The sequence below is a fragment of the Balaenoptera ricei genome, chromosome 9, assembly GCF_028023285.1.
Source record: "Balaenoptera ricei isolate mBalRic1 chromosome 9, mBalRic1.hap2, whole genome shotgun sequence".
In the NCBI taxonomy this organism is placed as follows: Eukaryota; Metazoa; Chordata; class Mammalia; order Artiodactyla; family Balaenopteridae; genus Balaenoptera; species Balaenoptera ricei.
Genome location: NC_082647.1, coordinates 99870585 through 99980439, shown reverse-complemented (window position 1 = coordinate 99980439; position 109855 = coordinate 99870585). Strand labels below are relative to the sequence as shown.

General features: G+C 39.1%; 1 protein-coding gene, 1 long non-coding RNA gene and 1 gene segment (V, D, J or C); 2 read left to right on the top strand and 1 right to left on the bottom strand.

Annotated features, from left to right (window-relative positions):
• The first annotated feature begins 10642 nt into the window (after nucleotides 1-10642).
• LOC132371597 (T cell receptor gamma constant 2-like) lies at nucleotides 10643-30825 on the top strand. The segment is given in 8 exon segments: nucleotides 10643-10727; nucleotides 10850-11164; nucleotides 16714-16764; nucleotides 22716-23045; nucleotides 27247-27306; nucleotides 27564-27611; nucleotides 27886-27933; nucleotides 30271-30825. Coding segments are annotated over 8 exon segments (1038 nt in total).
• Nucleotides 30826-40062: 9237 nt separating this feature from the next.
• STARD3NL (STARD3 N-terminal like) lies at nucleotides 40063-89684 on the bottom strand. 2 transcript variants are annotated; one of them, XM_059934198.1, is made up of 9 exons: nucleotides 89595-89684; nucleotides 63716-63998; nucleotides 56390-56467; nucleotides 53664-53741; nucleotides 51682-51735; nucleotides 51450-51567; nucleotides 48329-48424; nucleotides 41788-41863; nucleotides 40063-40556 (listed from the first exon to the last, which is right to left on the bottom strand). In XM_059934198.1, exons 2-8 carry the CDS (start codon nucleotides 63938-63940, stop codon nucleotides 41805-41807), a joined length of 708 nt encoding a protein of 235 aa, XP_059790181.1. In that variant the 5' UTR covers nucleotides 63941-63998; nucleotides 89595-89684; the 3' UTR covers nucleotides 40063-40556; nucleotides 41788-41804. The 2 variants fall into 2 exon arrangements, with proteins under 2 accessions (XP_059790181.1, XP_059790182.1); XM_059934199.1 differs by having other exon boundaries at nucleotides 63716-63983; nucleotides 89595-89675.
• Nucleotides 89685-92938: 3254 nt separating this feature from the next.
• LOC132372114 (uncharacterized) overlaps nucleotides 92939-109855 on the top strand; it is an 81182-nt gene continuing 64265 nt past the window's right edge. The window contains exon 1 of the long non-coding RNA XR_009505102.1: nucleotides 92939-93016. This is a non-coding gene — a long non-coding RNA (uncharacterized LOC132372114). The remainder of the gene's footprint in view (nucleotides 93017-109855) is intronic.

Here is a 109855-nt window from a genome sequence, read left to right as displayed (position 1 = left end):
TCTCAGTGCCATCGTCTGTGTAATGAAGTTACAGCACCCTGTCTCCTGGAGCATAAGGATTAGATGAGTTAATGATGCTTGGTCCATGCGAGGCCTCAGCAACATTAGCATCTACTGTTGGTAGCTCTGCTGTAAAAATAGTAGATTCCACACATACACCGAACCACCAAGAGTCATCTCTAATCTCATTCCCTGCAGATGGGTTAGATGTGGATGAAACAGGGACTCAGTTTCTACTGTTCACCAGGTAAACCCATTAATCCTCTAAGAGCCCTTGGAGGAAGGAACAGTTGTAGCCCACAGTTTACAGATAGAAGAGATGAAGTTATCTGCCCATCACCACTATTTTGTAAGTAAGAGTCATTTAGAACCAGGTCTCTCTGATCTCAGAGCCTGTATTTTGTTACCTCGTATCTTTTAGCTTTCCCAACACACTTTCAACTGGGAAAACAAAACAAAACAAATGAAAAGAAAACAAAACATGCACTGCTTCTTTACTAGAGACATCCTTCAAGGCATCAGTGAGAATTTTCTAAAGGACTTGTGGGTGCACCTGTCTTCTCCTCATGTACATACTCTGGAATCACCATAGCTGCTCCCTTCGTTGTCAACACCATGGAAATCCTGCCTTACTCTGTGAGTGTGTCTAGATTTGTAACTGCCCTTTTGGGGGGTGTAATGAATTGGACTGAGATTCTCAGGCAGAGCAGGACACTGGATGGTGTTCTGAGCATCCTGACACCACAGCTCCTCCCCTAGACTCAAGAGGCCCTTAGGTCCTCAGAATCTCCCTGTGGAAGCCTCTTATGTGTCCAGGTGCATTTCTGAGGCGGGAGGAAGACATACATCCTTTTGGTCCAGTCCTTTTCCACTACAGCGCGGCTGCCATGTGGTGTTGGGGGAGGAACCCTGGACCAGAGGTTCCACATCACACCCCTCTTGTTAGAGCCTCGGCTACTTGGTTTGTTTTAACCAGCTGTGTCATTTCTTCTTGACCACGTCATGTTGCCTAGTTTATCCATCTTTATAAGAAAGTGTTCAAGTTAAATACTTTCAGATTTCCAGAGCAATTTACAAATTTAATGACTAACATCCTAATGAAGCAATAATAGCAAATGCTGGAATATTGCTTTCTGGTACTGGTCTAGGTACCTATTAACTTATTTAATTCTCACAAGAAGCCTATAAGACATGTGCAATTCAATCTTTTCTATAGGTGGGGAAACTGAGGCAGAGAGGTCTAAGGAGGGTCCCCAGAGTAAAACAGCTAATAAGAAACAGAGCTGGGATTTGAACATCAGCAGTCTGGATACTGGAGCTCTGCTCTTAACTTCTATGTTAGTTGCTGCTAGAATAGAAACAGGTTACTTTTACTTTCAATTAAAACAGGAAATTTTCCTTCTCAGGCTAGGAAGTGGTAAAGCCAACTGCCTCTTTCCCTGTCCACATTTCCTTTCATTGTTCCTAGGCTGGGAAGAGGTTAATGCCAACTTCCCACCTACTAACAGGATTTCTGTGGCTAAAGTCCAGGAGACTTTGCTGGATGAAATAAATATCAGAGCAAAAGGATGCATCCACAGGTGTGCAATGCAAATTTAGGTGAAGATTTGTATAGTTCCACATTAAAACACTCAAGGCTCAATAGACTTTATAGAACTAGAGTACTCCATACACTTCTCAACTATAAAAAAGGGAAAAGTCAGACAATTCTCAAAGTTTTCCCCATTATGAATTCTCACTGTTTTGGAATTCTTTCTCTCTTCAACTTCACTCTTCGAATGAAATTCTGTCAATCAAGCAGCCTACGGTTAAGTAATACTTGATTTCCCCTTTTTTAAAAAAATCAAAGTCCTATATAACTGTCAATTAGCAATTCTGAGTAATAAGAGACAACCGGAGGGACTATACCAAGATGACCTAATTCAGCCAAAAGGCTAGAAACTCCACATTTTCGTTAGCCATGAAAACTTGTCTGGGTAAGTGCATGATCTTTGTCATGCTCTGTTAGGCTAATTTTCTGTTTGCTTTCTTACTTTTGTTTGTCGGTTTGAATAACAGCATGTGCCGACCACTTAGTAAGCATCAGGAATTCTGTAGGCAGTTTTCTTGTTTCAAGTATGATGTTCATTTCACTAATGGAAAGACTAGGTCCCAGAGAGACTGGGAAAAATGCCCAAGGTTAAAAAAGGAGTAGTGCCAGAATCCACATGGGCCGGGTCTGCAATTGTACCACAATGTAGGTGAATCCCAGGAGAGTGCTGTCAAAGGTCAGGATTTTGCTGATCCGACAGTTGAAAGATAGTATCTCATCGTGGTTTTAATTTGCTTTTCTCTGACTAGTGAGGATAAACAACTCTTCAAATAGGCAAAGTCTATTTATATTTCTTTTTCTGTGCAATATTTGTTCATGTCCTTTGATCATTTTTTCTATTGAGTAATAATACTAACAAGTAAGATGCTCATTTATATGTGTGTCTGTGTATTTCTCTAGGCACAGGCATAAAACAAAATGTTTGATGCATGATAGGTGGGTGAAAAAAAACTTGTATATTTTTCTATTTTCTCTAATGACTCCTTTTATATTTTTATTTTTTAAAATAAATGTATTTATTTATTTGTTTATTTATTTTTGGCTGCATTGGGTCATCGTTGCTGTGCGTGGGCTTTTTCTAGTTGCCACGAACAGGGGCTACTCTTCATTGCCGTGCGTGGGCTTCTCATTGCGGTGGCTTCTCTTGTTGAGGAGCACAAGCTCTAGGTGCGCGGGCTTCAGTAGTTGTGGCATGCGGGCTCAGTAGCTGTGGTACACGGGCTTAGTTGCTCCATGGCATGTGGGATCTTCCCGGACCAGGGCTCGAATGTGTCCCCTGCGCTGGCAGGTGGATTCTTAACCACTGCGCCACCAGGGAAGTTCCTCTAATGATTCTTTTTAAAGTAAAACCTTTTATGTATCAGAAATAAACCAATGTATCATTTAAAATTGGAAAGCTCTTTTTTGTTTGTTTGTTTGTTAATCATCAATTTTTAGTATCTGCTAAACAGGTTCTTTGAGAAAGGAAGTAGAAATTCCCTTTTGGAAAGAAAATAAGAGCAACCAGATACCAGAAAGGTGAAATCTAATTTAGATCAACTCCCTGTTTCTCCTGAAATTGATCAAACCTCTTTAGCCCAGATACATGGCCCTCCTCCTACAGATTTGGAACTATTTCTGCATTGGGAAAGCATAGAAGCCAAGAGGGGAAACCTGCAAATCTCTGAAAGTTTTGTGCAGCTGACTTCACCGCCAGGGCCCTGCTGGGCAGTGCCTCCTGTGGTTTCCAACTTCTCAGCAACTTCCTTTCCCAACTAGCCCTGGGCTGCCCTGGCCTGAGAGGTGCGGAGACGGGAGGACGGTGGTGGTGAGGGTGACAGCGTGAGTGGCAGGAGGGCGCTGGTATGGCTGGTGGTGTTTCATTTTCTCAGGCTTCTTTTGTTTGTGTGCTCTGTCGAATGTGGTTGATTCGTGGAAAATGCTCAAAGTCAAACCGGCCCCTGCTGGTTGGGACTGTGCAAGGGGTAGATGGGGTGTCACAAGGAAATAAGAACAGTTAAACCACAACCAACTTTGCTCACTTTCAAAGGGCAACAGCCAATGGAAGAAAATATCCTTCTACACACGCATGTGATTGTTATCAAACATACTCCTAGGCTGTGGGTCTGGGTTCCCCATTATTTCTGTATGCAGTTCCTCCAATTAGCTCCTATGTGAGTTGGGAAACTTACGCCCAGAGTATTCAGATGCTGCTCCTCCGTCCACGCTCAGGACCCTGTTCTGGAGGACAGAGCAGACAGGACTCCTTGCAGCACTAAGATAATTCCTGACATTCCACCAACCACCCATGCTCTTCCATGATCTGTGATTTACTGAGGCTGGTACTTTTTGGTTTCATTTTCTCAGTATAGATGGGTGACACAAGATCCGATCCCCTAAACCCAGTGACATGGACAGAGTGCAGATGTGGGTGACAGAGAACAGAGTCATGGAGGCCCTGGGTTCACCTGTGCAATTGAATGTCACGTAAGTCCCCCTAAAGGGACAAGATGACTTCAGAGTCATCCTGAGCAAGGCTTACTAGAGGCACTAACATCAGATGACAGTGTGACAGGTAAATGAGCAGAGGACCGCTCAGCAATGTCAGCACGAAGAGCAGGTGTCCCCCGCCCACCCCACCCAGCAGGGACCAGAGAGGGGGTCCAGACCCTGGACTCCATCCATACAGTCCCAGAGGGAAGCGTGGCTCTATTGCTGAGACCAAGGTTTTTGCTCTCACATTCTGACCTCACGGCACATTCAAGTCACACACTGACCAGCTGGGACTTGTTCTCGTGACAACAGTGGGCATCCAAGAAAGCCAGCAAAAGTGCAGTAGGCCTCTTGTAGTTGTCAACTGGAAAAAAATGCACAAGATAAGTTGAGTTTATTCAGTGTCTTACTGAGGACCATAGCCTGGGAGGCTGACTCTCAGTAGCTCTGAGAAACTGTTCTGCAGAGGAGGGGAGGGAGGTCAGTATATCTGTGACTTTGCTGAAGGGGTGCATACAATCAAACACACATCAGGGTAGAAGGTTGCCGCTGGTCACGAGAATCAGCTCTTAGTTATTGGCTTTAGTGCTTTACTAAGTATGTAACAATGTAAAAAATTCAAAATTTTTTCAAAATTTTGGGTTCAAAATTTTTTTTCCTGAAAATATTTAACTATCTAAAGGTCTGTTCTGCTAGCTTTCCCAGTGCATAGAGTACCTCATTCCTGATCTCTACCCTGGACTCTTTTCAGGGTGTGTTAAAAGTCTGGGACTGCAGTTGCTAATGACTCAATCCTAGTAGAGCCAGAAGGTGAATGGCATTCTTGAGTTGGCAGTGCCCCCTCATGGTCATAAATTGCACCAAGGTTTGGGATGCAGGCATTTCGTGATCATTTTGTCCAATGGTGCTAGGAATGCTCATTCCTAGGTCAAGCCAGGATTTCATTGATAGGCCAATCAAAGTGCTATTACTGCAATAGACCCTATTAATGGTAGCCAAAAGTCTCTAGATCACCTGTCTTACTAGTCTGTTATGGTCCAGGGAATGATTCCCTCTTGTGACTTCTTCCCATACCTAGAGTTACACTATCACAATCATTGATCTCATAAAAAACTATATATTTGTTCAATCCTTTAGTCTCCCGGTCACCGTTAGTTTTATCGGCGGCTCAGTCACACATCTGGTAATGCAACAATCTTGTAAAAAAGGCAGAATGAAGTGATATAGCTGGTAGCATTAATAGGGTTAACCAAATATTCAAGCCAAGAGCTTCTAACACCAAACCAGTTTTTTAAGGGGTCATCAAGCCTGGGGAGTGGATCACTTAAGGAAGAAATCTGATTTTTTATGTGGGCTCTTCAATGTGTTATCTTAGAGGATTCATCTGGTGTGAAAAAGCAGCATTCAGTTTGAATTATGGCATTGGTGCCTCCCGAGATGCTGTAAGGGTATTGAAAACCATTCGATTTTGTAATACCACTTTTCTCATCATAGAGAAAGAGTTCAGTAGGTTAATAGCCTGATTGCTGTCATTTATGGCCTGTTGAGTGAATTTTGTTAACGCTTCGATATGGCCAGTTACCAACTCTGATCCTCCTGCAGGTGCAAAGATGGCTGCTAAGAGGTCACATCACCGAATTACAGATCACTTGAGCCATACAGATCACTTGGCTTATACCAATGGTAAATTTTCTGGGGCCATATCTAAATTGGCCTCCAAGTGACCTTGAGTCCACAGGAGTCCCAGGGTACATCTTCCTATGCATCCTGGAAGAAGCCAAGGCCATTAATTGGTTCCTCAAATCCATTGCGTTCTCTTAGGGGCAACCCAGTATATCTCCAGTCCTCTGAGCCAGTCTGTCGTACATTGCTATCTCTAAGGGTAATGATATATTGACATTGTTCATAAGGCACCCAGCCCAATTACCTAGTGTTCTTAGGCTGATTATCCTTAGTATGGTTTAATTGTTCCCAACATAAGGGAACTTTTCAACTTAAATGACCATAGCTTGGTGTTAACCATATAAATCCATCCCATAATTGTGGGAGGTTTCCTCCTAATAAAATGGGAAGGTTACGTTTTTTTTTTTTTCCCCCTGCATCATGCAGTATATGGGATCTTAGTTCCCCAACCAGGGATGGAACCCATGCCCCCTGCAGTGGAAGCACAGAGTCTTAACCACTGGGCCACCAGGGAAGTCCCAAGTTTTTGATTGAGAGTCAGATCTTTGTTCTGGTTGAGCTTGAGTAGCCTTTCAAGAATATTCATATTTATGGTCAGTGTCAAAGCAGATATTATTGATCAGCCAAGTGAGGGCATCCCATCTCGTAATATCAATAGTGCCCTGAACAGAGCTATAACTTCTTTCTTTTAAAATAAATTTTCCGAGGGCCATCCAATCAAAGCCTTGGAGAGGAGAAATCCACCAAGGTTAACGTAAGTACTGCAGGTGGGTAATCAACCACAAGCCCAAGAGTTGGATTGATTTCTAAAATCTCATAGCTCGCTCTCATGATAGAAGAACATTTGATTCTATGCAAAACTCCAATAAATTAAGAAAACACGGGTCAGGTTTGGCATTTGGAACAACTGTCTAGTTCTGATGTCTTCTTCTCATCCTGGTTCAGGTGTACTCTCTCCTCCATTTGAGCATCATTTTAAGGTGATTTTGAGTTAAGCAGTCCTCTCTATAAACTAGTCTGGTGCAGGGGGCATTTGCAAGTGGAAAATATGAATCCAAGAGTCAATTCCCTTTAGTTTTGCTACACATGAGCTAACATATCCATGTTAGGGGCCTTTCCATCTAGGCTGGAGTGAGTCTTTCAATGTGCTCTCCTTGCACGCAGGTCACTGCAAGAGAACTAAGCGCAGAAACAAACTCTTATATTTATGGTCAACTGTTGTTTACAAACGTGCTAAGTCAATTCATTGGGGAAAATGTGGCCTTTTCAACAAATGTTTCTGTGACAACTGTGGATAGTCAAATCAAAATTTATTTCCTTACCTCCAAACACAAAAATTAATTCTAAATGGCCAAGAGAGGGTGCTAGAAGTTAGTGAAAGTAACTTAATGGAATCAAAATAATGTACTTTTTAAGCAGGAAGCACAAAACTGAACACAAGTAGGAAGTATAACAATATCACATTATATATCAAATGCAACATCCCAAAGAGGACAGAAATTAATTGCTGAATCACAAACAGCCCAGCGGGTTACTTAGGGCACACGCTCTGGAGACTGGCTAACTTGGTTCAAATTCTTGCCGTGTCTTTATTCCCTAGGCAAGCTTAAGTAAGTTACTTAACCTCCTTACGCCTCTGTTTCATCTGTAAAATGGTCACAAAACTATAGACAGAGACAGACACCCATTTAGAGGTCATGAGAAAATTCTAATATTTCATGATAAACTGTTTCCCATATTGCTGCCAAGCAACTCCGGTAGCTGAAATTGAAATGTAAACATAGCCTGGATGCTGTAACCTTCTCCCCAAGGCAGCAACGTTTTGACAAGTCTCCTAACATGACCATAATAATTCTGATCTCTTCATATGTGACAGGTACAATTGTCAGGAGAAGCCAAAGAAGTGAATTTATATTTGTGAGCTTGGACTCATTCTTCTATTGTAGCCAGCAGACCAGAAGCCCAGGCTTACATCCCACAGGCCTGTGGAGCCCAGCAAAGATGATGAGATAGAAAGGGAGAGATGGAGGAGAGAGGTTAAGTGGAAAAGGGAGAGGAAGCTATTTCGAGACACTGATAGCAATAGAAATTAGCGTTAGGAAGTTAGGGAAAGAGGGATGAAGGGCAGAGTGGGAATGAGAGGAAAAGAGAGAATGACTGAGACAGTGGCATAGAGAGATAAGAAGAGTTGGTGAGGAGAGAAATATACACAGAGAAGTATAGATCTCTGTAATGAGCAGGAGAGAGAGATAATAAAAGAGAGATAAATAAAAAGACATAAAGAGAAACAGAGGGATAAGGCGATGGAAATGGAGAGAGAAGAAGGAAGATTAATATCGAGAAAAAAAGAGTAGAGAGAGATTTTCATATAAATATAGTGAGATGGAGAAAGAGAGAGGGGTAGACACCAGAGACAGAGATGGAGAGACAGAGAAATATACAGTAAGAGAGAAGTGGAGATAAAGGGAGAGAAAGAATGACAGAGCTCTAGAGACAGAGGAATATATGTGGCCACATAGAGTGTGATATACACATAGATATAGATATACAGAAATAGAGGTAATATTGTGTGTGTGTGTGTGAGAGAGAGAGAGGAGAGGGAGAAAGAAAATTAGAGATATGCATATTTATATACATATTGTTGCAAACTGTATATTTATATATTGTTACATGTTTATTTAGTATATGAATATATTTTATATAATAAATGAATAATATGTATTTCTTTTCTCCTTATATGTTGATATATTATCTTTCTACCTATCTATATCCATCTATCTATCTATCTTTCTATTGCATAATAAAGCTGTATAACAAACATCCCAAATGCATAGTGGCTTAAAACAATAATCAAGAATTCTCACAAGCCCATGGGTCAGCTAAGCTGTTCTGCTGATCTGGGCCAGATTTAGCTGTTGACCAGCCAGGCCCCAGCCAACCCATCAGCTGACCAATATGTGACCTTATCATGGTGGTCTGGGCTGGGATGAATCAGCTCTGTTCCAGGTGGGACTTCATCCTGCAGCTGACTAGCTGGGACTTGTTCTCATGACAGTGATGGGGACCCAAGAGAGCCACCAGTAGCGCATGAGTCCTCTTGGGGTTGTCAACTGGAAAACCAACAAACAAACAAACAAAGAAACAAAGTAATAGCTGGGGGTTGAGTTCATTCCCTGTCTTACTGAGGACTATAAACCAGGAGACAGACTCTCAGATAGTTCTGAGAAACTGTTCCAAAGTTAAGGAGGAACACTCCTACACTGTTGGTGGGAATGTAAATTGGTACAGCCACCATGGAGAACAGTACGGAGGTTCGTCAAAAAGTTAAAAATGGAAGTACCACATGATGCAGCAATTCCACTTCTGAGTGTTTATCCAAAGAAAATGAAAACACTAATTCAAAAAGATATCTGCACCCCTATGTTCATTGTTTATAATAGCCAAGACATAGAAACAACCTAAGTGCCCATCAACAGATGAATAGATAAAGTAGCTGTGGTATATATATACATATATAATTATTATTATGTGGCCCCTAATTATGTAATGGATTAAGACAATTCTCCTGACTGCTTTACATCTCTGTTTCTTGACTGGCTGTCTATCTCCCTCTCCCATTCTGTATCTCTACTTTCCCACTGCACCAGTCTTTATATCCTTCTGTCTCTCCATCTCTTCGTCCACAGATCTTCTCCCTTTCCTATTGCTACCCACCCACCCCCTCTCTCTTTCTTTCCAGCAATGACTCCTTCCCTTTCTCTAGTTCTCTTTATCTCTCCTCTGTTTTACTAGTTCTTTCCTCATCTCTATTTCTGACTGTTTCTATCTCTCTACTTGCCTGTCTCTACCACCTGTCTTTCCTTGTCTATTTCTCTATATCCCTCTTACCTATTTTACTTTCTATGTCTATCTCTACTTCTCTCCATTTCCTCCCATGGTCATCATAACTACTTTAAATTCTCTGTTATTCCAACAACTGTGATATTGTTGTTATTGTGATATTGTGTTATTCCAACAACTGTGATATTGTTGTTATTGTGATATCACAATATTGTGATATTGTTGAATTGTTGTTATTCCAACAACTCCCTTTTCTCCACACCCTCACCAACATTTGTTGTTTGTGTTCTTTTAGATGGTAGCCATTCTGACAGGTGTGAGATGATATCTCATTGTTGTTTTGATCTGCATTTCCTGAATTTCAGATAAACAAAAAAATTTTTTTTTTTTTTAGTTTATGGACTTTCCAAATATTGCAAGGCTCCTTGCATTTTTTTTTTTTTTGGTGACATCTGGAAAGCCTATATGAGGCAGATTTTTACTTGAGGATGAAGATAAATCCTCTATCAAATTGATTTATAACGCAGGCACACACACAAACACACATCCGTTTACTTTTAAGGAGAGTCAAATGTAGACCCACATAACTGATCTTAATTTCTTATAATAAAGTAGGTTCACTTCTTATTGGATTTGCTGGTTGTTGTCTTCAAAGTTTGCTTACAGGTATAAAAGGAAAGGTAGTTTAGGGAAAGAATATAAAGAAGTTTCATCACCGGACAGGACCATAGCAGCAGCATTAACATGGAAACTGTGAACTGCAGGGAACTTAGCCCAATTCAGGACGGCTCACTCTACTAGGTAACAGACAAGCTTTATCCGAGTTTCTCCTCCCTCTCCCCCATCTGATCCATTTGCTTGCATTTCTGAGCTCTCAGCGCTCAGGCTTCTTTTCTCCTGGGGGTGGAGACTGCTCCCAGCCTGCCAGAGCGGGGCCCTTGAGAAAAGGGTTGGTGCAGAGAGGCAGGGCTCCTCCCCAGGGTTCCACCAGCACCCCCCCCCCCCAGGATCAGCGTGGTGGTCTTTAAGAGAGAACCTCACTGACTTCCCTGCCTGTCACATCTGCTCGGAACCCCAGTCTAGCTCACTGCCCCAGGCATGCTGCGTGTCCCAGGGCTACTTCTTGTTTTCCTGGCTCCTGGTAAGTATGGTGTCTGGTTGCTCGTGGGATTTTTCTGTATTTTTTGGCCATGGCAGGGTGAGGGGGGGGAGGAATTACTATTTCCTCTTCCTCATTATGTTTTGTTGCTTTTCCCATTGCAGTCACTCAGGTATCTTCCAACTTGAAAAGCGACAAGCTATCAGTCACTAGTAAGAGAGGGGAGACTGCTTCGCTCACTTGTGAGCTTACACAAGATGCCAGCTATATCCACTGGTACAAACACCAGAAGGGGACTGCCCCCCGACGTCTTCTCTACTACGACGTCTACTACTCAAAGACTAAGTTCGATTCAGGAATCAATGAAGCAAAATACCGTGTTTATAAAGTCACAGGGAGGAGCTATACATTTGCAATCCTAAATCTGGAAGACAGTGATTCCGGGATGTACTACTGCGCTGTCTGGGAGAAGCACGTTGGTTCAGACTTCCTGTGCACTGCACTGGAAATTTGGCTTGTGGGTGCCAAGAGCAGCCCTGGTACCAACCCCTGCTTCACTTCCTGCCCCCAATTCTCTTTACTCTGAGCAAAGAGAAATCCTAGGCTTAATGCCCATTCCCCAACCTTTATATCCCACTGCCACCTCCTCCTTCCCCCCAAACAGCCACAGTTTTTCCTAAAAACAGGCCTCCACCTCCAGGCCATAGGCAAGCAGTCTGGCAGGCAGCTCTCCTAGGAGCTGGTGGAGTCCGTATAATTTTCTCTTTAGGACAGACAGGCCACCTAGGATTGATTTGTTAGGGGAAACATTTAGGAGAACAAACTGGAGAGGCTAGGTAATACTGAATCATTTATCCGATCATCATCCAGAGAAAATGGCTGGGAATGGAGCGTCTTCATTATTCAGGAATATGAAGAATGAGAAATGATGGAATGAAAACTTGGACTTCCTGAACCTCAAGCTGGTATCCAATTTCTCTTTAGGACAAACTGATATTTTTCTCACATAACCAACAAGGGCATGGTTGATGGAGTGAAAGTGTAGGCAAAAAGTGACTGTTTTAGGTAAGTCAACCATTGTATTCTACTTACACCTTTTTTTGAAGTTCAGCCCACAGCCAGAACTGTTCTGTCTTAAACAAGTAAGTAAAGCCAGAGCATCTTTCCACCTCCTTCTTTGACATGGCCAAGTGCCAAACTGGAATGAGACTTATCAGATTATCATTTGCTCAATAATTAAAATTAAAGAACACTTCAGGTGAACAATCAGACAATGAAAAGTATATATTTCAATTGAAAAGTCCTATAGGAAAGGGTTGTGGCTTTCTTAGTGGGCTAGGTTTAAGGATGTAAAATTCAAACTGAAATACAGAAATGCCAGATTCATATATATATGTATGGTCTCTTGTATATTGGATTCTCCAAATTTCTACCAGAGTCTGAGCTTTTGGAACAGTATCTCTCAGACTGTGGTCCATGAACCACCTGCATCAGAAACACCTGGACCGGAATAAAAGTGCATGTTCTGTGTGGCACTCAACACAGTGAATCTTGGAATGAATCCTGAAAATGTGCGTTTTTTGATAAACTCCACTGTTGATTCTTCTTCAAATTGATTTATAAGAACTGCTGCCCTAGCAGTAACGGATAAAGTGACATGCCTCCCTCTGAAACGGGCCAGTTCCCAGCCTGACGCAGGAAGGCAGTCTAGAACGGTGCTCATGGGCTTGCTCCCAACCCAGAAGCCCCTCCTGTCTTATTGTACCCTGGGTGCTGCCACTCTCCCAGGTCATCACATGTCTCCATGAGAACCCCAAAACACAAGTCAAAGCTTCAGGTCCTTCTCACTTCTGTGACTGCGGGGAGGAAGGAATTAGATGGTAAAAGAACCCACTTTAACTTGCCATGCTGTATCAGCAACCACAGGTTTTAACTATTTGCAGCTTTAAGAAAGCCTGAAGCATCAATATATTTTCATTTATACTTTTCCAATGGTGCTAAAACTTTGTTCTGCCCATTTGTTTCTTTGGTCCGATTTGATTTGAATTTTTGTGTATGGGCATATGGTAGCAATCTTAACGTGGAGACCCAATTTCTCCCCCAATTACCGACTAATGCATCACTGTTTTTCATTGCCACTTTGTGATAACTACCTTTCCATATGCTCACAGAGCCCTTGATGTTCTCACCCTTCTTTTCCACTCTCTGTGTCTGCTTATACAGGCCAGTTTCTCTCAGGGCCAGCTAGAGGTGGAGTCACTGTACATGACAAGAAACACAAACACATATAGGATAAACAGTATGCTACTAGACAACCCGTGCATGACTGAAAAAATCAGAGGAAATCAAAAATACTTGAAGACAATGAAAATGGGAAATCACCATAAAAAATCTGTGGTATACAGCCAAAGCAGTTCTAAGAGGGCAGTTTATAGTGATACAAGCCTATGTCAGGAGACAAGAAAAACCTCAGATAAACAGCCTAAACTTTCACCTAAAAGAACTGGAAAAAAGAACAAACAAACTCAAAGGTAAGTAGAAGGAAAGAAATAATAAAAATCAGAGCAGATATAAATAAAATAGAGACTAAAAACACAATAGAAAAGATCAATGACACTAAGAGCTGGTTATCTGAAAAAACAAACAAATTGGAAAACGTTTAGCCAAACTCATCAAGAAAAAAAGAGAGAGAACTCGAAGATATAAAATTAGACATGAAATAGAAGTTACAACTGACACCACAAAAATACAAATGGTAATTAGACATTACTACAAATAATTATATGCCAAGAAAATAGACAACTTGGAGAAATGGATAAATTCCTAGAAATGTAAAATCTCTCAACTGAATCAGAAGGAAATAGCAAATATGAATAGACTATCAGAAATGAAACTGTATCAGTAAGGAAAAACCTCCCCCAAAACAAAAGTCTAGGGCCAGACAGCTTCTCAGATGAATTCAACTTAATATTTTTAAGTTAACATCCATCCGTCTCAAAATGTTCCAAAAAACCAAAGAGGAAGGAACACTTCCCACCACATCATCAAAAAGGCTACAAACAATAAATGCTGGAGAGGATGTGGAGAAAAGGGAACCCTCTGACACTGTTGGTGGGAATGTATATTGGTGCAGCCACTATGGAGAACAGTATGGAGGTTCCTTAAAAAACTAAAACTAGAGCTACTATATGATCCATCAATTCCGCTTCTGAGTGTTTATCAGAAGAAAATGAAAACACTAAGTCGATAAAGTATCTGCACCCCATGTTCATTGTATCATTATTTACAACAGTCAAGATGTAGAAACAACCTAAGTGTCCATCAACAGATGAATAGATCAAGTATCTGTGGTATACATATACAACGGAATATTACTCAACCATAAAAATGAATGAAATATTGCCATTTGCCGAACATGGATGGCCCTAGAGATTATCATACTGAGTGAAGTAAGTCAGACAGAGAAAGACAACCATTATATGATGTCACTTACATGTGGAATCTAAAAAATAATACAAAGGAATTTATTTACAAAAGAGAAACATCCTCACAGACCTAGAAAACAAACTTATGGTTACCGAAGAGGAAAGTAGGGGGAGGGATAAATTGGGAGTATAGGATTAACAGATACACACCACTAAATATAAAATAAACAACAGGGATTTCTGTACGGCACAGGGAACTATACTCAATATCTATAATGGAAAAGAATCTGAATATAGTTATATATAAATATAGTTATATATATATATAGTTTTATATATATATATAACTGAGCCACTTTGCTGTACACCTGAAACTAATACAATATTTTAAATCAACTATACTTCAATTTTTAAAAAGTCTTTTTCCTCATTTTAAACCTCCTTAATGGTAATTTGATTTATCGCATGTGAATTCCTTAGAAGCTCTGTTAATATTTATTCACCAGCCCTTCCGTCCATCCCCACTGTCACTACCATAACCTGGGTCCTCAGATGCCTCTCGGTGGCTCATGGGGATTGTCTCTGAAACATGTCTGCTTCACTGGGACTGGCCCTCTGACCAACCCACCTTTCTGCTCTTTATCTTCCTAAAGCACAGATCTGATCATGTCACTTTTCTCCCTAAAACCTTCAGTAAGTTCTCATCATTTAATTTTTTAAAAACTATTTATTGGAAAATGTTGTAAAAAGTGAAAGGTCTCCAAATTTCTCCTTCTTAAAAATTATTAAGTAAAGATGTCTCCTACCCTCTTCCCGTTCCAAGTTTCTCTACCCAAGGACCCAGTTAGTCTCCTACTTGTTCTTTCTAGCTCACATCTCTAGATGTCTTTTTAATATAAATCTAATTTATGTGGTATTTGATAAAGAGCTATTTTCGTTCTCCCAACAGATATAATCAATAGTTCAAAGCTAGTTTTAAAATAATCTATCATTTCCCTACAATTTAACATGCTTTATCCTATTTTTACATTAACATATGCTTGGAGCATTTTCTGGAGGATTTGTGTTTCATTTATGTTTCAATATTCTTACTACATAACTAGCTCAGCCCCAATCCTTACAACATACAACAACAAAAATGTTATCTTAACTCTGATTGAAATTACAGTCAATTTATATACATGATTTTAGGAAGGATTAGCACATTTATGATACTAAGTTTTTCTTTCATGAATATGATATGTCCCTCCACTTATGCAGGTTTTTTTAAGCCAGCTGGTAAAATCCTATACTGTTTTCTTTATACAGTCTTGTATTATCTTGTAAATTTAATCAAAGATTTTATAACTCTTTACTTACTCTCTTACATTTTACTACTTAAATCCTTCACGGATCTTGAAATACAGACAACTCCTAAAGCTTCTGACAATTCTGCTCATGGTCTTGGAATAAGGAAAAACAGAGGACAAGATATCAGAAAGGAGCTGAGTAGGTATCATTCATGTCTACAATAGGTGCAAATGGTATATGACAGCCCCAAGTACTGATAACTTAGAATTCTCAATTTTTAAAAAACCCCTTTCTAAATAGGATTTTCATCCACCTCTTGTCTTCCCCCATTGTGTTGGGGTTTCTGAGCTGCTGTGAATGAACAGTTGCCCACCGTGGCCTCCTCTTACTTTCGTTCTCAGGACAGAGGCAATGATTGCTCACGGGACTTAGGCCAGGACCAGGTGGATCTGGAGTGGACATGGGGATACTCAGGGCCTGTCCTGTCTGGGTCCTGGCAGATGGGCAGCTCATCTGTATTCAGAGGAGCACTCAGCTGCTTCTGGCAATTTCTTTTTCCCCTGATCTAAGATGAGTGGTTTAAGATTACAGAAAAGCCTCCAAGAGACTTCTTTCAAAGTATCAGAGAAATGGATATTGTTTTCAAGTTTTAGTTTAAATAAGGAATCTATTATTTCAAAGGAGATAGAATTCTACACATTTCTTCCTTTTTCCTAGAAAAAATAATGTAATCCAAGGACTTATTTTCTCATCTTGCATTGCCATGGTAAAAAATCCTGCTGCCCAATGAATGGAGAACTTTTTTCGCATTTCTCAAGTACACTTGGGACGGCGTATTTGTATTTTCAGTTACTGAAGAGTTTCCTCCTTTCAGAAGTACATTCTTAAATCGCTAAAGGAGCAGCCCTGGTGTTTGTGAGAACAGACGGGCCTTTCCTTCCATGCAAACTCTGAGCAGTTTCAACAGAGCTGAACACCTGGAAATAAAAAAAGTCTTGATTCTTTGAATACTCTTCCTGGAAATTTAGAAAAGCAGGTGGTTAACTAGTTGGTGCCAATGATGTGTTCTTTTCCTGCTTTTATACTTTCATCTTTCATCAGTGTTTTCAATGATTACTCCTCCTTGGAAAGCAGATCTTTGGATCCATTTACCTGAGGAAAACTTATAAAACATCAGATGCCATGGAACCTATATTCAAGGACTTCCAAAAGAACTCAGAAGATCAAATTGCCAGTACAAAATTTTTAAACTGCTAGTCACTTCATGAAGGCAGGAGAAGGCTGAGACTATTGTAGGAGGTTTAACCACTCAGGCTGGAAGAAGGTATTTGGAGAAGGAACGAAGCTCATGGTAGCTCCCCGTGGTAAGTAATTTTCTTCTATTTTTACCTGAGTCATGAAAGACTGACAGATGCTTTTTATTTTTTATTTTACTTTATTTTTTGACCACACCTTGGGGCATGTGGGACCTTAGTTCCCCAACCAGGGATCGAACCCAGGCCCCTGGCAGTGAAAGCGCTGAGTCTTAATTGCTGGACCGTCAGGGAATTCCCTACAGATGCTTTTTAGAAAACACAATTTAGGATCCCCCTTATCTGACTGCCACATTCTTGGCCTCAGCATATGAACAGCAATTTTGCAGCTACTGGTCACTGTATATGGAAACTAAACTTCTTTGTAAATGGTGTATTCTCTTCCCTGCTTGTAAGCAGTTGAAATTTGTCTTCTAGAAAATACACACACACACACACACCAAAATAGACTCAGGCTACATATTAAAATATTCTGAGGACCCTGTCTGTTTTATTGTTTCATTTATGTTTCAATATTCTTACACCATTTTCCTGTTCTTTATTACATTAGTATAAGTTATCGGTTCAAGTTCCTTTTTTTTTGTAGACGGCATATTACCTGAGAAACACGTTTCTTAATTATCTCTTCTGTAGAGTTTGAGATAAAACACAGTGTTCCTTTCTCTCAATAGCCTGCAAAACCAATATTATTGCTTTTCATCTCATCCCTAACAGCAGTGCAAAAAAATTTTTATAGTAAATGACTATAGAACATTGATAAATCTCACTTCTTATTACTCTAGCTTCTTAGAGGTAGGCTGAGATCATCTGAAACTTAAGCTATCCCATCTCTTGTGAAATTGCCTGGATATGGACCAGTTTGTGAGCTCAATGAGCCATTTCAGCTCCAAAGTCCATGAAAAGTGTCTACATCCTCATTTGCTCTTTCATTCTCTCAGCAAATATTTATTGAATTCAGTTTCTGTGCTGGATGCTGGAGATAAAAGTGTGAACAAGACACAGACAGAACAAGTCTCAACACTCAAACAGCTTCTATTCTAGTGGGAAAGCCTTCTAGATTCTGGCTTGATTGGGCCCCGTGTTCTATGGCCCGTGGCTGCAGAGATGCAGGACGTCTTGCACTGACGAGCTTGTTTCCTTTCTTAATTGATGTAATAGTTATTACTTATAAAACCCATACCTTTTGTTTGGTGGAGGAATTTGATGAAATGGCCCCAAATCATCCCATTAAAGAGAATTTGAATATTAGTTAACATCAGCTGATATTTACTGAGGGCCAGGCACCATGATAAGTAGTTTCAGTGCCTTATCTTTTCCTCAAAGGAATCCTTTTATTCCCATTTCATAGATAAGGAAACTGAGGTTTACAGAAGTTCAGTTACTTGCCTAAAGTCACATGACTAGTTACTGTGGCAAAGTTTGGGATCCCATAGAGACTTGCCTATTCCAGAAGTACATGGTCTGGACCATTATGTGATATTAGAAACATAAAGTCATGTTTTTATATCCTGAATATTTACTCTTCTGTAGCCTGACCTGGATTCTTTAATTAATTACTTTATTGGTAATAGCTCATACTTTGTATTGCTACTCATACGTGAAAGCAATGCTTTTGCTTTGAATCATGGCACTGAAATGACCTCTCTTTTCCCCCAAAAGATCATGTAAGTCATATTGAATATGCATTTATTAAATATTCAGAATATGTGTCAGTTCTATCTCAAAACAAAAGAACTGAATAAAAAAAGAAATAAGAAAGCAGGAAAAAAATGTAGTGGAATACATAGTTTTTATTAACTGATAAAATAGCACACCAAATTTTCAAATATGATATGTTTTTCCAACCATAAAATTATAAAAGAACTTCAATGCAGGAGTCTTTAGGAGGAAAGTGAGGTAAAAAGGGACATTACCTTCAACATTCATTTTATAAAATGGAAGAAATGGTCTTTAAACAAATTCATCTATACTCCCAGTGCATCAATGCTATGGGCACCAACATTTAATGTCATTCACAGATGGCGACCCTCAGCACATAAGGTCAGGCAGGCAATGTTTTAGTGATTCAATGTGACAATAGGAGGATTTGAGGACCAGGCATCCTCATTTGGACCAGGCCATTTCTCTAATCATTCTGTCTTAAGGCCCACTGCCCAGAGTTGCAAGCTGAACTTTGGACATAAGCTGGATAGAAGTCAGTTTGAGGCTGAAATTTCTGGTAAAATCTTGGGATGCCAATAGATTGTGCTTTTGATTGGGAAAAAAGCCATTTGTTTTGGACAACCCAAGTGAAGAAGTTCTGTATACTGACTACATCCATTAGGCTTTAGCCAACGTTCCCTTTGATTTTCTTAACCCTGGAAATGAAGCAAATAAGATGAAACAAATGACTGCCTATTATCTGGGTGTATGAAAATCTGTGATGACAGCTTTGAGAATTCCAGACATATCAGAGCACAGAGGAATGCAAACAAGTCATCAGTTGCCACAGATCTAACTGTAAACCTCAAATGGTGAATTCCTATCATGGTAGGCCAGGTTTGGTCCCATGATATTAAAATGTCATGTTGGACCACATGATTATCACAAATAAAAATGCTAATAATAATGCTAATGATAATATAGTAATATTCGTAATCTCTTATCTCCATATAATTTTTATTCAAATCACTTTTCAGATCTTGTTTCATTTTGGTCTCACCGCAGCACTGATAAGGATCTTCAATTGACTTAACACTAACATCATTGTTTTCAAATAAATAAAGCACCTAAGGCTTTAGTTTACTTGATTTGCTCAACTACAGAACTTGTTAGGAGCAAAATGAACCGGGACCAGAAACCTGGTCTCTTGAATTTCAAGTCATCATAGTTCTACTAGAATTTGAAGAAATCAGAGAAGCTAAATTAGTCTAAGGTTTTTGATACTGGTTGAATCACTGTGGAATAATTATATAAAAATCTTCAATGTTGGAACAAAACTTGTTGTCACAGGTAGGTACCAGAGAATGCAATTTTTTTCAAGGTAATAGAGGGAAGGCAAGAAACAATTAAATGGGAATGATAGTTACAAAAAATGAGAATGGGGATGGGGATTAGATGTAGAAATTTAGGAGAGATTTTAAAACAAATCCATATAGTAACAGACAGCATAGACAACATTGTGCAAATATTGTAATAGGATTTGTCTTGTGTACATGTGGACTTCTATAAAGGGCTCGTGTATAATGTGCATAGTCATGATGACTGTGTTTGGCCCAAGGCTGAAGTCTGTTATTCCAGGTAAGTTTTGTGAATTGACAGGTTTCCTTTTCTGATGCTGAAGGGGTGTTTTCAAAGAACCTGGGCTTTGGAGTCAGGCTGACCTGGAGCTTCCGATCCACCACTAACTACTTGTGTGAACGTGGAGGTGATTCTCTGGCCTCGGTCTCCCAATCCCTAAAATGGGATAACAGTATATATCCAGCAGGGGTTGTATGAGAATTGAATGAGGTAGTGTGAATAAGGTACTTAGCACATTGTCTAACACATCCTAGGTGCTGGGTAGGTGCATCTACACTCTATTCAAATGTAAAGGGAAAATTGCCTCCGAAAGGAAAAGTTGTTTGCAGCTAAAACTATTGACTGAACTGAAATTCTTCAGAGGATGCATCTGCACTTCCAACTCCTCAAATGGAAAATTATCTTACTGTCCACTCATACACACACAAAATTGAATTGGGAGGTATTTGTATCTCTTTAGCAGACTTTTGCCTACTTGGCAAGAAAAATGAGATTCAAATGTGTTTATTTTTTTATATTGATATATCTTATTGTCCTATGTGCTTTAAATCTTAATCCTTTAACTTAATTGATATCATTTCTAAAAACAACATTTATTGGCTCTAAAATATATAGCCAATAAGCTTGGGCTTCATGCTCATATTTATCAGAAAAATAGTTTGAATTTATAAAGAAAATGATCAAGAAGTAAAGTCAATTAAATATAGGTAGAAATGTCATGAATTTGAAAATCTTATTTAAATATGAAATAGTTCTAATTATTTAATTTATAAAAGAAAAATGAGAAGGAAAAAAGAGAGAACACGTAAATCACTACCAACAAAGTATATGGTTGGCCAAATACACAGTGTCTTGCTAATATAATGAATAAAATACTACTGGCATGAAAAGCAAGATGTATAAAATTAAAATAAGCACATTATGACCCAACTATATTTACAGCATGAGTCAAAAATCAACACTGTTTCATTACAGATTTAGTAGAAAAATCAGGAACTTTGTTGCACAGGCAGAAATTCTCAAGAATTTTTTTCTTTTCTTTTCAAATGAGAAGTGCAATTTTTCTTTTCTTAAGATATTACCCAGTGAGTAATAAAACTAACTCCAATAAGAGAATATTAATTATTTGCTTTTCAATTGGAAACCAAATTGCAAAGGGTTCTAACATTTATCATTTCAACTATTTGATTAGCCATAAAGTTTACATTCCAGCATTCAAGTGATATGCCTTTGTACACATATGATGTTCTATTATATATTTTGACATTTTGCCCGTTAGAAACTTGGGAACCATAACTTTTAACATTGTTCTAATTATATATACACTTTATTCAGCAGGTGAAAAAAGAGAAAATAGTGGTGCTCTAAAGCAGTTCAGCAGCCTTATAGGGAAGAGTCAAATTATGGGGGAGATGCTGAGAGTCAAAATATTGTGTATTATTACTCAAGCTAAAACCTCAGAGGAAATTCCAAAATAAAATGTGTTTTTGGTGAAAATTTTCCGAATTGAGACAAAATTCTAAGTGCATTACTTGATAAGTTTAGTATAAGAGCATTTCTGAAAATAATACATTTTTAAAATGTAAGTATAGTTGATTTACAATGTTGTGTTAGTTTCAGGTGTACAGCAAAGTGATTCAGTTATATATATATATCTGTTTATGTGTGTATTCTTTTTCAGGTTCTTTTCCATTATAGGTTATTACAAGATATTGAATATAGTTCTCTGTGCTATACAGTAGGTCCTTGTTGTTTATCTATTTTATTTATAGTAGTGTGTATCTGTTAATCCCAAAATAACACATTTTTAATAGAAGTTTTGGAAATATTGCTATTTTGCTTCTACATTCAAGACATTATAAATAATGTACTGCTCTACTCAAAAATCTGGAGTGGTTCAGATGTAAAATTGAGAGGTTATAAAAAATTAGAAATAAAGAGAATTCCATCACTTCAGAATTGGGCATGGGATCCATGTTTGGAGCAAAAAGTTCAACTTCATAGATTGTCAAGTACACATGGATGCTGATTCCCATTTTAAAAAGTAGCTGTATATATATTTTTAAAAATGATAAATTTTCTCTTGGTATTTATTTTTGTGGGAAATAAAATAAATATGGTGCATTCCAGAATCAGTTCAGTGAAGAATGAGATTCCACAGAGTTGCAAAACATGAGAATGTGTCATTCGGTCAAAGAGAGCATAAGTTACAAAACACAGGATGGGAAAGGGAAGTAGTTTAGAACCCACCAAATATTCTCACCGTTAGAGAAACCATCAGAGTTACCTGGTCTCCTCTTCCACCCCCATTCCCACCACCCATCCATCCACTTTAAAACAGGCTCCACTATGATAGAGCAAAAGAGCTTTTAAAAAATAAATGTGTTCATGAATGTTGAAAACCTTGATATGGTACACTTAAAAGCCATACCCCATCTTTGCATATGGAGAAAAAATGAAGGCCAAGGTGTAATCCCGCTCTGCTACTTAATAGCAATGACTTTGGGCAAGTTACATTAAGTCTTGAACTTCTCTTCCCATTGAAAATAAGAACAATAATAAGCACCTAACAACTTGGATGAAAGTTGGATGAAAGGCCATGGTGAGCACTAGCTCAGTGGTAGCCTTTCTTCCTTTTACTGCTTGCTAGGTTTTTCCAAACCACACAATGCTCGTGTTTCTCTAATAATTCTTTTTAATTACTATTTCATTTGCCTCCACAGACAGAAACCTTGCTGCAGACATTTCCCCCAAGCCCACTATTTTTCTTCCTTCAATTGCTGAAATCAACCACCATAAGACTGGAACATATCTTAGTCTTCTGGAGAAATTCTTCCCTGATGTTATTAATGTTTATTGGAAAGAAAAGAATGGCAACAGAGTTCTGCCATCCCAGCAGGGAAATACCATGAAGACCGCTGACACGTACATGCAGTTCAGCTGGCTGACCGTGGCTGAAAACTCAGTAGATAAAGAACACATATGTGTTGTCAGACACGAGAAAAATAGAGGAGGAGCAGAACAAGAGATTCTTTTTCCTTCAGTAAATGAAGGTATGTGACGGTAAATGTAAATATAACCTCCCAGAACACTGTTTTTCAAATAAAATACCCCACCTTTTCTGTTAAGCATTAATGAAAAACAAATATAATTTTTTATAAAATATTTCATTTAATGGTAGCATAAATGTCCTGCTATCCCCCCATAGAATTAAAATGGGATAGGCTTTGAAACATAAAAAAGAGAAAAAATTTTTACTTAACTTTTCTCAGGCTCAGTTTCATCTTCCAAAATATTAAGGTCATAATGATGCTTCTTAGAGTTGTTGTACGGATTAAATGAAACAACATACGTGAAAGCATCTAGCAACTTAGCACACAGCAAATGAGCAAAAGCAAACTCCACTGTAGATGATCTTGGTTGATCAGGAAATAAGAACAATTATACAGATTGCAGGAATGCTCTGCTCAGCAAGCAAAGTCACTCTCACTTCAATCCTGCTTTACTCAAGGTACAGTCCCAAAACAATGAGTTATTAAATGACAAAATGGTGTTTGTAAGAGGAAGCCAGATTGCAGCTCAACAAAAAAGTAGAATAATTTGACCACTGAGCTTTTGTTATGGTCTTGGGTTTTGACGTTTGTATTTTACATATCACTGTGAGGTAAAATTTTGTAATTAAAGATTGGGTGAGGCTAAAGTGTACAGACATAATCCCATTCTACATAATGAATATATTTCTTGCCATTGGTAAATGTCTCTCAAGAAACTTTTATTGCAGCCCTAGCACGTGCCGGGCCTGGAGGGATATGTGGATGAACACACTCTGGTGAATTACTGTCCCAGGAGGGTGCACTACAGTAAAGAGAATATACTCACTTCCTAATCACTCAGGGCCACTCGTGATTTAGGCATGATGTCCCAAAGGAGTCCCTTTGATGCAGACGCTGTATATATCCATGCAGAGGGCTGGATGTGTCTTCATAACTCACTGGACTCGGGACTTAAAGTCCTGAGTATTCACCTAACAGACCAAAGGCCCCAGAGTGCCCATTGGAAGGAATCATTTTGTGCTTTTCCCTGTGGTTAGGAAGCCCTTTTTAAGCAGTGGGAAACAAGCACATAAAATGTGCAGAGACTTTTGCTGTGCAGCAGTCCGAATTTCTGAAGCAAGTCTTTATCTTTTCTGATTCTTAGTTTGTCCAATGATCAAATTAGGTTTGAACACTTACCTTGGCCTTTTCCTGGGGCTGCAAGGAAGAGCAAATGAAATAACATCAGAGAAAACGCTTGTTTTCCAAAGCATGACATGGAGGTATTTATTCTTATATTCATCCTAGCTATTTATATCCTTTCCTAAAACTAATTAAAAGTAAGATTACAAAAACAGCCCTAAATTTTAATTTCTACTCTAAGAAATAGAGAGGAAGCAAATTTGCTAAGTGCAGTTTAATGTAACCACGGCCCTGAGTGTCCTATTAGGTTTTTTTTGTGTGTGTGTATTTTTTTTTTAACATCTTTATTGGAGTATAATTGCTTTACAATGGTGTGTTAGTTTCTACTTTATAACAAAGTGAATCAGCTATACATATACATATATCCCCATATCTCCTCCCTCTTGCGTCTCCCTCCCACCCTCCCTATCCCACCCCTCTAGGTGGTCACAAAGCACCGAGCTGACCTCCCTATGCTATGTGGCTGCTTCCCACTACCTATTGGTTTCACATTTGGTAATGCATATATGTCCATGCCACTCTCTCACTTCATCCCAGTTTACCCTTCCCCCTCTCCGTGTCCTCAAGTCCATCCTCTATGTTTGCGTCTTTATTCCTGTCCTGCCCCTAGGTTCATCAGACCATTTCTTTTTTTTAGATTCCATATATGTGTGTTAGCGTATGGTATTTGTTTTTCTCTTTCTGACTTACTTCACTCTGTATGACAGTCTCTGGGTCCATCCACCTCACTACAAATAACTCAATTTCGTTTCGTTTTATGGCTGAGTAATATTCCATTGTATATATGTGCCACATCTTCTTTATCCATTCCTCTGTCGATGGACACTTAGGTTGATTCCACGTCCTGGCTATTGTAAATAGAGCTGCAGTGAACATTGTGCTACATGACTCTTTTTGAATTATGGTTTTCTCAGGGTATATGCCCAGTAGTGGGATTGCTGGATCATATGGTAATTCTATTTTTAGTTTTTTAAGGAACCTCCATACAGTTCTCCATAGTGGCTGTATCAATTTACACTCCTACCAACAGTGCAAGAGGGTTCCCATTTCTCCACACCCTCTCCAGCATTTATTGTTTGTAGATTTTTTGATGATGGCCACTCTGTCTGGTGTGAGGTGATATCTCATTGTAGTTTTGATTTGCATTTCTCTTCCTATTAGGTTTTGCTTCTTCTAGTGATCAGGAAAAAATAAGTATAGTAACTTTCACTGTGACGATTACCATATTGGAGAGAAGTTCCAGTTCATAACGTGTTTCACCTGACACAATTTCTGAAACAAATGCCTTCCAGGGGGTTCTAATGGCAATAAAGCTAACGAGGGCATTTCTGTTAATGTCATTGTACAGCAAATTGCTAATGCTGTTTCTTGGAAGTTTTTTGGTTTTTGATAAAAGCTAAGAATATAACATGGAAGCACGAATGAAATGATTTTGAAGAGAAACAAAGCTCATCTGATCCTAGTTTTTGAGAAAGAGAACTTAAACACATAGAGTTTATTATAAAAATTGTTTCTACTTCAATCAATGCATGGTAATAAGAGGTTTATCTTTTAGTGAATAAAGTCACTGTAAGGAAAAGAAAGAGACTTTTAATACACATTAAAGTCAGTCCTTGAGGATGTTTTAACATCTAAACATGACTGTACTAATATTTTCATTCTTGGGATTTACTCCAAAGCCTTTATACCTCAAACCAATTTTTTAGAGCATATTGAAAAAAGATCTCATTGAGGGCATAAAATGGTATACCAGAACCAAATCCATATGGACAAGAACACATCAGGAGAAAAAGGATAATCCAAAACAACCATTGTGTCTTTGTTTCCCTCCATCCAACAGTCTGTTATCGTTTAAAAAAATTTTTTGTACTTGTATGATGTCTTTTTTTTTTTTTTTACATTATTCATGAATAAAACTCTCACCTCAGGTTTTATAGAGTCAGAGAACTATAAATGTGATTTGGCCTATTTTTATAACCCTGGAAAGGATTGCACTGAAATACTGAGCTCCTGCAATAAAAAGGTCATTGATAAGAATAATTAATATATCTGGAAGAGAAGATGTTTTTAGTGTCCACAGTGATGAAATTATGTTGTTTTTCTATAGACTTATTTCTCTCTCTTTCTATGGATTATTTTTGCAAAGTACTTTCCACGTGCTCTGTCTCATTTAATCCCCCAGGATGATCCTTTGAATGCTGACTCTGTCATCACTGGTATCATTGGTATGACTCTCTGCCAGTTACTTACCCCCTAATTCTTATTTCCTCTTTTGTAACATGGAACCCTGCAAAATACAACTCACTTCAATGTCACTGGAGGATTAAAGAAGATAATGCATGTGAAGTACTTAAGCGAGTGCCTGACTCGGTTATAGTCACCCACTAGCTATTAGCCTTATTGTTTTAATTATGCCCATAAACACCACAACTGCAGAAAATCATGTGCATGAGTTGGGGATACTGGGAAACACGTAATTTGGAAAGGTGTGGCTGCTTTCCTTTGCTTAGATGGGAAATTTGCCTGAGCCAGACTCCTTCAAATGTGGGATTCTCTTTTGGATTCTAGGATTGGATGAATTTGATTTGGTAGCAACTCTTCATGTCGGCAGTGTGTGCTGAAGATGTAGAGCAGCCGCTTTTTCTGATGATTTGTCTTTGCAACAAGTATTTCTTGAACACCTACTTTGTAGCAGGCACTGTGCTAGGAGCTATGAATACAGAAGGAAAATAAGATGGCCTTGGGTATTACCCTCCAGTCACGATAAAAAGAAAAATCTACCCTTCATGAACTTCAACATTTTCATGTGTAGAAAACCATATGTGGATTAAATCTATGAATTACATAGAATCAGACTATTTTTGGAATTGTAGGGCTCACATTTTTAATGACTATCTGTCAAGAGATTTTATATATATATATACATATAAATGTTACAATCCACATGTGTAAACACACACACACACTGTCAAATAATGGGCATGAATAATTGACTAATACTTGTTCTCATTTCTTGTAGTTGTCACCTCAGCTGTCCCTTCTACTGAGTCTCCAAATGATTGTTTGAATGATGAAAGCAGTAAGTTTTTGCACACGTCTGCCTTTATGTCATGCTTCAGTCTTTTTTTCTCCCTGATCTATTTACCTTTTGAACTTCTCTGGCTTAAAGTAGAAAAGACCAATTATCTGGAATTGTGGGGCTCATCATTGTCATTGTTTTAATGACTATCTCTACTGTCTCTCTGTCAGTAAATTACATATATATATACATACATATACACACAGTGAAATAATGGGCATGGACAATGGATTAATACTTGCTTCCGTTTCTTCTAGAAGTCACTGGTACTGATTCTACAAAAGCTTGTCTGAAAGATAAAAGTGGTAAGTTTTTGCCTATGTTTGCCTTTACGACATCCTACAGAATTTTTTTCCTCCTGATCAAACTACCTTTTGAACTTCCCTATCTAATGGTAGGAAAAACCAATTATTCCTGGAATTGTGGGGTTCACATTTTTAATCAGTATCTCTCCTGTCTCTGTCAGCAGATTTTATATTATATATACATATATATTAACACACATACATATACACGTATGTGTCACTGTCCAATAAGAGGTATGAACAATTGACTAACACTTGCTCTCCTTTCTTCTAGAAGTCACTGTTACTAATTCTACTAAAGCTTGTCTGAAAGATGAAAACAGTAAGTTTTGTATATATTTGCCTTTATGTTATGCTACAGCACTTTTTCCCACTGGATAAACTTAACTGTTGAACTTTCTTGGTTTAAGGTAGAAAGCCAGAATATCTGGATATTACAGAATAGACTGCATAATATTTTAAGTAAATCCATCATTCCCTAAGAGTCATCTTAACACATTAAATGCTGGTTGTGGTGTGAGATGACTCTAAGTTAGAGAATGCAGTGATAGGCTCCGAATTATTTCAGCAGTGGGCTTCACTCAGTTGTGTAGTTTTTGTTTGTAGTGACTGAAGAAATGTGATATCAAGTTGCTTCTAGACTTTTTTTTAAGTTTTAGCCCTTGCAGGTAACTAATACATGAACTGACACTTACCGAGAGCTTCATATACACAAGGTGTTGTGCTGTGTCTTGCCTGCATATTCTGTTTCCTCCTTATAATACTCCTAGGAGGTGATACAATATTTTCCCCTCACTTTACAGATGAGGGCAATGAGCTACAATTAATTAAGTCCCTTGTACGAAGCCACACAGCTCTATCTGGGGAGTCAACCCAGCCCATCTGAATCATCGGTTCATGCACTTACTCAGTTCTCTGTCCCTCCTCTAAGATATAAATATAGAGCAAGAATCCCAAAGCCAAAGCCTTGAGATAGGATGGCCCCATGGGCAGGGGTGTAAGTGCCTGGGCTTCTGACTATCACAGACTGGACTTTAACCCCAGTTCTTTAATTATTAGTTGCATGAATATGGATAAATTACTTACATTTCTGAGCAATATTGTCCTCATCTGCCAATAGGGAACAATTACACCCTCCTCAGTTACTGCAGACATAAGGTCACATACGTGGAATATCTCCCATAGGGTATCCATTTAGCTGGCACAGAATCAGTACTAGTTGGTGGCCCTTTCTCCCTACATGAAGGTTCTAAGTGAATTTAGAAGCACTGGCTCTGGCCCTGCTGGTCCCTCTTCCGTTCCCCGTACCAGGGGGCCTGGAACTCAGCTAACACCTGACCTGACTGAAGGCATTGAGTTATGAGCGCATCACCTCCTGAGATCCCTTTCCACACCAAGTGCTGGTGATTCTGGAGTTCTGGCTCTATGAAATAAAGTGTGGAAAAGGGAAATTTCCTCAGGAACGGACTCAGCCTTGTGGTTCATTCAGCAGCCAAGTCAGGCCCATGATCATTGTTGTAATTGTTTTTATTTTATTGGACTATAATTTCTTTACAATGTTGTGTTAGTTTCTGCTGTACTACAAAGTGAATCAGCTATATGTGTGTGTGTATATATATATATATATGTATATATATATATATATATATATCGCCTCCCTTTTGGGCCTCCCTCCCATCCCCCCCATCCTGCCCATCTAGGTCATCACAGAGCTTTTTGATATCATATATTTCTTGCAAAACTTCAAAGGAGAGTAAGTGCAATTATCCTATAACATCACAGCTACGATGTTAGACATTCAGGAAAGGCAAGTGAGTGAGTCATGATCTCCTAAAGTTTCAGGGATTTTGGATTCCCCACTTTCTTCTATTTTGTACAATGTTCTCTTTACTAAAACCCCCCACCCACCCACTGTGAACACAACCAGATTTCCCTGATTTGTATCCTTCGTCGGAATCTCATTGCATGCACCATGTGTAATGGCTCAGATGTTTCCAAATCAGCAATTCAACTTGATATTTATGCCTCACCTTGATGTCTGGAGATGCAGGATTACAGAGCAGCTAAGAATGTGTTCTTCAAAGTCATGATGCTGGGATTGAAATGTGGTTTCTGGTACTTCCTAAATGGATGGCATCAAGCAAATTATTTCTCTCTGTCCTCACTTTATTTGTAAAATGGGCTTGAAATTAATCATCTCATAGGCTATTTTAAAACTTAAATAAGATTAGAATTTTGCATGCAAAGCTCTCAGAATAAGGGTTTGACATTTGGTTAGTGGTTGATGACTATTACCTGTTATTATTACTCAGAGATGTGGTGGAGACAAAAAAAATGCTAAATGCTCTTTATCACACATATTGTTTCCCATTGGACTTGTTCATTAAAAACATAACCTTACTTTTTAATATTTTGGAAACTTCTGGTGAATGAGAGGTTTAGCTGAGGTTGTTGATCGACTTGAATTGCAAGCTGGATTCTGAGCTGTCCTAGTGGTGGTGGTCATGGAGGTTGTACATGTTTTCTTTGGGGTTTGGTGGCGCAGCGGTACTGCTTCCTAGTAGGTCATCAGAAATAATTAATTGTGGCCGCCCCTTCCATGAATATGTCCTAGCCTCTCAAAGGAACAGCTGAAACTAACCAAGATGACTTCTCCTAGATTCCCTGCAGCTGCAGCTCATGAACACCAGTGCCTACTACACCTACCTCCTTCTCCTCCTCAAGAGCTCGGTCTACTTTGTCATCGTCGCCTGCTGTGTGTGTAGGAGAACAGCCGTCTGCGGCCACGGGAAGAGCTTGTGACAGAGGGGACCACAAAGGGGTCACCTTTCCTTCATCATCTCTTGTCTCTGAAAGTGTCTGCTGAGGATCTAGCTGGGCTTCCTTTCTGGGTTTGGGTTATGTCAGTTCACATGCGTATTCTTCTGTGTGCCATTATTGTGTAAGGGCTTTTCAAAGCACTGGGCAAGCAGACAGTTTGACTCCGTGACAGGGAATTCTGCCATCACTCGGGGGCAGGGCCCAGGGCTGGCCCAGGGGAGCCTCTCCCACCACTGTCCCCACAACCGCACCAGCTCCTCCTGCCCCCGAGTCCTCGTGCCTCCTGAGGGCGCACAGCGGGCAGCTCCCCTCTCCTCCCTCAGTGCCTCCACCCAGACCACGGCCCCCACCCTCCCTGCCACCCACCCTGGGGCCGCCAGCTTTGCCACTTGAATCCTGTCCTTGGATTTTCATAAGAGACACAAAAAATAAAAAAAGAAATCAAAAGTCCACTTTTGTCTGTGTATTTTAATTTCATGAAATCTAACCAAGGTAAGAAACAGCATGACAACTGAGCTATCAAATCCAGCACTGGTTGTAATCATGGTCACACCGCATTTCTGAGTCTTTCCCTGAGATGCTGGTTATGGTGCTTTCTTTGGGGCACTGGCTCCCACGGGACCCACCGCCAAACGAAGGTGCCCGGGTTCCTTCTCTTTCAAAGGTCATCAGATTCAGACTCACTGGTTTGGGACGTTCCTGTGATGACAGTGTAATAGCCAGCGTGACCTGCACTGTGTGTGCTCAGATCTTTACTAGTGTCTCACAGGCACTGACTCCTGATCCTCACATTAACCCCATGAGAACTGCACTGACACCAGAGGGGCATCGGGTGCAGGGTGAAGCACACAGACTCTGACCAGAGGGCCTGAGTTCGAACCCTGGGTCTTTTTTTTTTTTTTAAATAAATAAGAGAGGCTGTTATAAATATAATTAAAGAATAAGAACAAGAGCAAGAGACTATCAAAATGATCGGGCAAAATTTTCAACTAAACTCAATTGAAAAATACAGTAAAATGGAAACTTAATTGTTAAACAAGTCATGCATTATAGAAAAAATTTATAAGCTAGAATCTAAAAATGAATAAATTACATGCACACACAGAGATATATATATATCTCTCACATATAACATATAGAAAATATATAAATATGTATATCTATATGATTAGAAAAAAGGAGTAAAGAAAGAAAATATCTGACATACTTACAAATGGACTTCTGGAAGAAAAGAACACGAAGAATGGAGGAAAGACAATATTTAAAGAGATAATGGCTAAGTATTTTCCAGAATTGTTGTATGGCATGAATCCTCAGTTTCAGGAAGTCTAATCAATCTCAAACAGGATAAATAAAAAGCAAGATATACTTAGCCAAGTTGCTGTAAAACTGTAGGACCAAAGACAAAAACATTATTTTAAAAGCAGCCAGAGAAAAAAGAGAAATTGCTTACAAATGGCAAAAATAAGATTAAAACCTGACCTCTTGACAGCAGCAATATAAAACAGAAGATAATTAAACAGTAGCTTCAACTATCTGTGAGAGAACTACTGTCAACTTAAAGTTCATTATCCTCTAAGCCTACCTCTCCAGGACAAAGGAAAATGTATTAACTTATAGATTAAGGAATTTCTAAGGTAAGTATTTCCAAAAAAAAAAAAGAAAGAAAAAGTGATCTCAAATGGAAGCACCTGAGATGCAAGAAATTATAAGCCAAAAATATGGCATGCATGTTAATCTAAATAAACAATTACTATATAAAGGAAAATAATATCTCAATTATAATCAAGAGAGAAATGATCTGTTCTAAGGCTTTGCTTTTATATTGATTTAACTTTACATTGTGTTGAGTTAAATTCCCTTATTGAAGCTCTTTAGGGTAACCACTAAAGAGAAAAAGTAAGAGAGGAAAAAAATAGAATTGGGAAAATTAATAATAAAAAAGGTAAGAAAACAAGAGAGGAAAGAGAAAACATAAATCACAAAATAACCTAGTAGTAATGAATCCAAATAACTCAGTAAGCATTTCAAAAATAATAGATTATATAAAAAACAAAATCCAACAATATATTGCTTGTATATGACACAATCAAAATGTAAAGGCATTTGGGTGGAAAAAGATCTACTAGGCGAATACTAAGCAAAATCAGCTGGGCAAGTATTATAACAGAAGAAAAGTAAATAAATGACATAAAAGTTGGAAAGGAAGAACCAAATCTATCACTATTCACTATCCATAGATCATATGATTGTTTACAAGAAAATCCAAAATAAACAATAGGAAAGGATTAGAATTAATAAGAACCTAACAAAGATGTTGGGTATCAAATTGATATATAAAAGTAATTTGCATTTACACATATTTGCAGAAAATAGAAAATGAAATTCAAAAAGGTGACTTATCATAGTAATTCTTTATATTTATCTAACTAGCATCTATCTAGGTATCTATGTATCTATGTATCTATCATCTCTCTATCTACCTAAGTCTTTCACCTATCTACAACATCTAGAATTAAGTCTAAATTTAATGTGGAACCTTTTGAAGAAAATTATAAAATTTTAGTGAAAGACATTAAAGAAGAATGAAATAAGTAAAGAAATACCATGTTTTGGGAAGGGCATATTTAATGTTTTTAAGATGTCAGATCTCTCCAAAATTATCTGCAGATCCTGTACATGTCCAATGAAAACACAAAAACATATTTTGTGGAATTTTACAAGCTGTTTCTAAATTTTATATGGAAGATAGAGGGGCCAAAAATAGCCAAGAGACTCCTGAAGAATATAAATAAGGTGAGTATGGGTGGGGTGGTGAATGGCCCTTCAGTGTATCAAGATTTATTATAGAACTACATAATTTAGACAGAGTGGTATGGTACAAGGATAAACAGGGAGAAAAAAGTGAAGAGAATGGAGACCAATTCATATAAAGTCCTATACAAAACAGGGATGGCAATGGAGGAAATCAGTGGGAAAAGGATCAATTATTCACTGAATGCTGCTGAGGCAACTGGTTATCCATAAGGAAAACAAAATGAAATCGTATCCTTACCTCACACCATGCACAACTTTCTTGTTTTATGCCTCCTGATGCTTCTGAGGGGCTTTCTCTTGTCACAGTGACCACTGGGGCAACAGGACAGGGGCTTTCTCTAGTGATTCACGGTGGAAAAGCCCTAAAGAGAGAAACTTCTAAAAGCTACCAATGGGTAGCAAGCTGATTCAACTCTTCAGCAATTCAGCAGTAGGTTGTCACATAAAGAGCACATGCAAATTCAACTCCCTGCTGATTCTAACTAACGTTTTGGAATCCGAGTCACTTCTAAGTACATTTCCTTTCCTTTAAGAAAAGGTTAAGTGCTAATGTGGTTGCTGGTTTGCCAAGAGAAATCTGGCAACTCTTACAAGTACAGATGTAAAGTGTAATTAAATTCTTAATGTAGAGCCATACAATTCATTGCTTTGAAAATAAAAACTACAAAGCCATCCTACATTCTTTTACTAATAAGTATTGACTGGAGTTGGAGGAAGAATTTTTTTTCTGACCTGGTTGATGAATTCAAGTGACAGAGCCCTGGGTCTTTATTAGTACATTTCTGTGTGATCTCAGGCAGCGATCTGAACTCTCTGTGCCGTCATTTCCTCATGTGTGTAATGAAGTTACAGCACCCTGTCTCCTGGAGGGTGAGGATTAGATGAGTTAATAATGTTTGGTCCATGCACATCCTCGACAACATTAGCATCTACTGTCAGTAGCTCTACTGTAAAAATAGTAGATTCCACACATACACACCCAGACACACCGAGGATCATCTCTAATCTCATTTCCCTGCAGACAGGGTGGGTGTGGCTGGATCAGGGACTCAGTTTTAACAATTCCCCAGGAATCCCATTCATCGTCTAAGAGCCCTTGGGGGAGGGTACAGTTATAGCCACAGTTTACAGATTGGAGAGATTAAGTATTCTGCTCATGGTCACTATTTTGTAAGTAACAGTCATTTACAGCCAGGGCTCTCTGAACTCAGAGCTCATATTTTGTTTCCTAGGATCTTATGGCTTTTCCTTGACTCACTTTCTACTGGGAAAAATAAAAACAGAACAAGCCACAACAAAATGCAACATGCACTGCTTCTTGACTAAAGACATCCTTCAAGGAGTTGGTGAGAATTTTCTAAAGGACTTGTGGGTGCACCTGTCTTCTCCTCATGTACATACTCTGGAATCACCATAGCTGCTCCCTTTGTTGTCCACATCATGGAAATCCTGCCTTACTCTGTGAGTGTGTCTAGATTTGTAACTGCCCTTTTGGGGGGGTGTAATGAATTGGACTGAGATTCTCAGGCAGAGCAGGACACTGGATGGTGTTCTGAGCATCCTGACACCACAGCTCCTCCCCTAGACTCAAGGGGCCCTGAGGTCCTCAGAATCTCCCTCTGGAAGCCTCTTATATGTCCAGGAGCATTTCTGAGGTGGGAGGAAGACATACATCCTTTTGGTCCAGTCCTTTTCCACTACAGCGTGGCTGCCATGTGGTATTGGGGGAGGAACCCTGGACCAGAGGTTCTACCTCACATCCCATCGTTAGAGCCTCCACTTCCTGGTCTGTTATAACATTTTAACACAGAAACGTCTGTGTCATTTCTCCTTGACCACGTCACGTTGCCTAAGTTTACCCATCTTTAGAAGAAAGTGTTCAAATTAAGTCATTTCAGATTTCTATGGCAATTTACAAATTCAATGATTAATAACCCAATGAAGTAATAATAGCAAAGGCTTTCTAGTACTGGTCTAAGTGCCTGTTAACTTATTTAACTCTCACAAGACATGTGCAATTATCTCTGTTCTATAGATGGAGAAACTGAGGCAGAGAGGGTTAAGGAGGGTCTCTAGAGTGAAACAGCTAATAAGAAACAGACCTGGGATTTGAAACCAAGCAGCCTGGTTACTTGGATTTGAACCCAAGCAGAGCCTGGAGCTCTGCTCTTACCTTCTACATTAGTTGCTGCTATTATAGAAACAGGTTACACTTACTTTCAGTTAAAACTGGAAAATTTCCTTCCTTGTCTACGTTTCCTCTCCTTGCTCCTAGGCTGTGCGTGCAATTAAAGGGTCAGAAGCCAACCTGCCCCCAAATTTTTCATGCCAGGAAGACTTTTATACACTGACTTGCCAACCACTGATAGAGCCTCTGTGACTAAAGTCCATGACACTTGGTTGGATAAAATATATACCACAACAGCAGGCTGCATCTGCAGGTGTGAAATGGAAAAGTTAGGCAAAGATGGATACAATGCCACATTAAAACTCTCATGTGTCAGTTGTTTTTATAGAACTAGAGTACTTCATACACTTCTCAAGTATACAAAAGGGAAACTTCAAGGCAGCAATTCTCAAAGTTTTTCCCATTATGAATTCTCTTTACTGTTTCGGAATTCTTTCCCTCATAGACTTCATTTTTTGAAGGCTTCCTGTCAATCTAGCAGGTCATGATTAAGTAATACAGGATTTCCCACTTTATTTATTCAAAGTCACATATAATTGTCAATTAGAAATTCTGAGTAAAAAGAGATAACTAGAAATACTTCACCAAGCTGGTATAATTCAGTCAAAAAGCTAGAAATTCAACATTTCTGTTAGCCATGAAAACTAGTCTGGGTAAGTGCACGGTCTCTGTAATGGTCTCTTAGGCTACTTTTTGTTACGTTTGCTTTCTTTTGTTTTCTTTGAATAATAGCAAGTACCTACCACTTAGTGAGCACAAGGAATTCTGCTGGGCAGTTCGCTTGCTTCATGCCTGATGCTCTCACTAAAACACAGATCAGGTATGACACTCATTTCACTGATGAGAACACCAGGCCCCAGAGAAACTAAGAAACATACCCCAAGTTAACACGGAGCAGTGCCATAGTTCGCTTGGGCCAGGTCTGCATAACTTAAGCCCTACTGCTTTATCCATTATAACAGTTGCTGTCTTCTTGGGAACCCATGGAATGTTAATTATAACTCAAAATAAATGGAAGGAAGGGAGGGAGGGAAGGAGGGGGGGGGAGGGAGAGAGGGAGGGGAGGGAGGGAGGGAGGGAGGGAGAAAAGGAAGAATCACTTGAGGCCCAGACTTCATAACAGCCCAGGCATCAGACTTTAAAAAGGCTCCTTCAGTAATTCTAATGTGCAGCCGGGTTGAGGCAGCAAGCGACTGAAACAGCCCCAGTGCCGCCAGCTCAGATCTCAGGCAGCGAGGAGTCGTCACAGAGCCCATTACACAAGTGTACAACGTGCTTCACCTGGAAAGTGATCTTACCATCCACGCATCAATTTCCTAAGGAAACAAAATGTATGTACTGGGATTTATGTGCCCAGATGTCCATCCAATGTAGCGCCACTTACAGCCCAAAGTAACCCAAATGCCCAATTAGAAACTACAGAAATAAACTAAAGGACATCATACGACAGACTTCTATGCGTCTTCCAAAAAAATGTACGTTATTTAAAGAAATGGAGAATTAGTCAGGAAGTGTTGTTGAAAAACTAATATGCCTAGCAAACGCCAGTAAAATTGTTAGATTATACCATGGCCTGGTTCCAAATCAATCAAAACACTCTAGAAATTGCATTAAGAAACCTTGCTCCAACCACTATATCTACGTCCCTACCTCTTACAGGTCACACTTCTGTTTCCTCTGCATACTTCCAGTTTTTATTTAGCAAATTCGAATGAACATACAAAATAAATGAAACATATATGTACATGCATGTATACATATTCTAATTTCCTGCTTCATACACAAAGGTAGTAAACAATATACATTATTCTGCACCTCTCTTCTCACTTATACAACCTAGAGCTCTTTTCATGTCAGTCTCTGGTGACACATGGACAGTTGTGTGATATTTCACTGGTGAATTACAATACTTTACAAAAATCAGTTCCCCCGTGATATGTCATTGGCTTATGTCCACTCTTTTGCTATTACAAAAGATGCTGAAATTATAATAGTGTTTTATGTCGTTTTGACCGTGCATATTGGTCATTTTGACAGCTATGGCCAACTTGCCTATGATGGACACAGCACCATCCTGCATCTGTACCACAATGTAGGTGAATGCTGGGAGAGTGCTGTCAAAGGTCAGGATTCTGCTGATCTGACAGGTGAAAAACAGTATCTCATCTATCTCACTGTGGTTTTAATTTTTCTCTTTCTGTGAGGATAAGCATCTCTTTATATAAAGTCTATTCGTATTTCCTTTCCTGTGCAATATTTGTTCATGTCCTTTGATCACTTTTTTCTATTGAGTGGTAATAGTAACAAGTATGATGCTCATTTATATGTGTGTCTGTGTATTTCTACAGGCACACACAAAACAAAATGTTCACTGCATGGTAGGTGGGTGAAAAAATAAGTGATTGTATATTTTTCTATTTTCTCTAATCCTTTTAAAGTAAAAATCCTTTTTATGTATTAGAATTAAAACATTGTCTCCTTTAAAATTGGGAAGCTGTTTTTTTGTTTGTTTCTGTGTTTACAATTCACTTCAGCTTCTGTGAAACTAGTTCTTTTGAAAACCAAATAGAGGTTCCCATTTGGAAACAAAATAAGAGCAACCAGATACAAGAAAGATGAAATCTAATTTAGATAGTCTCCTTGGTGGAGACTATCCAAATTAGATATTTGAGCAGATCTCTTTAGCCCAAGTACCTGGCCCTCCTCTTGGAGATTGGAAACTATTTCTGCATTGGTAAAGCATAGAAGCCAAGAGGGGAAACCTGCAAATCTCTGAAAGTTTTGTGCAGCTGATTTCACCGCCAGGGCCCTGCTGGGCAGTGCCTCCTGTGGTTTCCAACTTCTCAGCAACTTCCTTTCCCAACTTGCCCTGGGCTGCCCTGGCCTGGGAGGTGCGGAGACGGGAGGGCGGTGGTGGTGAGGGTAACAGCGTGAGTGGCAGGAGGGCGCTGGTATGGCTGGTGGTGTTTCATTTTCTCAGGCTTCTTTTGTTTGTGTGCTCTGTCGAATGTGGTTGATTCGTGGAAAATGCTCAAAGTCAAACCGGCCCCTGCTGGTTGGGACTGTGCAAGGGGTAGATGGGGTGTCACAAGGAAATAAGAACAGTTAAACCACAACCAACTTTGCTCACTTTCAAAGGGTCACAGCTAATGGAAAGAAAACATCCCTCTACACAGGCACGTAATTGCTATCAAACATACTCTAGGCTGTGGCTTGGCGTTCCCCATTATTTCTGTATGTAGTTCCTCCAATTAGCTCCTATGTGAGTTGGGAAACTTACGCCCAGAATATTCAGATGCTGCACCTCCATCCACGCTCAGGACCCTGTTCTGGAGGAAAGAGCAGACAGGACTCCTTGCAGCACTAAGATAATCCCTGACATTCCACCAACCACCCATGCTCTTCCATGATCTGTGATTAACTGAGGCTGGTACTTCTTGGTTTCATCTTCTCAGTGTAGACAGGGTGACATAAGACCCGACCCCCTAAACCCAGCTGTATGGACAGATGTGATGTGCTTTTTCCCTCACAAGAACAGAGATACGGAGGCCCTGATCTCACCCATGCAATTGAGTGTCATATACTGAGTCACATAAGTCCCCCTAATGGGACAAAATGACTTCAGAGTCATCCTGAGCAAGGCTTAATAGAAGCACTGACATCAGATGACAGTGTGATGGGTGAACGAGCCGAGGGCTGCTCAGCAACACGAGCATGAAGAGCAGGTGTCCCACCTCCACCCCGCCCAGCAGGGGTCTGAGCCCTGGACTCCATCCGTCCAGTCCCAGAGGGAAGCACGGCTCTACAGCTGAGATCAATGCTTTAGCTCTCACAGTCTGACCTTACAGCACATTCAAGTCACATCCTTCATCCTCCTTGATCTCTGCTCTGAGAGCCAACATCTGGGGGGGCCTTGCCCACCTAGGAAGACTGGCCACATCCTACTGGTCCATCCCAGTGTGTTGCGGAGAGCTCCTTCTCAGGTTAAAGGCACACAGGCCACATCAGTGGTCATGGTGTAGATGGGGGTCCACTCCCGAGACAGGATGTTCTCGTTGTGATGACACCACTGAATTCTTGAGGCTTTAGTCCAAAGCCAGGCCCTGGAGCTCTCCCTCCCCCTCTCTCCATGGAAGAAGCTCCCCCTGGTTAGGCCCCAGCCTCCCAGGGAGCCTCCAGCTGCACTTCGGTCCTGTGGCCCGTTCTTAGACCAAGCACGGATGGAGTTGATTTGATGTGCATAAATGGTCAGTTTCCATCCAAACCAGCACCATTTCCATCATACACAGCTGAGTATTTCTTGAATGACACAATGAATAATGAAAGAAAACTGATAGACATGCTGCCTTCCCAGGAAGCATAGCGTTGAATATTCCTGTTTAACAAAAATAGCTCACAATATAATTGAGCTCATTTTAATTCAAACTAGCTAAACACAAGGGAAAATGATTTCACAGAGTGGGTTCAAAGAAGAGTATTTAGACTATTTTAGATCATACTTCTGAGAGAACGATTCCATTTCTGGTGACTTTTTATATGTATTCACAATCCCTCATGTTCCCCTTTTGTAATTCCAACACTTTAGGCCAAATACATAATGCAAAACAGGAAAAATAAAACTGATCATTTTGATATGTTGGATTTTATTACCTTTTAAAATTGTACAAATAGTGCATGTGCATGAGTTAAAAAAACACAAGGGAAATGTAGGGAGTTAAAAAAGAAAGACAAAAGAAATCCGAGACATGAAACAAAAAAATTCCATTCTGCAAGTCAAAATAAAAAGATATTTTGCATACTAAAAAAAGTGTTATTCCAATATATTAAGAAGTCTTTTGATCAGGAACACAGCACAAGACTTTCTGCAACTATTCATTGACAGATCAGACTCAAGTCTCACTGGATACAGGATGGATCATGACATTATCTTACCAGCCACAGGCAGGTGATTAAATGTATGTGGAGATGGTACCATGTCTGTGAGGTATTACAATCAATAAATTCTTTATTAGCCATTCAGTAACGTCAGCAGTGGATGTCACCATTTCAACCCTCAATAGGGAGACCCCCAGTTTCAGTCCTTTTTTCCCTCTGGTGACGTTCAGTGAAGGTTTTTCACACTTAGAAAAAGAGAGAACACAGAAATATTTGAGATGTAGTGTAAAAAGGCAAAATGCTACATTTTGCTTTATGCATTTACAACAAAGTCTACATACTAAAGATAGGCTGTGTTACAGACACTTGAAAGACCATGGGTGAGGCCACCCAAGAATTTATTTTAAAGCATTTTAGAAAAGGACATCCTTATTCACATGCCCATATTTTTGTCCTGTGTCTGAACACTGTTGTAGAAAAAGGGGCCGGAGCGTGTTGGGTACCACTGATGCAGGGCAGGTCCTCCGTTTGCTGCGACTCTGGCTGCCTGTGGCTGCCTTTTATTTTTTTTAAATAAAATTCTAAATTTTATTTCATTATTTTTTTAAGTTGAGATGTAATTGACATATAACATTTTATTAGTTTAAGTTATACCACCTAATGATTCTATATTTGTCTACACTGTGAAACGATCACCGCAGTAAGTCTAGTTGACATCCCTCACTATACATAGTTACAGATTATTTTTTTTTCTTGTGATGGGAACTTTTAAGACCTACTCTCTTTTCCCTTCTGTGGTTAAATAATTAAGCAGGGTTGCTGCTTCTACAATTGACTGTATGTTTATTTGCTCGCATTTCTGAGGTTGAAATGTTTCCTTTGATGATTTGAAGGGACTGAACAACGTGCCCTGACCTGGAGGTACATCGGGCCCGACTGCTGTGACTGGACCACATGGGTCATCTCAGAAGCTCCAGAACCCTCCAGAGACGTCCATCCGGTGCGGGACCAGAACGGATCCTGGTACCACACGGAACGCCTGAGTCCCGGCTCTGCCCCTGCCAGCTGTGCGACCTTGGACCAATCACTCACCCTCAGTCTCACCCGCCTCCGTGTAAGTGGAGACAATGACAGTACCAGCCTCCCAGGACTGCTGCCCTCGCCGCCCTCAGAAGTTAGGGTTTGTAATTAAACAAAGTCTGACACGGAGACATTCTGGCTACATAAACAAAAAGGAACTAAGTCATCCTTATTTAGAAATTTGGGACTCTGAGGTATTTCTCATCCTTCGCAAATTTATACCTAGAAAAGGTTAAGAGATTTTACATTATAAAATGTGCCTGACAAATTCATGTACTTGGGAGAAATATAACCTATAATCACACACATATTCTTTGAATTTTACTTTGAATCTACTCAAAGAAAGGCTCCGTATTTAACCACTTCATTATTACAGTTTCATTTTCAAAGACTTACTTTAATAAAAGTCTTACTCATAGTTCTAAAAGTGGTTTTTCACTGTCCTGCTTTTCTTCAGCTTCATTTTCAGATCCTAGATGGTAGGGAAGGGGAAGGAGAAAAAGTACTGCATTCGATTACAGTAACAAACGATTTCTTTAAAATTATAATCTACGAGCATAAAATTTTAAATGAGGGATATATATGTTTAAGCCACAAGAGATTCAAGTTAACAAAACTGTAAAATAGTTTTACTTTATATCTTGTAGGAGGGAAACCTTTCAAATAGGACCTATCGCAAGCACTGATCTGTCAAAATGGATTTCACGTATGTTCTAAAAATATTCATATGGACCAAGAACTATTATGCACTGCTCCTCCTCTTCTGCTTCTTTGCTGAAAAGCTTACCTGTTTTTCAAGTGCAAGAATCTTTGGGTATTAATAATTTAATCTACGTATTTTGAAAAATAGCTGTATTCAGTGAGTGAGAGAGCAGTGAGGGATTCCAACGTACAGGCAAGGCAGATGGTCACCATTGTGCGCTGTTGCCAGCGACCATGGTTACAACCACTCTGGGTCAATGTTGCGTGAGCCTTCTGTTATTCTTGAATGTGACCCAGTCATTCCACTCTGGGATGATATCCTTAGGATATCTCCCTGAGGAAATAACACTTTTTTCCATTATGAAGACTTTCCTTCTAAAAATGAGAAGAAAAATCTAATGTCTGAGAGTAGAAGAAAAGTTAAGTAATTATTATATTTCCATGAAATATCTTCCATCCACTTAAAAACTGTGTTTATACAGTATATAACAACATGGGAAATGCATATGCTATAAAGTAAAGGCAAATATGTAATGAGAAATATAGTGTAAGATCACATTTGATAAAAATTTTAAAAACTTGATATACTTGTACAAATCAGTAAGACTAGAAATAAATGACCAGGTGACTTATGTACATTTCTGGATATTCCAAAATTTCTACAATAAACTTAAAGTGACTTTATAATTTTTAAAACAGGGTATAAATAACACAGACAGTATGGCCAAGAATTATGTAAATTACACAAAAGTAGAAGGAAACAAACTAAACTGTCAATACTAATGTTGCTGAATAGTTTGAAGGAGCGTTATCTTTCATTTTTGTTCTTTTCACACATTTTTTATAACAATTACGCATTCCTCTCATAATCAGGGAAGGGAACTAAAGAGAGTGGTGAGGAGACCAAGGGAACAGGTTAGAATGTTACCTACTCCTGCAAAAGCAGCCAGCCTCACTGTTGCTTTACTCTTATCAGATAATACACTTCAAAAAGGGCAATTTCACCGGAGAGAAAGTGGAGGGGTGGGGGGAGAGGGATGAATTGGGAGACTGGGATGGACATACACACACTACTATATATAAAATAGATAACTAGTAAGGACCTACTGTGTAGCACAGGGAACTCTACTCAGTACTCTGTAATGACCTATATGGGAAAAGAATCTAAAAAAAGAGTGGGTATATGCATATGTATAACTGATTCACTTTGCTGTACACCTGAAACTAACACAACATTGTAAATCAACTATACCCCAATAAAAAGTTTTTTAAAAGGGCACTTTTTTCTTCGAGAACGTCTGCCTGGATTATAGCCAAGAACAAATCTGGTACAGAAGAATGAATGCCTGAGAATCTTAAGAAAAGTTTTGAGTCCCACACCTCAACCGCATAAATGTCATGTCGTTCAGGTTAAGTTTGTGGTAAAACAAATACATAAAGATATAGTGGTTGGGAGGCTTCACTTCCCAGCTTATTCAACTGCTGGAAATCTTAGAGACCCTGGGGTGGTGTAACTGCCATGTCACTTTGAAAGGAGTCTAAGGAAAGTGGTCACAGCGAGCCTTCCTGTTTCCGGGCTCACTTTCCACCTGTCAGGGTAACGGCACTCAAGCCACAATGAGCTGACGTGGCTTGGAACTATTTGGGAGTCCTAAATAAAGCCAAACTTTAAATTAAAACATAATAATGCACATGCTTTCCATAATTTAAAAGTGAATGCTAGCAAGGCGTTCTGGCTATTGTCGAATAAGGAGTTCAACAAACCTTCTCCTTGAAAAGCGACTATAAAACTGAACTAGATGAACCAGACAGCAAGTTCAGTGTTGGGGAAACGACCAAAGGCTTACAACTATGTGAGACGTGCTTGAGGAACTGCAGAACTGTGGGAACACCATGTCGCTCTTTCCTTTGGCTGCCCCCATTCTTCCCCCACCTCCCATCGCCCAGCTCCATGGCAGGAAGGTTCTTCCAGAGTATGGCAGGCCGTGAGGACTGGCGGCAAACTTACACGGTTGAAGGAGCTCATTTAATCTGGGGTGAGAAGTGATGCGATGGTGAAATGACAGACTTGGTGGTATGTGAGCACAGGAGCCAGAGCCTCTGCTGGTTTGAGGTGATGGTCACGGCTGCAGCAAGCATCTGCTTGGCTGAAGCTGTGCGCATACACAACGGAAACCCAAGAGAACCCACACTACAGCCTAAAAACCATGAGGCTGTGAGCATATGCAGAGGAGGTGTAAAAATATTCAGCAAAAGAAGACTCCAGAAGCTGAAAAAGGCTTTTTGAAGAAGACTCAAAAAGACCTGAAATTTGAACGTGCTATCCAATACATACAAATATCCATTTGGCCGAGGATGAAAGTCTTAATCACGGTGACTGACTGCAAAGGCTGTCTAATCACTGGCTACCACGAAGCTATGTAGACACAGGGGTGACCCCTAGGAAGCCAGGCTTAAAAATAAAAGAATTAAAAACAACAACAACAACTGAAAAGACACATCCACAACCACACACCACAGGGGACATAATTTCACAGACTTAGCCCACACCAGCATGCATGGTGTCAAATTCAAATTTCCATGCCTTACTCAGCCATAAAAAAGGAATGAAATTGGGTCATTTGTAAAGATGTGGATGGGTCTAGAGACTCATACAGAGTGAAGTAAGTCAGAAAGAGAAAAACAAATATAGTATATTAACGCATATATGTGGAACCTAGAAAAATGGTACAGATGAACCGATTTGCAGGGCAGAAATTGAGACACAGACGTAGAGAACAAACGTATGGACACCAAGGGGGGAAAGTGGCGGGGGGGTGGGGATGGTGGTGGTGTGATGAATTGGGAGATTGGGATTGACATGTATACACTATTATGAATAAAATGGATAACTAATAAGAACCTGCTGCTGTACAAAAAAATAAATAAAATAAAATTCAAAATAATAAAAGATGTTTCAAAAACTCCAGAAAACTTATCTACCGTACAAAAATGGCCCATAATTTATAAAGGTAAACTCATATTTAAATGTTAAATTCCATTTTATTTTAATGACTTTTATTTATTTATTTTTTTAGACCTCAGGCAGTTTACTTCACTAACTAGTTTTTTTTAAAAATGTACTTATAAAAGTACATTTTGCAGTGTATATATATACATATGTTTAACACAAATAGACTCATAGTGTGTATACTCTTCTGCAAGTTGCCTTTTTTTTACTTAATATATAGTGGACTTCTTTCCATATTAGTTTATAAACCTCAGCCTCCTTTTAACAGCCTCATAGGATTTATGATAAGGATGTACCATAAGTTATTTAAATGTTTTGTCTCTTTTAGGTGTTCCCAGGCTTGGGTTTCATTTTGCCCTGCTTTACTTTATAAACAATATTGCACTGAACATCCTTGCCCACAGATCCTTGTGTGGTGTGGCCACACCCATTTTAGAAGGCACACACACACACAAAAATTTCAATGCCTTCATCTAGATTTGTTTAGCACAGATGATAGTATGCAATTGAGCTATCCTTCATTTTAAGTCAGTCTTTCAATGATTCAAGAGGTGACAAATTACCTTTTCTCCAGCATCACAACTGGTTCACTTAAATTGTCTGAGCACATAACAACCTCAACACAATCATCCAAGAAAGGACTCTGCTTCCTCATTCTTTCCATTTAATACACAGGCAAACAGGATATGGCTAAACCAACAAGCAAATCTGTAAAACAAACCACCTTTATATCCTTTAAAAGTACATCCACTAAAATGTGCTAATTTTCCAAAGCTCTGTGATTCTAAAATTCAAGCCATTCCTTTACAAGGAAAAATGCTAACATTTAAATTTCTGGTGCCTCCAATTTCTTTCTTTCTCTCTTCATTCATTCCTTCAACAGTTCTAAGTTTACTATGTGCCAGGCACTATACTAGGTGCTAGAGAAAGACAAGAAAGGGCAAGGCAGGCCCCAGACACCTTCTTATTGATAGGGACCAATTAGCACTGTATACGGGCAAAAAGCTTATAACTTCTGCTGTTAGAAGACTATTTAATATTTGTCTGCTGACCTCCTAAGAAAGCTTTATTTTAAAGTAAAATCTTCTTTCTAGGCACATTAATTCCAATAATAGTTTTCAATCTTAATTCTTTCCTGAATTGAACATTCAGACAATGAAAATATAATACAATAAAGTAAGTCACTTTGAACACTCCTCTGCCCACTACTAATCTGGGCTTTGTCTTATACAACGCAGCCACCCAGTGGAACGCTGACAGGGTTGTTTTTGTTTACCTTCATAATTCAATGAAATGGTAATGCTTCCAACTGCCACTAGGTGGTGGTAAAAGTCAAAGAAGGAAGCCAATGGCTTGCTGGATGAAAAATGCCTGAGGTATTCCTCACATTATTATCCTGTTGTTCTGAACTTCTAATTAAAAAAATACATTGGGGCTGAGAAGTTTTATTAGTCTTAGAAAAAAAGTTATACAAAAGCATGAACTGTAATGCAAACTTTTTTTTTGAAAGAATGAGTCCTGTGACATACAAAAATCTCAAGGAAAGCATCCTTATAATGAGGTAATGAAAGTTTAATACTTATTCTAGTTTCTGCTGGCTGAGAAATAGCGTTTCTGTTAATTCATATCTTTATTTCATCTGACTCTATGATTTTGTGTTTTATATTGCTTTTAAATCTAACACCAACAGCCCAGAATATCAAGTTACTTCGAGTTCCCCTAATATCCTATGTCCCATTGCTGTGCCTTTGATATTCACGTGGCTCTTTCTGCCTGGAGTCTGGTTTTACTCTAGTGTGTGTGTGTGTGTGTGTGTGTGTGTGTGTGTGTGTTTAAAATATTTACTAAATGTAATGTGGGGAATAAAACAATGTAGTCTCTAACCCAAGTTTATATCCCAGTAATAGAAACAGGCCAAGTCACTGCCAAAGACGGTGCAGTCAGCACAGGATGACAGGGTTGTGGGAGAGAGCTTAGAGAACCGAGGCAAAAGACCCCCTACCTAGGACAGCTGGGAGCCAGGGGGAGGGTGGGAGTGGGGAGAAGCCTTCTGCACATATGAGTGGAAACTAGGACTGCAGAGGGTAACGCCAAGGATAGAACAAGCAACATGCACAATGGCTTGAGGGTTTTAGTGTTATTTTCGGAAAGCTAAGAACAGCACACGAGGAGCATAAGGAGAAGAGAGCTTGGCTCACTGGGTAAGGGTGGACACAGAGGTGCTTTCTGTCAGGCTAAGGATCCAATGACTTTCTTAATCCTTTGCGCCGCTGAAGGCTTTCAAGCAAGGGAATAACGTGATCAGTCTTGCACATTCATTAATACTGAAAGGCTGCATATTAGCTGTGAGCATGGACACTAGCCCTGGAGCTGGGGTTCAAATCCTCCACCTTCTTGCTCTTTGTGTGATGCTGGACAAACCACCTCACTTCTCTGTGTCTCAACTTGCTCATCTCTAAAACAGGGGTAATGAGACTTCTACCTCACAGAGCGGTTATGAAGAACCTTTAGAACAATGCAATTGTTCTATTTAACATGGCATTCTAGTGGCTGGTTGGGAGAAGGCAGCTGAGGAGGAGGCTGGCGCAGAAATTGAGATGAGAAATGCTGGGGGCGTCCCCTGGCGGTCCAGTGGGGAAGACTCCACGCTTCCAATGCAGGGGGCGCGAGTTCCAGCCCTGGTCAGGGAGCTAAGATCCCACATGCCGCGCGGCGCGGCCAAAAAAAAAAAGAAACGAGAAATGCTGAACTGAGGCTACAGATATGATAAGTGGCGCAATTTAAATGAAATCAAGGAGGCAGAAACAACGAGGATCAAAACGGCGTGGTGAACGACGGGCCGGGAGCCACAGGCAAGGGGCAGAGTCCCCAGTGAGGCTCTGGTTTCTGACTTGGGCAACTGGGTAGGCAGTGCTGCCACTCTCAGACATGGGGGGTTGTGGAGGAAGGCCAGTTAGGGGATGACAGATAACAGAGCATAGAGACCCTCCCCCCGGCCACGCATCAGGTCTAAGGCCCTCGACCACGTTTATTTTCACATCTCTGCATCTCATCACGGGTCGCACATCAAGACCACGTCTTAGTCTTCGTTATATTCACAACCTAAATGCCTGGTATGTTAAATGTTTGCTAAGCGTATTGAGAAGTAGAGGGGGTAGTGAGGGGGAGAGGGGGACCAAGTTCTGAATGATGGACAAACACGCAAATGATAATCAAATTTTTTACCTGCTTCGGATTCAGGAGGAGAATAAAACTGACCATCAGAAAGACCACCAGGTATCAGTGCTGCCCTCTCCGAGGCATCGTGAACTATCAGGAGTCCTGGAAGAGAAGAAATTCAGATACTGGGAATGATGTCAGTGTTCTGGTAGCTTCGTGGCAAGGTTAATCACAATGAAATGGTGTTACTATTACGTTTTTAAAAAAACTCTTAGCAGGAAGGGTGCTCTGAAAATCTTTCAACCAAAAACAAAGTGTTGTTAATAAACTATGAACCAGTACAATAAGGACAGATTTCAACTAGTTAAAAAAAATTGCTTCAGGTTACTCATGGGATTCTTTGACTCTGTATTTATAGCATCTTTCCCTTAGGAAATACCTATTTCCGTATAGAAATCAACAACATCAAAACCAAAGCACAAAGCCAAACAAAAAACCTGGTCATGCTTTACATCTGTGTCTGGTTAGAGAAATGGCAGACGTAAAGCATCAAAGCACTAGCACATGATGAGAGAGGCCGTCGACAATGAGTTCTTCTGGCTGAAGCTGAGTTAACACCAAGATAAAGCTTAGAGGAAGCACCGGGCCAAATAGCAGGTGCCAGGTATGCATGTAATACATGCTACAGTGAAAATAAATGCTGTTTTCAATTATTTCATTAATTATATATTCTGCTTTATTAGTTACTTTGAATTTGGTTTAATCACATAGGCATGCAAGCCTCAGTCACATTCACAGTTGATAATGCTTTCAATAAAGTTCAGTTTGATGTTTATATACAACTTTTTATTTTTTATTTTTGGCTGTGCCATGCGGCAGGGGGATCTTAGTTCCCCAACCAGGGATCGAACCTGTGCCCCCTGCAGTGGACACACAGAGTGCTAACCACCGGACCACCAGGGAAGTCCTCTATTTACAACTTTTTAAGAAGTGGCTTCCATTAGCTTTATTTGTCCCCTTTCCACAATACATTTTCATAAAGGAACAGAGGGCACAGAATAGAAGACGGACCTTGGTCTGATTAATGTGTTTTAAAATCTACTCTTGAAATTATAATTCTTTTCTTCTAGATTTCTTCTTTGTATATGAGCTTTTGAAAAATGAAACCACTTGCAAGGTTATTTTCCCTTCTGCTGTATCTTGAGGTTACAATCATGCTTAACTTTCTATAAGACACAAGAATTTTTTTTTTCCTATTAGGCAGGGCAAATCCAGCCAGATGACTGACAGAGCATAAAAACAGCATGTCTTGGGGCTTCCCTGGTGGCGCAGTGGTTGAGAGTCTGCCTGCCAATGAAGGGGACACGGGTTTGAGCCCTGGTCTGGGAAGATCCCACATGCCGTGGAGCAACTAGGCCCGTGAGCCACAATTACTGAGCCTGCGAGTCTGGAGCCTGTGCTCCGCAACAAGAGAGGCCGCGGTAGTGAGAGGCCCGCGCGCCGCGATGAAGAGTGGCCCCCGCTCGCCACAACTAGAGAAAGCCCTCGCACAGAAACGAAGACCCAAAACAGCCAAAAATAAATAACTAAATAAATTTAAAAAAAAACAGCATGTCTTGAAAATGCCCGGGTCTCTGCATTGAACTTTGATTATATCACCTCTAAGAGGGCAGGTGGGATGTGCAGGCGTTCACTAAGGTCATCATGCAGAGAAGAATTCCAGCCCCATAATTCATCCTAAAGCTCAATCAATCGTTTGGATTTCCCAGTGAATATCCAGTGATGCTCAAAGCCACACAGGGAGATTATAGCAGCTTTCCCGGGACTCATGACTACGTAACGCCAGCTCTCACTCTGCTCCTCAGAGGAGGACTGGAAAGTCTGCGATGGGTGAACATTTCCAGCTGGCTAACTCCCTCCTCTCCATCTCCATCAGCAATCCATCAAACCGTCCCCCTGTAGGCACTCCGCTGTTATTCACGCTGTGGCCCATTCAAAGGCACCAGCTGCGGATGGACAGCGATGGGAGCCTCTGGAAAGTTGAGGACTTCTGTGTAGAATTGCTACCTCGGCACAAAATGCTTCGTGTCCTCCGGCTATTATCCACAGGGAGAAAAGGTCAACCTGTCCGAGGAGAAGGAGGTGTTGGCTGTTGTTGCTGCTGGAATGTCTTTTCCACCAGTGTTCACGCTTCCTTCTGGGGAAGGCTGGCCTAACAGCTGGAGTGAGGAACCACACCCTGTCCCCGTCCTTTCATCCAACGCTTCCCCCGATGTCTCCTGCAGCCCTGCAGGGTGGAGACACGCGATCTGCCTAACTGCACCCGTAGCTCCACGCAAAGCCAGATCTCTGAACCCTCCTACACTGTTGGTGGGAATGTAAATTGTTCCAGCCGCTATGGAGAACAGTATGGAGTACACTTAAAAAACTAAAAATAAAGCTATCACATGATCCAGCAATTCCACTCCTGGGAAAACCATAATTCGAAAAGATACACATACCCCAATGTTCACTGCAGCACTATTTACAATAGCCAAGACGTGGAATCAACCTAAATGTCCATGGACAGAGGAATGGATAAAGAAAATGTGGTACATATATACAAGGGAATATCACTCAGCCATTAAAAAAGAATGAAATAATGCCATTTGCAGCAACATGGATAGACCTAGAGATTATCATACTAAGTGAAGTAAGTCAGACAGAGAAAGATCAATATCGTGATACCACTTATATGTGGAATCTAAAAATGATACAAATAAACTTATTTACACAAGGGACACAGACTCACAGACTGAGAAGACGAACGTATAGTTACCAAAGGGGAAAGGTAACTATAAATTAGGGATAGGGATATATTAGGGGGAGGGATAAAGTAGGAGGTTGGAATTAACATACACACACTACTATATATAAAACAGATAATCAACAAGGACCTACTGTACAGCACAGGGAACTCTACTCAATACTCTGTAATAACCTATCTGGGAAAAGAATCTGGAAAAGAATAGATATATGTATATGTATAACTAAATCACTTTGCTGTACAGCTGAAACTAACACAACACTATGAATCAACTCTATTTCAATATAAATTAAAATTAAAACAAACAAACAAAGACAGACCTCTGCAACCCCTCCTCCCAGCCTGGCCAGTCTCAGGAGGGGAACTCGGAGAGAAACTTACTGTTTTCTTCTTCTGCCTCTTGAGGTAACACCTTGAAATCCAGGAACCACGTCTCGATCCAGGCAAGGATGAAGGAAATGATGGGCAGCACGTAGCCAAAAGCCCCTTGAGAGAAAAGCTGGAAGAACAGACGTGACCAGGAAAGAGAAACACAGTTACCATGAGCTCACCCTGGAGAACGCAGCTGTGTCAGTACAGATGGTCATGGCACAGAAAAAGCGGAAAGCCATACCTTTGAGAGGATCACTTTTGCTAGTAAAAAGGCACTGGTCACTGCTGTCGTCAACTGAAAGACACATAATCCAGCAGCGTTCAAATTCAATATTTTACACTCTGAAGGCACCTTCCTCAAGCAAGAGACCCATCTGAGCCAGGAACAGGTAATGCCTGTAAAGGGTCTGTCTCACCCAGCTCCCTCCCATGTCACTCTATCCCCTAGACCAGACGGGGGCAAAGTGGGCTTCCACGTGGCACACGAGCCCTGACTGGCAGCTTGAGGTTTCCCTTCACCCACACGCTGTGTGTTGGGAAACTCTGTTTCGTCCACTAGAGGATACAACATGCAAAGATGCTATCGGCATAGGAGAAAGGACCAGTGAAATAGAGGAAAGGCTCCTCCAGGGCTTGGGAAGCCCAGAGGCAATCCCACAGCACCTGGGCTTTGTCTCTCCATCCTTCAACTGATATTTGTAGCAATATGAAACCTGACCAAAGTGAGTGCCAACAGCAGCCTTGACTGACAAAACGGAGATTGGAGGTTGGGGAACATCAGGCATCATGCTTAGTGTTGACAAAGTTGTAGTTAGTTTTGTCAGCAAAACAAAACATACACACACACACACACACACCAGCCAGACACACACACACACAACACGGGAGGGGAGGCATCTTACATTCTGATACTAATTAACTTTACAGGCTGACACTAAGTGCTCTTCAGGTACCAGCTGACTCCTTCCAGCTGCCTGGCCCCCACTCTGTAAATGTTTTTAAAAACGAGAATCAAAAACAATAAAATGGATGCGCTAAATCTGACCTGTCCCTTTGATCATTTCAAAGAAGAGGTTGAAGAAACTGTCTTAAAACTCTCATTGCACGTCAACCACTTTCCTGAAACAAACACTGAGACAGATGGTCTGACAAACACCAGTGCACATCATGGAGACTGGAATAGAACGGCCCAAATTGGGGCTGCTGCAGGCAGTGGGTAAGGGATAACCATCACAGCCGTTTGGTATCGGCAACGGCCTACTCAGTAAAGGGAGTCAAGTCCGGCTGAAACTGTCAGCCCTCATCCATGAACCGTGAACTTGGGACTCAATGGATGGTCTGACAGCAGCCCTGGGATTCTGTAGATGCTCAGAAGAGATGGCCCAGGCAGACGCAGCCCCTGGGGGACTCCCCCTTAGGACAGCGCACAACCCCATGCCCAGCTGGACAAGCCCGTGCCGGTCCCACACAGACTGAGGTCTGACCTTCCAGAAGCAGGACGGCAGGTTGGTCCTGCCCACGTCTCTCCAGTCTGAGGACTTCAACACCCCCCCCATATACCTGCCTTGTTAGAGCTCTCAACAAGGTGACTGCTTAGAAGTCCATGGAAACAGGGAAAATAATTCAGGCAGAATTGCTTGTAATTCTTCTCTCAATCAATAAATATTTATTGAGGGTGAAGAGCTTGTGCCAAAGCTCTGGGCTGGAGGCCAGGAAACAGAGGTGAGTTAAAAACTGCCACTGTCTTCGAGAAGCCCGAAGGCAACCATAAAAAGGGAGCTTTCCCCTTTAAGACTGGAGCGAGGGGGATAACACAGTGAGGAAGTCAGTGATCAAAATAAGCAGAGAGCAAGTCCTGAAAAATCACCAGGCAGCTTCAACCCGAGAGGAAATTGTCCAAATCGCTTCGTGACAGAGGGACGGAACTCATCTCTCGTTTGCATAATGAGGTGGAGGGTGGGCTGATGCTTGGACCACAATCACGGGTCGGCCCTAGATTCCTCACTTGTCTCAGTCTCCATAGCGACAAAGCTAGTTACTCATTACCTTTGGAAAGAAGCCCCGGAGAGTGAAACCTACTGAGGTGTGGAGGACGGGGACTCAGGAAAAGCAAGTGGAATTCAACCCAGATGGAATCCACATCTGCCCGCAGCTCAGCCCTCTTGTGAGCAGGGCCCAGCCACCAAAATCGGAGGGGAGGAACCACTCACCAGGCATACTCACCGCTATGGCCCACCAATGGCGCAGTCTGCACACGGCATATGCAAGTATTAACACTTTAAATCGAAAAACTGCCAAAAGCTGTGTTGAAAAGAAAAGACAAGATAAGTTTTAAGGAATATACACAAAGGTAAAGTCATTGGGTTTTAGGAAGAACCCACCAAAGTGTCTTCATTATTCTGATTTAGCTGAAAACTGTCCCAGATGGGTACTGGTCTACAGACCAGCGTTTGGGATCTTCTGCTCTAGAATTTATGGAATACTGCCCAAAGAGGGATTCAAATTAACTTCCCATTATCAACAAAAGAATATATAGTTAGATGTTTATTTTTCCTTTCTATTTGAGTCCATATATATTCTGATATCCTTTTAAGGTTGGAGAAAATGCTTTGAAAGTTTCCACTCCAGTACCTTTTCACTCCAAGTACAAATACTGACTTTTTGGAAGATACCAGATTCTTAGTGAAGTCCCCTGCAAAGCTCTGAGTTACTGGGGTGTTGGGAGAGTTCTGCTATCCCAGGACCGGCCCTCTGGTTTTTCAGGGTGGTTCAGGGACTTTTGTGAAGCCTTTTATGTGCATTATTTTCCCATGTAATCCCCCAGCCCAGCAATCCCATGAGTCAACTGTCATTAAGATGGATAGAAAAATTGTCCAAGGCCACACAACTCTTAGTGAGGATGCCACGATTTGAACCCAGGTAGCTTGACTCCGAAGACCAGGCTCTTATCCACTATGCCTTAGCTGTTTCAGTAATTCTACTAAGGAATAAACACGGAATAAAACTTTACTAATTTTACTTGGAAAACATACTTATTCTGAGTAGGGAGAAGTCAGGTGGCTCTGGAGCAATGCCTCAGGGTAGGGGGTCTGCCCAAAGTTCCTCACTAATCACAACTGCTGAAAGGCTGGAGGCTGACAACGTCTTTGCTGCCACTGGCTGGGTGACCTCACTGAAGATCCTTTCACGTAAATGAAGTTTGCAGTTGTTTTTGTTTTAATTTCCTGCTTTCATTAAAAACGTGTTTTCTAATAATCTGCTAACCGTTTAGTTTCTCTATGTATCTTACCCCTATCTTTGCATGCCGGACTTGGCAAAAGTATAAGTCTTTATTCCTCTATCTCAAAGTCTCCCAGATCCCAAGGTTTCCTGGAGGCTGTGTCCATTTCCAGGGCCAGGCATGACAGTCTTTCCAAGCTGAGCTAATAGGTCCCACCTATTTGTCCAGTATCATTAACTCCCTAAGCAGAGTTCAGACAATCCTTGGAGATCTGGCCAGTGGATTAATTTGGCTTCCCGGTAAGTCCTGGCTCAGACTATGTTAAGATAAATTCAACAGGGGAAATAAAAGGAAAAAGAGAAGTCCATTTTGTTATTCTATGTCAATAGTTTTACAGGAAAAAATTATCAAGAGATTTGGGATCTCACATGCTCTGCCACCAAGTTCAGTGACCTGGGGTAGGTCAAGACACTGAACCATGAGACTCAATTTCTTCATCTGGAAAAGGAGATTAAATTATATCAGTGGTTTTCCAAATATTCTGTAGCAGCCAAACACTTTTTCAAAACAATCTTATTGGAACCCTAACATACCGTACAGATGAAAATGGAATTACTCAGATTGCAAGGGGGTGATGACATAAACCCTGATCTCTATTTACTGGGAACCCCATCTCTTTCCTCATACATACTTCTGCAGTGAGTGTGGGAAAAACAAAACATAACAAGACTTTTGAGAGTAGTATGAAAACCACTAGAAAATATAATCAGTAATACTCTTCATCCAAAACTAATGATGGTAATAACCGTGATTGCAGGTGAGTCTCTGAGCTCCTAGGACATACCTATCATTGGGCTTAAGTGTTTTCCAGGTATTATTTCATTTACTTTTCAGAACGATGATGATCTCGTTACACATATGAGGAAACTGAAGTTTAGACCTAATATATTCAAAGATATACAATGAGTGATAGTGTTGTGAATCAAACCCAGGTTTTTCTGACTTCAAGGGTCTTATCCATTTTGCACACAGCTTCTAAAGATAGTGAGTAAAGCAGTTAAAATGAATTTAGGGGGGATTCTTTATGAATTTTAATTGCCTATGTCGTGTCTAACACAATGTTAGAATCTGACTGACTTACACTATCACCTATAAAGAGATACTGTGAGATGTATTAAACCCAACCAAAGTCACAGTGTGTCCTGGAAAGATACTGCCTCATCTACAGGTAACTGCATCTATATAATTCTACAACTGACTAGTTTTGCCCAAGATTATCAATATATCACTTTTCTCAAAAACTCCTATTATGGAAAAATGAAACAGAATTATTTTTAAAAATATACACAGAAATCTATCTCAAGACAGAAAAGGAATGGCATTTTCACTGTGCTGTTATGTAAACAGGTGCATTTTCCTTTCAGTGATTAGGGTCTGTCAGTGGCTTCTATCTCAGCCATTTTAAAGAATAAAGGAAAATCAGAATGGCTTCTTCTGCTATGCTCCCTTATTCCTCATTAATCTTTTTTTTCCTCAAGATGACCAGGCAATTTCTTAGAAAGAGAGAGAGAGAGATTGCACTGAATGGTCCAAGAATAAGGAAAAAGGAAAGATAACGTTTAAAAGAGGAAAAAAGAATGGCACAGAATCTGAGGTCTACTGACAGGAAATTTGCCTTTTGGTTAGTTTCATCATGTCCAAAATGAAACCTACAACAGAGAATACTTACAAATATATCAAAATAAGAAGAGTAGTAGTCATACTGCACCACCTCTTTCTCTAACGTGTTCTCAATACCTCCATTCACCTGGGAAGGAGAGGAAGAAGTAAAAATGAGGAGAGTTATGCGTGAAAATAATACAAGAGAACACACAAGTAAGGTTTTGCATACACTTTTCTGCCTTCTCCTAACCCAGAAATGTTAAAATATGGAAGAAAAGAACGCTCATAATTCGAATAGAAAAATGCTGAAGAGCATTTCCCACTTGAATTCTGAATTCATTTGTTCAACAAATATAAATATATAATGACGAACAATGCCTTTTTTTGTAGTTCATATTTTGGTAAACTGAAATGTTAAATGTGAAAACTAATTTTTTTTCTCTTGTAAGATAAATTCTTCAATCACACAAACATATATTTTTATTATTATTATTTTTTTAACATCTTTATTGGAGTATAATTGCTTTACAATGGTGTGTTAGTTTCTGCTTTATAACAAAGTGAATCAGCTATACATATACGTATATCCCCATATCTCCTCCTTCTTGCGTCTCCCTCCCACCCTCCCTATCCCACCCCTCTAGGTAGACACAAAGCACTGAGCTGATCTCCCTGTGCTATGCAGCTGCTTCCCACTAGCTATCTATTTTACATTTGGTAGTGTATGTATGTCCATGCCACTCTCTCACTTCTTCCCAGCTTACCCTTCCCCCTCTCCGTGTCCTCAAGTCCATTCTCTAAGTCTGTGTCTTTACTCCTGTCCTGCCCCTAGGTTCTTCAGAACCATTTTTTTCTTCTTTTTTTTAGATTCCATATATATGTGTTAGATATGGTATTTGTTTTTCTCTTTCTGACTTACTTCATTCTGTATGACAGACTCTAGGTCCATCCACCTCATTACAAATAACTCAATTTCGTTTCTTTTTATGGCTGAGTAATATTCCATTGTATATACAAACATATTTTTAAAGAAGACAATTAACATTTATCCAGGGCTCCCCTCACTTTCTGACCACTGCACTATTTTAAGTCTTGGAAGGTCAAGTGGTCCCCTGATCTCTTAGCACACATCCATGAAGACAGTTATCATGACACAGGATAGAAGTGTAAAAAATCTCCTGATTGCTCCTATTTGCTCCTAGCACTTTAAAATTCTGCACTCTTATCAACTTATATGTATATATATATATTTTAACTTGAATAGATAACAAAATAAGGACCAGATTAGACCTATGTGAGAGTTATAGTAGATGATGAAAATTAAACCTAATACGATAAATTTTCTGTCCTCTCCCAATTTTCCTATCAAGATGAATTTTAAATGATCAAGTTCAAAATTCTGCATATCGAACTATATAGAATACTAATCAAGGAAGGGAACGTATGCGTGGTAGCGAATGTAGCATTCTAAGCAGACCCTCTATAAGGCGAGGGCCCGTGGATTAGCTGATAATAGTGAACATGATGTACAACAGTAAATTCACGGTTCCAATCTGGAGCACAGACATTGTTGGTCCTGGCAAACCAGTGCAGCTGGTCTGAGAAGGACAAATTAGAGGGCAATTAACCCAAGACCTGGGTAAAAGAAAAAAGGGGAAAAAAATCAATAAGGAATACCTTTGCAAGGTTTGCTAATTGGTCAAATTAGAATAAAAGTTGCCATAAGGAAAGGATTCTCTTGGCTTAGATACCTTTTCAAGTACAGTTGACCCTTAAGCAACAGGGGTTTGGACTGCACGGGTCCACTTACACGTGGATATTTTGCAATAGTAAATACTACAGTACTACATGGTCCATGGTTGGTTGAATCCGTGGATGCGGAGGAACCTCGGATACGGAGGGCTGGCTACAGATTATACAAAGATTACTGTCCCCCTCCCCCACATGCTGGGGTCAAGGGTCAACTGTACTTGTTATGAAAATGGAGTATACCATAAACACTATTCTGTACTTTAAATCCCTTAAGGAGGCTTAGACTTCTGTGTAATTTGCGCAGGTTGCCTACAGACCTGCCTGACTATAGATAGACCTTTACAAATGAATAGAATTGAAAACCTGGGAGCAAGGAGAATTAAAAGCCAACCAACCATCTAGTCTCACTGCTGTGTCTCTTCAGACTAAGGAAACTTACCAATATCCAACATAATTTTTAAAAAGATTATTCCAAGTAGCCTACGGCAAAGAGGAGTTCTCTACCACATAGAAGTTACCCCTCCTGGCTGAGAGAACAGGAATTAAAGCTGCTGATAACAGTTCAATAACTAGCCAGTAGAAAAGGGTTCTCTTCAGTATCCATATACTTTAAGAGACCCTGATTTCATGCTGCCTTTAAACATAGAAATCTAAAATCTACATTTCTAGCCCATCTTGTACTATAAATTATTTCAAAATCTTGGTCGTTTCTAGCACAAGATGTCCCAGATTCATCTTTAGTTTCACATGGAACCCCTTCCCAATCAGAGCTCTGCCAGAGCTGGTACTGTTATTCTAGGCTCCATCCTTAGAAACCTTAGAGACATCTTTGGATACTGGGGGTGATAAAATCAGCCTATCAACAAATCGTCTGATATTTCTTCCTTTAGTATGTCTCTCAAGTTAGCTGCTCCTTTTCTACTCCTACCACCTTCCATGGGGCTCTTTCAGCAGTTTCTGAGTTAATGTTCTTACTGTCAATCTGCACGGAATTTATCCTAATCTGCAAACCACTGCCATGATCTTGATCCATTCACCAAATATCTGTTGAGCACCTAGTGAATGCCAAGGACTGTTCTAAACACAGGGAATACTCCAGTAAGCAAAACAATATCTCTGCCTTTATGGAGCTTCCATGCTAGCAGGTGGAGATAGAGACACATAAGAAAATCAGTGCTACACAGAGGACAGAAGCAGGACAGTGTGATGGAATAACAGTTGACTCCTCTGGGTTGGGTGGTCATGGAAGTCTTCTCTTGGTGACATTTAAACTGATACCAGCATGCTAAGTTGAAATCTACATCAAGATAAAGGAAATTAACCATTTCATATAGAAGGAACTAGTATTAAGGTCTAAGACAGAAGAGAGCTTGTTCCATTCTGAGAACAGAAGTCTGGCTGATCTGGGTGGGCCAGGAACAGAGGGTGGGAAAGGAAGTCTGGGTTGGCTTCTGAGGGGCTTTGCAAGCCAAGTTTCAGCATTTGGACTTTATGCTAAGTGCTCCAGCTAAGTCCATGAAGGGTTTTAAACAGAAAGTAACATCTGATTTATGTTTTTACTTTTAATAATCACTCTGGATTCTATCAGGAGAATGGATTTTGGGAGGGCAAGCGTGCAAGCAGGCAAACTGGTCAGGCACAGACAGGGTGCAGTAGTTTGGATGAGTAATAATGTTGGCTTGGTCAAGGGTGGCAATGGTAGAAATGGAGAGAAGGGATCACATTGTGAGTATATTTTGCAGGCAGATTTGACAGGACTTACTTTTAGATTGGACAGGGGGCATGAGAAATACAAGCAAATCAATCAAGGATGAGTCTTCACCTTTGGCCTGAGCATCAGGGTATTTTTTTACTGATGAAGAAGTGGGTGTGTGTATGTGTCGTCGAGGAGCAATGTCAAGTTAAGCGTCCAAGTCGACACAGCAGGTAGGTCACGATGTAATGTGGAATGTGAGTCAGTGACCTCTGGAACATCTCAAAACCGTGTTTTCCAATCTGCTCTAGAACCTATCTCAGCTCACAACTGAGGTAAGTCCAACACTTCCATGTAGCTCTTTAAGAATTTCAATTGTTTAGAACCAGGTTACCTAGGCAATTTCATTTCCTACAGGCACCTTATTTCTAGCCAGGCTAATATTTTCTCTGCATCTGCCCTTGTCCCCTCCAAAACACACACACACACACACACACACACCCGCATAAGCACAACACTCTTGCCTCAGTGCTTCTGTTCACCTCCATCTCGAAACCCTCTCCCTATTGGTTCCACCATCCAATCCTAGATCACCCTTCTATCCCCAATTCCACTCTTCAGATAATTCCAACCCAATGAACTCTCCCAGTGAGTTTTTGTTATCATGGGTCATCACAGTTTAACTATAGAACATAATGACAGTGGGGTAATAAAATCAGAATCAGAATCAGTAGGATAATAAATACCTGAAACATAAGTGTAACAATAGAGATTAATAACCAACTTGTTTTTTCTCTTTCTGGGTAGAATTTATTTAGCTAATAGTAAATTACATAATCTATAGTTATATAGAGCTTCATAACTGCCAAGGGGCTGTGGAATGTATCTTTTTATTTGCTCCTCACAAGAATTCACAAGGAAGGCAAGACAGGTATTAGCTCAGTTAACTGACTGAGAAACCAAGGCTCAGAGAACTTACATGGCTTGCCTGAGGCCACAGAGTTGGCCGTGACAGCTCTGGGACAAATTAGAAGCATTCTGACACTTTCTGGTATACCAGTTAGAAAATAAGAAGACAGGCAATAAGCACTGATAAAGGTCTTTCTTGAACCGTAATCTCAACCAAAGTGTCAAAAGCTGAGAAAGAAAAACAACTTCCCTTCTCCTGCCATTTTGACCCCTGTCCCTGTCAGTCTAAAGAGCCTGGGGTAGAGGAGTTTGGAGAGGAAACAGAGTCTTCAGGCAAATCAAACTGATGGTGAATTCTAGATCCAATTTGGGAAACCAATCTACTCAAGGGTGTACCAGCAGATCCTACACAGAACCAGAACCATCCCTTCAACTGGCCCACAGAAATCAGCTGGCCCAAGGTCTTCCAGCAGGAAAATGAACCAAGGTGCTCTTAGGCTGCTCCAGCTCGCCCAGGCCCTGCACACCAGGCTGGGTTGGCGCCAGTCAACTCCCTGGAGCCAGGAGGAAAAGTGGCTAAGTTGGAAGTCATATATGAAGGCGAAATATTTTGGTTATTGTTATGATTGCATAGAACAGCTGGGTCCCCATACTCTTTTGAAGGCCTAAGCTCCCTTTATGCTATTTCTTTCCTCTTTTAAAGATCAACAGTAGGAGGCAATATAAGATATCTGTTACACCTCCTCTGCTAAACTTTAAAGCTCATGTAGCTTTTTGTGGAGCTTGCAACACCTGAATCAGAAGCCTATGTCTTGGCACTCAGTAAACGTACAGGCATGTGAAAATAACAGTGGATCCGAGTGATTAGAGATTTACAGAGACAGACAACAAAAGAAAAGGGATGGTACAGTGTGTAATGAAAAACCCGGGTTAGGACTGACAATTCAAAACAAATAGAACTAGAAAGTTAAATGTTTTCTTTTTTTTAAAATAGCCTTGCTAAGAAAGTCATGATATACTATCTTAAAGATCATATACTCGTTTTACAAATGGGGAAACTGGTAGTCAGTGGGAAAGTGAGGATAGAAACAAATTTCTTAATTGCTAGGCCTGGTGATTTTTCATTTATAAAATGTTGCATATGGATGGAAACAGATCCCTTTATGATGAACGAAACAGGGTGCATCCCACTTACTTCACTTCCATTTCAATTTCCTTGAAGCAGTAAGAAAGGAGGGAAGTGAGTAGTGTAATCCTGTGACCCACCACGGCCCCATCCCATAGCTTCCCTAACTTAAGTGCACACTCAGTGGTCATATTAGTGGCAAACCAATGAATGCCTCGATTTTGTGCTGTCACTGCAATAATTTTAAGTGTGCTTCCTTAAGACTGCTGCTAAACTTTCCTGTTAAAAGATGCATTTCTTTTTCATCTCTCATGCCACAGCTGCTGGTTTTGAAAATATATTACTCCTTTAAAATATATCAATTTAAATATATTCTTTAATGGGTATACATGGAACATATAGTTAAAGGAGACACTTTAAATTACTGTTGTCATGTCACTGGCTTTTCTGGTTTGAAACAAAACTAAGGCATACCCACAATGCAAGATTAACAGAAGGCAAAATCTATAAACAGAAACTTAACAGTAGATTCGTGCTGCATATGACCTTGATTCTGGGAAAAAAAATCTATCTTCTTTTGTTTAAATTTTTTTTATTTTCTAATATAAGTATATATCTGCTTTCATGAAGAGTTTTATTACTCTATTAGAACTTATGATGAAATTAAATGAATCCAATGATGCTAATTTTTAAGAGTCTAGAATCTAGAACTAAAATTGCTGCTATGAATCAGAATATTAATCAAAGTTTAGATTAAGACATTGACTCTTTCCATTATGAGGCAAAATTAAAAATCATTTTCCAACAGGAATCTCAGCATCCTTTCATATTTTCTCTATTTTAATAAATTTCTTATAAAGCACCTAGCACCATGCCTAGCAAAGAGGAACCTCTTAATAATAAACACTAGCTAATAACTATTGCTACCCAGGCCTTAGCAAATGTTTCTTGGAAATAAATGAACTGCTGAAAGTGAAGGAAACAGACAATTTTTGCTTGGGAGGAAGCATTCTGGAAGAGTTCACCTATTTGTTGGTAAGGAATGTAAACAGTCAAAGCCGAGGCTTTGGAGAAAACAGATATATTGTCTTAAATAAAATGTATTATTAAAATGAATTTCACCGGCTTATTTTTATTTTTGTTAAATGTGGCAGCTAGAGAACTTAAAATTACACATGAGGCTTGCATTCCATTTCTATTGGATAGTACTGGTCTAGACAATTATTTGGCAATATAACCACATAAACTTGACAAAATAGAGACAAAACTCCAAATGCCTCTAGGATTATTTTTTGATAAAATATGAACAAATAATCTTTTGCAAAAAAATAAAAAATAAGTGCATGCAAAATCTTAAATGTGGGAACTAGAAAGTAAATGCAACATTTAAAACATATTCCAGAAGCATGTTACATTTTTTAAAGCAATGATTAGCAGTTTTTTCCTGAAAAGGGCCAGGGAATAAAAAACTTTGCCTTTGTGGGCCAGATGGACTCTGTCAAAACTACTCAACTCAACCACTCAGCACAAAAGCCAGCCACAGACAATATGTAAACAGATGGGCAGGGCTGTGTTCCAATAAAACTTTATTTATAAAACCAGGCCACCTGAATTTAGCTCTCAGACTGCAGTTTGCCATCTCCTGTTATAGAGCAAAACCCCAAGAATTCAACTTTCATAATTGCAGACAAAGTGAATTTTAAACTAACCAGGTTCGTTTTAAATATTGATAATAACCATAAAAAAACAAGAAAGGTCCAAATCAGCTGGAGAAGACCAGTGGTGCCTCATTTGAAAAAAAGATGAAATTCACGAAAATGAGACAGAAATGATGAGAAAAATAAGAAAACTGGGTTTTTTTTTGTCTCTGGAAACAATTTGTATAATGTCATAAAAAAAAACCAACCACTTACATTTAACTCTATTATCCACAGTAACGTTACAAATAAGAGGTCAAAGGTGACAAACAAACAGAAAGTCCTCCTGACATCGGATATGCCTTTCTTTTCCCTTCCTTCATAGGACTCAATCCTGGCCATGAGTTGGCTGGGGTTGATGGAATGGACTTCGCGCAGGGAAGCGTGCGAGCTCTGACTCCCCATGAGAGCGTTCTCCATGTCTTCCGGCACAGGGTTCATCCTGCAGGGGGGTTAAAGGAGCCCCTCTCCAACTTCACCATCCCTAGAGAGAAGAAATCTTTGGGGAATGAAAGAGAAACGCACGTTAAATCAGAGCCCACCTGACACCACAGTGCTACCCCTGCCCCGTGTGACTGCCCGTCTCCCTGAGCATCAGGGTGTTTTAACTGAAGACATTTCTGTCTTGATGAAGATATAGAGAGAAAGAGAAATGAGAAGCAATTCTTGATGTTATCCTTCAATACTATCAATACCAAAAAAACTGTTATGGGGGCTTCCCTGGTGGCGCAGTGGTTGAGAATCTGCCTGCCAATGCAGGGGACACGGGTTCGAGCCCTGGTCTGGGAAGATTCCACATGCCGCGGAGCAACTGGGCCCGTGAGCCACAACTACTGAGCCTGCGCATCTGGAGCCTGTGCTCCGCAACAAGAGAGGCCGCGATAGTGAGAGGCCCGCGCACCGCGATGAAGAGTGTTCCCCACTTGCCGCAACTAGAGAAAGCCCTCGCACAGAAACGAAGACCCAACACAGCCATAAATAAATAAAAAATAAATAAAAATTAAAAAAAAAAAAACTTTTATGGGAAAGACCGTCAGTAAAGAAGAATGCATATCTATAGTAAGTAGTAAAGGGTAAAAACAGGCTGTTAACAAAAGAAAGGTGTGCCTCGAACCTGGAGCAAGCCTCTGGGTGACCCAGCCAAGCCAGCTTCCTTGCGGTGCCAGGGAGAAAACCTCTACAGTTCTGTCAGTGTCACTACCCATGGACTAGGAAAACATTTACTGAATAGCTTCCCAGAAAGCATGTAACCAGAACGTGTAAACCAAGTATAAAAAAAAAAAAATCTGTTTCCTAAGAGAAATTGCTTTCCACCAGAGGTATCTAATAAACCAAATTTAGCATTTCCATTACCTCTTAATGAATAAGCATGTTTCCGGGCCTCTTCTTGGTAAAGAAGTATGCAGACCTCAAAAAGTTTACCATTAGTTTACCATTATAACCCCACCGATAACTGCAACAATCACAGTCCTATGTGGAGACGCAGGAACCCCATCCCCGCAAGGCCAGCATGTGCTTCTATAATAAAAGACTGGCGATCTGAATGATCTGATCTCCTCATGGATGAGGCAAAGTCATCAGACAGAGGGTATGATGGATGGTATTTTTCTTTGCCAAATATTGTAGTCTCCCTTCCTACACCACCTCTCCCTATGGGAGGATTATATACCCCTGGCTCTACTGAATTCATATGCCTTTCTTTGGCCAGTGTAATGTGGCCACTGTAATGTGTGTTACCTGCGCCCAGATCTTAAGAACCAGCGCATGGCTCACCCTGCTCTCGCTTCTGCCACAATGACTGACAATGTCCAGTAGAAAGAAGAACATTTCCCAGGTGGGTAAAATACAATTTCAAAACATTGCTGGAATTTCCCTAAAGTAATATGGTCCCATTTGGTCCTATTCACAGTCCAGAACTCTACATCTTCACACTGGACCTTCAATTCTCTCCCTCCCCACACTCAGGAACAAAAGTCCTTTCCACATTTTCATACAATGTGGTGATTGAATGACATAGCATTTTTGAAAGCAATTTCGTTATGCAGTTTGAACTATGATACTTTAAAATAATCATACTTCTTGATCTAGTAACCCTACTTCTGGAAATCTATAGGAAATTAACTGTAGACCTTCAAGGCAAAAATTGATCTATGTCATTAGAGGCTGGGTCACTGATTACCTCTGAGCAAGAGGAAAGGAGAAGTGACAAGAGGGTGCAAGCTTGGTCAAGTCCTCTTTCTTGGGCTGAGTAGTGCTAACATGGCTGTACTCACTTTTTGATAATTTACTGTCGTATCAATGATTTAAAGTCACTAGACTGTACAGAAAATTCAACAAATTCACAATTCAAACTGAGGACTGTTTTTAGGAAGAAAATCATTTGCAAGGTAATTGGATCATCTTCTTAGTCTCACCCATTCCTCCTTTCCTGAGCCCACCCCTCATGAATAAAAAGGACAACAAAGCAAAACAGCCACCCCAGAAATCGGAGGCTATTTCCATCTAAAAAACTGACATCATACAATGCTGTACACCTGACTTGGGAAATGAGAATCATTACATTATTTTTCAGACGTGTGTATATATAACTTCTATTTAACTAGAATGTATAGATACTACTTGCAATAGCTTCAATGATAAAGTTACCCACTGCACAGATTGCTCTCAGCAGCTTGACTCTAATCAGACTGATCTCTGTCTGGGACAGAAGTAAATTTTAAAAGGGAGGGAGGGCTTCCTTTTAATGTGTCAAGAGGAAGATACTTCTAAAGCCTCTTTCTACTCTACAATGATAGGATTTCATTCTAACCATGTCCTTCAGAAAGATTCAGTTCAAGTGTCAATTCCTTCAAGAAGACTTCCCTGAAATGCTGCCCACATTCCAATCGCCACGCAAGGCCAAGTGCATCTCCTCCAAGCTCCCCTAGGACTATGGATATGCCACTTATGGTACTGCTTACCACACTGTGCCTTAATTATCCACTTACTTGCCTGCCCTCCTGCTAGCTGGAGTGCTCCTTGAAGGCCCTGAATTTGATTTGCACATCCCTGTGTCCCCAGGGACTACCTCAGTACACAACACACAGCAAGAACAAAACAGATATTGACTGGATAAATCCTGTCTAGCACCTAGCACAGACACTCACACCAGGGGGATCTCAAAAAACTCTGCTGAACTGAGGAGACCACACTGTTTGTTTCTGAGGAAAAGCTTGGTTATTTTCCCAGATATAATATTGAAAGGTATTAAATATCCAGTTCTTGTACTGAGTCCTCTCTGGGGTTGGCTTGAGGAAAGCTATGCCTCTCTAAAGAGGGTATTAAGTTCTGATTAGCTGTACATGCAGGAGGCTGAATCTACCATGCAGGGTTTATTCCAACTATGGAAGAAGCATGGGGAGGGGGGAAGGTGATAAGGAGTGGGGTGGAGAATTATAAAATAAAGAAAACCATCCCCTTATCTTTTACTGGAATCTGTGTAAGGAGATGAGAATCCTCTTTTGTTATTTTGGTTTTTGGAAAAAGAGATTCATATCGTAATTGTTTTATCTGGATGGGTAACTATCCTCCTCTGTATTGGCTAGCTATTTCTACAATCATGCTGTGTTCACAAACTACCCCCAAACCCAATGGCTTAAAACAATCTACATTTGTTCTCAAGCTCGTGGGTCTGCAGGGTGCCTGCAGTTCAGCTGGTCTAGTCTGGGCCCAGCTGGCAGCTCTGCTTCAGGTAGTGGAAAGCAGAGCTTGGCTTCAAACTGTGTTGTGTCTAAGTCTGCTGCCTCTTTGTCTTTCCCCTTGGACCAGGGCTACATGGGGAAGTAGTCATGGAGAAACTACATGTTCTCTTCACGGCAAATGGCAGGAGCACAGGAGACAAGCTCGACCATGTAAACACACTGCAATCTCTGTATCCAACATGTCTGTTCACATTCTAGAGGTCAAAGTATATCTCAAGGCCAAGCCCAAAGGGCGTGGAGCTGAGATGTACATTCCATCCAAAGAGGAGGAGAAGGTAAGTGGATATTTACTGAGAAATATTCCAATCTACCACAGCTGTCAATGTTCTAAACTAGGAGTCAACAACCTATAGCCTGTAAGTCAAACATTGCAGGCTGCTTGTTTCTTAATATGGAGTTTTATTAGAATACTACCACATGCAGTCCTATGGTTGGTATCGATTGCTATGGACACTTTCACATGAAGAGAGCAGAGGTGAACAGTCACAACAGAGACTATATGGTTCACAAAGCCTAAAATATTTCCTTTACTACCTGTAGTTTTCTAGAAAGGGAGACTGCTGCTTCCATCAGCTTCTCAAAGGGGAGCCATGTGAGATTTAGAGGTTCTGTGTTATAATTAGCAAAAAATAGGCTGATTGATGAATATTAATTTTTCCAATGCATGCTCTGATTCTGCAATTAGCAAAAACTTGTAATCCATTCTTATTTTTCCACAGGTGGCTCTCGTGACACAGCACAGCTCAGGCACAGGTGGTCTTGTTGCCTTACCTGAGGGCCACTTCAGCAGTACTTACAGCCCAAACGCACAGCTCTCTGCCGTATTCTCTTCCCTTAATCCCACACTGCTAGAACTGGAGAAAAATTCTACCGTATCTATACTGGTGGCTTCCTAAACGATGATACCCTTTGCACGTGGAAAAAAACAGAAACCTGAAATCCTTTTGCTTCCAGAAAGAATAGCTTACATCTTTGAGATGTTACTACTGTACTGGTCCCCAGGCTGGTTGCAAAGCTAAGCCAAAACTTCAGCTCCATCTGCTTCAGCACAGAATTGATACCACCCAGATGGTTAAACAGCAGCTGCTATAGCGCAGTAGCTACCACTGCTAGCATTTTACAGGAGTCCCACAGTCTCTCCTGGGAGAAGTGGAGAGGGCCTCTGGGCACCTACTGGGGTGGCCAAACCAAGTCTCTCAACCCAGGCACCCAGCCTTCTCCTCTGTATTACTTCCGGCCACAGCAGGACACTGTGTGTTCTCCTCCGAGAGACAGAGAATTGAGAATAACAGACACTAAAAATATTTACCATCTTATCCAAAGGCCTGTGGAGCAGACTTGGCTTACAGACATGTTTTGCTTGGTCTTGTACAGTGTTTCTAAAGATCTTGAACTAACTGCTAACATTTTAAATAATGATCTTTCATCTAAAATTCCAGATGTCTAGCTTCTCTGGAAAAGTTAAAAGACACAGAATAGCCAGGCCTGCGTTCCCTTACCATAAGAATAAAGCCAAGAAGCTGCTGAACTCTTTAGGTGGAAGCCGCACCCTCCACTTGGCCTCAGCCTTGACCTAGCCTGGAGTCATCTGAGTCTGCCACTCTGATCTATTCCCCCTGTCGTCTGACAGGCAAAGAGAGTTCTACACCTGCAGATTGTGTCTCTTCGCGTTCTTTCAAAGCTTTCTTCAGGGACTTCCCTGGTGGCGCAGTGGTTAAGAATCCGCCTGCCAATGCAGGGGACACAGGTTCAAGCCCTGGTCCGGGAAGATCCCACATACCGCGGAGCAACTAAGCCCGTGCACGACAACTACTGAGCCTGCGCGCTACAGCCCACAAGCTACAACTACTGAGCTGGCGTGCCGCAACTACTGAAGCCCGTGCTCCGCAACAAGAGAAGCCACTGCAATGAGAAGCCCACGCACTGCAATGAAGAGTAGCTCCGACTCGCTGCAACCAGAGAAAGCCCACACGCGGCAATGAAGACCCAGCACCCCCAAAAATAAATAAATTTTAAAAAAAGCTTTCTTCATCTGTTACCGAAATTATTCTCGCCTCTAAAGTAAATGTTTGCTTACAGATGAAAAAAACAAAAGGTAGCAGCTGAGGCCTACGTGGATTATATAAGGACACACCCATCTGAGGGATATTTCAAGATATATCTTAGAATTAAGACTCGGGTCTTCCACTTCTGTCCTCTCCATCAGATTCCTAGAAGGAAACAGGAGGGACCCTCTCCATCAGATTCCTAGAAGGAAACAGGAGGGACATCAGAAGGTGTTCAAATGGCCCCTGGGATGCAGTCATTGGATTTGTCCCTAAAGACACGAGCTGCCCCAGCTGTGCCCACTCTACCCCGGGTCTGGGTTCCTCTGGGGGCAAGAAGCACCTCAATCTGACTCTCTTCTTGCAAGGCCCACCACGTGTTATGAGATCTGGTTTATGACGGTTTTTAAAAGCTCTGTGTACAGCCCACAGTTTCCAAAATGAAACAGCTAGAAGTGGAGAACGGGAATCATAAGGGAGTAACCTGACATTTACAAACATACCTTGCCAGTATGAGAAAGAGGCATGATAACTAACAAACACAGATGCTTTAGAAGTAAACATGCAGAGAGAAGAGAGAGCTGTGGGAAGGAAGCTAATCCACAGCACCAGAAACACATAATAAGACAACCTTCCTATTCTAAAGTATGAGAGAAGGAAAGTTCTGCATGCCTAAGAAGACCGGGGAAATCTACACATCAGATTCAACCAACTATTCAAACGTTCATAAATTAAAAACTTTTATTTAGTGTCTTCTTAAACGATCTGCTTATGTTTTTAAAACATCAAAAAGTTGGTTTGTGGTAAAGATGTTCTAAGCAACAAAAGAAGTATGATTCATCATCCGGTACTTCTTCATGGTACTGATGCTATAGGTATGTCCATTTTACCTTGGAAGGTAAAGACCTGGTAGAACGCTGATGAAAGTGTCTTTAGAAAGCCTGGCAGCGGCTGAGGTTAGGGAGTTGATGCATTTGTGTAACATACCAGCTTCCTGGGCTGGAGAACTATCACGATGAAGCACTACAGGAAGTTTAATAAAATCAAGATCAAACAAACCTGTCTTTGGCAAATGTCCGCTACCATTATGTTCACATTTCAAAACAGCCCTGGCTTACTTTATGCGTTATATATTACAAGTTAAATAGAATGTCTAGAAAAGCATTTCTAAAATCTAGACTATTGGATTGAATTTTAAAACACCTACACATCACATCCAGATTAGTAGTTGTAGCAATAGGAAATTACTGGATAAAGAAATCTGGAAAATAAAGTTATTTTAAATTAATAAGTAAAAAAAATTTTTTTTAAAGCATCTAAATAAAATCACCCAACCAATTGTTTGGCATTACTTTAAAGAAAAAACTGTTTCTTGAATCAAGGAATCAAATTTTTCCAGCAGATTCCTATTGATTTTCCAACTGAAAATGAGTGAAATGTTTTAAAAAAGAAGAAGAAAAAGATCTATGTGTATGTATGAAACTCTGTTAGGCTTTTTATAGATTTGCCCATATTATCAGGACTATAATGGGGAGAGAATTTTGAAACAATTAAAATAATACTGCCCTCTGAAAGTTAAACCGTAAAATCTGCACATAATGAATCAGAGTAGATGTGCTCTGCCCTTAAAGAAGTAAAACGGCTCGTAGGCCAAGACATAAGAACAAGGTGACAGGACATATGCTCAGATCTAAAGAGGTGAAGAGGGAATGTGCCCATCAGAAAGAGGGTGGGTCAGTCCCGAAGATACAGGAAAAATGGCGCCTGTGCCCAGTCTGGCACTCTTCAAGTGGGGACACCTTGTCTGTTCGATTTTAAGTATCTTCAATCCACTGGCCTTGTTATTCCTATCATTAGTGTGATGGCATCAGGGTATCATCAGTGCCTTTTGTCACTGAACAGTTTAATAATTCCCTACATGCCTCCCACAACCTTTCACAATTCTGTGCTTATTAAAATGTGATAGGGAGACAATAGACTGGTCAGCTTGACATAAATATTCAGTCTACACGGCAGTTACGGTGTTCCACTGGAGATTCTGAGATGTAAGTTTACCCATGTGAGAAAGAGCCACTCTCCATTGGGCTCTGAATACACAAGCTGACAAATCAGGTTTCTCAGTCAACAAGAAAGACGGCTGGACTCAAACCTAATAAAGTCACCAACGTGATGCCACTGAGAAGCTTTTTGGGAGATAAATGTCTGGACGTCTCCTGACGACCCTCAATGGCCTTATCGTACAAAATTGCTCTTTAGGAGCTTCTAGAGGTATCATCCAGAGACCATTTTAGTGATGGTTAGCCACCAAAAAATATAAGCATATTCTGTATATAGTATGCAAGTGGTAACGTTTCAAAAGAGAATTATATAAAGGTTGTATCATCACTCCAGTATTCTTCCAATATCTCTTTATAAACTTACATATAATTATCAATAATTTTCCTTAAGTAGAATTATTAAGTACATGACAGTTACCAAGCTCAACCCAAAGCTATAGTAACTGAACTTGATCATGCAACAGTGATCCAATATTTGCTTATTTTAAATCTGACTTGTAAGCATTTGGGTATGATTACGAGTTCATACTCAATAAAAAGCAGGGGAGGGTACATAGTTCAGCTAAAGATTTTTAATAAGTACACAAAAACTTCAAAGACTCAAGATGTATAATTAAGCTCTGAAGATTTTTATATATATACTCTTAACTAAGCAAGTATAGCTAATATTTGATATTTTTAAATTTAAGAAGTGTAATACATTTGAAATCAGGTTTAAGATTTACCAATCAGTATCCATGTATTCCTTACCAGAAAGAACAGAAATACAAAATGCATTTTTAAAAATGAAGAATCTAAAAAAGAGTGGATATATGTATGTGTATAACTGATTCACTTTTCTGTACACCTGAAACTAACACAACACTGTAAATCAACTATACTCCAAAAAAAAAAAAAACTAAAAGACTGCAAAAGCTTACTTAGTGATAGATTATAATCAAAATGGGAAGTTTTTGAAGATTACTTTTTAAAATCTACTGAGTATTTTAAAGAAACAAACATGGATATAGATTATTTGAATACTGTAAGTTTTTTAAAGATAATTCTTTTTTCAACCCTACAACCATAGACTACGTGCTATTTTGAAGATACACCATGTTTACAAAATTGATCATAAAACTCGACTATCAAAAAAAATCTAATTCAGTAAGCCTTGCAATTAGGAGCTAAATACAGAACAAATAATGCATAAAATAGAAATTCATAACATAGTAGTATTTTCTAAAATAACTACTGAGATAAAAATATTTTAAAATTAAAACAAACTATTTAGAAAATAGTGACAGTGGAAAGCTGTCAAAGTTAAGCTTATTATCAAATTCACTTCCTTAAAGTGCTCTAATTACTTTTCAATAAAGAATAAAATTAAAGAATTAGGCATTTAAACAATAAAGTTACAAAAACTCTATCCCCATGGGAAAAAATATAAAAAAGAAAAACAATGGGTACAATTAATAAATAAATCCAAAAGAAGAAGAAGAATTGTTCCAATCTGAGGAATGAATACAATGTTATTCATTATATTAAACCCTCTACTTTTGTACATGGATGAACATTTCCACAAATTTAAAAAATACAAATAAACCCCAAAATTAGTCTTTTAAAAGGGAATATAGGTAAACCTAGATTCGGGAGGGGAGATTAGGAAAGGAATACAAGTCCCATAATAGGAGAGTTTATTTTTCAAAGTGTAAGTGATACTTTATAATAATCACATTTGAAAATCATAAAGAAAGTCCATACTCTGAAAAAATATATATATTACATCAAGAAGACATAGATGGACTGAATAGAATGAACCATCCCCAAAAGAAAAGTGAAAAAGTTGACAAAGAATTACCTAGCAAAGGAATGAGAGAGAGTATGACAGGTATTTCAAAATTTTAAATAAAAGATAAACAAAATCCTATAAACTGTTGCAGAACATTAAAAAGAAAGAAAAGCTATCTATCCTATCATTAAATAAAGCTAGCATAATCCTAACATTATCTGACCAAGAACACACAAGAACAAAAGAACATAAGTACAAACCTATCCCACCTATTAACATATTATTATATTATGTAATACTGTATGCCTTATATTAACATATTAACAAAATCAATAGCTTCCTTACACTGAGACTGAGTCAGGCTTGGTGCTGAGTACTTAACATACATTATGTCATTTAAGCCTCACAATAGCTCCCACAAGTAGGACCCACGTATTAGAATGTATTCCTGAAACATCACAAAAATTAAGTCAAAACTCATATTTTAAAAAAAACCCAAAAAACTAAACCTAATTGGAAGGCAAATATATGTTTACCCACTGAAATGTTTCACTGCATTTCGAAAGCACCCATGAACACAACTTACAACTTATTTGAGCCAAAAAGCTTTGAAATTATGTATATTTTGACTAATTTCGAATTTGGGAGGACTGGCATAATTTCAAACTTCATGGGACTCTTCATTTCCGCATAGATATCCACTACCTTCCACTTATCTTAAAATGTGTCTCTCTCAAGTCTCTTATTCTCCAGGCTTTGAAAGAGACCTAGGGAAAAATATGTGATATTGCAAAAAACACCACAGTAAGCTGAACAAAAATGGGCAACTGACAATCAGTGTCAGGAGACAAGGAACAACCGGCAAACAGGAGAGGGGCGTATGCCCAATATTCTAGGGCCAAACATGTGGACATAGAGGATACTGTTATTTATCAGTAGAAGCCAGAAACGTTAACTGTCATAGGAAATTTCCAAAATATTAAGCATTAGTTCAATTAAAAAAATAATAAAAACACTGATGGCCAAGGAAAACTCATTACCAATAAGCCACTGTGTGGCCTGTACTTCCCTAAGCTTTTCTGCAAGGAAAAACTTGTGTAAATCAAAAAATATCTACAGATGATAAAGATGCCATCAAAATTCAGTTGCAAAAGAATAAAACTATTAACCAGTCATTCAAGTACATGGAGAAAGAAATCTACATATCAAAATATACTGAATATTTTATTAAAAAGCTAACAAAGCAAAATCGTTTGTATGGTTTACATAGTAGAAGAAATTGTGGTAAATAACACATGATTTTAGGATGTGGAATTCTTTCTAAGACAATCTACAATGGAAAACAGAACTGAATACGTAAAAATCAAGTTTCTCTATTCAAAAACATTAGAAGCAAAACAAGAGTATTGAAAGACAGATAATAAAAACCTTAAATCCAATTAGAAAAATGGGCAAAGCAAGTCAAGGTACACTAGAAAAATAAATTTATTGATAAACTAAGGTAATTCTCACCCAACACCTGTAAATTTTTTAGGGGAGCAAATTAAATTTATGAGATCATTTATTAGTTTCCTGGGACCTTCAGGTAGAGTTCAAATTCCTTAATCTTGCCTAACCTAGCACATGGCCTACTTCTGCCTACCTCTCCAGAATCACTTCACCATACTACAAATCACAAGCAATTCCCTAAAGGAATCACATTCTCACCAACCCCGGCTTGTATTTTTCTCCCTACCTTGAGTGCTACTTTCCTTATCTCTATGACTCTTAGCCATCCTAATAAGCCTTAACTCAAAGGTCACTTTCTCAGGGAGGCTTTTGCTTCCTCCCATTCTTCTACACCTCTCTGCCCCATCAGAAAATAGTGTACACAGACATCGATCATGCTGCCTCAAGATTATTTTCAATCTACTTTAGATAAAAACAAAATAAGACAAAACAAAAAACACCAAAAAACAAAAAAATAGCTTATTCAGGATGTTGTGATTCACCTGTTTACCAATCCCTCCATTCTGGGCAGTTGGGAGTAGGAAGAAATGAGGAGGGGGTGGAGTGCTTTTAAAATAGCACCAAAAACATAAAACACTGTAAGCGATAAACTTAAAATACATGCAAGGTCCCAACACTGAAAACTATAAAACACTGCTGAGAGAAATCAAAGAAGATGAAAATAAACATAGAGCTGACCATGTTTACGGATTGGAAGAATTCATATTGTTAAGATTTCAATTCTCCCCAAATTGATCTATAGATTCAACTCAATCCCAATCATAATCTCACCAAGCTTTTTTGGTAGAAACGGATAAGCTAATTCTAAAATGTATACAGAAATGCAAAGAAAAGAGAATATCCAAAGCAATCTTGAAAAAGAACAAAATTGGAAGACACACTACTTAAAGACTTTCTATAACACTTCAGTAATGAAGGCAGTGTGGCACTAGCGTGAGGATCAACAAATAGATCAATGGAACATAAGGAAGAGTCTAGAAACAGACCCACACTTATATGATTTTACTTTTGACAAAGATGTCAAAGCAATCCAACAAGAAAAGAAAGTATAATGCTGAGACAACAAGATATCAAAATTGAAAAAAAAACATGAATCTCAAACCCTAACTCAAACCATGCAAAAAATAATTCAAGATGGATCATAGACAAAAAAACTAAAAATATAAAGCTGTTATAAGAATTTGCAGGAGAATATTTTTAAAACCTTTTAGTAGGCAAAGATTTCTTAAGAGAAGGCACAAAAAGCCATAATCATTAAAAAAAAAAATTGTGTAGGCTATGAGGAGTTCCCGTGGGTCAGATTGGGTGACTTGAACATAAAAATGAATAATGACTGTAATGCTGGAATTTATGTTGGAAAAATTAAGACGTTCCATGAGTCCATAGTAATATTGCAAAAAAGAGAGAGAGGGTAGAAATTCTCCTTTACAGGAAACAAATGTTAGATTAAGAAATGTAGAAAAAATAATAAAATTAGATAAATCAACAGTTTGTAACCCCCAGTTGGAGTAAGTGATTCAGGCAAGGATCTTTACTGGATGCTTAAAATTATTAAAACATTGCTGGGGAATAGGATATTCATAGTCTCAAAGTGTTACCCCTCAGAATATTTAATAATTTCATTGGGAATAATATGACTTTATAGTAGAGAGATCTGGTAGTCTCCACCTGTACCAAGTAATCAAACAGCATTACCAATATTAGAACAAGCTGACATTATATGCCTTTTAATGTGATACAGTCACAAGTATATAACAACAATTATGATGTTCCCTTGCCAAAAATGTTTAGCCTGAATTCAGTCATAAGGAGACAATCAAACAAACACAGTAGGTGGGACACTCTACAAGACAACTATCCTGGAATCTTGAGCGAAGTCAACATGTTGAAAAACAAAACAAGAACAAAAGGTAGGAAAGCGGTGTGGATACTCTTCATACTTAAAAAAGCATAAAGAGCCACAACCATCAAATGCAACGCAGAAGTCTAGACTGAATCCTGAATTAAAACAAAAACAAAAAACCCAAAAGATAATGCTACAAAAGACAGCTGGAAAATTGATTATAGTTTAGTATTCTGATTATGCAGGAGAATTCCCTTATTCTTAGAAATTCTTAACCTCTGAATAGTTCAGAAAAACATAAGGACATAAGGATGTTTTGGGATAGAGTTGCTCTATCGATCAATCGATCCAGTATATATAAACATGTATATATGATATAAATATATTTAAACATAATAAGCATATAGTATACATATGTGTATGTTGTGTGTGTGTTTATATAAACATATGAATAAAGACAAATTTTCACTGCAAAAAATCATTAAACTAACTTTACTGTAAGTATGAGCTACCTTTAAGAGCAGAATAAGTAACTGGAATCATCCTAGAAAACTTCATAAATCATTCTATAAAAGAGAATGCATGTGGCTTTTGTACACATACCTCTGTGTAGTAATTCCTATGTACGTGACAATTTGAGACACACTGATAGACTCAAAGGAAAACCTATATAAGATTTCTGGGCATCCAAATCATTCTGCCCCTAATAAAACTATCAAATTTCCTAGACACAAATGGAGATTGGATGAACACTTCTAAAGTGCTTGCGACTGCAGACAGGAGTCATTCTGTCTGGATTTTGAGCCAATACCAAATACCTAATAATAGTCTTTTGCTGTTGTTGTGTCGTCACAAGGCTTAAATGAAATAACGGAGTGCACACCATGCAACAGTTTGGGGTCTAAAGTTTGTTCCGGTCTTTAGTGAAAATGTGCATAAGACATAACTTTACTGTAAGCTTTTAAAGGCCAAATTTATCCTTCACTTGTTCCATATGTTAGTACTTATACTCTTCCCAGACACCTGGGGAAAGATGGATCTTTTACAAAGCGTCATCCACCGAGGCTTGGGGGCACCATGTGTTGTTTTATTCACGCAGCTGACTTATTCCACTGGGACCTACATTTCAACTGCACTTCCTTCTTTCCCTTACTTTTCTTCAAGAATTTAGAACTCCAACTCCATAGTAATATCTCTATGTATTAATTCCATGGTTTTATTCTGAATACTTATGTTCCAGGTGCCATATTTTCTCTTGTTCATATTCATTTGGGAGGTAATGAAACGTTTTATTCCATCCTGATAAGTCCGCTCACTCTGCTGCTATATGTTCTGCCCTCTTCCCCCTCCACACACATTAAGGCTCTCTAATCAAGCTCTATGTCATTTCTTGCAGTCTCATCTCATTTAACAATTTCTGTTAATATCAACAGATAAAAGTAATTGTGTGTGCATAAAGAGAATTTAACTTTTTGACAGCATGTTTCAAGACTCAAATTTACTTAGAAGTTAGCATCAATGACCTGGAAGAATTAAAGCAGAAAACAAGCATGTGATGGTGTTTTTAAGTCACTCCCCTCACAGACACTAATTTATCTCCCAAGCCCAAACCTGTTCTTATGGCAACTTAATTTCTAAGTGACCTATTTCTATACCAATATTAGAAATATTAGTGAACTTTTATTTGACATATAACATAGAAATATTAAGATTTAAAGATAGCTGGGTAAATACATATTGATGTTTTCATAATTTATGAGGCAAATCTAAAACATTTATTAAGAAACTGAACCTGGATGTATACTATAAGGTTTAAAAACCGCACTTGATAATTTTTGAAAATTCAAAGTTTGCCGAGAATATACCGCATCTACTTCATTTACTCCACAAATATGCTTTGAACTACCAAAAATATATCAGGTCCTCCTCTGAGCACTGGGGATGTGGCAATGAATAAAGCTGAAGGAATTTTCTCCCCTCACAGAGCTTACCTTCTAGAGTGCAGGGACACAGGATAAACAAAAGAGCCCCGTAACCGTAAACTGCTTGGTCAGGATGACCTCACTGAGGTCATTTACAGGTGAACAAAGGTGGAGCAGAGACTGGCAGGAGATAAGGGAGAAATGTCACATAGTATCAGGAGGATGAGCAGGGCAGCTGGAGCAAAGAGGCCAGGCTAGGTCCTGAGGATGGGGTGGAGCTGGCCAGGCAGGAGTTCAGCAGGTCGTCGGCGTCCAGCTTTGCAGGAGCTGACAGCATGGAAGAGCAGCAGGAGGTGATAACGGAGAAGTTAACAACTTGGGGCGGCCTTGTGGGACGTCGTAGGCCACAGTAAAGATGTTGAATGAGATGGGAAGACACTGGAAGCTTTTCAGTAGCAGAGAAGCCTGATGCAGCTTAAGCTTTAGGAGACTCTCTGGCTGACAGAAGCATAGAAGCGGGGAGCCCCTTTAGGGGACTGTGGCAATCATTCAGGAGAGAGAGGACATACTGCCTTTGTAGATGAGGGTGGTGATAGTGGTTGGTTCCAGACACAGAGCCAAAAGCAGCACAGGATGGGTTGGTCATGGGATAGAGGACAAAGGGAGGACTAAACACGAGCTGCCAGATTTATAGCCTGTGGGAAGGGAGGGGATGGACTCACTATTGACTGAAAGGGAGAAGCTAGAGGAGGGGCAACTCTGAGGGAGAACATCAGTTCACTTTGGACACATTGAGTATAAGATGCTTATTAATATCTAAGTGGAAATAAAAGTAAGCGGTTAGATATGAGTCAGGAGTTCAGGGGAGAGGTCTGAGAGAGAAATAGAAAGGGAGTCAACAGCATTCAGATGGAAATTATTAACAGCCATGAGATACAACAGAAATCAGAATGTTCTCCTTTCTCTCCATAAAAGAAGAGGGGGGAAAAAACCAAAGAAAGTGCATCTATTTGTAGAACAGAAAATAATAATGAGGTGGGCCCTATTTAAATCCTCTAAGAGTTCTCATTTTCTTAAATAATAAGCATTGAACACCTACAGAATGTAAAACTCCAAGCAGATATTTTAAAGGATCCAAAAGGTAATGCAAAAGTTTCTCTGCTCTCAGAAAAACTTCCAAACGGTCAAGGAAGCAGATATATAAATACTACAAGGGAGCGACCGGAGAGAAGGGAAAGAAATCAAGTGTATACTCTTGACAATAACCATGCCAGTGGGATGTTGCTTGGTCCAGGGGAGGATGAGCCAGCTGGACAGAGGAAGGTCTTTTGACAATGTATATTTGTTCTTCCAAAGATCATACGTTGGCAAAATGAAAATAGGCCACACAGTGGTCAAAAGTCATGTTGGGTGGTACATGTTGTTAGATCACCCTGCAGGGCTCAACAACTCGGTAGCCAGTTACGTCACCAGCACTGGTTGAGTCAGATGGCTGGAATGTTATAGCTACACCTCACCATTTTTCAAAAGTCTCTCTCAAGATGGCCTCTGACAAACAAGAACACTACTTTATTTGTCTCTCATCTTTTTCAGAAGCTGCTATCAAGTGGCCCGGAATCACTGGAACAACAAAGTTACTATAGCTACCTTCCTCCAGCTTCTACTGTCTCTATCCAACCTCTGATTCTCCTCCTAATAGATCTCTTCTGGTGCTCAAATTGACTTTACAACTTGTTCCCCTTTCTGAGCTTCAGTTTTAACTCCTACACTCAAATATTTTCGCCACAGCTTACCTAGAAACTCCTTTGTCTTAATCTTCCCAATCATAGAAGCTACACATAACCTCATTTTCCTTCATGAGTCAGTCTTTTCCACAAGTCAAAAGATTGCTGATTTTTTTTTGGTTGCTGACTGCCTATCATTTTCCAGGACTTTTTTTTCTTCCCATAGAATTAAATCTATTTTTAGCTTTCCTAAAAATCACAAAAATACCGAATGGTTATTATGGAGTTACCACTATTTTTCCCAATTTTGACCTCATTATTACTGTCAACCAGTCAACCATCAGCTGACAGTAATTCAGGGGAACCATGTTGCTCCTTAGTGCATATATTCTCATGAATATTTAAACCTTCCTCTTAGAGATGTGTTGCCAGCTTTGGCAATAATGGAATCAACAGTCATATTACTATCTAGACAGATGAAGGTCCCTCAATTAAGAAACTTGAAATATATTCCAATGCATACAAGGACACCTTTGCACTATGTAATGCCACTTCTTCAGTACTTACTGCAAGCAATTTTCCAACAAACGCTTTCAATTCTCAGGGTGGAACTGATGATCTTATTGATCTAGATCTAAAAATCAATAATATCTCAAGGCAGTGAGCTCACTGCTCTCCTAGGAACCATAGGAAGGTAGCTAAAGGTGTACACTTGTTTTAGTAACTGGCTTTCTTCTTCTCAAAGACTAGAATTAAGAACGTGTGATGAACACATTCTTCGCAGGCCTCCCCAGACCTATCTTCCCTATGCAGAGAAAACAGAAGCTAAACTATAAGTAGCCAGCTGATGAGCAAACAGCAAAGCCAAGGTGGATATTCAGAGGCAAGATGCATTTCTTTGTATTCAACAACACAATACTCCTTCTCTGGCAGGATAAGGGTTCCTGCAAGTGTCGCTCTAGTTGTCAGAGCCGTCCTCTACTCACTGCTCCTGTAGTGGCTCTACAGCTGGTAGAAGTGGCACACCAACAGCAATGCTAGGGCAGACGTAACATCAGCTGCCCCTGGAGTTATCTAAGGCCAACTTCCTATCTCACAAACTAGAGCAAGTCAATAAAAGGGAAGGTCATTTGCATGTTTGCGCGGGGGTATCTACCAACAGGCAGAAGTTACGTATGTTATCTCCCATACTTTGAGACATGGATAAAACACAGTTCTTTAAAAAAATCACTAATCTCTACCATAAGTCAAGGCTTGAGGTTCAAAGCTTGGTGCATGTGACTTGTAAGGAAAGTCAATCTCAAATCTTGATACTGAGATTTAAACCAGTACCCTTTCCTCTTTCTTCATCAGACTTTTTAGGCAGTCACAAAGGAACACAGAGCCTTGAGAGATCAGCCTCAGAGGACTTTATCAACCTAGCTTGTGCTTCAGGAAACAGGATCACAGAAACAAAGACCACTAATTATAAGCTTCAATACAACTACAAGCTAATATATCCAGAAAATAGAGTATGAACTACAGCCTAATAATGAGAATGGGCTGGGAACACATGTTACAGAGTCAGAGGATATCACTAAAGTAAGACCTGTTTAAGCTCACAAGGTTCTCAGTAGAGGTTTGAAACTAGCATGTCTCCAAAAAACTGCTCTCAAATTATCTGCTCTCAAATAATTAATAAGAAATAAACAATTACAAAATTAAAAAAGAAAATTTTAAGAATGACTTAAAAATACTGATATTGATGTATAATATATATACACTACCTAGAAATACTTCACAAATGTTTCAGGTAAGAAAAATTAACCAATAATAATCAGTAAGATCTCGTTTACACCTTGTATTAAGACAATGAGTTAAATGTGATTCTGCTACTGGCTCTGTCTTCCAAACATTATATTCTTAACTGGTGACTGTGTCATTCCTCCTAATAGCTCTCATCAGTCTTTTCCGTGGTTTTCCCAATCAGCGTTTATCCACATTACTCTGTAATTCAGTCTGCTATCTGCAAAACATTCTCATGCTAGTTTTTCTAAAATGAAAGCCTGAATGAACCATTTCCTCCCTCTACTCAAAACTCCATTTCCCTCACACCCAGGGCTCTAGATGTACTAACTCATTGTTGGTTCCCTTGTACACGAGGTGGTGGCACTATCCGTGCCTTTGTCCTAATACTCCTGCCTGGAGTGCCTTTCCCTCCAACTGCCAAACAATTAACAGCCACAGAAGCCTATTCATTGTTCAAGGAAGCTGAAGTATCACTTCCTCAATGAAATCTTCTCTGATCCCACTGATATACTATCTTTCTTTACCAGCACTTCTAATCTTTCATATGTATTTCACATATTGTTTACATGTCTTATTCTCAGTACTATACCAAAAGCTCCTAGAAGACACTTCTGTGCCCTTAGCACCTAGGGAAATGCCTGGCTATGTTTTAGGCATTCAATTTGTTTGTTTAATTCATGAATTACAAATATCACTGTATAAAAGTATGGCGTCTAGGTGCTTGCTACCTAAAGTTAAACAAGTTTACACAGTTGTCTGGAGCTCTAATATATTATATTAAATTAACCAAGAATATTTCATCTCTGATTACTAACATTGACAACGTAATTAATAAGAATGCTCCAACCTCCCCAAATTAATTTGGTCATCACTTTTTTTCTACATATTTTGAATTCTATTTAGTGAAGTCACTCTAACAACACACTATATAAACGGATACAAATATATGGAAAAAAAGGGAAGAGATCACTGTATGAGTGGGAACCTACCAGACTCCAGTGAATAAACTGAAACATATTAAGTATCTACCCTATGTAAAACACTATGCTAGATGCCATGGGGAAAAAGTGAGATGGGCAAGACTGTTCTCTATCCTCAAGTAAAATACAGTTTTATAAAGGAGGTGAAATGGTTATACAAATAATTAGAAATTAAAGCCTAAGATAGCTATAAGTCTAAAGGACCAAACTTTAGGTTCTTGTGGCTAGAAAAGGCTTGATTAAAAAGCTGGCCTAAGAGAAAATGGATGGCTTCAGAAGAAATGAAAAGGTGACATATAGCAAGGAAGAGGCAGACTAGAGGAAATGAGAAACGGAGGAGGACCAGGAACAAGTTCTGGAGACTGGGCCATCCACAGTTGGGGAGGGGCCCACGTGAGGGAGTCTTAGGAGGTAAAAGGGACTGAAGGACGGGACAGATCTGGAGGCCATGGAAAGTCAGCGTAAGAAAAGGAGTTTGCTTTTCACACCAGAGCAGGGGCATGATGGCACACGGGCTCAAGGAAAATGCTGCAAAGGCCCGCAGAATTCCATCTGCTACTAAAGCAGGCAGACAGCCTGGTCTTACCTAGAGAGTTAAACCGTACTCAACCGGTTACCGGCCGTTAAAAAAGTGAGGTACGGTTGTGGTTCACTTCTCCAGGATACAGCCATTGAATTCCAGAATTTATGTTTTCTCAGTGTCATGTAAGATATGGATTTTAACACCTAGACAAGCAGAGGTCATAAAAGAAACTGTTATGAGTGATGCTGCTGAAGGACATAAAAGTACAGAACTTGCAAACTGAGTCTGAGCGGCACAGCATTAAAATTTCAAAGTGTGACGGATGGCCAGCCTAATTCTCGCACTCTTTTGGCTTATAAGAAAGCAAGACAACCATTTCTAGCTAGAAGCTCCACCCACTCATCCTTATTTTCAGAGCCTTCCAGGAAGCGAAACTTTCGCTCTCCACAGAGAATCTACCTCCTTGCCCCTCATCAAATGAATATACAGTTCTCTATAATGTTACATTGCTGCAGAGTCTCCACAAAAAAAGACCACAAACTAATGGCCCGGGACCAAATCTTGTCCATATGTAGGTGATACTCTTTGCCTGTCTAGTGGCTTGCACGATGTTTTGTAAACATTGAATTGCCAATATGATAAGAATTTTTTCACACAAATAAAATCCAGATTTCGAGCTTCTCTTGAAAAACAGGCAGTTCTGGCAAGGCTGCCCCGTTCACTCCAGCCACCTCACTTACAGCCCTGCTCGATGCCGCTGGCATCTGTTTTGTCCCCTGGCTTACATGGGTCTTCGGATCCCTAACAGTTTGCGCCCAGTCTGCTGGATGCGCTGGGCCAGGGTTCACAAAGAGCATTGCCTGGTTTCACATCCAGTATGACTGTGGACTAGTTGTGTAACCTCGGACAAGTTACTTAACCTCTCTATGCCTCAGCTTCTCCTTCCATAAAATGAGGACAATAATACGACCCACCTTAGAGGGCTGCTGAGAGGAATAAATTAGTTTATATAAAGCAGTTGTTCTCAAGGTGTCTGGGCTGTGGAGGGAAGGACTCTGCTCACTACCCACTTCAGGACAGCTGGCATTGTCTGGAGACATTTTCGGTTGTCACAGCTGGGGGAGGGGCCCCTGGTACCCAGGGGATAGAGCCCAGGGACGCTGCTAAACCCCTTAGGACACACAGGACAGCTCCCACCACAAAAAATTATCCAACCCAAAATGTCAACAGTGCTGAGGATGAGAAACCCTGACACACAGCATTTAAAACAGCACCTGACACACAGGAAGCCCTCTCTAAGTGTCAGTTTTTATTAATAATAACAGAAGCAAGTCCTGGCTGGTGCTCCAGCCTCAGCTGGCGAAAATTCTAATTTCTCAAGAGCTCCTTGTGTTCCCTTGGAAGAATTTAACATACCATACAAATAGGAAAATGAACTTGAAATTCTCTGGTTCTACATCATTAATTCAGCAAGTGATTGATTAATTAAAGAAAGAATTATGAGAATACATTTTCCTGAAACAAAAAGCAAACAAGAACATGCTCTAGTGAGCAACAATGCACAGTGTCTGAAAAGTAAACTGTCCTGGAAAATATGGGACGCGGAAACCTGTGATTACCGCAACTTAGAAGGCACTAGACTGAATTCCTCCAAACTCCAAGTTTAATACAAAGGATGCCCACCAGTCCCAAGATACTTTTTGGAAAACTGTGATGAGAGGGGAAGTAGAAGAGAGAGGTTTTAAACTAAAGAGCCTGCCCAACCCAATACCAGCCAATGCTTGCCCAGGAAGATCCCACGGGCTTAAATAGTTCAGTCCAGGATCCTTGGTGAGAGGTCCTGCTTTGACCCTGAGTCACAACAAGAGGTGTCTCCCAGATCCAGGGCAACTCACTAGCAAAGCAAGTGTAACAATCGGGAAAAGGCCTAAGCTGTACTGATACACTCTTAATAGGCTACCAGGAATTCTGCTGCAAAACATCGAAACGAGTGCCGGCCCACACTAGCCCCGGCTGCCGTGAACCAGGAGGGCTGCTCAAGCTCCTCAGCCTGGCACTACAGGAGCCCCTGGCTAGTCCTCTGGGCTTCAGTTTTCTCATCTTCACGATTAAAAACTGGAATTACTGTTATTTTTTTCCAAAGCTATAAACACAGAGAACACTGATTTTTATTTGCAACAATGTGTCTTCAATATTTACAGCGCAAAGGGTTGAGTTCCTCTCAAGGGACCCCTTGGTAACTGTAGCAGTCAGACCCTTAACTGAAACAGGAAAGAGGTTCTGCTGAATCAAAGCCAAGAAAAGCATAACAATGCTTCCCGCAAAGAGGAGGTAATAAAAGCTCTACAAATCTAAAAGGGCTAAACGAAACTACAGGGCTCTATAATCTACAAAAAACTTTGCATGTCTAACATGAATTGTTAAGTCCCTTTTAAGCTCAAGTCAGCATATATTTGAATACCTACACACAATATAGTGTATTACCAAAGATACCAAGATTGGTAAACTGTCACGAGAAAGACTACCAAAAATGCTATGAAAGAGAAGGCTTCCATTAAAGAGATACAGGAAGTATCTCATTGAGAAAGGAGCATAGATGGAAACAGAGGCACAGGTAGAACTTTGGCTGGGTTTGTCCATCTAGAAGGCATACCAGGCTGTAGGCAGAGCACAAGCAATGGCACTAAAGCTGGAAAGGCCAGGAGTCCAGTTTGGGGCACAGAGTTCATGGTGGAAGGACAGCACTATAATTTGAGCTCAAATCATGACAGCCTGGACCTTCAGAAGGTGGAGGTCAGTTGCATGAACAATCTTAAAGGATAGAGATACTCAGTCAAAACAGCCCGTAGATGACTTAAAGAGCAAAAAGGTCTCTTTTGGCTAAATTTAAATATCTTCCAACGTTTAAGAAAGAAGGTGCTACTAATTCTAATAACATTATTCTGATTTGACTAATAGAAAAGACAATCTCCACTAAGTTATAGGAGAGTCAAAAAGCCACCAGAAAGTAAATTTAGCTATTTGTTAATTTACTATTTTTCATCAACCATATCCCAATCATAATTAATAAAATAAGCAAACCTTAGAAATAAAGAATGGGTATTTTTAAATTGCAAAAACAAAGTAACCCATTTTCCAACCATATAATTTAGGAACTGATTTTTACTCATTTTCTAAAAATGATAATACATTACACTAAGAAAGAGAAGTTGTATTCCTGAGCTGACCCAACAGCTTCCTCAATTATAGGAAGAAACTCTACTTGCCAGCAGAAACTATGAGCCAGCAAACACTCGGCAATATTCCCATACTTGTAAGCAAATGGTTAAAGCTGGGAAAACAGAAATTTAAAACTCCCTTACAAAGATTTGTGAAGTTAAAACTTAAATTTTAAAGTCATTTTGAAACCACTTTCTACTAAGAAAACCAACATTCATCCAGAAAGTTTACACCTGCTCACTGCTGAAAAAGAGAAGTAAAATAAAACAAGGGGTTATTTTAGCCCGAGAAGCAGCACTGTTTCATCTTTTAAAAAATTGCCTTGTATGAGTTTATGGACAGTAAATTCATGATGTTGAAATATTATATTTTTGTGTATACAGAAACTCCTTGTGAAGGGACTTTCATGAAGTAAGTACAGCAGAAAAACAAACAAACAAACAAGCAAACAAAAACACTAGGCTGAGAATCAGCAGGGCGAGAATCTGGTGCCAATTCTGCCTTGAAAAGCACTGAATATCGATGGGCCTCCACAGTCTCACCTTTAAACTAAGAGGATTGAATCACGATCCCTAAAATGCTCTTTCATAAAATATTAATTTCAAATAATAGAGGTTTGTGGTTGTTATATACTCGGGAAGCGGTGAGGTGGAGAAGCATGGATTAGGCTTTGGGGGCAGGCTAACTGGTTTCAAACCTGGGCTCCCTCAGTACCAGCTGGGTGGCCTGAGGCAGAAGTTTCCTCTTCCACCAAGAAGGGATAACATTTACCTTTGCAATAGAAGGTTAGAAGGATCAGAATGTATATAATGCACCTGGTACATTGTAGGCACTAAATAAAGGCAGACGTTAAGTCTCTGGTCAGTAATAAAAGTTTTAATGGAAAACAGTAATCCACTTGCCAATGCAGTTTCCTAGAACTCCGCGTGGGGAAGTGAAGGGACTTAGCGCCTGAACATCAATACTGGAGAGGATTCGTGGTTGGGAGCAGGAAGGATAAAAGCAGGGAGTGGAAGATAAGCAGAGGCTCAGAGTCCTGCCAGCAATAAGAATGAACAGGAAAGAAACAGCCTGGGACACAGGGCTTGAGGGAAGAAGACATTTTTCCATTAAGAAAGAGGACCATCAGTAAAAAATATATATATATAATGATTTACTACAGTGATTTCATAACCAATATAAAGCAGAGAGCTGGTTAGCTTCTATGAATGTCACTTAAAAAAATGGAGAGCTTTAACTATATCTAAATCCTATTTCCTTTGTCTGGCTGCAATTCTTACATGGGGTTCAGACGATCTCGGTCCTGCCTACCTCTTGAGTGTCATCTCCTCCCCGTGTCTCCCCATCTCCCTCTCCCCTAGGTTCACCTCACTCCAGCCACACAGCTTCTCATCTATCCCTGGAACATGCCAAGCTCCTTCTTCCTTCAGCTCCTTTGCACTGTTATTTCTGCTTGGAAACTTCCAGCCATCTTCCCATGGCTGACTCATTCTAAACACTCAGGTCTCCTCCAAACTTCCTCAAGGAAATCTCCTCTGACCACCCATATCTCAATTTCCCTCCACATCCCAGTCAAGCTCCAGCCCCTTCCCCTGTAATATTTTTTTCTAGCATTTATCATTATCTAAAATTGCCATTTTTGTTTATATATTTATAGTATCTCCACCAAAATGGAAGGTCTTGAGGGCAGGACCCTTATCTAAATGTTTCAGCATTCAATCCCCAACATCTAAAACAAAGCATGGCATAGATGAGGCACTCATCAGATAAATTTGTCCAAAGACTAAATTCAAATGATAATAACCATTCTTCCGTGAACCTAAGTAAGGAATAGTCCCCTGAAGCGGCTTTAATTTCATTTCTTTAGTGCAGTTTTATGCAATAATACAGTCTTAAAAGGTCAATGTCTGAGACAGCAAGATTTAAAGAGAATAAATTCTTCACTATACAAAATACTACATATGGATACATATATCCTATAGTACACATTTTCACTTTATGAGCATGAATTATGCCCCACCTTATTAGAACCCATAAATAAAGCAAAGGTACCCTAAGTTGTTTTGTTTTGTAAGGGTGTATGAGTAGACAGTGTGTGTATATACATATATATATATGTGGGAATTATCTTTCAGAACCCTTCTCAACAAAGAATTCTGAGAAACAAACAACTAATTCCAGTATTAGTATTGAGAGGTTCGACCTGTTACTTTGTTACCTTGCTAAATTTATCCAAACTATTACTGAGTCAAGTGATGAATTCAGTGATTCCATCTGTGAAATAGAAGACAAATGACATGGTGAACAATTGGCACATGAAGAGAGTGATAAGTTCCACAGTGTTAACTCATGTTTGAACTAAGAGAGAGAGAGAGAGAGAGAGAGAGAGAATCCCTTTCTGATCCTAAAACAAAAATAAGCATGCTACTGAGATTTCAAAATATGGCCAGATACCCATGAGTGGGCAAAGCACTGAACTGAAACCAGAGCCAGAACATTCGTGACTTGAGCTTTAATTTTTCAATTTTGTTTCGAACACAGCTTTTCTTGATGAATAAAAGAGGTCAGTAACCGACCTTGTCTGTATAATCCACGCATCACCCCAGTCACCATTCTTGATCATTCTGGAGGGCCCAAGGGGCCAGCACCAGTCTGGACCCCACCGAGGGCTCCTCGGGGTCCGCAGGGTTAAGGAATGGAGACCTCGCTACCTGCATCCATCCCCTGAATCCCAGCCCAAACCCTGGATGAAAAGGGGCTCCGCAATCTGCAACTTCACTTTTGTACCCTTTATAAATACAGCCTGCCTAGCCCCTCCTCCTCCCCGGAGGACGGCGAGGGCTCAACAAACACAACCGGACGCTCGGCTCTGGCCTCCGTTCGCGGGTCTCCAGTGAGTCCGGGGCAAATCATCTGATCCCGGATGACTCAGTTTTCCAATCTGTCAAATAGGGTGACGAGAAACACAGCCTACCTCATCGGGTGGTTCCGGGCCGGCCGCCCTTGGCTGGCCCGGCGACAGCGGCTCTGTGGCTGCGCCCGCTGCACTCTTCGCGGGCGGAGGGGCGGGGCTCGGCGGGGCGGGACCGGGAATCGAGCCCTGCAGACGTCGCGCAGCCCACCGCCCGCGGACAGCGGCCCCCGGCTCCTCCAGTACCCGGCCCGTGACGTCATCACGCTGACGTAGACGCACAGAGGCCGCACCTCGCCCGAGGGACCAAAGACCAGGCTGAGGGCCTGAGTGCCCCCCCGTAGCAGAGCAGCGATTGGTGGGTGACTCTGTCAATCATCTACTGCCCAGTAAGCGTCGCGGGAAGGCGGGAGAGGGCGGGCCGGCCTGCCCTGAGGAGAGAGTGGGAATCTGGAACTCCGGCTGATTGGATTTGCCACAAACCCGTACCGCACCGTTTTGTGACACGTCGCTTCTCCCTCCTCAACCATTCTTCTTCCGCCTTCCTCCAGTCTCTCGGTGAGGATTTAGGCTCCAGCTCTGGAAAATAATCATGGGACTGGATTTCAGGGCCTCTGGGCTCTCCAGGAATGAAAAAGTAGGACATTCAGTTTCTCTGTTCAAGAGTCACCTCAGCTTTGACTTCTTCTCAGACCCCTCCATACTTAGGACACACACTTTCTCTGCGCTCCTATCGCATAACTAACACCTCAGCCTTAATATAGTAGTCACATTCAATTATATTTGTATCGGCTTTCGCACGAAATTGCCATTCTTTAATCACTGTTTGACTTCACATTATCTTTATATTTTAATGAACCTTTTTTACAATAGATGCTACAGTTACATCGTTCAAATACAGGAAGGAATAGAAGGTTACAGAGTGAACGTTCTCCTTCCGCTTCCAGGTCCTCAGGCACTCAGTTCGCCTGTTGAAGTCAGTGCCTGAGTCAGGGCTGCTGATATTATTCATGTTAAGTTACACATAACCATAAATTTAAACATCACACATTAGGCTAATCCTTTTCAGGCAGGAATTACAAACCAGTCCCTATATGTTGACTCCTAGTTCCTCTGCATCTAAATATGTGTAGATGTAATTTTCTTTCCCCAATCAACATTATATCCTCGAGATCTTTCCGTATCTCTATATAAATTTATCTCATTCTTTTAAATTACTACGTGGTAGTTCTCAGAACCAATAGATTTAATTTATGATTCCTTTACCCTCGGACATGTATCCATAGTTTGTTTTCTTTTTTGGTTTTTTGTTAGAAGCGTTGCTACCTTCAACATATGTTTGTGCCTTTTTGCACATATATCCAAGTGTTCTCTAGGTAGAGATACTAACGTGGGTGCGCTGGATAGAGTATGCACATTTTCAATCTCAGTAGTAGATTTCCCTCTATTTACTCCTCAAAGTAGCTGTTAAACTAAAATTACTACCGTAAATAAATGAACACCCCTTCCCTGCACCCTCGCCAAAATTGATGAAATATAATTTTTAAAAATTTCTGAATGGATGTGTGAAAAATTGTTAAGAGATAACATATGTACAAAAGTGCGATAATCCTGAGCATGTATCTTGGTAACAAACTGAACGCACGTGTGTTACCACCTCCTAGACCAAGATGTTAAATGTTTACCAGCAGTATAGAAGCTCTCCTCGTGCTCCATCTTAGTCATTGCAACCCATACAAAAATGGTCACTGTTCTGAATTTTATCACCAAAATTAGTTTTGCCTGCTTTCCAGTGGTTATAAATGGCCACACGTAGTATGTACTCTTGTGTGGCTCTTTTCACTCAATAATATGCTTGTAAGATTGATCCATAGTAAAGAATATAATAGTAGTTTATTCATTTTCATACTTGTATATTTCCCCAGATTTCTTTATCTATTCTAATATTGCTTAACATTGGGTCGTTTAAAGTTTGGGGTGACTACAAATGATGCTGCTATGAATATTCTTATACCTGTCTGTTGATGCGCATAGTTACACATTTGATTTTGATATATACCTAAGAGTAGTATTACTGTGCCACAGGATGTACATATATTCAGTATTAGTAGACACTGCCAAATAGTTTTTTGGTTTTGTCAATTTACAGTCCACTAGCAGTGAATGAAAATTCCAGTAGCTCCACATCTTTGCCAGCACTCGATATTCTCAGTTTTGTGTTCATCTTTTTTTGTTGTTTGTTTTCTGTTTTCAACTTTATTGAGACAAACAATATACAAAAAGTTGCAAAGATTTAATGGATACATTTTAATGAGTTTGGACACGTGCATAGACCTGTGATACCATTACCACAAACAAGGTAGTAAACATATCCATTGACAAAACTAATTCACAAAGATACATGTACCCCTATGTTCATAGCAGCACTATTTACAATAGCCAAGACATGGAAATGACCTAAATGTCCATTGACAGATGAATGGATAAAGAAGATGTGGTATATATCTATAATGGAATACTACTCAGCCATAAAAAAGAACGAAATGATGCCATTTGCAGCAACATGGATGGACCTAGAGATTATCATACTAAGTGAAGTAAGTCAGAAAGAGAAAGACAAATAGCATATGATATCACTTTTGTGTGGAATCTAAAATATGACACAAATGAACTTATCTATGAAACAGAAATAGACTCACAGACATAAAGAACAGACTTGTGGTTGCCAAGGCGGAGGGGAGAGGGGGAGGGATGGATTAGGAGTTTGGGATTAGCAGATGCAAACTATTATATATAGAATGGATAAAAAATAAAGTCCTACTGTATAGCATAGGGAACTATATTCAATATCCTGTAATAAACCATAATGGGAAAGAATATTAAAAAGAATTTATATATATATAAGTGTGTATTTAAATACACACACACACACACATATATATATAACTGAATCACTTTGCTGTACACCAGAAACTAACACAACATTGTAAATCAACTATACTTCAGTAAAATAAGTTTAAAAAAAAATGTGTCCATCACCACTAAAATATTTCTTGTGTCCCCTTGCTTTTTTTTTTGTGGTAAGAACACATAGCAAGAGATCTACTGTTCTAAGTTTTTAAGTAAACAACAACCTATGTTAACCATGGGCCCTATGTTGTACAGCAAATCTCTAGAGCTTATTAGTCTTGTATATAATTGTAACTTTATAACCATTGAAAAATTCCCCATTTTCTCCTCTCCCATCTTCTGACAACCACCATTCTATTGTCTGCATCTATGAGTTTGTACTAAATACTTCATTTAAGTGGAATCATGCAGTATTTGTTATTCTGTGACTGACTTATTTCCAGGCCTAATGTTTGCCATGATGATGCTGCATCTCCAGCTCCTCCCTCTGAACTTTGTGTGAGCCGCGGGCTAGGCTGGTCTTTGGTGTCTGCCTTTCAGATGGTTGGCGCCATAAGAGGGCCACGTGTGGGCAGGTAAGAGGTGCTGCTACAACTGCAGGTCTCCCTCTCCCCATCCCCAAGTACATACAGCTCAACTCAGCCTTCACCTCACACTCCCCCAGGCCAGGCACCTGGGCCCAAAAACTTCTCTGCCCGCTCCAGGTTTGGGCTCTGGGACACCACAGCTGCTGAAGCAGCCCATGAGAGGTTTTAGTCCTGAATTTTGTATTCCAGAAATCTTTAGGAATTATCTAGAAAAGACAGATGCTGTAAAGAGAAAGTGATGATTGAACCGAATGAAGCAATGTCAGAGTAAGAAGATGTCTCTGGTTGTGCAACTGATCTATATCACATGCCTTTTAAGCAATTAGAACTCGATGGTGCAATTATTTGTCACCCGATTGAATCTGAAAGGCAAGAAACACATGGAGTAGCACTTTAGCTTTTGCTTCAGTCAAAGCAGTTGTCACTTAGATAAAAGGACATTTAAAATGAAAAATGAATTTTGATAATAATGTAGAGGTATACATAATATTTACTTCTAGGTCCGTCCATGATGTCCCAAACGGTAGGATTTCCTTCTTTTTTAAGGCTGAATTACATTCTGTTGTATGCATATACCACATTTTCTTTATCCATTCATCTGTTGATGGAAATTTGGGTTGTTTCCAAATCTTGACGGTTGTGAATCATGCTGCAATAAGCATGGTAATGTAGGTATCTGTTTAAAATCCTGATTTCACTTCTTTTGGGTATATATCCAGGAGTAGAATTACTGGATCACTTCTTTTGGGTATATATCCAGGAGTAGAATTACTGGATCAGATGGTAAAAGTAATAGAAAATATGAACAGACTAATTACAAGTAAGGAAATTGAATTAGTAGTAAAAAAATCCTCTCAACAAAGAAAAACCCAGGATCAGATGGCTTCCCTGGTGAATTCTACCAAACATTTAAAGAAACTTAACACCAGTCTTTCTCAAACTTCTCCAAAAAATTGAAGAGGAGGCAACATTTCCAAATCCATTTTACAAGGCCTCTATTACCCTGATACCAAAACCAGAAAAAGACATTACAAGAAAATTGCAGCTCCATATCTCTGATGAATGTAAATGCAAAAATTTGTAACAAAAATTCTAACAAACAGAATTCAGCACTACATTAAGAGGATTATACGCCATGATCAAATGGAATTTATTTATGGGATACCAGGATGGTTCAACATATACAATCAATCAGTGTGATATACCACATTAACAAATGAAGGATGAAAATCATATGATCATCTCAGTAGATGCAGAAAAAACATTTGATAATATTCAACATCCCTTCATGATAAAAACTCTTAGCATATTAGGTATAGACAGAATGTACCTCAACATAGTGAAGACCAAATATTAGAAGCCCACAGCTAACATCATATTCAATGGTGAAAAATTGAAAGCTTTTCCTCTAAGATCAGGAACAAGGCAAGGGTATCCACTCTCAGCACTTGTATTCAATGTATAACATAGGCAGTCCTAGACAGAGCAACTAGTCAAGAAAAAGAAATAAAAGGCATCCAAATTGAAAAAGAAGAAGTAAAATTGTCCCTATGTGCAGATGACCTGATCTTATATATAGAAAACCCTAAAGATTATACACACACACACACACCTGTTAGACCTAATAAACAAATCCAGGAAAGTTTCAGGATACAAAATCAATATACAAAATGTAGTTGCATTTGCATACACTAACAGTAAACTACCAAAAAAAGAAATAGGAAGATAATCTCATTTACAGTAGCATCCAAATCAATAAAATATTTAAGAATAAGTCTAACAAAGGATGTGAAATTACCATACACTGATGAAAGATATTAAAGAAAACACAAATAAATGGAAAGACATCTTGTGTTCATGGATTGGAAGACTTAATATTATTAGAATGTTCAGACTACCCAAAGGAATCTATATATTCAATGCTATTCCCATTAAAATTCCACTGGCATTTTTTTTTACAGAAATAGAAAACAATTCTAAAATTCATATAGAACACTGAAAGACCCAGAATACCCAAAGTGACCTTGAGAAAGAACAAATCTGGGGACATCACACTTCCTGATTTCAAAATATATTACAAAGCTGCCATAGTTAAAGCAGTATGATACTGGGATAAAGACAGACATATAGACCAATAGAACAGAATAGAGATCCCAGAAATAAACCCACACACATATAGGTAACTGATCGTCAACAAGGGCACCAAGAATACACAGTGGGGAAAGGATAGTCTCTTCAGCAAATGGAGTTTGGAAAACTGAATATTCACATGTAAAAGGATGAAAATAAACCCCTACCTTAAAACACACAAAAATCAATTCAAAATGAATTGAAGATTTAAACAAAAGATCTGAAACTATAAAACTCCTAGAAGACTATGGGAAAAGCTTCATGAGAGTAGGCTTGGCAATGATTTCATGGATACGACACCAAAAACACAGGCAACAAAAGTAAAAATAGACAAGTGGGACTATGTCAAACCAACAAAGTTCTGCACAGTAAAGGAAAAAATCAAGAGTGAAAAGGCAACCCAAAAGTAGAAGAAAATATTTGCAAACCATATATTTAATAAGGCATTACTTTCCAAAAATTATAAGGAACTCCTACAACTCTTTAGCAAAAAACCCCCAAATAACCCAATTTAATGGGCAAAGGATTAGAATAGACATTTCTCCAAAGAAGATATACAAATGGCCAACAGGTATATGAAAAGGTGCTTAATGTCACTAATCATCAGGGAAATGCGAATCAACCAACATGAGATATCACCTCACATCAGGAAAGATATTAACCAAAAAACACGTGTTGGCAAGGATGTAGAGAAATTGGAACCCTTGTACACTGTTGGTTGGAATCTAAAATGGTGTGGCCACTATGGAAAACAGCATGGAGGACCTTTGGTAATGTTATACATTCTGATGCATCTGTAGGCTATCACATTATGTATTTAATTTGAGTTTTTTGGATGACAAAAAGAGTTTAGCACCTTTTCATGTGTCTATATATCATTTGGATATTGTGAAATGCCTTTTCAAGTCTTCTACCCATTTTTAAATTAGGTTATCTGTCTTTTTCTTACTGATTTCTAGGAGGTTTTCTATATTCTAGATATGATTCTTTGGCAGATAATTGTATTGCAGATATTTTTCTTACTCTGTGGCTTTTTCATTGCAAAATGAATCTTTGACTTATTAGAATCTTCTGCACGTTAGCACTTTCCCTAGTTTCCAGACAATGCAAGGACTTTAGAACACTTTAATTTCATTTACCCAATTCCTGATTTTTGTACAATTGTTGTCACTTATTTTAATTCTATTTAATCATTTAAAAACCCAACAAAATATTATTTATTTTAAACAGACAATATTAGTTTAGATTTATCCTTATATTAATGCCTTACTTTGCTTTTCATTGCTTTTTGCATTTCTGGGATTAAATTTGAAATCATTTCATTCTTTATTAAGTTTTAGAGCATATCTCCTGGTGACAAAAGTCACTACCAGGCTATCTAAGATGAGATACCTAAGCTATCTTTCTTGGCTGCTTTGGATACTCTCAGATGCTACTGTTTCCTTTTCAAACTTAATCCAGCACTGTGATTATTCATGGTGGGAAGTTGGCCTGATACCGTATACTCAATTATAGCTCAAAATGGGTTGAGCATGTTGACAGGTGTGAATAATATTATTTTAGTGAACCTTAGGCTAGAATAGCACTGTGCACCATAAGAAAATTATTTTTGAATGTCAGTGGTGAAAATGGCAGAGTACGCATGTTCAATGGCTTATCCCGCCACAGAAATTTTGAAAAATTAAGCAGAAACTGTCAGAATCAATTTTGCCAGAAGTCAGGAAAACAGGCAAAGGTTTCAAACAACCAAGCAAGTGCTGAATCAAGACAAGGCAACTTTATAATGGTAGAAGGGTTTTGGGTGTTTTTACTTGCCTTTGACCAGCCCCCTCCCAGGTACTGCAGTGGTCTTAAAAATATGAAAATATTTACTTAAAGAGATAAACTGTAATTTGGATTTTTAAGGATATAAGTGATATAAACCTGTAAGACGATAAGTGGAAGATGGAGGACAAGCGTTATAGGAAGAGAAATGGCAGCAGTAATGTGTGAGTAACCTTGAGGGTAGCCATGATTGAATGGTACATGAAACTATAGGTCTCTGAATTATCTAAATTGAAAAATCACTTTAGGTTCTGAGAGGGCCTATGGTTGGTCATATGATGAAAGGAGGGATTAACGCATTTTTTCCTAAAATTTTTCTTATATTCCCTTTATCACTAGTTTGCAGCCAAAATAATCTTAGGAGTTTGTCTAAAAGGGACAATCGTTTTAGTAATTTAATAATTAGACACATTATTACCAAACAAAACTTGGGTCTCTTTGCCCAAAGTGCAGCAAAGCCAATCCACTGACACCAGGTTGTGGTGAAGGAAAGTACAGCTTTTATTGCAGGGTGCCAAGAAAGGAAAAATGGGTAGCTTGTGCTAAAAAGATTGGAACTCCCCAATGGCTTTCAGGAAAGGATTTTTAAAGACAGTGGGAGGAAGAGGGTCATAGGATGTGTGATCAACTCGTGCACAATTCTCTGACTGGTTGATGGTGAGGTAACAGAGTGAAGTTTTGGGAATCTGGATTATCAACTTCTGATTCCAACTGGTTGGAATCAGTCTACATGTTGGTGGTCAGCATGCAGTTAACTTCTTCTGCCTGGCAGAGGTTTAGTATCTGTAAAATAACTCGAGGATATGGCTCAGGATATTATCTGTGGCCCTTGAGGAGGAACTAAAAGTCCTTGACTTTGCTTTATGGGTTAATTATTATTTTGTCTTGCTTGACTGTTTTTGTTTGTTTGTTTGTTTGTTTCAGCATTTTCTCACTTCTCTGATTAAATTTGCTCTTTGGAACTTGGGAAAAGCCTAGGAGGCTAAAGTTTTTCTACAAACAAGAGGTGGGGGGCATGTGGGGTTCTGTCCCCAGGAAGGCCCAGCAAAGTCCTGCTTGGTTTCAAAATCACTGATGCACACTGCAACTTAGTTCCCACTAAGTAATACTACTATATAAATTAAAAAGTGAAAAACCTGGGGTAGATGATTTCAACTTAAAAAAGGAAAAGCACACCAATCCTGGAGAAGAATGAAATAGTAGATACCTGTTAGGAAGGGCAGTATCTATACCACGTAAAGTGACATGGGTTCTGGGCAAGTTGGGACATTTGGGTCTGATCCAAGATAGACTTTAAATATTAATTTACTTTAAAACAGAATGTAAATTCATATTGAATTTATTGAAAAGACAACTTCAGCTGCAGCAATTTAAGTATTAGAGTCTAAAAGACTAAGTAAAACCCGACTTATGAGACCAGAGCTAATGTTAGAACTTCATAGAAGTTTGCCAACCCAAAACATCAGTGAATTTGTTCATTCTCATCCTGTTCTCTCCTAATTTGAGGGATCTGGTTGCATTTTGGTGAAGCCGTTTAGCTCACCATGGTCTCTCACGTAACACAGGACCACAACCCCAATGAGCATCCTCTTCTGCTCCCGAGTGAGTCAAGACAGCCAGGAAGGAGGCTTTCTTCTGCCACTGTGACTCACAGCACATGAGACTGAGTTGGTGCCCTGGAGTAGGGAACCACTGTACCCCCCCCTTACATGTGGACCTGATGTTAGCCAAGGCTGGTCAAACCACCAAATCCACATGTCAAATTAGGCCTTCATCTTGCAAAGTTGCTAAGAAGTCATACAGAGTTTATAGTCTATTCTTCCCAGCTATGTTTGTAAAGTTTTCACACAATGCTTATGTTGGCGAGAAGCAGCTTCTATAAGATACTAGTGGTAGCATGTGAGGAAGGGCCAAAATAACGGCAGAATATTGAGGAAAACAATGTTTGCTATTATCATTAATTATTTTCAAAGAAAGTTTTCCACATTGCTTTTTTAGACTTTTCGGGGTTTTCTTAGTCTTTTTGTAAGCCTCTGTAATCTGATGTTCTTTCTATGTTAAAAAAGGAATTCAAGTAAAAACATTGTTAGTAATTCTTAACTTTTGGGAGCACCATGTTGATATAAAATTTCTCCATAAAATTACGCTATCCATAAAAGTGCTTTTTTAAAAAAGAAAAGGAATACACGCAGACAGCACTATAATGCTCAGTATTTGTTCTTGGTGAACTCATTCACTATTACCAGGAACTGATAGAGTTAGTGAGGTATTTTTTTCTGTTTAAAAAATTAGTTCATCTAAAAATTTATAGCAATGATTTTGACTCTGCTGAAGTTGAAGCTAAAGGGATGGGGAATGGGGAAGAAAGAGAGATGGAATGGGAGGCAGGTAGGAAAGGTGTTAACTGTAATGTAATTTTGTAAGATGGCTCCATGATCTCTGGGCCTGGAAGTTTTGTATTATTTTAACTGTGGTTTAAAAAAAAAAAAATCTAAGACAATATTTACCATCTTAACCATTTTAAAGTGTACCATTCAGTAGTATTAATTATATTCACATTGTTGTGCAACTGATCCCTAGAGCTTTTTTATCTTACAAAACTGTACCTCTGTACCCATTGAGCAACAGCTCCCCATCTCCCCCTCGCCTCAACCCATGGCAACCACGATTCTACTTTGCTTCTGTATATTTGACTACTTTAGATACCTCATATAAGTGGAATCATATACTATTTGCCTTCTTGTGACTGACTTATTTCTTATTTCGCTTAGCATGATGTCCTAAAGTTTCTTCCATGTTGTAGCATATGACAGGATTTCCTTCTTTTTTAAGGATGAATAATATTCCATTGTACAGATATACTACATTTTCTTTATCCATTCATTCTTCCATGGACATTTAGATTGCTTCCACCTCTTGGCTATTGTGCATAATACTACAATAAATATGGTTATGCAAAATGTCTTCCATCCTGCTTTCAATTCTTTTGGATGAATACCCAAAAGTGAGATTGCTGGATCATATGGTAATTCTATTTTTATTTTTTTTTGAGAAACCTCTATACTGTTTTCCATAGTGATACATCATTTTACATTCTCACCAACAGTGCACAGGCTTCAAATTTTTCTGTATCCTCACCAACACTTGCCATTTTCTGAGTATATATCTGTGTGTGTGTGTGTGTGTGTGTGTGTGATATCTCATTGCAGTTCTCTAATGATTAGTGATGATAAACCATATTTTCATATGCTTCGTGGCTGTTTGGATATCTTCTTTGGAGAAATGTCTATTCAAGTCCTTTGCACATTTTAAAATTGGGTTTTTTTAAATTGTTGTTGTTGAGTTGTATTCTTTATATATTTTGGATATTAATCCTTTGTCATATATATGATTTGCAAATATTTTCTCCTGTTTTGTAGGTTGCTTTTTCACTTTGTTGATTATCTTCTTTAATGCGCAGAAGTTTTTAAGTTTGTCTTTTTTTCCTTTTTTTGCCTGTGTGTTGGTGTAATATCCAAGAAATCAATGCCAAATCCATTGTCATGACGCTATTCCCCTATGTTTTCTTTTACAGTTTTACAGATTTAGATCTTATGTGTAGGCCTTTAACCCATTTTGTTTTAATTTTTGTATATGGTGTAAGGTAAAGATCCAACTTCATTCTTTTGCATGTGGATCCCCAGTTTTGCCAGCACCATTTGTTGAAGATACTGTCCTTTCCCCATTGTGTGGTCTTGGTACCCTTGTCCAAGATTATACAACCATATGCGTGAGTGTTTATTTCTGATCTCCATATTCTATTCCATTTGTCTATATATCTGTCTTTATGCAGTACCACACTTTTATGATTACTGTATCTTTGTAATGTTTTAAAATCAAGTGTGAGGCCAACAACTTTGTCCTTTTTCAAGATTTATTTGGGGTCCCTTGAGATTCCATACAAATTTTCGGATGGCTCTTCAATTTCTTTAAAAATGTCATTGGGTTTTTCATAGGGTTTGTATTGAATCTGTAGATTGCTTTGAGTAGTATGGACATTTCAACAATATAAAGTCTTCCAATCCATGAACATGGGATATCTTTTCATTTATTTGTATCTTCTTTAATTTCTTATAGCACTGTTTTGTAGTCTTCAGTGTATAAGTCTTGTTCCTAAGTGAGTTTGTTCCTAAGTGTTTTGAGTGAGTTTGTTCCTAAGTATTTTGTTCTTTTTAATGTTACTGTAAATTGAATTGTTTCCTTAATTCCCTTTTCAGGTAGTTTATTGTTAGTGTATAGAAACACAACTGTTTTCTACCTGTTGTTTTTGTATCCTGCACCTTGCTGAATTTGTTTATTCAAACAGTTTTGTTTGGGTGTGGGTGTGTAATCTTTAGTTGTCTACATATAAGTATATGTCATCTGTGAACAGAGATAATCTTCTTCCTTTCCAAATTGGATGCCTTTTTTTCTTAACTAATTGCTTTGTCTAGGACTTCCAGTACTATTTGAATAGAAGTGATGAGGGTGGGCATACTTGCCTTGTTCCTGATCTAAAAGGAAAAGATTTCAGTTTTTCTATGTTGAGTAAAATGTTAGCTGCAGGCTTTTCATATAGGACCTTAATTATGTTGAACTGGTTTTCTTCTATTCCTAGTTTGTTGCATGTTTTTATCATGAAAAGGTATTGAATTTTGTTAATGCTTTTTCTTCATTGATTGAGATGATCATGTAGTTTTTTTCTTCATTCTATTAATGTAGTGTTGATACACTACATTAACACTACAAATTGATTGCTTTTCATGTGTTCAACCATCCTTGCATTCCAGGAATAAACCTCATTTGGTCGTGGTAGGATGCTTTTAAGATTCTGTTGAATTCAGTTTGTTATTATTTTGATGAAGATTTTTATATCAATATCCATCAGGGATATTTGTAGTTTTCTTTTATTGCAGTATCTTTGTCTACCTTTGGGATCAGGGTAATACTGACCTCATAAAATGATTTTGGAAGTGTTCTTCTTCTTCAATTTTTTGGAAGAGTTTGAGGAGTATTGGTAATTTCTTCCTTAAATGTTGGTAGAATTCTCCAGAGAAGCAGTCTGGTCCTGGGCTTTTCTTTGTTGTGAAGTTTTTGTTTACTGATTCAGTCTCCTCACTGATTATAGATCTGTTTAGATTTTTAATTTCCTCGTGATTCAGTCTTGTTTGGTTCTATGTTTCTAGAAATTTATGCATTTCTTATATACTATCTAGTTTGTTGGGTATAATTCTTCATAGTAGTCTCTTTTTTTATTTTTATTTTTTACGTAGTAGTCTCTTATAATCCTTTTTATGTCTGGAAAATCAATTGTAATAGCTCCTATTTCACTTCTGATTTTATTTATAAGGGTCCTCTCTTTCTTAGTCTAGCTAAGCGTTTGTCAATTTTGTTGTTTTTTCAAAAAAATTAATTCCTATGTTTTGTTGATTTTTCTATTTTTCTATTCTCTATTTCATTTATTTTTGCTTTAATCTTTATTATTTCCTTCCTTCTGCTAAATTTATACTTAATTTGTTCTTCTTTTCTGGTTCCTTGATATGTAAAGTTAGGTTACTGACTTTAAATCTTTCTTCTTTTTTTGAAAAATAAATTTATTTATTTATTTATTTATGGCTGTGTTGGGTCTTTGTTTCTGTGCGAGGGCTCTCTCTAGTTGCGGCGAGCGGGGGCCACTCTTCATCGCGGTGCGCGGGCCTCTCACTGTCGCGGCCTCTCTTGTTGCAGAGCACAGGTTCCAGATGCGCAGGCTCAGTAGTTGTGGCTCACGGGCCCAGTTGCTGCACGGCATGTGGGATCTTCCCAGACCAGGGCTCGAACCTGTGTCCCCTGCATTGGCAGGCAGATTCTCAACCACTGTGTCATCAGGGAAGCCCCTTTCTTCTTTTTTAATTTTGGTGTTTACTGCTGTAAACTTTCCTCTTAGTACTGCTTTCACTGCACCCCAGGAGTTTTGGTATGCTGGGTTTTTTTTTTTCTTTTTTCTTTTTAACATCTTTATTGGAGTATAATTGCTTTACAATGGTGTGTTAGTTTCTGCTATATAACAAAGTGAATCAGTTATACATATACATATGTTCCCATATCTCTTCCCTCTTGCATCTCCCTCCCTCCCACCCTCCCTATCCCACCCCTCTAGGTGGTCACAAAGCACCAATTTTTTTCATTTTTATTTGTCTCAAGATATTGTTTTTTTCTTTTTTTGACTCATTTATTCTTGGGTGTTGTTTAATTTCTGCATTTTGTGAATTTTCCAGTTTTCCTTTTGCTGTTGATTTCCACTTTCATCCCATTGTGGCCAGAAAAGATATTTGGTATAATTTCAATCTTCTTAAATTTGTTAAAATTTATTTTGTGGCCTAACATGTGGTGTATCCTGGAGAATGTTCCATGTACACTTAAGAAGAATGTGTATTCTGCTGGTGTTGGGTGGAATGTTCTGTATGTCTGTTAGGTCTAATTGGTCTATAGTATTGTTATTGTTCAAGTCTTCTGTTTCCTTATTGATCTTCTGTCTGGTTGTTCTATCCATTATTAAAATTGGGCTAATGAAGTCTCCTACTATTATTGTGTTGCTGTCTATTTCTCTCGTCAATTCTGTAATTCTGTTTGCTTTGTATATTCGGGATTTCTGATGTTAGGTGCATATATATTTATAATTGTTATGTCTCTGTGGTAAATTAACACTTTTATCATTATAAAATATCCTTCTTTGTCTCTTGTGACAGTTTTTGACTCAGAGTCTATTTTGTCTGTTCAATTATGGTCACCCCTGCTCTATTTCAGTTACTATTTGCATGGTATATCTTTTTCCATTCTTTCACTTTTAGCCTGTATGTGCCCTTAGATTTCAAGTTAGTCTCTTGTAGACAGCATTTGGATGGATCTGTTTGGGTTTTTTTCTAATCTTTCTAATCAATCTATGTCTTTTGGTTGGGGATTTTAATCTATTTACATTTTAAAAGTAATTACTGGTAGGGGAGAACCTGCTACTGCCCTTTGTTAATAGTTTTTGATATGTCTTGTAGCTGTTCTGTCTCTTTTTCTCTTGCTACCTTCCTTGTGTTTTTTTGTAGTAATATACTTTGACTCCTTTTTCATTTCCTCTTATAGATCTTCTATAGGTCTTGTTTATGGTTACCATGGAGATTACATAAGACATCTTAAAGTTATAACAATCTATTTTAAACTGATAACAACTTAACTTACATTGCATACAAAAACTCTGCTTCTTTACATTTACACCTCCCAACTTTCTGTTATTGATGTCACAAATTACATCATTTACATATATATATGTATATCCATAACATAGATTTATAGTTATTTTAAATTCTTTTTCCATTTAAATTCTATTCCAGAAATAAAAGTGATTCATGTACCAACATTACAATACTTGAGTATTCTGTATTTGTCTATATATTTACCTTTTCCAGAGAGCTTTATATTTTTGTATATTTTCATGTTGCTGTCTAGTGTCTTTTTCATTGAAGTATAGTTAATTTACAATATTGTGTTAGTTTCAAGTGTAGAGCAAAGTGACTCAGATTTATTTATTTATTTATTTATTTATTTATTTATTTATTCTTTTTCAGATTCTTTTCCATTATAGATTATTGTAAGATATTCAGTATAGTTCCCTTTGCTATATAGTAGGTCCTTATTATTTACCTATTTTATATAAAGGAGTATATATATGTTAATCCCAAACTCCTAATTTATCTCTTCCCTCACCCCCACTATCCACTTTGTAACCATAAGTTTGTTTTCTATGTCTGTGAGTCTATTTCTGTTTTGTAAATAAGTTCATTTGTCTCTTTTTTTTAATATTCCGCATATAAGTGATAGCATATGATATTTGTCTTTTTCTGTCTGATTTACTTAACTTAGTATGATAATCTCTTGTTTCCTTAATTTCTCTTTCTGATATTTTGTTGTTAGTGTATAGAACCAGCAACTTCACCCAATTCATTGATGAGTTCTAGTAGTTTTCTGGTAGAACCTTTAGAATTTTCTATGCATAGCATCATGTCATCTGTAAACAGTCACAGTTTTACTTCTTTTCCAATTTGGATTCTTTTTATTTCTTTTTCTTTTCTGATTGCTGTGGCTAGGACTTCCAAAACTATGTTGAATAAAAGTGGCAAGAGTGGTATCCTTGTCTTGTTCCTGATCTTAGAGGAAATGGTTTCAGCTTTTTACTGTTGAGTATGATGTTAGCTGTGGGTTTGTCATATATGGCCTTTATAATGTTGAGGTATATTCCCTCTGTGCTCACTTTCTGAAGAGTTTTTATCATAAATGGATGTTGAATTTTATCATAAGCTTTTTCTGAATCTATTGAGATAATCATATGCTTTTTATTCGTCCATCTGTTAATGTGATGTGTCACATTGATTGCTTTACAGATACTGACAAATATTTGCATCCCTGGGATAAATCCCACTGATCATGGTGGATGATCCTTTTAATGTATTGTTGGAGTCAGTTTGCTAGTATTGTGTTGAGTATTTTTGCATCTATTTTCATCACTGCTGTTGGCCTGATGAAAACTTTTCTTTCTTTATGATATCTTTATCTGGTTTTGGTATCAGAGTGATGGTGGCCTTACAGAATGAGTTCAGAAGTGTTCCTTCACCTGTGAAGCCATCTGGTCCTGGACTTCCGCTTGTTGGGAGTTTTTACATTACTGATTTGATTTCAGTCCTGGTAATTGTTCTGTTCATATTTTCTATCTCTTCCTGGTTCAGTCCTGAGAGATTGTACCTTTCTAAGAATTTGTCCATTTCTTCTAGGTTGTCCATTTTATTGGCTTATAGTTGCTTGTAGTATTCTCTTATGATTCTTTGTATTTCTGTGGTGTTGGTTGTAACTTCTCCTTTTCCTTTCTGATTTTATTGATTTGGGCCCTCTCCCTTTTTTTTTTTTTTTTTCCCTGAATAAGTCTGGCTAAATGTTTATCAATTTTGTTTATCTTCTCAAAGAACCAGCTTTTAGTTTCACTAATCTTTTCTGTTGTTTTTTAGTTTCTATTTCATTTCTTTCTGCTCTGATCTTTATGACTTCTTTCCTTCTACTAACTTCGCATTTTGTTTGCTCTTCTTTCTGTTGTTGCTTTAGGCGTAAGGTTAGGTTGTTTATTTGATATTTTTCTTCTTTCCTGAAGTAAGCTTGGAATGCTATAAAATTCCCTCTTAGAACTGCTTTTGCTGCATCCCATAGGTTTTGGATTGCTGTGTTTTCATTTTCTTTTATTTCTAGGTATTTTTTAATTTCCTCTTTGATTTCTTCAGTGACCCATTGGTTGTTTAGTAGCATGTTGTTTAGCCTCCACGTGTTTGTGTTTTTTGCAGTTTTTTTCTTGTAGTTGATTTCTAGTCTCATAGCATTGTGGTTGGAAAAGATGCTTGATATGATTTCAGTTTTCTTAAATTTATCAAGGCTTGCTTTGTGGCCCAGCATGTGGTCTATCCTGGAGAATGTTCCATGTGCATTTGAAAAGAATGTGTATTCTTGGGCTTTCAGATGGAATCCTCTATAAATATCAGTTAAGTCCATCTGGTCTAATGTGTCATTTAAGGCCTGTGTTTCCTTATTGGTTTTCTGTGTGGATGATCTGTCTATTGATGTAAGTGGGGTGTTAAAGTCCCCCACTATTATTGTGTTATTGTCAATTTCTCCTTTTCTGCCTGTTAACATTTGCCTTATATGTTGAGGAGCTCCTATGTTGGGTGCATATATATTTATAATTGTTATATCTTCTTCTTGGATTGATTCTTTGATGATTATGTAGTGTCCTTCTTTGTCACTTGTAACAGTCTTTATTTTAAAGTCTATTTTCTCTGATATAAGTATTGCAACTCCAGCTTTCTTTTGATTTCCATTTGCATGGAATACCTTTTTCCATCCCATCACTTTCAGTCTGTATATGTCTCTACACCTGAAGTGAATATCTTGTAGGCAGCAAATATACAGGTCTGGTTTTCATATCCATTCAGCCAATCTGTGTCTTTTGGTTGGAACATTTAGTCTGATTAGCAAACTAAAAGAAAAATATGTTGGCACATGGTTAGACACTATTTTATTATTTTATAGGACTTAGAATTTGACCTCTCTGCCATGGAATTTGTTAGATACTTGGAGTACAGAATCATGTGGAAGTTGTAGAAAAGATATTTTGACCAGTAGATATCTCGTATACCTACAAATTTGAGCTTTTCACTAAAATTTCATTAGTTTTGCATGTTCTGATGTGTGTATGTGAGGTAGGCATAGTGATTGCTGATGTTAAGAAATTGTCTATAATATCTGGAAAGACACTGGCAAAAAGACTGCATTAGTTTTATAGCTCCTTTAAACACGTACCACAAACTAAATAGCCTTAAATAACAGAAATATATTGTCTCACAGTTCTGGAGGTTAGTAGTCTGAAATCAAAGTGTCAGCAGGATCATGCTCCCTCTGAAAGCTTTAGGGAATATCCTTCTTTGCCTTCATATAGCTTCTGGTGGTGGCCACAGTCCCTGGCGTTCCTTGGCTTGCAGCTGCATCACTACATTCGTGGCCTCTGTCATCACATGGTGTTTTCCTTGTTTCTCTTTAGTTGTCTTCCTTTTCTTATAAGGACACTGGTCATATTAGATTAAGGACCCATCTTACTCATCTAATTACATCTACAATAACCTTGTTTCCAAATAAGGTCACATTTGGAAGTGACACATTTGAGGTATGGGGGGTTATGACTTCAGTGTATCTTTATAGGGAACACAATTCAACCCATAACAATGACTAAACCCAGTTGTAGAGGTACTGGAGTAGTAGTGGTCAGATTACCTAGAAATGTTATAGAGAACAAAGAACAAGACAGAAGTCCAGTTATAAGAATCAGAACAAAAGCTCAGAATGAAACTGAAATCAAGGATGACTTACTGCCAAAGCAGACAGTTAGCAAAAGAGATAAGGCATTGTGGCTAAGGCTAGGATTTCTTCTAAAACTATAATATTGGGGTCAGGTGGAGAGAGGGGATTACAGAAATTGGAAGCCAGATAGGTGCAGATAATCATTAACAGTTGTATCTCATATTTAGTGCTGTGAATCACTTTGTATAAACCTTTGAAGTTTTTAAACCATCTTTTATGTGCCAAGTCCTCTGGCAAGTAGCTGGACAGGTACAGTGATAGTATATGCAGTATGTCCCTTAGGGCTATCTAGCATTTTGCCAAGACACACATATGGCATTTACAGTTAACCCTTGAATAATGTGGGGGTTAGTGTCGCTGACCCCAGGGCAGTCAAAAATCCATGTATAATTACAGTCAGCTCTCCATATCAAGATTCTGTATCTGCACATTCAACCACCTGTGGATTGTGTAGTATTGCAGTATGTATTTATTGGAAAAATCCACGTATAAGTGGACCAGCACAGGTAAAACCCATGTTGTTCAAGGGTCAACTCTACACACAAATGTTACCGATGTGGGGCAATCAGACTGATAATTGATGCATAAAACATGTTATTGAATGGAGGGAAGGGATGAATTGATCTTGACAGGGAGGATATATGTTCTGTGCCCCTCAGCCCACCACTCCTTTCCCCCACTCCGTTTTGGTTTCTGTTTTCCTCTGTTCCTTCTATGTTGATCTGATCTTGGCAAGCATGTCTTCCACCCTTACTGTCTGACACTGAACCCAAAGATACTGTTATAGACTAAATATTTGTGTCCTCCCCAAAATTCACATTGAAACCTAATGCCCAATGTGATGGTGTTAGGAGGTGAGGCCTTTGGGAGCTGCTTTCATCATGAGGGTGGAGCCCTCATGAGTGAGATTAGTGCCCTTATAAATGAGACCCCACAGACCTCCCTAGTCCCTTCTGTCATGTGAGGTTACAGTGAGAAGATGGCTGTCTATGAGGAAGGGGCTGTCACCATACATCAGATCTACTGGTGCCTTGATCTTGGATTTCCAGTCTCCAGAACTGACAGAGAAATTTCTGTTGTTTATAAGTCAACCAGTCTATAGTATTTTGTTATAGCAGCCCATATGGACTAAGACAGCTTCGTTCAGTCTTTATTTCTGCCTTGGTGTTTGCTGGCTAGAAGGAAAGAGGGAAGGAAGGTGGGAGGGAGGAATAGAGATCCTCAGTGTACCAGTGAGAAAGTGGGGTGGAGAGGGAATTTTTTGGAAAACACACAGATTAACGCTGAAATATAACCCTGCCACAAAAAGGCCGTGTGGCAAAATCACCTTCTCAACCTTCACTGTAATTAATTTTTCAATCCTGCAGGCTACTAACTGCTAACTCTAAGGAAAAAATTATTGAATTTAAGCATGTTATGACTTAGGAAAAATGTAATTTTAGTGGTTGACTTGCATGTATACACTTTCTCCCAATCAGCAAAATGGATAGATCAGCTGATGCACTTTTTTCCTATACTTGCCTTGTCCTAAGAACCACGTGGGGCAACAGTTAAATATACAGATTTTTGCCCCAGCCACAATGCATCAGCCTCTCCAGGGGAAGGGCTCCAAACATCTATTTTTAAGTTAAGAAGAACCTCATGATCAAGCAAGTTTGGAAACACTGAGCAAACATGGGGAAATATTTTGGAGAAGGAAAATAATAGTGCACTCAATTTATAAATATCATAACATGCATTTGGAAATAACTATCCCATTGACTAAACATGTCTTTTAAGTGAGGAATATCCAGGTGAGATCTTAAATCTTTTCTGAGTTTGAGGATGATGATTTTTCAGATTTGCAACACTGAAATTTCCCCTTTGCCTCATCTTCTATAATAATATCATCATCATAATGAATTGCCCAATCAGTATCTTTTAACTAAATGAGAA

Excerpts from the sequence above, each read along its gene's own strand:
- STARD3NL (XM_059934198.1), bottom strand. The coding sequence starts at position 63,940 with ATGAACCCTGTGCCGGAAGACATGGAGAACGCTCTCATGGGGAGTCAG. Across the intron at positions 53,742-56,389 it reads CTTCTTATTTTGATATATTT|CTTTTGGCAGTTTTTCGATT; the intron begins GTAAGTATTCTC and ends TTTTCAACACAG. Across the intron at positions 41,864-48,328 it reads TCCTCCTGAATCCGAAGCAG|GATCTGAAAATGAAGCTGAA; the intron begins GTAAAAAATTTG and ends CCTACCATCTAG.